Raw genomic sequence first — 120,686 nt, forward strand, 5'->3', positions numbered from 1 at the left:
CCAGACTGGTAGTAAGATGCTCAAACAATTGGGGCGGCAAGACCAGAAGGGTTTCTTCAGTGGGTCTAAGAAGTGAGGAGGGCCATCGAAACGGGGAAAAAACTGTTAGAGAGCTCCTGGCACCCAGGCAGGAGGCCGCGACAAATGTTTGAAAAATGAGAAATGAGGTGGAGGTAAAGTGAGCAGTGGCGGGGGGCGGGGAGGGGGGAGCAGAGGTGACGACCGTGCACGCAAAAACGGGTCCACGTGAGGAGGGGGTCTAGGAGCGCCGGGCACCGCAGCAGGGTGGCAAGGGAGGTAAAAAACAAAGGTCAGGTCTTGAGAACTCAGGGCAGTAAAAAGGGGAAAAGCACCCAAGGGAAAGCAGCGAGTAGGTGGCCGCAGTGGTGACGGCGGCGGGGACTGAGCGCTGTGATTCTCGGGGTCCGGGCCGGGGTCGCCTGCGAGCCAGGCCGGGAAAAGCCGGGGATCCGGCTAAGCCCGGGATCGGTTAGGCCGCACCGAAGGGCAGGGCCGGCGACTGTGGGGCCGCGGAGGGGACCGGCCGAGGACCAGCGGCGAGGGGTCGCGGCGGGGCAGGGCGCGTAGGGAGACCGGGAGAGAGGCCGGCGGGTAGGGAGCCGCGGCCGCAGCACCCAAAGAAGGGAAGGGCGGTCGGCTTCCCACCCCCGCCCCCTGCCGCGGCGTGAGTTGGGGGGAAAGGCCGGCGGGCAGCGCTGGGAGGAGGGGCAGGCTGCGGCCCCGCCCCCGCCGGAGCGAGGGAAGGAGAAAGGCTCGCGGGGAAGGCGGAGGGAGGGCAGCTCGGGGAGGGGGCGGCCGGCCGGGCCTGCGCCCGAGCGAGCGGCGAGCCGCGGGGGGAAGGGGCCCGGAAGGAGGCGAGCGCGGCCGCGACGCCGGGAGCCGGACGCCCGCCGGTGCCGGCCTGCCGCCGCCGCCTTTCCTGCCTGCGCCCGAGCGCGGAGTCTCGCGGCTGCCGAGGCCGGAGTGCGGCGGTCGGGTGTGGGGCGAGCGGGCAAGCGGGGCCGGGAGCCGGAGGCCGCCGGCGGTCCTGCGCCAGGCGCGGTGGGCTCTTGCCTGCGAGGTTAGGCGAGGGGCGGAAAGGGAGGAAAGAGGCCGAGCGAGAGAAGCCAGGCGATCGGATTGTCCAGGAGGCTGGTGTGGAGGAATATCCCACCCCGAACTCAAATCCACAATAATAATCCAAACTATTAATAATAAGGGGCAGTTTTCCTGGCCAGGCGAGAGGGAGAGCAGGGGAAACGGGAAGAAGCGAAAGCTCCGTTTCATGGAGGCTGAGGCAAGAGAAAATTTCGGAGCCTGGATGTGGAGGAGCAAAACAGAACTAACTCAGGAAATTGTCTTTGAGAAAAAGGCCGAACCTAGGCTGGGAATCAGGCTGGGGTAGGTGGAGAAACCTGCAAGTTTAAAGGAAAAAGGAGAATATTTTCAGAGATTTTTCTCTGGTTTGTGGTATTGCTACCATTTTAAAGGTAAAAAGCATTGCATTCAGGTGTTTGTTTGTTTTTTTTTTTTTTTTTTGGTGCGATTGGCTCATTTTAAAATTTCAGAACCTTTTCATCTAAAGGCTTTTTTTTTTTTTTAAGGAAATTTATAATTTCGATTTCCCAGGGTTGCACTGGACTTGTAAGGAGTGCTGTTGTGTACATACTATTGTATGGTTTTATTTATTTTTTTACTGTGCAAATCAGCTGGAAGATTTTTTTCCAGGTGTCAGTTTGGATTTTTTCATCTTTTTTTTTTTTTTTTGGTCCCTCAGTATATCTGTTGTTGTCGTTTTAAGCATTGGAGACCAGAGAATTATTTTTTTCCCCTTTGGAGCTTGAGGCTCTTGCCAACGTAAGGACAGCTGGGAAAACTGGATTAAAAGGATGTTTTTAATCTATATTTTGCAGTTAAGATTGATATTTTGAAGGCACATTCTTTCTGTGATTTTTTTTTTTTTTTTTAAAGCCCACAGCGCTAACCTTGAAGAGATTTGTGGTTGGGTTTTTGGTTTCTAAGAAGGTCATAGTTTTTCTCTTTTTCTTTCTGTTTTTTTTTTTTTTTTTTTTTAAGGGGGGAGGGGAAAGGGGGGCTAAGAAAGGAGACCATGTTAACTGGTAGAAGTAGAATGGAGCTTCAGTCACCCGGGTCCTGAGAGCTGGAGGAAAAAGGATTGTCTTCAAGTTGGGAGGCCCTCCTCTCACCTCTTTAAAAATTGTGAGCGATTCAATCCTGATCAAGACATCACAACTACAGGATTCTGAAACCGTGGAGACACCGAAAAACCATGAGTGTAAGGTTACCCCAGAGTATAGACAGGTAAGTTTGCTAATAATGTGGTTTTTCAACACTTACTTAAGGAAAGACTGAGAAAGAAGGTGTTGCATTTTGATAAAAGATTGTAAAATAAGGGTCTGAGTGGGCTGTGGGTATTGGTGGGGTCCCTGGGGACTGTCTGGACATGTGTGTTTATGTTCCCTCTGTGTGTGTCCATGTTCAAAACGTAATCTCCTTAATCAGTGTTTTTTTAAATGCAAGCAGTAGACAGTGACGCAAGGAGTGGGGAAAGAGGGGGAAAAGCTTTCTAGCCGCCTTTGACTTTTGCCAGGCCAGAGGCTGAATTTGAGTCCCTAACTTGCCAGCTTAGGGGTGGGAGGCGGGCACAAGCCTGGTCACGTGAGACCCCTAGGGTGATTGGGACTGGCTTTAGGTGTTGGAACTGCGGGGGGAAGGGCCCTGGCAGGGGCGTGGGCCTCCACCGGCTGGTTGTTGTGGAATGGTGGGGCTTGGTGATGGGGTGGATCCCATTTCTAGAATGAGGAGGATGTTCTTGGCCTGAATGATGGGACAGAAACATACTTTGCACCCATACAGGTCTGGATTTTACCAGTGGCTGATAATGGCCTGCAGAATGGCATAGGTCAACCCTAGAATTTCTTCTCCAAGCTTGGGGTTTAAATTGAAATCGGCCAACCAGCTAATGCTCTAGGTTTAATCTGCCAAGCCGTTTTTAATAAGCTTGACTCTGCAAAATGGGCCTTCCCTCTGCCTAGAGCCGGAAGGATTTGTTTTGGGCTCTTAGGCCTGATATGCAGAGGCACTGGCCCTTAGAGTCTGAGCACAGGATGTCCCATACCCCCTACCCGCCTCCCCACCCCCAGAGTTTGCCCAGCCTCCTCATCAGTACACTACATTTTACAACTTCGAAAGGTGTCTGCCTTTTCCTTTCCTCCCCTTCTCTTCAACCCTTAGAGAACCTAGAGAGAGGATAGTTTTGTGGGTGCTGCACATATCCTAACTGGATGGATGGGTGGTTGGAGGACTGAGCGAGCAGATGAAAGGACTGGGCCTGGGGGTGGGGTGGGAATTACTGGAGAGATAGGGAAGAATATTTGCAAAGGAGCAATGAGTTGTTTTCTCCGTGTCCAGTTAACCTTTGATTATCCATGCTGATAATTTCTTTTTGGCAGTGGAATGTGGCCTGAAATGCATATAATCTCTCTCTCTCCCAAACACTAATCTCTGTATTGCCTCTGAGCCCCGTTTAGATTAGTTCAGCAGTCCCTAGACGGGGACCTGACTTGGCAGTGGAGAGAAGGCAGACAGCCACAAAGGACAGATAGTGTACGTGACTGCTTAAACCTCCATCTCTTCCCCTTTTTGTGGCTTCTATTTAGTTTGACTCTTGTCAAGGCAGGGAGTTGAAATGGTTACATGACTGCCCTTCTCTTTTACCCTCTTGGAATTTGAGAATTAACACACTTGCCTTTTTGAGGTTGGGGATGAACTGTTCCTCTGAATTCAGAGTTGTGAGAAGGTAGAAACCCAGGTGTTGAGGGTGAAAGATGGAGTTAATGAAGGTTCCTGGGCTGGAGTGAGATGCTCCTCTGGGAGTTTGGACACCCTCACAGTCTTCTCAGGGTATGTATAGCATGGTTTTTCTGAGTGCTTTCATAGGAATGTATCTATTTGAACCTCCCAGTATTTCCGTGAGGCAGACAAGACAGAGGTTTTCGTTTCCATTTTACAGAAGGGGTGGTTGAGGCTCAGAGAGGATACCTGGCTAGCCCAGTGCCATCTTCCCTGACTAGTGGCAGAAGCTGGACTCAGATGCAAGCCTTCTAAACCGGAGGCTCTTACTGTTATCCCACCCTAAGTATTGGGTTGGCCAAAAAGGTCATTCCAGTTTTTCCTTATAGTCTTATAAACCCAAAAGAACTTTTTGGCCAGCCCAAGAGATTTGTCTGCTAGTCCTGTGAAATGGGAGTGGGCAGTTTTATTCTTTCTGGCAATAGAGTATGGTGCTTTTTGGTACCCCCTTGCACTTGGGATAGTGCAGCTCTGCAGGTTGAGAGCATTCTTCACTTCCACTCCCACCCCAGTTCTCTTCCTCATCAGCGGGTCAGTTCTGGGGCTTGAGTCCCCTTCAAGGTGTTTCCAGCCGCACTGGATCTTTACCCCTTTAGCAGTAGGTTCGTTCTGTTGGATCTTTTGACATCTCAGGTTCGATACCCCTGTGGATTTTAAATATTTCACAGTGTTACACAATTTTATACTGTACTGGAAAGATTGAGTGGGAGGATTTCAGACTGTTGAGGCAGGGACTCTCTTTTAGTTTTCCGATTTGCTGTGTAGGGAGCCTAGTGTAAGGTACTGCGCTCCAACAGTGTTTGAGAAAATTTAAGTGTGTGGTTCTTGCTTACAGAGAGCATGCAGTCTAACTTGAGAAACTAAGAAAGGTATGAGAGATATAAAAGCAACACTCTCCTATAAACTCTGTAAAGGCAAGAATTGGGTTTTCTTTGCTCAGGTATATCCCTGCATGCCTGGCTAAGTGCCTTCCATTGGATGAATGCTCACCAAATACTTGACATGAACGAATATTGGAATGAATGAATATGTCGGCACGTATAAGTTCATCCATTTCGGATTTTTTGAGGTTCGTGTGTTAATTTCAAATGTAGTCAAAGTAAGGTCAATTAGAGAAGGCTTCCTTGATGATGTGTATTTTCTAGGACATAAGCAACCTGATGGAGGACCACGTCTATGAAGAGAGATAGTGGCTCAAGGAATAGAAGGCTGTGGAGAGACTTTAATCCCCTCTTGGGGAGTGACTCCTGGTCCAAAGAAACATGAAATATTCGCAGCTAATCTTGATCTTGCAGTGTTAATCAGGTGTTACTGAAAGATGGGCTGAATTGTAGCTGTTCATGTCCCTTTCCGTTTTTGCCCGTGGACAATTTATTGCCCATTAGTGTGTTCTTCTCAAAAGTTGCTAAAAATGTGTTTGATATTGCAAGCAGAGATAATAATAGTGAATTATTTTTATAGGAATGATAATGAGTTTTGCTATGCCATGTATATCCATTTCCCTAGTTCTCCATGGCAAATGTTTTTGAGATGGCCAGATGGGTTAGGAGTTTGCATCCATAAAACAGCTTTTCTCTGTGCAGAGACAGTTAGCTCATGTGAGGACTAGAGCAGATGGAGAAGTACTAGATTTAAGCCGAGTTCTTGGTTTGAGCCTTGGCATTCCCCTTAACTGTATGACCTTGGGCAAATCACATGCCTCCTTTGGTTTCCTCATTTATATGAAATGCTTTCCAGTCACAAACATTTTCACATAGTTTGTCATTTGAGGATTATAGTATTTATTGCATCTTTCTCATGGTGCTGTTGAAAGGAGCAAATCAAATCAGGTAATATTTCACATTGCTTTCTAAACTGTAAAGCTCTAGAAATTTTAGATGGTAAACTCAGGGATTTGATTTAGCTTTGGGCACGACTTTCTGAACTGGCCCAAAACAAATTAGGAGTGACTGAAAGATCTTTCCATTGTTTTGAAGAATTTAACCAGAGTGAACAGGCTTTTTTGTTGCAGAAGTACATGAGGTTAGAAAGAAGGCATACTTTTCCAATGGTCAGGGTTGGGTGATGATAGTAGAATATGAGAAGGGGAAGGTTATTGAATCTCCTTCCCAGGAATTTTGATGAATGGGAGAGACTTGAGCTACCTTGGCTTCCTTAGATGGGGATAGAAAGGATTTGTTTTATGATCTCTGGCTGTTCCTTGTTTTAGAAGCATATGACTTTCCTAATTCAGAATAAACCGAGACCCAAGCAACTGTTCCTTATCAGGGATCTGAGATTAAATGTAACTTTTCCCCAGCATGTAGCCTTTTTTTTTTTTTTCCCCCCAGAGGAGGCAAAATCTGGAGTGAGGTGTATGGAGGAGGGGGAAGGAGGTGGAGGAGGGAGAAAGAAGCTTCAGGCTGAGGAATGTTTGTAGAGAAGAAAAGCTGGTGGCCTAGGCTGAGGAGGAGGTGGGGGAAAACCCTTCCCACCTCGGGCTCCCTGCTCCCACTTCAGGTTCTTGTTGAGCCCTGGAAACAAGACGTACAGCTGAGTTTCTACCTAGTTTAGGTGTTGGCCTCCCAGAACAATAGCTTCCCTGGTGGCTCAGACGGTAAAGCGTCTGCCTGCAATGCGGGAGACCTGGGTTCGATCCTTGGGTCAGGAAGATCCCCAGGAGAAGGAAATGGCAACCCACTCCAGTACTCTTGCCTGGAAAATCCCATGGACAGAGGAGCCTGGTAGGCTACAGTCCATGGGGTTGCAAAGAGTCAGACACGACCGAGTGACTTCACTCCCAGAACAATGACAGGGATCCAGAGCTCCAAATAATAAGTCCCCTGAAATGCTGAGTCTTCTCCAAAATGTACCCTGGTGCTCTCCAGGCGTGAGATTAGGGATGGCAATGGATTTGCACATGAAACATTTGGTGATTAATCACCATTATGAACAGGAGCAGTCTAAGCTTACCTTCACGTACTCAGAAACATTTCTGAAAGAGCACCCTTTGATGAACAAATTCATTTAGCTTTTTTTTTTAATAGTCAAAGTACTGTCAGAGTCCCTTTGATTGTATTTAGCAGAGTAGACCAAAAAATGTGAAAAGTTTAATGACAGTGAGTTCGTCAGAAATAAAAATGATTCTGTGAAGGTCACATGGCTAGTCCCCAAATTGGTACAAAGACAAAGGAGTTCTGGAAGCTTGTAACCTCCATGGAATAGAGTTTGGAAACTTTTGGATAGTGTCCCTTACTGCTTTAAAGATCTGGGCCTCCACTGTATGTGAAAGGGCTTTGTTAACGCTGAAGTTCCATGAAACCTAAGGACTGGTTTTAATCTATATCTGCTTCACATCTTCATAGTGGCACTACTTTTAAAAATCCATTTTACTGGTTTATTACTTTTAAAACTTAATTTCAAGATTTATCCTGTGGCTTGGAAACCCGTTTCACCATGGACTGTGCATTCTTCTTTTCTCAGTTACTGTCCTTGGGAAAAGACTCAAGTGGAGACCTGCTCCTGGCCTCCAAGGTCACTCCTTTGCCCCATGGAGGGAAGCAGGACTGCAGAAAGTTGCAGATTCTGGTTTCAAGAGAAAAAAGTATTCATTACTCTGAAAAGTTGTGTTAGATCCCTTGTGAAAGGAGACGTGGAGTTCTGAGGGAAGACCCTCCCCACCAGCATCTGAGTAAATAGATGAGTAAATTAGGGTAGCCAGCCTCTCAGATTTGATTCCTTCTAGCTGTTATGTTCTTTGAGCTTCTGAAAACATAATGCCTGTGCCCTTTCTTTCAGTGAGCCAGGACTTTTTCAGGAACCCTATCTGCCTTCCTGAAAACCAGTGAAAAATGAAAGTTTGGGAAAAAAACAAAAAACAAAAACCAGAGAACAGAGTGGTCTGATGAAATGGGAGGGGAAATGGAAGAAGTACAGTGATGTAGAAGTGTAAGGAGGGGCCAGGAAATCTGTGGCTCCCAACAAATTTGGAGTCGGATTTGGAAGACATTTTCAAGGCCTGGAAAAACACCTGGATTTGTGGCCCTAGAGCAAATGAACAGAGTTGAGGGGAAAATCACAGAAGTCTTAAGTCTTAAGGGATCCTCTTCTTTACTCTTGACTCCAAATAGGCCATCTCTTGAGGTGGTTCAGGAGGTTGAGGGGCTCCCATTTTCACTGATCTCCTGTGGTCCCATGAGTTGAATAGTTGAGCATTCTTTTGATTACCAAATTTTCCTTCGGTACATTTTTTTTTTTTTGGCTGCGCTGCATGGCTTGCAGGATATTAGTTCCCTGACCGGGTGTTGAACCCAGCCCTGACAGTAAAAGCACCAAGTCCTAACCACTGGACCACCAGGGAATTTCCTCCTTTGCTATAATTTAAGCCCATCTTCCTGCCTTGTACTTCTGATTTCAGCACAGGCCCTAAAGTCCCTTGTATCCCTCTGTCATCTTTAACGACTTCTTCAAGATTCTCCTCTTTCTAAAGGATAGCAAACTAAGACGTGGCTGTGTGAGAAGGGAGCTTCAAGAAGTGCAGAGTGAAGTGACTCCATTCAGTCTTGATTTTCAGCACTTTCTCCTCCAGTATTTAAAGCTACCATAAAATGGTGCGGTGAGATCTGTAGTCACCAGTCGTGGCCTGGCATCAAATCATGGAGGAAACAGGACCAATCTGCCAGCCTTCCAGATGCTGACCTGTGATCAGAGGCGCTTGCAGTCAGTCCATTGGATGGCAGACAGTTATCAAATAGCTCCATGCTCAGCTCAGTGCTTAGTGTTCTGGTAGATAATTTGCAAGAATGTGGAGCTTACATTCTTGTTGGGAAATGTAATTAATGAAGCAACATGAAACAATAAAAAGATAGTACATCATTGCTGAATCTTGATGTATACCAAAAAGGTACATTTAGAGACAAGGAAGAAATTGGTGCTAATGAGAATAGCCAGGGCGGGGGTAGTTAGATATTATTTAAGTCAAAGAAAGAGAGGAGGCCATTTCAGACAAAGGGAACAGCAAAAGCCAAGTTCTGGTGTAGAATCAAGCAAGAAGGTGGCCTCAGGATGGTAAGAGTATTGGTCTTCGTAGAGCAGAGAGAAATTAGGTTGTCAGGGCGAGTATGGTGGGAGGGTGGTGTGGGGATAAAGATATTCAGACTGATGTGGTAGGAAATGAGAACCCGTGAGGTTTGTGTAATATATGGTGATAAAAAGAATGTTTAAAAAAAGAATTCTGATACTATGTAAATGAGAAGACAGCAAAAGATAATGTGAGAGCAAAGAAGAAGGGCAGGATTTGAAAGACATTTTGGAAGGAAAATCAACAAGGTCTGGTTGTTAAGGCTGAATCAGATTTGGTTCCAAAGTTTTGGAGACTGGCTGACCAGAAGGGTAGTGCTATTGCTCAAGAGAGTAAGACCATCATTAAAAGTCATTCCACCTCCCATGGGTACCCAGCAATTCACTGAACACAGCATATCAAATGATACTTATCTTGCTAAGGCCTTTAGGTTAGGCTGTTTCTACCAAATAGTATTATTTATTTATTTACCAAATAGTTTTTGTGTTTTTTTTTTTTTAAACTTTACAAAATTGTATTAGTTTTGCCAAATATCAAAATGAATCCGCCACAGATATACATGTGTTCGGCATCCTGAACCTTCCTCCCTCCTCCCTCCCCATACCATCCCTCTGGGTCGTCCCAGTGCACCAGCCCCAAGCATCCAGTATCGTGCATCGAACCTGGACTGGCAACTCGTTTCATACATGATATTTTACATGTTTCAATGCCATTCTCCCAAATCGTCTCACCCTCTCCCTCTCCCACAGAGCCCACAAGACTGTTCTATACATCAGTGTCTCTTTTGCTGTCTCGTACACAGGGTTATTGTTACCATCTTTCTAAATTCCATATATATGCGTTAGTATACTGTATTGGTGTTTTTCTTTCTGGCTTACTTCACTCTGTATAATAGGCTCCAGTTTCATCCACCTCATTAGAACTGATTCAAATGTATTCTTTTTAATGGCTGAGTAATACTCCATTGTGTATATGTACCACTGCTTTCTTATCCATTCATCTGCTGATGGACATCTAGGTTGCTTCCATGTCCTGGCTATTATAAACAGTGCTGCAATGAACATTGGGGTACACGTGTCTCTTTCCCTTCTGGTTTCCTCAGTGTGTATGGCCAGCAGTGGGATTGCTGGGTCATAAGGCAGTTCTATTTCCAGTTTTTTAAGGAATCTCCACACTGTTCTCCATAGTGGCTGTACTAGTTTGCATTCCCACCAACAGTGTAAGAGGGTTCCCTTTTCTGCACACCCTCTCCAGCATTTATTGCTTGTAGACTTTTGGATCGCAGCCATTCTGACTGGTGTGAAATGGTACCTCATAGTGGTTTTGATTTGCATTTCTCTGATAATGAGTGATGTTGAGCATCTTTTCATGTGTTTGTTAGCCATCTGTATGTCTTCTTTGGAGAAATGTCTGTTTAGTTCTTTGGCCCATTTTTTGATTGGGTCATTTATTTTTCTGGAGTTGAGCTGTAGGAGTTGCTTGTATATTTTTGAGATTAGTTGTTTGTCAGTTGCTTCATTTGCTACTATTTACAAAATAGTTTTAAGAGTTCTTCTAAAGGAAGGGAGAGAAGGGAGTGAGTTCTCTGAGATTCCCTTAGGAAATGGGTCATGATTTGAGGAGATTAACATGTATTTGAAATCCTGATTAATTAATCATACCCCACTCACAGCAGACTGAACTCCAGGGCTCAGGGGCTACCTCTGCAGAAACCACCCTAGTAGCATGATTATAGAAAGGACAGGACTTGAAGCTGGGAGAGCTTTGTGTGAGCCCGAACTCAGCCGCTAACTAGCTGTGAGATCAGGACGATTTGTGTAAAAGCGTTTGGTGAATTCTATAGTGCCAAACATATGGTTAGTGTTGTTGAGGCATTTGGTTTGGCAGGGCCCCAGATTGGTCTGAACTCTCCTCTGTTGCCACCGGAAGACCTGTGCTTAGGTGCTGAGACCTCTGCTGATTCTAAACAGGACTGACAGGCATGGCTCTGGGAACATACAAAACAAACACCAGACATACCAGTTAAAAATCAGATGCGGAAGGTTCTGTCCCAAGGAGATCCTTTTTTTGTGTGTGTGCTGTAAACTTTTGTTCAGTGTCTTTCCTTTCCAGCCCAAACTCTCCAGCTTAGGATCCATGCTTTCCTCAATTCAGCCCGCATCTCACTAATTGTAGGTCTTGTTACTATCCCCTCCGATCCCGCTTCGGGTAGGCCAGCCTGTTTCCTAGACCCCATCACTCTTTCCACATCTTTATATGCATTTTTCTCTTCCCAACTCTCCTTAATCTTAGTTTCTTCAAGGAGGCCTTTTCTGGTTAATATCATCAAACTCTACAGTACATTTATATTATTCCTTTTGCACATCCATATAGCAAGTCAACTTTTCCTACCTTTTTAAAAAGTTATTTATTTATTAGTTTTGGCTGCACTTGGTGTTCATTGCTGCGCATGGGCTTTCCCTCATTGTGCTGAGCAGGGGCTACTCTCTAGCTGCAGAGCAGTCTTCTCTTTGCAGGGGCTTCTCTTGTTGCAACGCACTTGCTCTAGGCCACACAGCCAGTAGTTGCAGTGCCTGGGCTTAGTTGCCCCATGGCACGTGGAATCTTCATGGAGCAGGGACAAAACCTGCCCCCTGCCTTGGCAAGTGGATTCCACCATTAAAGTCCCTCTTACACCTTTCGTATGTTGCTATAAAATACTTTGTCAAGTTCTAGCAGAATCACTAGCATATGATCTACTATTATAAATAAATATTGGGTGCTTTTCCATTCTTTGCATGATTTATGTTGGGTATTGTGTCCTGTCCTGTTTCTTGGGATTCAGAAGCAGTGTCTCTTCATTTTTTCATTTTTCTAGATTGTCTTCTAGTGCCCAGTAGAGTTCTCTTTGTATGAGTTGTATTCCTCCCTGCAGTTACCTGACTTGAACCGTAGTTCATTCTTGACATTTCCAGTTCCCTCCATGCCTACCCAAGGGATTTCAAGAAAGCAGTACTAAACATGGCTTCCCAGGTGGCTCAGTGGTCCCAAAAAAAAAACAGTCTGCCAATGCAGGAGACACAGGAGACTCGGGTTGGATTTCTGGGTCCGGAAGATCCCCTGAAAAGGGAAATGGCAACCCATTCCAGTATGCTTGCCTGGAGAACCATGGGCAGAGGAACCTGGCGGGCTACAGTCCATGGGATCTTGAAGAGTTGGACATGACTGAGCGACCAGCACACACTCAACTCGAAACATCGCTGCTAGGCATGGAGACTGAGAATTCCATGTTCTTATTGGGCAGGAGGTCCTGGGCATTTGGTATTCCTTTTAGGGGCAGAGCAGCCTTGAGGTTGTTTGCCTCCAGCTTCTCCCAGCTCTCAGGGGATTTCCCTACTGGCTGCCTGATTTCAGAGCTGCTGTTCCCTGCAGGGGTCTGACGGCACTGGCCTGCCCTGCCATTGTCCTGCCTGCCCCAGGCTGGCCCCATTCATTTCCCAGAGCACAGCCCTCAGAAGCTTTCCTCCAAGAGACTGCTGCTGCAGAGAAAGGCCACTGTTGTTCTGGGGGGAGGTGGCTGGAGAGAGTGTAGTAAATAGCTTTGTGAATGGGACCTTGTATGAGGCTAGAACCGCAGACCCTTTTCTCCTCAGGGCCCTAGGGATGGGGGCAAAAAGCCACTAGGACTTCAGTGTGTTCACAGGAACAGGGTCTGAGGTTTAGGAATACTCGTGCTATCCCTCAAATAGCAGCATTGGTCCATTTAAGAAGTCTTCACTGGCTGGTGCCCCTCAAGGCACTAGGGTTCAGCATGCATAAGCTGCTTACCCTGCCCTCTGGGAACCTGTGGTTTTGTAGGGAAGGCATAAGGGAGCAGGAATTGTATGATACCACCCTGAACTCTTCGCTGATATCAGTTGAGGCACGTGGGAGACCATCAAGAAGCTATGCTGGAGGAAGTGGCCTTTAATTGAGGCCTGAAAATGAGAGCCACGCTTGAGTGAGGGAAAGTCCAGGCAGAGGGAACAACGTGTACTGAAGACAAAAGGCAAGGAAGGGCCTGGAGTGGCAGGAGCTGAAAACATCTGTAGTCTAAAGAGAGGCGGTGGGCGGTCTCAGTCATTCATTGGTGTCCGCCTCTTTGCAACCTCATGGACTGTAGCCCACCAGGCTCCTCTGCCCATGGGATTCTCCAAGCAAGAATACTGGAGTGGGTTGTCATTTCCTCCTCCAGGGGATCTTTCTGACCCAGAGATCGAATGCAGATCTCCTGCATTACAGGTGGATTCTTTCCTGCTGAGCCACCAGGGAAGCACTGAGACTTTAGAACAATTAATTAGATGAAACAGGAGAGTAGACAGGGAGTTAGGGCTTGGGAACCATGTAATCTTCCTTGTTAGGGGTTTGGACTTTATCCTGAGGGGAGTGCAGGATCATTGCAAGACAAGTAGAGAGTGACATGGTCAGATATGCTTTTAAAAAAATAACAAGATCACCCTGACTGCAGTGTGGACCTTCACACTGAAAGAATAGAGAGAGGGAAGACAAATTAGGAGCCCACTGCAGTAATGTGGGCAGGAGGTGAGGTAGCATCTACTAGGGAAGTGACAGTGGAGACGGAGAAAAATGAAGACTAAGTGGTTGGTTTTGTGAAGGAGAGTTGAGGCGCAGATGGCAATCATATTCTTGGCTTGGGCTGCTGGGTGATACTGTTCATTCATTTTCTGCAGTTTGAGTAGGGTCTTAGTGGCAGCATGCAGTATCTTTGGCCCAGGGACTCTTGAGTTGTAGCCGGCAGGCTTAGTTGCCTCAAGGCACATGAGATCTTAGTTCTGAGACCAAGGAAACCAGGGGTGGAGCCTGCGTCCCCTGCATTGGAAGGCGGGTTCTTAACCACTGATCCACAAGGAAAAGTCCCTGGGTGGTACTCTTCAGTGAAAAGGGGAACTCAAGAGGAAGAGTGTGATTGAGGGAAGGAGTCTCTTTTGGGCATGATGAGTTTGAAGTGCCTGGGGGTGATCACAGGGAAGGCGTTAAGCAGGCCAGCAGCTGGCTACACAGGCCTGGAGTTAAGGAACGTGTGCGGGGCTGTGGTCATCAGTATCTGGACAGAATAGTGGAAGTGGGAGGTTGTCCAGGGACAGGGTGTAGAGTGAGAGGAGAGCCTTGTCAGAACCCTGAGGGGCACTGCTTCAAAAGAGAGGCAGAGGAAGAGGATCCCACACAAGAGACTGGTAGGGAGCAGCAGGAGAACAGCAGCTAGGGCAGTGTGGAATCTCAGAAATGGGCGGGGGAGTGGCCAACGGCAGCAAGTGCTCCCAGGGGGCAAAGGGTGGAGAGGATAGAGAAGTGTCTGGATTTAGTAACTAGGAGGCTTTAATGGCCTTGGAAATGGGGGAGGAGCCAGTTTGGAATGAGCTTAAGAGGAAAGAGGAGGTGAGGAAAGGGTGATATAGTCTGGTCAGTTCTTTTATGAAATTTAGTCAGAAAGAAGAGGAACCAATGTAGCCCATTGGTCTCCATTCACAGGCCTTTGAGCCCCTTTTTTCCAGGTAGGACTAGGTTGTTTTCCAGTCAGAGTTTGGTGTACACCTAGAGTCCGCTGTGGTAGAGGCAGCAGGGGAGGTGTGTGACAGGATTAAAGGAAAGATCAGGGCCAAGAGAAGAAGTCGGTTTTTAAAGTAGGAGAGAACACAACTAATAGAGAGGGATGGAGGTTTTAGTGCCAAGATAAGAGTGCCATAATGATGGCGCTCCTTTGTATTTCTGCCCTATGATATGGAGTTTGTAAAGTGTTCTTGGTCTGTTATCTTTTTGAGATACTCTAGGCAAGTGTTTGCATTCCCATATTATAGGTGGGGAAATAAGCTCAGGGAGGCTTTAATGACCTGTCTAAGTCTGTAAACTAGTAAGTAATGGAGTTGGGATTTAAAAAAAAAAATTCTGTGCTTACAGAGCCCTAGTCTCGTGCTCTTTCCATTTTCCTGTCCCCCTGATCAAGCTCACGGTAAAAAATGTGTACATCTTTGAGGGAGCCAGACATCATTTGTGTGACACAAAGGGTGCCCTCCAGGAAGATAGACTGGTTGATCAGGAACCAAGTCTCTTGCGTGTTTAATCTCTTCCCGGTAAGCTTTCTTGTCCCTGGCTCCCTGGTAGGACCTGAGGTTTGCATTCGCTATTCAAGAGGAAGAAAACTTCCCTCCTCCTCTGCCTCCTGCTTGGTTAATGATGGGGAAAATGGCACTTAGGGGCCAGGTAAGTTCAGTGACATTGGGAAGAATAAAATCTCAGAAGTGACTCAGCATTCTTTCACTAAGCAATGTGGCACCTTTAAGCTATTCAAGGATCTTATCTGTGTGCTGTGGTACCTGGGACTGTGTAGTGAATGGATGCTCAGTAACGTTTCACTAAATGAATAGATGTGTGTGTGTGTGTGTGTGTGTGTGTGTGCGTGCGCGCGCGCGCATGCGTGTGTGTGCATGTGTACTCAGTCTGACTTTTTTTGTGATCCCATGGACTGTAGTCCACTAGGCTCCTCTGTCAGGGATTTTCAGGCAAGAAAACTGGAGCAAGTTCCTATTTCCTTCTCCATGGCATCTTCCCAACCCACGGATTGAACCCGAGTCTCTTGTGCCTCCTGCCTCTTTACTACTAGCCCACTTGTTCAGTTCAGTTCAGTCGCTCAATCGTGTCCAACTCTTTGCGATCCCATGAATCACAGCACGCCAGACCTCCCTGTCCATCACCAACTCCCGGAGTTCACTCAGACTCACGTCCATCGAGTCAGTGATGCCATCCAGCCATCTCATCCTCTGTCATCCCCTTCTCCTCCTGCCTCCAATCCCTCCCAGCATCAGAGTCTTTTCCAGTGAGTCAACTCTTCGCATGAGGTGGCCAAAGTACTGGAGTTTCAGCTTTAGCATCATTCTTTCCAAAGAAATCCCAGGGCTGATCTCCTTCAGAATGGACTGGTTGGATCTCCGTGCAGTCCAAGGGACTCTCAAGAGTCTTCTCCAACACCACAGTTCAAAAGCATCAATTCTTTGGTGCTCGGCCTTCTTCACAGTCCAGCTCTCACATCCATACATGACCACAGGAAAAACCATAGCCTTGACTAGACAGACCTTGTTGGCAAAGTAATGTCTCTGCTTTTGAATATGCTATCTAGGTTGGTCATAAGTTTCCTTCCAAGGAGTAAGCGTCTTTTAATTTCATGGCTGCAGTCACCATCTGCAGTGATTTTGGAGCCCAGAAAAATAAAATCTGACACTGTTTCCACTGTTTCCCCATTTATTTCCCATGAAGTGATGGGACCAGATGCCATGATCTTCATTTTCTGAATGTTGAGCTTTAAGCCAACTTTTTCACTTTCACTTTCATCAAGAGGCTTTTTAGTTCCTCTTCACTTTCTGCCATAAAGGTGGTGTCATCTGCATATCTGAGGTTATTGATATTTCTCCCGGCAATCTTGATTCCAGCCTATGTTTCTTCCAGTCCAGCATTTCTCATGATGTACTCTGCATATAAGTTAAATAAGCAGGGTGACAATATACAGCCCTGACGTACTCCTTTTCCTATTTGGAATCAGTCTGTTGTTCCATGTCCAGTTCTAACTGTTGCTTCCTGACCTGCATACAAATTTCTCAAGAGGCAGTCAGGTGGTTTGGTATTCCCATTTCTTTCAGAATTTTCCACAGTTTATTGTGAGCCACACAGTCCAAGGCTTTGGCATAGTCAATAAAGCAGAAATAGATGTTTTTCTGGAATTCTCTTGCTTTTTCCATGATCCAGCGGATGTTGGCAATTTGATCTCTGGTTCCTCTGCCTTTTCTAAACCCAGCTTGAACATCAGGAAGTTCACGGTTCACGTATTGCTGAAGCCTGGCTTGGAGAATTTTGAGCATTACTTTACTAGCATGTGAGATAAATGCAATTGTGTGGTAGTTTGAGCATTCTTTGGCATTGCCTTTCTTTGGGATTGGAATGAAAACTGCCCTTTTCCAGTCCTGTGGCCACTGCTGAGTTTGCCAAATTTGCTGGCATGTTGAGTGCAACACTTTCACAGCATCATCTTTCAGGATTTGAAATAGCTCAACTGGAATTCCATCACCTCCACTAGCTTTGTTCGTAGTGATTCTTTCTAAGGCCCACTGGACTTCACGTTCCAGGATGTCTGGCTCTAGGTGAGTGATCACACCATTGTGATTATCAGGGTCGTGAAGATCTTTTTTGTACAGTTCTTCTGTGTATTCTTGCCACCTCTTCTTAATATCTTCTGCTTCTGTTAGGTCCATACCATTTCTGTCCTTTATCGAGCCCATCTTTGCATGAAATGTCCCCTTGGTATCTCTAATTTTCTTGAAGAGATCTCTAGTCTTTCCCATTCTGTTGTTTTCCTCTATTTCTTTGCATTGATCACTGAGGAAGCCTTTCTTATCTCTCCTTGCTATTCTTTGGAACTCTGCATTCAGATGCTTAAATCTTTCCTTTTCTCCTTTGCTTTTTGCTTCTCTTCTTTTCACAGCTATTTGTAAGGCCTCCCCAGACAGCCGTTTTTCTTTTTTGCATTTCTTTTCCATGGGGATGGTCTTGATCCCTGTCTCCTGTACAATGTCACAAACCTCATTCCATAGTTCATCAGGCACTCTATCTATCAGATCTAGTCCTTAAATCTATTTCTCACTTCCACTGTATAATCATAAGGGATTTGATTGAAGTCATACCTGAATGGTCTAGTGCTTTCCCCTACTTTCTTCAATTTACGTCTGAATTTGGCCCCCACTTGGGAAGCCCCCTAAATGAATGGGTACGATTTTTTAATTAACACCTTTATGATATATAACTCACATACCATCACTACTTTAGGATATACAGTTTAGTGGTTTTCAGTATATTCACAGAGTTATGCACACATCTCTATTATCTCATTCCAGGAAATTTTCATCACTCCAAAAGAAACCTCATACCCCTTAGCTGTCATTCCCTCACCACCCCGCGAGCCCTAAGCAACCATGAATCTACTTTCTGTCTCTGTAAATTTGCCTATTCTAAACATTTCCCCTACTTGGAATCATATAATATGTGGCCTTTTGTGCCTGACTTCTTTCACACGTGATATTTTTCCATGTTCATTCATCTGTGTCGTAGCATATATCAGTGTTTTATTCCTTTTTAGGGTCAAGAAACATTCCATTGTATGGATATACTACCTTTTGTTTGTCCATTCATTAACTCGTGGGCATTTGGGCCACTTCCACTGCTTGGTCATGATGCATGATGCTGCTGTGAACATTTGTGTACAAGTTTTTGTATGGAGGTACCTTTCCATTTTTCTATACATAGGGTGGGAATTGCTGGATCATATGGTATGTCAGTGTTCAGCATTTTAAGGAACTGCCGAACTGTTTTCCAAAGTGGCTAAACCATTGTACATTCCCACCAACAAACTGAGAATCCAGTTTCCCACATCTTCACCAGTGGTTGTTTTACTGGCTGTCTTTTGATGATAGCCATCCTACCAGGTATCAAGTAGTATCTCATTGTGATTTTAATGTGCATTTTCTTAATGACTAGTGGAGCTTCCCAGATGCTGCTGATGGTAAAGAATGCACCTGCCAACGTTTGATCCCTGGGCCAGGAAGATCCCCTGGAGGAGGGCAGGGCAATCCACTCCAGTATTCTTGCCTGGAGAATCCCCTTGGACAGAGGAGCCTGGCAGGCTACAGTCCATAGGATCACACACAGTCAGACGTGATTGAAGCGAGCACACATGCAATGACTAGTGATTCTGAGCATCTTTTCATGTGCTTGTTGGCAGTTTGCATATCTTCTTAAGAGAAGAGAAATGTCTGTTCAGATTCTTTGTCCGTTTTTTATTTGTCTTTTTATTGTTGAGTCATGGATGATTTATGCTAAGTCACCTAACCTCGCTAGGCCTGACTGAGTTTCATCAATCGTAAAATGGGAAAGTTGGATTTGATCTCTGCGATCCCCCCAACTCTCATGTTACTTAATCTGTGGAACTTCAGTCACTCTTTTAAGGTTCTGCTCACCAGATTGCAGGGTAGACTAGTTGTTAGGAGTATGAATTTTGTGTCAAATAGACCTGGGTTTCCTATTACTCAGTCCCTCTCAGCCTCAGTTTCTCCTGTTGGAAAATGAGGAAAAAAAGTATTTTTCTCATAGGTTTCTTGCAAGAAATTAAGTAGTTTTCTTGCAAAAGAAATAATGCATGTAAAGTGCTTAGGAAAATACCTGACATAGGTAAGAGTTACCAGGTGGCGCTAGTGGTAAAGAATCTGCCCACCAGTGCAAGAGACACAAGAAACACGGGTTCGATCCTTGGGTTGGGAAGATCCCCTAGAGAAGGAAATGGCTACCCACTCCAGTATTCTTGCCTGAAAAATCCCGTGGACTGAGGAGCCTGGTAGGCTGCAGTCCTTGAGGTCACAGAGTCAGATGCAACTGAGCACACACACATCTCCTTACTGCCTCACATCTTGGTCTCCAGGTGGATGAGCCAGGTCCTCATTCCTTAGGTATGACTCACCTGTCCTGATCACAGAGGTTCTGCACAGATCAGTATTGTTAAGTTATCCATTGCTGCATAGCAAACCACACCAAACAGTGACTTAACATAACATTAATTATTTTGCACACAGTTCTGGGGGTTGACTGGGTTGAGCTGAGCAGTTGTTCCCAATTGGGATCTCTCACCGAGAAGGAGTTATATAGGGCCCGACCTGGCCTGGGGCTTCAAAGGTCTCTCCACTGTGGCCTCTGTGTTGGGAAGACTGAAACAGCTGGGAGCTGAAACAGCTGGAGCTCCTCCACTCTGTGTTTCTCTCTCTTTTTCTCTCTCTGGAATCTCCAGATTCTCTTTCCACCTGGTGGGATTGGGGTAGCCAGACTTCTTAAAGAGTGACTGAAGGCTCCCAGAGCAGGCATCCCAAGACGTTTGCAGAGGCTGCATCCCCTTTATGAGCTAGCCTCGGAAGTCACTTCATGTCACTTTTGCCTTACTCTCATGAGCTGAGGGAGTCCAGGATCAGGGACAGGTATAGGCTCTGCTTCCTGATGGGAAGTGGCAAGGCTCTGGAAGAGCATGAAGGATGGGAAATTTTGTTGTGGTTACTTTTGAAAAATTCAATTTGCTACAGTTACTTAACTTCTTTACGGTTAATTTTTGTCCCTCCTGTCCTTCAAATACCAGTTCAAAACTTCCTTACTAGTGAAGTCTTACCTGACTGATACCTTGATTCAGGTTTCTTCTTTTTCCTGTATCTCTCACCACAGAAATTTGCTGTTGATTTTTTTTATGTGACATCTGCTTATCTTTTCTGTCATCTATAAATACTCCCATAGTACTTACAACTGGACTCTGTACTCTTTAAATGGTGTCAAGTGAAAGTGGAAGTGAAGTCGCTCAGTCAAGTCTGACTCTTTGAGACCCCATGGACTGTAGCCTACCAGGCTCCTCTGCCCATGGGATTTTCCAGGCAAGAGTACTGGAGTGGGGTGCCATTTCCTTCTCCAGAAGTGGTGTCAGCTAGTGCCCTAAATTCTCCAGTTGGGATTTTTCCAATAACTTTAATCGGTTAGTGTTCAAGTGTTGACTGGTTCTCTCTTGGTTAAAGTTTCTTGCAATTTTTCAGACTAACTGCTAACTCTGATCCATCTGGCTTTTTAGGGAAATCCAAATTCTGCACCCTTTTGTTCTCTCATAGGACACGACATCCATCGTGTAAGTATATAGAAGAGTGGATAGGGAAGATCCGTAATAACAGCTGGCAGGTGTCCAGTACTTTCCTAGTTTTTTGAAAAGTGCTTTAACAGTCGTTCTGATACACACGTATTACAATTATTGTTCTCCTTTATATATGAGAACACCGAGGCCCACGGGAGCTGAGACTTGAAGTCACCACTGTAGTGAACCTAGGTCCCTGGCTCTGAATCCTGGGCTTCTTCCTCTTGATTGAGAAGGATGGTCTGGCCGTGGTGTAACACTGTTGATCACCCAGAGCTCCAGGGAGCCCCACAGAACTCATCTCAGAAATGAGGACTCTGGGACTGAGTTGTGTTTTCCTCCTGTGGTCTTGCCTCTGCTGCTTTCATTCTTTATACCAGAGATTGAGTTGCTTGGGAGCCCTGTGAGCTTGGTTACTTTGGAAAGGGCGCTCCCAGTTGGGAAGTGTGTGTGTGTATGTGTGTGTGTCTGTGTGTGTGTGTGTGTCTGTGTGTGTGTGTTCCAGGAGGAGGGTCTGAGACATGGTGCTCATAGGACAGGAAGCACAGAATGATAGGAAAGTAGCTAGGGAAGATAGAGAAAGAAAATCTTTCAATTTAACTTTAACTGGTTAAGTTTAAAGTTGCCTTGTCTTCAGTTAGGAGAGTAGTGTCAGATGCAGAACTGATGCTTTCTCTGCATCTGACCCTGCTGGTGATTTGCCTCTGCCTCCAAATTGATACTTGTGTCATCAGGGGCTCTGCACTAAGAATCTGCTTCATTTCATTTCCTGTCTTGGTGATCAAATGCTCGGGGAGTTTTATTAGGGTACTTGTGGAGGAACTGGGACACAAACCAGGCAAAGGATGCGAACCACTTAATATAATAATCCTTGCAGTACGAAGCATTTACACAGTGCTTTTACTCTTCAAAGCACTTTCCGTCTACTGTTGGGCTTTAGCCTCACTGTGTACTTGAGGGGAAGCGCCCAGGGCATGAGCGGGCATCTCTCTTCAGTTGCCTTAGTTTCCCTCTCCTTCTCTCCCTTCTTGGAGCTAGGTTCCCCCAGGACACATTGTTTTGATTGCTTTTTCTAGCTTTTGGAATTGCCTCCTTTCTGATACAGCTTGTCTCCTGTCTTTCTCATGAATGGAGTGCCTTCCCTTCCTGGTGGTAATTAACAGGGGAGCCTGCTCATCTGTGTGGCCATCCTGTCTGTCAGTATCAATCTCATGGTGAGCCTTTTATATGAAAGCTACAAGATTAGAACATAGATTGGCCGAGGCACAAGGATTACCAACTCTAGGGCTAAGAACCCGCAGCTTCAGGAGGGCATGGAGGAGGGGTGGTGAGGAGGGGAGGATGAGATGACTAGCTGGCAGCATGAGTCCTGCTGGAATCTGAGGCTCTTCTCCCCTCTCTGCCGGACTTCCCCCTCGTCTCATATCCATCAGCATTTACTCCTGCCCCATGTTATGTGCTCATGACTCTTCTAGATGCCTTGGGAAAGAGAATGGAGACAAGTGGTCCCTGACTGTAGGGAACCTAAAGGCTACTTGGGAAGACACCTGCAAAAGACCTCAGAACCCTTAAGCAGCATAATACTTTACTGGAATGGGGAGTAAAGGCATCTTAGCCCACACCCAAGGAGCTTATTGGTGAAGGAAATGGCAACCCACTTCAGTATTCTTGCCTGGAGAATCCCATGGACAGAAGAGCCTGGGAGAGGGGGCTGCAGTCCATGGGGTCGCAAAGAGTCGGACACGGCTGAAGCGACTTAGCACGCAAGGAGCTTACTATTGGTAGAGATAAGGAATCTCCTCCGCTTTCTGATCTTACCTTCAAGTCTTATTTGGCAGTTCACTGACTTCAAGAAGAAATGTTTATTGATCCCAAGTTGGTATGTCAGCATTGTGCTAGAGGTTATAGGGATTTAATATTTATCAACAGAGATATTTAACCTAAGATATGTATTCAAAAAATAGGAAATGAGTAATAAAGGAATAGTCACTTCAGATTCGAGAAGTGACATACCTGATATCCTCTTTAAAAGATTTTCTCTGTTGTTAAGAATAGGTGTTCAGGAGAAAAGCAGGAAGGACTATTAAGCTGTTGCAGAAATCTAGGCAGATGATGGGCATGAACACTGAGTCAGAAATCTCCGTTGTTTATACTGTGGCATAAATACAAACACCTTTTTTCCCCTTAGCCAACACACTGTGCTTTATTTTAATTAATTACTTTAATTGGAAGATAATTACTTTACAATGTTGTGGGTTTTGCCATACATCAACATGAATCAGCCATGGGTGCACATGTGTCCCCCCCATCCTGAACCCCTCCACCTCCCTCCCCACCTCATCCCCCTGGGTTGTCCCAGAGCACCCGCTTTGAGTGCCCTGCTTCATGCATTGAACTTACACTGGTCGTCTATTTTACGCATGGTAATATACATGTTTAATTGCTAGTCTATGATTTAGTAAATGCTAAATCATCCCACCCTCGCCTTCTCCCACAGAGTCCAAAAGTCTGTGCATTGAACTCCAAAGTCTGAACTCCAAAAGTCTGTTCCTTACATCTGTGCCTCTTTTGTTGCTATGCATATAGTATCATCATTACCCTCTTTCTAAATTCCATATATATGCGTTAATATACTGTGTTGGTGTTACTCTTTCTGATTTACTTCACTCTGTATAATAGGCTCCAGTTTCATCCACCTCATTAAGAACTGACTCAAATGCAATCCTTTTTATAGCTGAGTAATATTCCATTGTGTATATGTACCACAACTTCCTTATCCATTCATCTGCTGATGGACATCTAGGTTGCTTCCATGTCCTGGCTATTGTAAACAGTGCTGCGATGAACATTGGGGTACACGTGTCTCTTTCAATTCTGGTTTCCTTGGTGTGTATGCCCAGCAGTGGGATTGCTGGGGGTTTTATTTTTTAAATTGAGGTAAAATTAACATAATATAAAATTAACCATCTAAAATGTACAGTTCAGTGGCATTAAGTACATTTGTACAACCGTCACTTCTCTCTAGTTCCAAAATGCTTCATCTCCACAAAGGAAAACCCGTCACTTCTCTCTAGTTCCAAAATGCTTCATCTCCACAAAGGAAAACCCGTCACTTCTCTCTAGTTCCAAAATGCTTCATCTCCACAAAGGAAAACCCCTTACTCATTAGCAGTCATTCCCTATTCTCCCTTCTCCCCTACTTCTACAAATATCTTATAGTTGGAAATAAGATAGGTTTCAATAAGGTTTTGTTTGCTTCCACCATACGTCTTATCTTTAATTATCTTTATTGGTCAAAGATAAAAAGGGGATTGTTATAAATGTACCCTAAAGTCAGATAAAAAATACATTAGGTGTAAAATACATAATAAGCTGGGCATCTCCCATACCTGCAGACAAGATTTTTGAGGATTAGTGAACTAGCTGATTTAATTGCTACTTCATCTAACCTTCATGACTTCACAGTCCACAGCCATTTATTTGTATCATAATAATCCCTTGTGTTTGTACATTACTTTGCAGTTTTACAGTTTGAATATTTTTATACATAAGCCTTTTTGTTAATAACAGCTTTATTGAAATACAATTCACATGTCATAAAATTCACCCTCAAGTGTGCAACCATCACCACTGGCTAGTACCAGACATTTTCATCACCCCAAAAAAACCTCATACCCATTAGCAGTCGCTCTCCATTCCCCTCTCCCCACAGCCTCAGGCAACCACTAATCTACTTTCTATCTCTATAGATTGGCTTATTCAGGACAGGTCATATAAATGGAGTCATACAATATTTGTTCTTTTGTATCTGGTTTATTTCACCTAGCATATTTTCAGGTTTCATCTATGTTGTAGCATTTATCAAACGTTTACTCCTTTTTATGGCTGAATAATCCTGTATTCCATTGTGTATATGTGCCATCTTTTTATCTGTCACCTGCTGGTGGGCACTTGGGTTGTCTCCACATTTTGGTGATTGGTAAATAATACTGTTGTTAACATTAGCATACAGGTATGTTTGAGTCCCTCTTTGCAGTTCTCTTGAGTACATAGCTCACAGGAGAATGACTAGATCATATGATAGCCCCGTATTTAGCATTTTGAGGAACTGCTGAACTGTCTTCCAAAATGGCTGTGCCGTTTTTACATTCCCGCCAGCAATCTGTGATGGTTTCTCTTTCTCTGTACCCTCTCCAACACTTGTCGTTATGATCCCATTGTTTGGATTGGCATTTCCTTACTGACTGATGATGTCGAGCACCTTCTCGTGTGCCTGCTCATTGTGTATTTTCTTTAGAGAAATGTCCTGTGCCAGCCAACCTTGCATTCCCGGGGTAAATCCCACTTGGTTGTGGTGTGTAATCCTTTTTACATGTTGCTGAATTCTGTATACTAATATTTTGATGTTAATCTTTGTACATAGCGTCTTATTTAATCTTTAGAACAGCATTGTGAGATGAGGGTTCTCATGAAGAAACTGAAGATTAAGCAGTTTTCCTGTGACTGCGTAGTGTCAGGAGTAGGATAGGAAAGCAAGACTTTGAATTTAGCCTAATTTTCTTACCACTGCTTTACTTTGCCCATCTTTTTAGCATAGATAACCAACAGTTGTTTTTGTTTTTGGACTGATTTTTCATTTTTGAAATCCTATCATGGTTTTTCAGATTTAAAACTCCCATTACATGGCCACACAATTAAGACTTAATGTTAGATGCATTTTGAATGATAATAAAATTTATGTAGTTGGTGGTTATTAATTTGATTTTAAATGTGTCCTTCTCACTGTCTCTTTTTAAATGACAAGCATTGCCGAGCAAGGATGCAGGTGAGATTCTTCTTTCTTTTTTAGTGCCCAGCATGCACTGTGCCCAAATAAATACTCAGTAAAGGCTCCAGGACTGGAAGGATGCATCTATGTAGCGCCCTCTGAAAGCATCAAGAACGGCATCCTCTGCTGGCCTAAAGTCCCGGTGTCTTCTTGAACAGTTCTCTTCTACCTGAGCTGTGTACCCCGATCACACCTGTCTCTCTGCCTCTTTCCTAAACAGCAGCCGGCACATCAGAGATTGTAATTGCTGAGAATTCAGTGACAGAATCTCAGCTAAATTAGATCTTTGGCTTTTTTCATCTTCTGATGTGTACATAAGCAAGCTATAGCACATTCCACATTGAAGTACAAGCATTTAGAGACCCAGGAAGGCTCTTCTGGAGCGCTGGGGAGAGTGAATGGGGAGCATGTGGGCAGACATTTACTTGTAAGTGTATAACACTGGTGGATATGTATCAATGCTTTTGAGTTCTGATTGTCTGCATGTAATTCAACTGCTCTATCCATGTCATCCGGAGAAAGCAATGGCACCCCACTCCAGTACTCTTGCCTGGAAAATCCCAGGGACGGGCGAGCCTGGTGGGCTGCCATCTATGGGGTCGCAAAGAGTCGGACATGACTGAAGCGACTTAGCAGCAGCAGCAGCAGCATCCATGTCCTCATTGTAATTTATCCTTGCCACCTGTGAACCCAGCTCCTGCTCTAGTATAAAATGAGGGGAGAGGAGGAAGAATGTTTATTTTAACATTAGTCAGAGCCCAACATCCCTAAGAATATATCTTCTGTAAAACAGGGCCACATGTTAAATTACAAAGGGAAATGAAAATGCGTTTTGGATTATGTATTTTTGCTGATTATTTGTGCTGCCTCTCCAAATGTGGGTATTTGGGACTTGCCTGTGCATCAGTTGATTAAATAATCATTTGTTGTGTAAACAGATAAAATTGAAGAGTGTACATATTGTGATTTTCTCCTATTTTAAGTCCAGAAGCCATTGCCTCATTTTAAGGTCTAGCAGCACTGTGACATGAATACTAAACAGGAGGGCTTTGGACAGACTTGTGTTACCAGTTAAGAGACTGCCTGCATGTCTGTCATTGAAAAGAGCAGTGTTTAGTTTCCAGTGGACCCAGAATATTTTTCCCCTCACTTAAATGTCTTTGTTGATGCATTTTTGTTTTTTTTCCTTTTAATAGTTTTGTTCTGGTATATTTGATCCACAGACAATGCACACGTTTAAGGTGTATAATTCTGTGCATTTTGACGTTGTGTGCATCTGTGACACTGTCCCCATAGTCAAGAAAAGGAGCATACCCATCAGCCCCCAGAAGTTTCCTCGTGCCCTTTTGTAATCTCATTCATTCTTTTCTCTTCTTTCCCATCCCCAGGAAACTGCCCTTGGGGATTTCTTTCACTGTAGATTAGTTCACATCTTCTGTAACTGTATAAATGGAATTATATTTTATGTCCCTTTTTCTTGCCTGACTTCTTTTCACTCAACAGAATTATTTGAGGTTAATCCATGTTTTTGTATGTATCCGTAGTGTATTCCTTTTTATTGCTGAATTTTATTCCATTGTGCTGAGTTTTAATGCATTTTATGGATAATTTGTGTATGCATTCTCCTGTTGATGGACATTTGGGCTACCACAGGTAAAACTGCCATGTATGATCTTTGTGCTGACACCTGTCCTCATTTTTCTTGTGTAAACCCTAGGAGAGGATTGACTGGGTTGCATCGTAAGAAACTGCCAAACAAAAGAAAAGAAATTGCCAAATTGTTTTCCGAAGTGGTTTTACAGTTTTACTTTCCTACTAGCAATGTATGAAAGTTCCAGTTGTTCTGTGTCTTGGCCAGCACTTGGTATGGTCAGTCTTTTTAATTTTAACCATATTAATGTGTATGTAGTAGTATCTGATTGTGTTTTTAATTTGCATATCCCTGATGACTAATGACGCTGAACATTTCTTATGTGCCTGTTTACCATGCATATGTCCTCTTTGATAAAGTGTTTGTTTAGATCTTTTGTCCATTTCTTAATTGAGCATAATTGCTCAGTATTAGCTCAATTATTAAATTGTAAGTGTTCTTTGTATATTCTAGATACAATTTCTTTGTCAGATATACTTTTGCAACTATCTTCTCCCAGTGACATACTTTTTCATTTTTGTAACAGTGTTTTTTAAAACTTGTTTCAGATTCACATGCAGCAAAATAATGTCTTTGAAGAGCAAAATGTTCTTAATTTTGCTAAATCCAATATATCAATTTTTTTCTTTTATAATTTATACTCATTGCACTTACTAAGTAAATCTTCGCCAAATTCAAAGTAAGATTTTCTCCCAGAAGTTTTATGGTTCTGGCTCTTACATTAAATCTGTGCCTTACTTTTAATTATTTTCAGTAAGGTGTGAGATAAGTGTTGAGGTTATTTGTCTCTTTTGATGTGTGAATGTCTAGTAGTTCTAGCACTGTTTGTTGAAAAGAATATTCTTTCCTCACTGAGTTGCCTTGGTACCTTTGCTGAAAATCAGTTGATCATATATGTGATCTGGACTCTACTTTGTTCCATTAATCGGTCAGTAACACTAGTTTGGTTATCATAATTTTATAGTCTTGGTATCAGATGATACAAGTTTTGTGACATTCTTTTATTTTCAGAATTATCTTTTCATTTTCATGTAGATTTTTAAATCAGCTTGTCAGTTTTTACAGAAATGCCTTTTGGAATTACAATAGAGATTGTGTTGAATCCTGTATCAGTTTAGAGGATTGACATCTTAACAGCATTCAGTCTTTTGATCTATGAACATTGTGTGTTTCTCCATTTAGGTCTTTAATTTCTCTCAGCAGTGTTTTTTAGTTGTTAGTGTACAGGTCTTGCACATCTTTTGTCAGATTTATCCCTAAATATTTCGTATTTTGAAAGCCACTTTAAATGGTAGTTTTTAAATGTCAATTTTCAGTTAATTTTTTGTCCATATGTACAGATACAGTTGGGCTCCCCAAGTGATGCAATGGTAAAGAATCCACCTGCTAATGCAGGAGACAAAGGAGATGCAGATTTAATCCCTGAGTTGGGAAAATCTCCTGGAAAAGGAACTAGCAGCCCACTCCAGTATTCTTGCCTGGAAAATTGCTAGCACAGAGGAGCCTGGCGGTCCGCAGTCCATGGGGTCACAAAGAGTCGTACACGACTGAGCGACTGAGCACGCACACACAGACACAGTTAATTTTTGTGTATTTTCCCTGTATGCTGCTACCTTGCTAAACTCAATAATTCTCACAGCTTTTTTGTTAATTCCTTAACATTTTAGAACCAGCTTGTTTGATTCTTACTCATGTTTGTATATAATGAGCTGGCCTCTTCATTTTTAAACTTGTATGTATGGCTGTGCTGGGTCTTCATTGTCGCATGTGTGCTTGCTTTCTGTAGTTGCGGTGAGCGGGGGCTACTCCCTGGTCGCAGCACAGACTTCTCACGGCGATGGCTTCTCTTGCTGCAGAGCACGGGCTTTAGGGCTCCCGGGCTTCCATGGTTGTGACCCATGGACTCAGTTGCCCGGCGGCATGTGGCATCTTCCCAGACTAGGGATTGAACCCGTGTCCCCTGCATTGACAGGCAGATTCGTAACCACTGGTCCACCAGGGAAGTCCTGCCTCTTTATTTCTAATCTGTATATTTTTTGAGTTTTGGAGGAAATTTAGGAGTTTATAACTTTTTGCTAGACATGTGGAGCAGATGTTGGATTCTCCCTCCCTAGGAATTCTTTAAAAATAAAAAGGAGATTATTAAATCCTCCTATCCATTCCTTTATTCATTCCGTGAACATTTAGTATCCACTGTGTATCCATCAGTGTCTAGTGACTAACAGAAGAGGTGGAAGTATAAACAAGTAATTTTTTTTTAATTAGTTGTTTGGCTGCACTGGGTCTTAGTTGCAGCATACGGGATGTAGTTCCCTGACCAAGGACTGAACCTTAGCCCTCTGCATTTGGAGGCTACAGTCTTAACCACTGGACTACTGGGGAAGTCCCCCTAAACAAGTAATGTTAATTTAATAAATAAGTGTAGTAAGTGCCATAGTAGTTACGATACAGGAGCTTCAATGCGAGGTGGTTCAGAATCAGGGGAAAGAATGAATGGTCTCTGCAGGCCTGCTGCTCCGGATGAGTATAAATGACAAAGGAATACTCAGAGATCACTGATAGGAAGACATTTAAGCTACACTCTCCTGAATAATTAGATACCTCCCCATCCTGATTGTTAGTTACAGTTTGCCCTCCGTATCCTTGGTTTTTGTGTCCATGGGTTCAACCAACGTTGGATCAAAATTATTCAAAAAAATAAAATTCCAGGAAGTTCCAAAAAGTAAAACTTCGATTTGCTGTGCACCAGCAAAATTCAAATTATTTGCATAGCATTTACATTATATGAGGTATTATAAGTAATGTAGAGATGATTTAAAGGATGCGGGAGGATGTCAGGGGTTATATGCAGATACTCTGTCGTTTTATATTAGGGACTTGAGCTCTCATGGATTTTGGTATCTGCCAGTGTGGGTAGCAGGTGGAAGGGCCCTGGAATCAATCCCCCATAGATACTGAAGTACAACTGTACTTGCTTTATTTTTATTGAGAGTCTGAACGGACTGCATCTTTATCTATAGTTCTTTTTCTCTTTCTTCTTTTTTTTAATCTTAACATGAAGGCAACAGTCTTTGCCTCCAGCCTCAAATCTCACTGACTAGGAGCAATGGGAATAGAAATATTTGATAACATGTTGTTCTTTCATTTATTTATTTTTGGTGTGCTGGGTCTTTCTTGCTGCCCAGGCCCTTTCTGTAGTTGCCGCAGTTACGGGCTACTCTCTAGTTGCATGGCACTGACTTCTCCCTGCAGTGGCTTCTCTTGGAGAGCACAGGCTCTGGGCACAAGGGCTTCAGTCGTTGCGGCTCCCTGGCTCTAGAGCATGGGCTCAGTAGTTTTGGCACATGGGCTTAGCTGTGCCGTGGCATGTGGAATCTTCCCTGACCAGGGATGGAACCTGTGTCTCCTGCATTGGCACGTGGATTCTTTACCACCGAGCCACTGGGGAAACCCAATATCATGTTATTCTTAATATTAAATTATGCTGTGTATTCTTAAGAAACCTATGGTTCAGTACTATCGCCCCATTTCTGCAGTTTTGTTTTTTTAAAAACGTTTTAGCATATATCCTATTATTTTTTTAAATTCTCATAGCAACTCCTGAGGTCTTTGCATTTCTCCTGTCATATGCATTGAAGGGGAACTGTGCTGCTGACTTTGTAGCCCCAGCATATTTCCCTGGTGAGTGGGAGGTGCTAAATAGACACTGGTGTGTGTGCGTGTGTGTGTGTGTGTGTGTGTTAGCATAATTTCTCTTTAGCATAGTTGTCATGCTTTGGGCTCCTCTAAATAATATAGGATTATTCCCTTTTTACAGATAAGGAAAACTTTTCCAGGTCACCAGAGAGTAAATGATTTCAGGTACTTTTTCTTTTTGGTAGATAATTTAGTATTTTATTGGTTTGTAAAGTGATAGAATTTAAGAAATACTAATAGCATTTTTCATTTTAGAAGTGAGAAATTGTGCTTGTCATCATAGAGGAAGACTAAAAACTTAGAGATCCACACTCCTTTACTTGTTTCCAAAACCTTGGTAGTCGTGATCTCCTTCTTCCTGTCACCTTTTTGCAAAAAGAATCTCTCGCTTTCCTGAACTGAACATTCCCAGAGGGCAGGGGCCAGTATAGGAAAGTGGCTGGCACATGGTAGGAATCGAGTGAATATTGTTGACTGAGTGAGTGAGCGTGCACAGCTCACGATGGAAACACACCCGTCGGGCCAATGCGCTAATAATCTGGTGGCCGATTTTCCCTCCCTGTGCTGCTTCTCCTTCAGGGCTAAGAAGTGAGCTGCACATACATGTGCTGCGTGTGTTAAGGCCCTCTGTGAGCTTATGGTTGTTAACACTCACACCCTGTGCCTTGCGGAGGGCTGCAGTGCAAGTGTGACAAGAGACCTTGCTGCAGGAGTGAATAAGACGCTCCCTGCCTCATGCATCTCACGGACTATTAGATAGATAACTTAGCGCAGGGTGAGTGCAGTGGTGGGCGCGTGTGAGATAGGGGCGCAGAGTGAAGATAACCGACCAGTCAGGGGAGCGGAGTGAAGTTGCTTGTTTGTTTGTTTTGTTTTGTTTGTTTGTTTAAAGAAAACTGATACAGTGTTTGTTGTGTACCAGGCACCGTTCTGAGCAATTTGCACGTAATAACTCCTTTACTCCTCATAACAACCCTGCAAGTTAGGTACTGTCAGTGTCCGCTTTTCACACTGAGGATAAGGAGCTCTAAAGTTAAGGTCACACAGTTGGTAAGTGCTGGAACTGGGATTCAGATCCAGGCTCTGTGGCTCTGGAGTCTGTGCGCCTAAGCGCAGTGCCATTTGGCCTCTTGTAAGTCCTAAAGTAAAGGCGGGGGAAGGAATGAGAAGTATAACATTGGTATCAAATGGGCAGGATTTCTTGTTGAACTGCATGTGTGGTTAGAGAGAAGAAGAGTCGGGATTGATTGCTGGCTATGTTGGTGAAAGAGAGAAGACAGGAGGAGAGAGATGGGATGTACAAAGATGAGGGTTTCCATGCATTGAGTTTGAGTGTCTGTACGTCAGGGTGTCTCCCAGAAAGTTACATATGAAAGTCAGAAGCTTGAGCGAGTCCGAGGGCTGGAAACAAGCCTCGGGAGTCATCAGTGTCACAGGGGCGGCTAAAAGCATTGGGACAGACGCTGTCCCCTGTGGACAGAGCGGCAGGCCCGAATGAGAGAGGTTGGCAGTGTCAGGGACAGAGAGGAGTCCAGTGAGGTGACATCTGGAAAGGACATCCTTCAAACTTGCAGTTACGGGACTGTTAACAGTTCAGGGTCAGCAGTCTCACTGAAAACAATCTCATCAGCGTCTGGAGGCAGAAGTCAGATTACAGTGGGTTGAGCAGTAAGTGGGAGGTGAAAACGGGAAGAGAGTATGTATAGACTACTCTATACTTTCCAGCAGTCTGGATGAGGAAGGAAATTACTTGGTAAAAGCTGAAGGAGCTTCAGGGTAGAGGAAATACTTTTTTTCAGGTTAAGGGAGCTTTGCATAAATTTGTATATAGGTTGAGATCATACAGACAGTAGAATTAGAGGAATGCTGAAGATTTAGGAGCGGAGGAGGGCCTGAGGAAGCAGAGAGGATGGCGGGAGGGGCCTCGCGAGAGGGTCTTGACAAGTGGAAAGTGCTAAGATGTGTGTACATGCCGATTGAGGAGCTCACAAGTAGAAGTAGGATACTGAAGCAGCTGCCTAAGGACTCTGGTTATTTCAGTGAGGTAAGAGGAAAAACAATCTAACGTCAGACTGAGGGCAGACTTCAGATGTGGAACTTGGGGAGAGCCGTAAATGGTTGGAGTGTTGGTGGAAAGGATGTGGAAAAGAGAATTGGCCAAGGCTAGTGAAGCCCTGGCTGGAGGCTCTAAAGGCCTGGCAAAGGCTGGAAACCTGGGGTCTACACTCAGGACCACGTGGCAGTGTAGCTTTTCCCCAGCTGAGTCCTCCTGACCGGCAGTAGGAGCAGAGGCCACAGATGGGAGCTTTGCTGTGGTGCTGGTTTGCTGGACAGATTTGAAGGATTCAGGATTGTGACTTTAGGTGATCAACTACAGAAGAGAAGCCAAGAGGTGACTGACACCTGGAAGGAAAATAGAAGGGTCTGGTGAGGTCACTTACAGTTGAAAGAGCAGGCCTAGCAGGGCTGAATGCGAGCGAGAGTGAGGGAAACTGGCATTTGTGTCCTCGAAGATGGAATATTCTGAACATTGTTAGGATCCAAAGTGTGTAGTTCTGGGACTGAGTCGAGGAGGTGGAGCGGAGATGAAAATCATAGGAATTAAGGGATAAAAAGAAAATAATGTTTAAGGAATCCAGTGTGTTGTAAGAGACCCATAGACAGAGATTTGCTGTATAGAATAAGAGGTGCTACAACAGAGGGAGGGAGAGTGTGAGCGACTGCTGGAGAAGAGACAGGGAAACGCTTCACCGGAGTATTAATGTGTGTTTGATCTGAAGCTTGACGAAGCAGCAGGAGTTTGCTAGACATACAAGGAGTGAGCATGGCGAACATGGCTGTGCTACTTAGAACAGGAGAGGGAAAACCAAAATGACTATGCCTTGGAAATAAACCCACCCCTTGGACAAGACTCCTGATCTGTGTGGGTTGGGATGGGATGTGCAAGGAGTTGGAAACAGACCCAAGTACAGGTGATGGGAGGGAAATGGAATTCAGTCCTGAAAACAAACACGATTTCTCTAGTGTAGAGCAACCATGGTCAGTGGTCCAGGCCTGTAGTCACTTATAGGTGTTCAGCACTAGATAGAGCATAGGATGAGGAGTCCACATGAATATTAACCTGTGACGTCCACGTTCCCCCTCCCACGTCACTGTCCCATCAACCCCCCACAATGGCACCCTTATCTGAATGAAGGCCCTCAATGACTGCATCAGACAAGAAAGGAGAATCTGACTTGTGTCTTATTTTGCTTTTCTCCATGAAAGCTAGCAGTGCTTCTTCATACACATTAGGCACTCAATACATTTTGTTGAATAAATGGCTCAAAAATGATGGTGATGGTGATGATAGTAACTAAAACTTAAATGGCATGTACTGTATACCAGGCACTGTTCTAAATAGTGTTCAGTAGTTAACAATACTGTGAAGTAGGGCCTCTTTTTCACCCAGGTTCAACATAGATAACTGGGCAAAATTATCAAACTGATAACTAGACAGAGAAACTGTTTACTTTGGATATGTGAAGGATAGGTGTCCATCTGGAGTAGAATACGAGAGGAAAGTAGGCAACTCATCGTGTGAGTGTTCTAGGAAAGATCTTTGCTTCTAATGAGGGAAACCAGGAAAAGATAGGGGTGGGTGGCTCTTTGGTTTTTTTGTTTACTTTATTGAGATATATTTTACATCCCGTAAATTTGCCCTTTTAAAATATACAAGTAATTGGTTCTTAGTATATTGACAGAATTGTAAGGCCATCACCACAGTCTTATTTTAGAATCTTTCAGTACCCCAAAAAGCACCTCTCCCATTCATTAACAATCATTCCCCTCGCCTGCTCCCCACCCTTCACCCTAGCTCCAAGAAGCCATCAGTCTACTTTCTGTCTTTATGGATTTGTTTTTCCTGCACATTTCACATAAATGGAATCATACAACATACGGTCTTCCATGTGACCGGCTTCTTTCACTTAGCATGTTCATCCATGTTATAGCATGTATCAGTGCTTCATTCCCTTTGTTACTGCTAGTTAATATGTCATTGTATGGATACACCAGCTTTGTTTATCTGCTGCTGCTGCTGCTGCGTCACTTCAGTTGTGTCCAACTCTGTGTGACCCCATAGACGGCAGCCAACCAGGCTTCCCGTCCCTGGGATTCTCCAGGCAAGAACACTGGAGTGGGTTGCCATTTCCTTCTCCAGTGCATGAAAGTGAAAAGTGAAGTCGCTCAGTCGCTCAGTCGTGTCCGACTCTAGCGACCCCATGGACTGCAGCCTACCAGGCTCCTCCACCCATGGGATTTTCCAGGCAAAAGTACTTGAGTGGGTACTTACCAGTTGATGGACATTTGGCTTGTTTCCTCTTTTCGACTTTTATAAATACTGCGGCTATGAACATTTGTGTACAGCTTTGTGTGTAAATATATGTTTTCAGTTCTCTTGGGTGTATACACCTGGGAGTGGAATTGCTGGTTCATAAGGTATTTCCGTGCTTAATATTGTGAAGACCTGCTAAGCAGTGTTTCAACGTGGCTGCACTGTTTCACATTCTCACCAGCAATATCTGAGTGTTTCAGTTTCTCCACATCCTCACCAACACTTATTATTTGCCATTATTTTGGCTCTAGCCACCAGAGTGGGTGTGAATTATTGTGGTTTTGATTTGCATTTCTTAAATGACTAATGATATTGAACAGCTTTTTTTGTGCTTATTGACCATTTGTATATTTTCTTTAGAGAGCTGTCTATTCAGATTTTTTGCCCATTTTTTTAATTGAGTTGTCTTATCTTTGGTGGGATTCCCTCATAGCTCAGTCAGTAAAGAATCTGCCTGCTTTGCAGGAGACCCAGCTTTGATTCCTGGGTGGGAAAGATCTCCTGGAGGAGGAAATGGCAATCCACTCCAGTATGCTTGCCTAGAAAATGCCATGGACAGAGGAGCCTCAGGGGCTACAATCTATGCGATCACAAGAGTTGGGCACAACTTAGTCAGACATGAATTTTTTCAGACATTAATTGTTGATTTATATGACTTTAAAAAAAATATATTCTGGTTACAAGTCCCTAATCAGATACATGATTTGCAAATATTTTTTTCCCATTCTGTAGATTGCATTTTTACTTTCTTGTTGTTGTCCCTTGAAACACAGGTTTTTAATTTTGATGAAAACCAATTTATTTTTTCTGTTGTTTCTATTGTTGCTTATGCTTTCAATTTTATATCTAAGAAATCATTGCCTAACTCAGGATCACAAAGATATACTCCTGTTTTCTTCTGACAGCTTTATAGTTTTAGCTCTTACATTTAAGTCAGTGATTCATTTTGTGTTAATTTTTATATTCAATGTGAAGTAGGGAGCCAGCTTCATTCTTTTGCATGTGGATTTCCAATTCTAGCACTGTTTATTGAAAAGACTGTTCTTTCTCCATTGAATTGTCCTGGCACCCTTGTCAAAAGTCAGTTGACTGTAAATATGAAGATTTAGTTCTGGATTCTCTGTTTTGTTCACCTAAATGTCTATCTTTATGCTGGTCCCATTCTGACTTGTTTACTATAGATTTTGAAATTGGGAAATATGAATCCTCCAACTTTTTCAAGGCTTCCCTGATAGCTCAGTTGGTAAAGAATCCACTTGCAGTGCAAGAGACCCAGGTTCGATTCCTGGGTCGGGAAGATCTGTTGGAGAAGGGATGGGCTACCCTAGTATTCTTGGGCCTCCCTTGTGGCTCAGCTGCTAAGGAAATGGCCTACAATGCGGGAGACCTGGGTTCAATCCATGGGTTGGGAAGATCCTCTGGAGAAGGGAAAGGCTACCCACTCCAGTATTCTGGCCTGGAGAATTCCATGGACTGTGTAGTTCATGGGGTCGCAAAGAGTCGGACACAAGTGAACAACTATCACTTTCACTTTTCACTTTCAACTTTTTCAAGATTGTTTTAGCTGTTTATTTTCATGTGAATTTTAGGATCAGCTTGTGATGTTCTGCAAAAAAAAAAAAAAAAAGACTTGGAACTTGGATAGGGATTATACCAAATCTATACATCAATTTGTGGAGTATTGCCATTTTAACAATCTTAAATCTTTTAACCCACAAACATGGATATCTTTTCACTTAATTTCTTTCAGTGATGCTTTGTAGTTTTCACTATACAAGTCTTCCACTTCTTTTGTTAAATTTCAGTTCAGTTCAGTTCAGTTCAGTCGCTCAGTCGTGTCTGACTCTTTGCGACCCCATGAATCGCAGCACGCCAGGCTTCCCTGTCCATCACCAACTCCCAGAGTTCACCCAAACTCATGTGCATCGAGTCCGTGATGATGCCATCCAGCCATCTCATCCTCTGTCGTCCCCTTCTCCTCCTGCCCCCAATCCCTCCCAGCATCAGAGTCTTTTCCAATGAGTCAACTCATCGCATGAGGTGGCCAAAGTACTGGAGTTTGAGCCTCAGCATCAGTCCTTCCAATGAACACCCAGGACTGATCTCCTTTAGGATGGACTGGTTGGATCTCCTTGCAGTCCAAGGGACTCTCAAGAGTCTTCTCCAACACCACAGTTCAAAAGCATCAATTCTTCGGCACTCAGCTTTCTTCACAGTCCAACTCTCACATCCATACATGACCACTGGAAAAACCATAGCCTTGACTAGACGGACTTTTGTTGGCAAAGTAATGTCTCTGCTTTTGAATATGCTGTCTAGGTTGGTCATAAGTTTCCTTCCAAGGAGTAAGTGTCTTTTAATTTCATGGCTGCAATCCCCATCTGCAGTGATTTTGGAGCCCAGAAAAATAAAATCTGACACTGTTTCCACTGTGTCCCCATCTATTTCCCATGAAGTGATGGGACCAGATGCCGTGATCTTAGTTTTCTGAATGTTGAGCTTTAAGCCAACTTTTTCACTCTCCTCTTTCACTTTCATCAAGAGGCTTTTAAGTTCCTCTTCACTTTCTGCCATAAGGGTGGTGTCATCTGCATATCTGAGGTTATTGATATTTCTCCCAGGAATCTTGATTCCAGCTTGTGCTTCCTCCAGCCCAGCATTTCTCATGATGTACTCTGCATATAAGTTAGATAAGCAGGGTGACGATATACAGCCTTGACAAGGTACTCCTTTTCCTATTTGGAACCAGTCTGTTGTTCCGTGTCCAGTTCCAACTGTTGCTTCCTGACCTGCATACAGATTTCTCAAGAGGCAGGTCAGGTGGTCTGGTATTCCCATCTCTTTCAGAATTTTCCACAGTTTATTGTGATCCACACAGTCAAAGGCTTTGGCATAGTCAGTAAAGCAGAAATAGATGTTTTTCTGGAACTCTCTTGCTTTTTGCATGATCCAGCGGATGTTGGCAATTTGATCTCTGGTTCCTCTGCCTTTTCTAAAACCACCTTGAACATCTGGAAGTTCACGGTTCATGTATTGCCGAAGCCTGGCTTGGAGAATTTTGAGCATTACTTTACTAGCGTGTGAGATGAGTGCAGTTGTGCAGTAGTTTGAGCATTCTTTGGCATTGCCTTTGGGATTAATAGGTGGCTCCTTGGCTTAGATGGTAAAGCATCTGCCTGCAATGCTAGAGACCTGGGTTCGATCCCTGGGTCAGGAAGATCCCCTGGAGAAGGAAATGGCAACCCACCCACTTCAGTACTCCTGCCTGGAAAATTCCATGGACTGAGGAGCCTGGTGGGCTACAGTCCATGGGGTCGCAAAGAGTCGGACACAACTGAGCAACTTCACTTTCACTTTCTTTGGGATTGGAATGAAAACTGCCCTTTTCCAGTCCTGTGGCCACTACTGAATTTTCCAAATTTGCTGGCATATTGAGTGCAGCACTTTCACAGCATTATCTTTCAGGATTTGAAATAGCTCAACTGGAATTCCATCACCTCCACTAGCTTTGATCGTAGTGATGCTTTCTAAGGCCCACTTGACTGCACATTTCAAGATGTCTGGCTCTAGGTGAGTGATCACACCATTGTGATTATCTGGGTTGTGAAGATCTTTTTTGTACAGTTCTTCTGTGTATTCTTGCCACCTCTTCTTAATATCTTCTGCTTCTGTTAGGTCCCTACCATTTCTGTCCTTTATCAAGCCCATCTTTGCATGAAATGTTCCTTTGGTATGTCTAATTTTCTTGAAGAGATCTTTAGTCTTTCCCATTCTGTTGTTTTCCTCTATTTCTTTGCATTGATCATTGAGGAAGGCTTTCTTATCTGTCCTTGCTATTCTTTGGAACTCTGCATTCAAATGGGAATATCTTTCCTTTTCTCCTTCGCTTTTCGCTTCTCTTCTTTTCACAGCTATTTGTAAGGCCTCCTCAGACAGCCATTTTGCTTTTTGCATTTCTTTTACATGGGGATGGTCTTGATCCCTGTTGCGAACAATGTCACGAACCTCCATCCATAGTTCATCAGGTACTCTGTCTATCAGATCTAGTCCCTTAAATCTATTTCTCACTTCCACTCTATAATCATAAGGGATTTGATTTAGGTCATACCTGAATGGTCTAGTGGTTTTCCCTACTTTCTTCAATTTATATCTGAATTTGGCAATAAGGAATTCATGATCTGAGCCACAGTCAGCTCCTGGTCTTTTTGCTGACTGTATAGAGCTTCTCCATCTTTGGCTGCAAAGAATATAATCAGTCTGATTTTGGTGTTGACCATCTGGTGATGTCCATATGTAGAGTCTTCTCTTGTTAAATTTATTCCCAGATATTTTATTTTTCTGCTATTATTAGAAAAGAAATGTTTTCTTAATTTCATTTTTGTATTGTTCATTGCTAGTGTATAGATATATAAATGTTTTATATCAACTTTGTATCCTGTGACCATTTATTCTGTTAGTTTTTTGTGAATTCTATAGCATTTTCTATATACAGGATCACATAATCTGTGAAGAGAAATAGTTTTACTTCTTTCTTATCAATCTGAATGCCTTTTATTTCCTTTTCTTGCCTGATCGCCCTGGCTAGAACTCCCCATTCAGTGTTGAAAAAGAGAGGTGAGAGCAGGTATCTTTGTCTTGCTCCTGATCTCGGGGCAAAGGCAGTTGGTCTTTCACCTTTGAGCACGATATTAGCAGTGGTTTTTTTGTTTGCTTTTGAGGGAAGGGTGAGATAGAATTTAATAGGTGCTCCAGGCAGCAAGTTCATGTTGGGAGAAGATAAGAGAGGTTCAGAGTGAGAGTCAGCCACTGAATACTGAACTGGGGAGATGGCATGCCTTTATAATGGAATGAAATGGCTCAGAGCTAGACTGCTTAGTGTCTTGCAGACTTTGCAGCCAGGTAGACTAGCTTCCGGAGAAGGCAATGGCACCCCACTCCAGTACTCTTGCCTGGATAATCCCATGGATGGAGGAGCCTGGTAGGCTGCAGTCCATGGGGTCACTAAGAGTCGGACAGGACTGAGCGACTTCACTTTCACTTTTCACTTATATGCATTGGAGAAGGAAATGGCAACCCACTCCAGTATTCTTGCCTGGAGAATCCCAGGGATGGGGGAGCCTGGTGGGCTGCCGTCTATGGGGTCGCACAGAGTCGGACACGACTGAAGCGACTTAGCAGCAGCAGCAGCAGCAGACTAGCTTCATCCTTGTACAAGTTTTCCACCAGCTAGTTTAGATTAGCTAATGAATTTGCATTGATCAGGAGTCCCCTTGTGTTTAGGTCAGATCCTGGTTCACTTGGGTTTAGAAGCTAGGAGAAACAGTAGAGGGCGTTTATCCTTCCTGGCCGCCCTGTAAGAGCTTAGTGCAACACCAGTGACCTCAGGATCACTCTTCCTGAAGAGCCCTGTCCTCCAATCACTGTATTTGTTACTCAGTGCTATTTGTATACAGTTGGCTCTTTGTGGATTTGCTCTCAACTTTTCTCTTGCCTTAAGTCTCTTTTGCCTTTGTCTTCCTAACTCCTCAAGATTGTAAATTTCCCAAGGATAGAAATCATGCCTCTACCTTAATAATAATGCCTCAGATGTGTAACTCACTTCTATGTACCAATAAGTAGTTATTAACTATTGATAAAGATAAATATGATCATAAATACAAAGATTTCTGAACTGTTGGGAAGTTGGTGATAGACAGGGAAGCGTGGCGTGTGTAGTCCATGGAGTCACAAAGAGTCGGACACGACTGAGTGACTGAACTGAACTGGGGAAGCATATTAAGTATAACTCCCATTTTATACTTGATAAGCAAACTTTTGGAAGAAATGAAGAGGTTACCTGAAAGTCATGATTTTAAAGTTAATATACACCCACTTGAGTTCTTATATATGTGCAAGAGTGTTAGTTCTAAACTGCCCCAAGAATTTATTTCAGTTCATTCCTACTTACCCATAGGTGACATACCAGGCAGTCTGACTTTTCACTTCCTGTGGACTTCGTCTTTACTCCCAGTCCTGAGTGCATCTTTGTGACTCAGTAGCAGCTGGGAGGAAAAGCCATTGAAAGCTAAGCTGTGCCTTGCCTGTTGTTTTTTTCCCCACTTTGCAAAGGAATGAAGCTGGAGAGTAGCTCTCATTGTATCTCTCCCAGAGGCAAAGCTGTCAGCTCCAAGTGTAGAGTGAGAAGCTCTGAAGAGTTGAATAAATGATGAGGTAGAGACACTGAACCCATTTTTCCAGCTTCTCCCAGTGTTATTATCTCCAAAATGGCCAATACTCCTACACTGATGTGCAAACACATTCCAAGGCCTTGGGGTAATAGAAACGTCTCCGACCTGGGATAGGAGCCCTGTCACTAGAGGGCCCTGAAAATTCACTTAAAGGCTTCTTACTTAGCATAGGCTGCCATAGCAAATACCATAGACTGGATGACTTAATGGAAATTTATCTTCTATCAGTTGTGAAAGCTCAAAGTCCAAGACCAGGTTGCCACCATGTTGGGCTCTGGTGAGGGCCCTCTTCCTGGCTTGTAGACAGCCAGCTTCTTGCTGTGTGGTCACATGGCCTTTCCTTTGTGTGTGCGCACACAGAGAGCAACTCTGGTGTCTTATCTCATAAGGGCACAAATACCATTACGAGGGCCCCATCCTCATGACCTCATTGAACCCTTTTTACCTCCCAAAGGTGCATCTCCCAATACCATTACACCAAGTGTTAGGGCTTCAATATAATGGTTTTGAGGGAAATATAGACATTCAGTTCATAACAAAGGTTCTGATCCTCAGTTTTCTTGTCTGTGAAATAAGGATATTGAGATTCTTTCCAGCCCTTTAATATTTATGATTCTGTGAGAAGTGCATTTGCATTATCTATTTTTTAATTATATTTAATGCCCCCTGCTACATTTTCTCAGGCAACTGAGAGAATTGAATGGGTTTAGATTCAAATGGAGTTAGCTTTGTTCTTTAATAAATATTTTTTGAGCATCTGAGCATCTCCTTGGTACCAGGAACTGTTGTAAGCACTGAGACTATCAGATCAGATCAGTCACTCAGTCGTGTCCGACTCTTTGCGACCCCATGAATCACAGCATGCCAGGCCTCCCTGTCCATCACCAACTCCCGGAGTTCACTCAGACTCATGTCCATCGAGTCAGTGATGCCATCCAGCCATCTCATCCTCTGTCGTCCCCTTCTCCTCCTGCCCCCAATCCCTCCCAGCATCAGAGTCTTTTCCAATGAGTCAACTCTTCGCATCAGGTGGCCAAAGTACTGGAGTTTCAGCTTTAGCATCATTCCTTCCAAAGAAATCCCAGGGCTGATCTCCTTCAGAATGGACTGGTTGGATCTCCGTGCAGTCCAAGGGACTCTCAAGAGTCTTCTCCAACACCACAGTTCAAAAGCATCAATTCTTCGGCGCTCAGCCTTCTTCACAGTCCAACTCTCACATCCATACATGACCACAGGAAAAACCATAGCCTTGACTAGACGAACCTTTGTTGGCAAAGTAATGTCTCTGCTTTTGAATATGCTATCTAGGTTGGTCATAAGTTTCCTTCCAAAGAGTAAGCGTCTTTTAATTTCATGGCTGCAGTCACCATCTGCAGTGATTTTGGAGCCCAGAAAAACAAAGCCTGACACTGTTTTCACTGTTTCCCCATCTGTTTCCCATGAAGTGATGGGACCAGATGCCATCAAAAGAGACAAAAACCCTTGCCTTCCTGGAGCTTGCATTCTAGGTGAATTAAAAAATAAAACAATAGTGTATTAGGTAATAATTGCTAAAGATAGAAAATTATCAGAAACCTGGGGTTACAGTTTTAGATATGGTGGTTGGAGAAGACCACCTTAGGTGGTATATGAATCAAGAGGGAAGAGAGTGTGTTTAATTCTGCATGGCCAGGACTTCCCTGGCAGTCCAGTGGTTAAGACTCCACCGCTTCCAGTGCGCGGGGCACAGGTTTGATCCCTAATCAGGGGACTAAGATTCCACATGCTACATGGTGAGGCCAAAAAAAAAAAAAAAAAAAAAGAGCAATTAATTCTGCACAGCCACATTGGAAACTGAGACCTTCCTCAGGAAAGCTCCATAATCCAGAAATCCTGCAGCAAACCTGGTTCTTGATTGCCAGCTGCCCAGTTCTCTCTCCACTAACCCTTCTCCCCACCACCCCGTCATCCTGTTTTGTGCCAGACACTGCACTAATTAATGATTTCACAGCGCTTTTCTAAATCTTAACCCAAAGACTGTAATAAGAAGTTCCATTTAACACCCCTGCTGTCAGAGACAGGGAGAATCTGGCAGGCTTAGAATCTGTACCATCTCCTGAGCTAATTTGAAGTTTAAATAGGTCTACAACTCCTTTCTCTCCCTTTCTGAATGCTTTGTCTCTTTTGCTTTCATTTTCCCTCTCCTTTTTCCACATCTTTCCAGTAGCCCTTGATCCCAAGTCTTTTTATTCTGTCAGCTCTTGCTTTACTCTTCCCTTTCTTTTGTGACTTCCCTACTTCCTCCCCTTCTTCACTTTGTTCATCTCATGTCTGTGCTTATTCCAGCTCTGACTCTTCCTTTCTACCCTGTATTCCTTTCTATCCTCTCATTCTCCCCGTGTCCTGTGATATGTGCAGAGAACAGGCTAACACAAGGTGAGGAGCTCTCTCCTTTCTCCACGGAATAAGTCACATCTTAGCCTGTCCCCTTATCTTCCCTTAACTGCTGCTGAGCGCATAAAACCCCTTAGGTGAGAAATTCTAAAACAGGTTGGTTAGGATTTAGAGGGCTGCTAGTCTTGGCCAGGCTGGCCCTGCAGGAACCCCATCCTCACTAAGCCTGTGGCACAGGCCTCACGCTACAGGTCTTGGGTTGCCACTTCATCCTCTGGCTCTGGCCCTTGGCACATTTACCATTAGTGGATTATGGGGATGGTTTCACATATCAGTCAAATCACTAAAGGTCCAGCGTGATCCAGGCAAGAAGGTACCTGTCGGTGGTGAAGCCATTCATTGGTCGCTGCTATCTTTTCATGGCCTTTCTGACCTGACACCTATCCAAGTGCCTCTTGACTTCTCCTGTGTTACCAGGGACTGGAGCATTGAATCCCATTCCAAAGCAGCCTTCTGAGCCAGAAGGCAGGCAGGATCAGAGAGCTGTCCCCTTCTTGCCCTCAAAAGCTTTTTCTCTAAGCCCTGGAAGGAGTGATAGAGAAACGAAATCCTATCCTTTCTACCCTGTGGTTATAGTGCTTTTGATGGGATGGATCCTTGCTCCCTCCCTCCCTCCCTCCCTCCCTCAGTCCAACTTTGTCTTCAAATCAGAATCTCCCCCAGGATTGGCAGGGATCTTGGCAGGCGTCTGATTAATCCGGCCCTCTGATTCTCAGCCCATGCGGTTGTGCGGCTCCATCTTGAGTGTCTCGAGTTTCTCTCTGGCTTATCTGGTCCCTTAGATTTGTAACTGTGTCAGTGGCCAATTTGTCAGCTGGTTCACTGAACAAATGGATCGAACAGTGCTTTGCAGAATCCTGTTATTTCACAGTGGATGCAGTGTGTGTGCACGTGTTTCTATGTGTGTACGTATGTGCCTGTGCAAAAAAAAAAAAATCTATTTTATCCAGGTGGCCAACAAGGGGGGAAAGAATGCAAAGATATTTCAGAAGTGGAAAACACGCTCTTTCCTCACAAGGAATTTACAGCTTAGTTGGGGAAACCAGAGATGTGGAAGTATATTGATTTAAGAATACTTAGAAAAAGAGTGTCAAAACAAGTGCCATTTAGTGCACAAATCAGGTCTTTGTAGAATGAATTTCAGAGACATGTTCATCTTTGGCCATGCTGGGTATGTCAAATATAACCTAAATGGTTTGAATGGCTATTTGTTTTTCACTGAGGTGGTTGTAAGTAACTAACCAGTAATATAGAGTGAATTTATGAGGGCTGAGGTTGTGCCTGCCTAGGGGGAGAAGCTGGTTAGGAGACGCTAAATCAAGGAAAGCTTCTTGGGGTTAATATGTTTTAATTAAGATTTTGATGGGTGGAATTGGGTCGGTACCGGTCTGCTTTGTGGATTTTCTCAGTTTGCTCTGTCAACCACAATTCTGGGGGCTCTGGACTGGCCTCAGGAAACTGCCATGACAGCCTTCAGGCCTGGGCCCTGAGCCATAACTGTTCAAAAGCCTTCTAGGATGTTGAAGTCCACTGCCTGTCTGGGGTGCCACCCCATCCCTATCCTCTGCCCGATCCAACATTCACTTTACCTGCTGAGAGTTCCTGCAGGTGATTCTGGGGTACTCAGACTCACTGGAAACCTTCAGCATGGTGGGGACAGGAGGTGCAGACAGCCCTAAGACCACTGGGAGCTATAGGGGACAGCATTCTCTTCTGTACTGCTGAATCCAGAGCGCTCGTCAGAGCTTAGCTGAGCAGATCTGCCACCCAGGCAACAGACAGTGGGTCCTGGGATGGAGAAGAAAGGTACTACATAGGTGCCCTTTCGCTGGAGTTTGAAATAATCAGGAACTCAGTCCCATGTTTCAGGGTTCAAGAGCAGCATATTTAGGAAAGAAGGCAAGATCTGGCGTTCTTTCCTATTTGCCATGATTAGGAGGTATTCTGGGAGGGGTAGTTGTCCTACAAGACTCTTCTAGGATCTTAGAGATAAGAGAGTTCTAGATCCCTTTGGCCTTCTAATGTCATCTTTTCTCCATCCCATGTCCAGCCAAGATTGTCCCATCTGGAGAGACTGAGGTTATTGTTTGCTGTTCCACAAGATCCCCTTCATTTTCACATTTGGGAGGGTCTCATCTTCCCAGCATCATCCTTCCCAATGTCATCTTTGTGGGAAATAAGGGATGGGATGAGGGGAGGGGCTTCAAGAGTGCGTCTCCTTCTGTGAAAATTACTTCAACTCTTGCTGCCATTCAGCATTAGTTACATCCATGAGATGGCTTCTTTCCCCCCTAACCCCACCCTTCTTTGGTTTCCTGGAAATGGAGCAGGGCTGGAAGAAAGAAAGGATGGAAATTCCCATTGCATCTCTCTCTGCTGAGCAGTGGTTGAGATGGGATTTGGATGAGGGGGATGGGAGAGGCAGAGAGATGGAGTCAGCCCTGGAGGGAGAGGCCAAGAGACTGCTGAGCCGATGGTATGGGCCTAATTACTCCTCTGCCTTGAGCTTGCCTGTAATTGTGGTTTCTGGGAGCCAGCGCGTCCTGGAAATCTGCTGGAACAGCAGAGATTTGGGGTTTCCGCCTGGGATGGAGTTGAATTTTCCACTTGGAACAACTTGCCCAGCACTCGTTTTTGGTTGGGGGGCAGGGTGAGTCCCTAAAGCTCTAAAGGGGCAATTGGGATAGTCTTAAGGACCCCAAGGCCTTCCTTTGGAATTGAGAGAGGTGTATTCTGAAATTCTGGACATTTTGGAAAAGTGTAGAGAGGCAGCAGACAGCCAGATCTGGTGAAGAGCTCTATGCTTAAAGTTAGGAGATGGACTCTATTCCTGACCTTGGGTAAGGGACTTAATGTCTCTAGACCTTAGTTTTCCCATCTGTTATTTGATTTGAACATCTGTCTTTTTTTTACAGGAATTTTCCTAAATAATAGATGAGGAAATGCTAGACTAACATAAGGGAGCAACTTAAGTCCCTTTCCCTTTAGTGGTGGTAATAGCTAATGCACATGTTGGGGATTTATTGTGTGCCCTGTGCTGAATGCTTTAATGAATAGCACTGTATAATCTCACAACAATCCAGCAAAGTAGTTCCTAACTTCTGCTGCAGATGGGAAAACTTGAGGTTGAGATTAAATATCTTGCCTGAGGTCATAGAGCCAGTGTCAGCGTCAAGATTATCAACCCAGGGATCTGATTGCCAAACCTGTGCGTTTGGCCGGCAGGAATATAAATGGTAATCCACACTGTGTTCTATGCTTGTGCCAGGAAAAACCCAGAGCCAGCCGGGCTTAGTGAGGACTAAGCTATTGGACTTGGAGGCTGGGAATCTGAGTTCCAGGACTGGCATGGGCCATCATCATTAACCCTGGGACCTCAGGCAAGTCCTTTATCTTCTCTGAACTGCAGCTTCCTCATCTGGAAAATGCATATGTTCAGAGTTCTAAGAATCAGATGAAATAAAACCACTTAGCACTACACCTGCCACCCAGCATATGCTTAATGTTGGCAGAATCTAAGTTCATATATATGAAAAATGAGCAGCCGATCTCTGTTATCTCGAATCTGTGATCTGAGATTTCAGGGGAATACTGATGCAAGTTAAGGATAGGTCTATGGCAAAAACAAAGTTATGGTTACCAAAAGCAGGGGAGGGATAAATTAGGAGTTTAGGATTAGCAGATACAAACTATATAAAATAGATAAACAACAAGGTCCTAGGGTAAGCACAGGGAACTATAGTCAGTATATTGTAATAAACTATAATGGAAAGGAACGTGAGACAGAATATCTATATCTGAATCACTTTGCTGTATGTTGTTGTGTCTTGACCCTTTGTGACCCCGGGGATTGCAGCAGGTCAGGATCCTGTGTCCTCCACTATCTCCTGGAATTTGCTCAAATTCATGTCCACTGAGTCGGTGATGATATCTAACCATCTCATTCATCCTGTGCTGCCCTCTTCTCATTTTGCCCTCAATCTTTCTCAACATCAGGATCTTTTCCAGTGAGGTGACTCTCCACATCAGGTGGCCAAATATTGGAGCTTCAGCATCAGTCCTTCCAATGAATGTTCAGGGTTGATTTCCTTTAGGATTGACTGATTGGATCTTGCAGTCCAAAGGATTCTCAAGGGTCTTCACCAGCACCACAGTTTGAAAGCATCAATTCTTCAGTGCTCAGCCTTCTTTATGGACTAACTCTTACATCCATACATGACTACTGGAAAAGTTATAGCTTTGACTATACAGACCTTGGTCTGCAAAGTGATGTCTCTGCTTTTAACCTATGTCTAGGTTTGTCATAGCTTTCCTTCCAAGGAACAAGCATCTTTTAATGTCATGGCTGCAGTCAAGGTCCACAGTGATTTTGGAGCCCAAGAAAAGAAAATCTGTCACTGCTTCCACTTTTTCCCCTTTCTGTTTGCCACGAAGTGATGGGACCAGATGCCATGATCTTAGTTTTTTTTTTAATATTGAGTTTTAAGCCAGCTTTCTCATTCTCCTCTTTCACTCTCATCAGAGGAGCACCTCTTCACTTTCTGCCATTAGAGTGATATCATCTTCATATCTGAGGTTGTTATTTCTCCTGGCAATCTTGATTCCAGCTTGTGCTTCATCCATCCCCGCATTTCGCCATGATGTACTCCACATAGAAGTTAAATAAGCAGGGTGACAGTATACAGCTTTGTTGTACTCCTTTCCCACTTTTGAACCAGTCAGTTGTTCTATGTCTGGTTCTAACTGTTGCTTCTTGACCCTCCTATAGGTTTCTCAGGAGACAGATAAAGTGATCTGGTATTCCCGTCTCTTTAAGAATTTTCCAGTTTATTATGATCCACACAGTCAAAGGCTTTAGCATAGTCAATGAAGCAGAAGTAGATGTTTTTCTGGAACTCCCTTGTTTTGTCCATGATCCAACAAATGTTGGCAATTTGCTCTCTGGTTCCTCTGCCTCTTTGAAACCTAGCTTGTACTTTGCTGTATGGCAGAAAGTGAAAGTGTTAGTTGCTCAGTTATATCTGACTCTTTGCAGACTCATGGACTGGAACCTGTTGGGCTACTCTGTCCATGGGATTCTGCAGGCAAGAATCCTGGAGTGGGTTGCCAGTTCTCTTCTCTGGGGGATCTTTCCAGCCCAGGGATCAAGCCTGCCTCTCTCGTGTCTTCTGTATTGGCAGTCAGGTTCTTTACCACTAGCGCTAGTGGTCACATTGTAAATCAACTATGCTTCAGTTGGTTTTTTTTTTTCAATTAATTTTATTTATTTTTTTTAATTTTATTTTATTTTTAAACTTTTCATAACTGTATTAGTTTTGCCAAATATCAAAATGAATCCACCACAGGTATACATGTGTTCCCCATCCTGAACCCTCCTCCCTCCTCCCTCCCCATTCCATCCCTCTGGGTCGTCCCAGTGCACCAGCCCCAAGCATCCAGTATCGTGCATCGAACCTGGACTGGCAACTCATTTCATACATGATATTTTACATGTTTCAATGCCATTCTCCCAAATCTTCCCACCCTCTCCCTCTCCCACAGAGCCCAGTTGTTTTTTTTTTAAAGGATGGGTCTATGGCAAAGTAAAATGGGTGGTTAGAACTCTTCCTAACCTAAGAGAGCAGAGCATTAACAGAGAACAGTTTCTGAAGTTAAACCATTTGGGTTCAAATACCAGCTCCATCTCACTCACTGGATACATGAAATTAAGCAAGTTACTTAACCCCTCTGTACCTCAGCTTCTTACTGTAAAACTGCCACATTAATAGTACCAATTCATGAGGTGATGGTGAGAATTAAATAAAATAAATAAGAATGGCTAATATTTATTGATCGTTCTTACTGAGACCAGGCCCTGGCCTAAGCATTTTAATTTTACACGTTTTAAATAATTCAAGCCTAACAACAGTTCCAAGAGCTGGGTGCCATTACTATCCCCATTTTAAGGATGAGGAACCTGAGGCACAGGTTAAGTAACTTGTCGGGTCACGTAGCTAACAAGTGGCAGGACCAGCATGTACATCTGAGCAAGGGGCTCAGAGCGTGCAGTCCTAATCATACTGCCTTGTCTCAGTAAGTGCTTGAGAAACATGCTGCTGCTAAGTCACTTCAGCCATGTCTGACTCTGTGCGTCTAACCTATAGACGGCAGCCCACCAGGCTCCCCCGTCCCTGGGATTCTCCAGGCAAGAACACTGAAGTGGGCTGCCATCTCCTTCTCCAATGCATGAAAGTGAAAGGTGAAAGTGAAGTCGCTCAGTCGTGTCCGACTCTGTGTGACCCCATAGACGGCAGCCCACCAGGCTCCCCCGTCCCTGGGATTCTCCAGGCAAGAACACTGGAGTGGGTTGCCATTTCCTTCTCCAATGCATGAAAGTGAAAGGTGAAAGTGAAGTCGCTCAGTCGTGTCCGACTCTGTGAGACCCCATAGACGGCAGCCCACCAGGCCCCCCCGTCCCTGGGGTTCTCCAGGCAAGAGCACTGGAGTGGGCGCCATTGAGAAACATGCTGCTGTCATCATTGCAGCCGTCACTGAAGATCAGTCAGTTACTTCACAGTATTTGCTAAGTACATGTTTAGTACATGCTAGATATTGTGGGCTCTGTCAACAAAGAATGTAACAGGATTTCTGCTCTTAAGTTTATTATCTATTTGGAGGGAGACATGACGAATATGGATGAAAGAATCTGAAAACAGTCAAGCACTAAGTCATTGAGTATGGACTCAAAATGCAGCAGAAATGAATTTAGTAACGAAAAAGATCATTGGAGAAATAGCATTATTAATAAGAAAGCTTCCTAGAGAAGGTAGTACTTGACTTCAGCCATGGAAAACTGGACCAGAGGCAAGAGTACTGGGGCACTGGAGTTTGTTAACAGTTAGAACTGCAAGGTCAATCATTCACCATTCAACACAGTTTTGTTGAGTATATACTATGTGTCTGGATAAGGTCAATGCAAGCGCTTAGTTGCCTTGTTTCTCTCTTAATCAATCCAGGTTGGATTCCTAAAGATTATGTTTTGGACACTGGCAGTTTCCAAGTTGAAATACTGTTACTGCTGCTGCTCGAGGTGGTCCCTTGTTGATATAATAAACCCTCATTATAATATGATTTGTGCTTGGATAGAATAAGAGTGTGCTTTCTAGTCCCCGGAAAGGAGCTGCAGGAACCATCTGGTTCATTCATTCCTTTCTCCATCCCTCCCCTCTACACGTGCACACACATACTGCCACATTCTTTGCTTAAAAGGAAACTAAGGCTTAGAACTAGGATTATAATCCAAAGGTTCAAACCCTCAGGACATTTTATTTAAAATACCTTACACTGCCTGATAGTAAACTGAGTCAAATTACATGCTCTAAAATGTAGCTGCACAGAGCAGATGCTCAGCGTTTCTGCTTACCTGCAGAGGGGGTTACAGTTCCAGCTCCCAGCACCAGCTATTTTTGCTTCTGGTGTGGTGGTGTTTTGGCCGAGCTGCGTGGCTTACAGGATGTTAGTTCCCTGACCAGGGATCAAACCCAGGCCCCCGGCAGTGGACGCACACAGTACTGCCACTGGACTGCCAGGGAATTCCCAGTAGTTCTTGTTTTCTTAGTATATCTTTCACAGTTGTGCAGCCCCCACCCCCACCCCAGTAGGAAAGATTTCATTCTGTAGGAAGGGGTATAAGAGACAGCACTTACTAGAAGTGGTAGCAGCCCTTGCTCTAAAAACCCTTGTCTTGGGGACTTTGTTGGTGGTCCAATGGCTAAGACTTCGTGCTCCCAGTCCAGAGGGTCCAGGGTCTGATCCCTGGTTGGAGAACTGGATCCCATATGCTGCAGCTAAGAAGTTTGCATGGCACAACTCAAGATTCGGCATGCCTCAGCTAAGACCCAGTGCAGCTAAATAAATAAATAAAAGAGAAAAGGCCGTGTCTTCCCACAAAATGGTCTGGCATCTCCCCCCAACAGAAAAGACAGCGGCTGGTTTCCTCTCTTGACATGTACGAGCTAGACCTGCAGACTTGAGAAGTGCCCATCCAGCTGGGCAGAGCCAGGAGAGGGTTCCTTTGGTTTGTGGCCTGCCCACCCTGCCTATTAGGCAGGCATATGCCTGAGTTGGTTGCTTGGAGTTGTCTTAGGCCAAGTTTATGTTTTAATACCAGTGGCTTGTCCAGCCATCCCAGTCTCATCAGTCATATGATGGGAGGGAGTAAGGGTCAGAGAGGTCCAAAGTGGATCACTTGGCAGTGAAACTGTGTGGAGAGCGACACGGGGTCTGGCTGCTGGGGAGGTTGACTCAACGTTTCTCTGGCTGGCTTTCTGTCAGCTTCCTAACCAGCTATGTCTGTAAAGCATCCTTTGTAGAGCTCAGGTTATTGATTGAGGGGTCCAGGACAGGTGACTGGAGATGAAGTGCTAAAAAAGACAATGAGTCTTCTGACAATGAGTCAAAAAAAAGACAATGAGTCCTTCTTTGATAACAAGTATTTTATTAGAGAAAAACACAGAATACTTGAGTTCCCTTTTAAAGTCGTGTGGAGGCAAGGATCTCTATGTTTATGTTGTTGTCGTTCAGTTGCCAAGTTGTGTCCAATTCTTCACCATCTCTTGGAGTTTGCCAGGGTTCATATCCATTGAATCGGTGATGCCATCCAGCCATCTTACCTATGTCGCCCTCTTCTCTTGCCCTGAGTCTTCCCCAGCATCAGGGTCTTTTGTAATGAGCTAACTCTTTGCATCAAATGGCCAGGTATTGGAATTTCAGCTTCAGCATCAGTCCTTTCAATGAATATTCAGGGTTGATTTCCTTTAGGATTGACTGGTTTGATCTCCTTGCTGTTCAAGGGACTCTTGTGTGTTTATAGCGCAAGTCAAATGCTTAAGGGCTAGCAGGATGCAAAGAATAGGAATGGTCATCATTCAAGAGTTAGTTGAGGAAAAGATTCTGGAAGGAGGGGAGTTTCCGGGCAGTTTTTAGAAGGAGGAACAGGAATTTGTAGGGAGCCTGTTGCAGGCTGGAGAGGAACCTCCCCCACCCACCCTCTGTCTTCCTGACGTCACTAGCTAAGAATGTGGAGGTGATGTTCTGTGATGTTCTGGGTCCTCTCCCCCCATTACAGTTGGTAGCTTAGATGCAGTGACCAGGCCTGCATCTTCCTGCAGTACCTCAGTGGAAGAAAAGGACACCCACCTCCTTGAGGAAGGAGGGGATTGCAAAGAAGAGCACATGCTCTACTGTCAATTCAGGTGGCCTTTCTAGTTACTCATTTTTTGACCTCAGCAGTTTGAAAATCAAAGACTAACTTTCTTCTGCCACCAAGTACTTTCCTATCAATTGTGTTTTGAACTCAGGAACGTGAAACCACTAGTTTAAAGCCCACCTTAACAAAGTAAATCACAAAGGTGAATCTTCTGAGACAAACGGCCCAAAAAAAATTAAGCAAAATGGAGACTTCTTGGATTGGCTGTTATTCTGGGTTATTTGTTTTATGGTTTGTCCTTTTTATGCCAACAATAAAAAAATTGACTCAAATAACAATTCTGTTTTTATGATGTATAAAGCAAGGTATCCCTTGCTTTAAGAAAACCCAGTCTTTTGAAAGTTTGTTTTGAAAGTATTATCATCACCTTCATTCAGAACACATTTGCTTATCTTTCTAGGAAAATTTTAGGTAAAGCGAGATATACCTGTACAGTGATTTTTGGTTTACAAATAATTTAGTTATCACAGTTCCCTGTGAGAAGTGCAGAGCGTGGTCTTCCCATTTTATCTGTGTGAGAGCTGAACCTCAGAGATGTCATGTGGCTTGTCCACTGTCACACAGTGGGCGTGATGTAGGTGAGGAAGAAACTTCATCCCTCTTTTCCACTCCACCCTCCTAAGCCTTGAGCCTCATGACAGATGCTTACTCTTTATCTTGTGAATTCTAGGCTTTGCTTTTTATTCCTTTGCTTTTGTTAAAATTGGGAAACCAATAAAAAATATTCTTAGCCATCTTGTGGGCCTTACCAGTACAGTTCCTGGAGTGCTTCAGGATGATTGCCGGTGAGGGTGTCTACTATTTTTTCCCAGTCAGATGAATTTAGTTCTCCCTGAGCCGCCTCTGCTACAAAGACCTGATATGCCAGAAAAGCACCGTGAGAGATAAAGAATTAGATAATGTTAGTGCAAGAAAGGACGAGAGGTGCTGTGGTCCAGCCCCTTCGTTGCAAGACACTGATCAGGCCAGCTTAGGTTTGCATCCTCCCTCTACCATTTAATACCTGTGTGTCTTTCAAACGGTTTAACTTCTCTGAATCTCATTTTCTCATCTGTTAAGAAAAATAACAATGTCTACCTCACCGGGTTATTGTGAGGATTAAATGAATACCTGTAACGTATTAGGTGCTTATTCTATATAATTTTCTTCTCATTTTTCAAGGGTAAACAAAAAAAAAAAATAGGGCAGATCTGATCTAGAACTCACATGTCTAGACGGTCAGGCCTGCCTTCTCAGTACCTTGCCTGCTCCCTCCCGGCTACTGTGGCAGTATCACTGCGTCTTTGCTTGGGCCCCGGCCCCAAGCGCGTGCACACGCTGGGCCTTCCAGAGGCTTGTTTTGGTTCTTATCTGGAGTTTCACAGCTAGTGAATGGCAGCATTGGCGCTGGGATCCGGGTCTCCTGGGGTTTCTCTTTCTGTCCTGAAGCACATTATTTTCATCAGAAGTAACGTTTGAAGGATACGTAGACAAGAGCAAATGAATGTGAACTAAGTAAAATAGTGGTAGGTCCTTTGCTTCAGAGAAGATCTGTGAGATGGTTGCCCCTAAATTAGATAACTCAAAATCTCTTTTGTGTTAAGTCTCAGGATATGATGATAGTAACTTACTAATTATGTTTGACTTAGGGTCTTACAAATGACAAGAATAGCGATCACTTTCTGCACATTGCTGTGTGCCAGGCATTGTGCTCGAGACTTCACATACACGACACCGGTTCTTACAGCAGCCCTGCAGGATGAGTAGCTAGTATTCCCATTTTGTAGATGAGAAAACTGAGTTTCACAGGAAGTAATTTTCCCTCGGCCACACAAGTGATCAGCAACAGCCAGGTCACATACACACTCTTGTTTAACTCCGCACTCCCCCCACACTGCTCCTCAGTGTCAGTTTGAATTCCTGGGCATAACCCAGCACTGCGCTTTCTCTGAAGGATATGTGACAAATTAGAGACATGAGCTGTGTGCATATACCTGTGCTGGGAGGGCCTGGAAGGCTAGTGGGGTGTTGGGTTCTGAGTGAAGAGAAGGGTGCCCAGCCAGGGTCGTGTGGCACTGTTCTCTGCTCAGCACTGCCCATGGCCACCCCCCGAGTGGGGCCCTCTGCTTCCTCCCGGGGGCTCCAGAGACGCTGTGACGTGCCCTCAGGGGCTCACAGCCCAGCACACACGGGGAAAGGACAGCACAGTGTACACAGTGCTTAGGCAGAAAGCTGGGCCGTGCGCTGTGAGGGACAGAGAAGTTTGGGCAGGCTGCTGGTTCCCTTTGAGCGGTCTGAGGGATGGGAGGCCCTCCGCGGGGGAGACGGCAGTGTGGCGAGGCTGGGCCAGCGCCGTCCAGTAGGAATAGCGTGCAAGCGCTTGTGTCATTGAAGATTTTCTAGGAGCTGCCTAAAAAGCAGTAGAGAGAAACTGGTGAGTTCATTTTAATGTGGATTTCATTTAACTCAATATATTCAAAAGATGTTATTTCGACATGCAGTCAATATAAGAAGGTACTCCTGAGGTCCACTGCCGGCAGCCCGTTCTCAGTGGTCTGTCTCCTGCCTTTGCTATTGAATTGGAGCAGCTGGGCTCCCATTCAGGTGCACACTGTGTCTGGCCCATCCAGGCTCTGGGCCTCCAGCCTTCCCGCTTCTCATCCTCTCTAGTCCCTGCAGTCAGACCTGACTTTTTAGAGGCTAGATCTTACCCTGTTAGTCCTTGTAGAAAGCCCTCAGCAGCTCCCCTCTGTAAAGAATAAAATCCATAACTGGCCCTAACCTTTTCCTGTGCCCTTATGCTTCCTAACATGAGTGTGTTGTTTTAGTTTCCAAAGCCTTTGATACTCCTTGGGTGCCGCATGCAAAGTTGCTTCAGTTGTGTCCGACTCTGCGACCCTTTGCACTGTAGCCCGCTGGGCTCCTCTGTCCATGGGGATTCCCCAGGCAAGAATACTGGAGTGGGTTGCCATGCCCTTCTCCAGGGGATCTTCTTGACCCAGGGATTGAACTTGCATCTCTTATGTCTCCTGCCTTGGCAGGCAGGTTTTTTACCACTCGAGCCACCTTATCTCATTGAATTCTCACAGCAGCTCTGTGAGATAGGAAAGCAAGGCACATGAGTTGTCCACATTTTTCAGGTGGAGAAGCTAAGACTAGGAGAGCTTGATAGGGTTTCCTAAGGTCCACCAGCTCTTCAGTGGTAGAACCAGGATGAGAACCCGTGTCTTTTCCATTTTCTCTCTTGCTCATGCCTCTTGTCTGGCCCTTCCCGCTTTTCTCCTCCTGTGGTGCATTGACAGGCTCACCAGATATGCTGTGTTCTCAGCCTCCTTGTGTGCCTCAGCTTTTCGCCGTTTCCTCCCCTAGCATCATGACCTTGCACAGCACAGCTTCCCACCGGAGTTCTGCCTCTCCTCCCGCCTCCCCCTCCAGATTCTGGTTAAAGCCTGTCTCCTTTCTGAGTCCTCCTTTGGCCATCCCCTCAACCACGTCTGCTTTGTAGTCACCAATACCAATGTTAACATGCATTTTCTTTTTCTTTTTTTTTTTAATTGATATATTTTTCACTGAAGGATAATTGCTTTACAGAATTTTGCTGTTTTCTGTTAAACCTCAACATGAATCAGCCACAGGTTATACATATGTCCCCTCCCTTTTGAACCTCCCTCCCATCTCCCTCCCCTCTAGGTTGATAACCGAGCCCCTATTTGAGTTTCCTGAGACATACAGCAAATTCCCTTTGGCTATCTATTTTACATATGGTAGTGTAAGTTTCCATGTTACTCTCTCCATACATCTCGCCCTCTCCTCCCCTCTCCCCATGTCCATAAGTCTATTCTCTATGTCTGTTTCTCCATTGTTTCCCTGTAAATAAAATTTGCAGTACCATTTTTCTAGATTCTGTATATATGTGTTAGAATACAGTATTTATCGTTCTCTTTCTGACTCACTTCAATCTGTATAATAGGTTCTAGGTTCATCCACCTCATTAGAACTGACTCAAACGCATTCCTTTTTATGGCTGAGTAATATTCCACTGTGTATATGTACCACAGTTTCTTTATCCATTCATCTGTCAATGGACATCTAGGTGGCTTCCATGTTCTAGCTGTTGTAAATAATGCTGCAATGAACAGAGGGATACATAACATGCATTTTCTTGTTTGCTGGATGCTTCACTGCCTGTGTCCAAAGTTGAATTCTGGAAATCTGGGGGAATGGAAGCCTTTGGGAGCATAACCAGTGCTTACAGCCAGGTTGATATCACTCCCTGCTGTAAGTCCGTAGAGTGGCTGACCCCTTCCTACTTCATTTAGCTTTGTTTTGAAACTATGAAACTAACATGTGTTATGAGGTTACTCCGAGCCCTTCCTTTTGATGAGGTGTGTATGTTTACAATATTTTGATATCTAGAAGATTCCTTTGCATGTATTGTCTGGCTTCATCCTTCAACAAGTATTATTAAATGTCTACTATGTACTGTGTTCTGAAGCTGCTGTGTGCTCTAGAGAATAAGAGACAGTGAAGCTTATCATTAAATGAGGAAAGTAGGTATTAAACAATCAGGAAAACACCCAAATAACTAGTTACTATTGAGTTAGGCATTGCAACAGGAAATTTTGGGAGAGATTCAGCTTATTGAATATCAGAGAAGACTTCACTGAAAGGAAACATTTGTTTACAGAGAACCATGAAGAAAGTGTGAGCTAGCCCGGCCGAGGTGGGTGAGGAGGCCCCTGGGTTTGGAATATAGTAAGGAAGGCGGGTGTGGGTCGGGGTGCTGAGTGACCGGAGAGGAGGACCTGCCAGGCCCATGCTGCGGGCTTGGAGCGTCATACAAGGACAGTGGGAGACCACTGAAGGGAGACAGGCATTCTAAAGTATCCTTTGAAGAAACCCCTCCCAGCATGTATAAAGAATGGTTGGCTTCGAGAGGAGTGGAGGCTGGAGGAGATGTGAGGAGACCAGTGTCAGGAAGGGGCAGAAATAGGTGGATTCCAAAAATAATGGTGAAGAAGGGAAGTGTTAGTCACTCAGTTGTGTGTGCCTCTTTGTGACCCCATAGACTGTAGCCCCCCAAGATCCTCTGTCCATGGAATTCTCCAGACAAGAATACTGAAGTGGGTTGCCACTTCCTTCTCCAGGGGATCTTCCTGGCCCAGAGATTGAACCCAAGTCTCCCACATTGCAGGCAGATTCTTTTCTGTCTGAGCCACCAGGGAAGCCTGGCATCTGTCAGGAAGGAGCAAAAGTAGGTGGATTCCAAAAATAATGTTAGGTAATATCAGTAGGACTTTATGGTTGATTAGATTTGAGGGAATGTCAGAGATAACTCCGGAGAAGGCAATGGCAACCCACTCCAGTACTCTTGCCTGGAAAATCCCATGGACAGAGGAGCCTGGTAGGCTGCAGTCCATGGGGTCGCTAAGAGTCGACACGACTGAGCGACTTCACTTTCACTTTTCACTTTCATGCGTTGGAGGAGGAAATGGCAACCCACTCCAGTGTTCTTGCCTGGAGAATCCCAGGGACAGAGGGGCCTGGTGGGCTGCCATCTGTGGGGTCGCACAGAGTCAGACACGACTGAAGCGACTTAGCAGCAGCAGCAGCAGAGATAGCTCAGGTTTCTGGCTGGAGCAACTGTGTGGCCCTGTCTCCTGAGGAGAAACCATTTGCCCAGGAGCCAGGGTTCGGCTTAGGCTGGGGAGATTGATTTCAGTGTGAACATTTTAGCTTAGCTTCAAGGGATTGGTAACAGGGATTTGGTCCTCCCAGTCACCGTTTGAGGAAAGTGTCATTATCCACATTTGTTATTGAAAAACTGAGGCGTGGAAGGTCGGGTGACTTGCCTGAAGCTACACAGCCAGGAAAAGGCTAAATTGAAGCTGGAGCCTGTAGTTTTACCCCTCAGGCTATGCTTTGCAGACCTTACCACACGGGCCGCATGCTAAGTCTGAAATGGGGAACCAAGCTAGCCAGCCCTATCACACCCCAGTTCTCTGTCTCCCTCCTCCACACACACTGTCTACCAAGTGATCTGCTCTGATTACTGAACATGTCCCCAGATCTCTTGTTCTCCAAGAATCCTTCTAAAAGTGGAAAGGAGAGCTTTCCTGGCCCTGCCTAGAATCAGAACACATCAGGAGTCATTCCCGCTTCTCCACGTGTTGTTCACTCACTCACTCTTGTCCTGTTCCCCTGACCTCTGACACATTGAGTGTAGGTCACCCAAGCTGGATCTGGGCAGAAAACGCAATAGGACTGTTTGCAGAGGACTTTGCATTTCCAAAAACTTAACCAACATTACATCTTTGATCCTCACCTCAGCCCTGGGAGAAAGAAAGGACGTGTACATTCCTTAAGCACACATTTTGGATCATGTGTCCTCCAGGACACTGTGCTGGACCTTGGCTGGTGATACAAGGTTGAATAAAAAGCCGTCCTTCTTCTCAAGGGGTTTAAGACCTAATAGAGAAAACAGAGAGCCTGGTACAATGAGTGTGTGTGTGCACTCAGTCACTCAGTTGTATCCGACTCTTTGTGATCCCATGGACTGTAGCCCACCAGGCTCCTCTGTCCATGGGGAAGTCAACCCTGAATATTCGTTGGAAGGACTGATACTGAAGCTCCAATACTTTGGCCACCTGATTCGAAGAGCCTCCTCATGGGAAAAGACACTGATGGTGGGAAAGATTGAAGGCCAAAGGAGAAGGGACTGACAGAGAATGAGAAGGTTGGATGGCATCACTGACTCAGTGGACATGAGTTTGAGCAAACTCTGAGAATGGTGAAGGACAGGGAACAACGAATAGGGAACGAAGGACAGGGAACAAGGAATAGACTCAGAAGTTAAGGGACTTGTTTTGAGAGTTCCTTGAAGTTATGGTCCTCTGAATAAGGAATCACTTGAAATAGAAATAGTATTCACACCACAGACCTGCTGAGTTGAATTCCTAGGGTTGAAGCCTCACGTAATTCATATGCTGCTCATCAGCTAGTTAATGATCCACTTGAGATGTGAGCCTTCTCTGGCTACATTGCCAGACTCTCCCACTCCATTTTTCTGCCCTCCACTTTTACAGAAGAATTGACATGTGAGGAAGTCAAGCGGGTGGTGGCCCACAGTGACTTAGAGACCGGATTGGAATTAGCACCTGAACTTCCCTGATTTCCAAGCCCAGCCTTTTTTGCAATATCATTTAAAGTCTTAACTTTGCACTCTGGTTCTGATTGAAACCGCTGCTTTTATTTGATCTGTACCCTTTTCTACCTCTAAATGTCTTCAGTTATATAAGCTGTTAGTGAGCATTTGTGTCGTGTTCTGTCAGCAAGGGTTGTCTGCAAACTGGCCTTTTTTCTGTCCTATAGGCATGTGCTGTGTTTCCAGTCTCAGACCATAGGGAAAATTCTACCCAGAGGCAGAATCCTTAGAAAGTTAGGGTGCCAGGAAGCTGCCTAAAGCTCCACCCTGGCAGATAAGGGAAGCCAGACCAGTAAGACCAGGTCAGGGTTCAGAGAGTGTGGACTTTATTTAGAACTAAGGTCCTGGCAGGGTAACTCTTTCCTGGTTTACTGTTCCTCACTCTGGGCAGGGATTCAAGAAGATTACTTTGCCCCAAACTGAAAACACCTAGGTCAGCCTGTGTATAGTGTGCCCTTTATATCTGTCATGTGTTATACCTTTATATACATATATTTATGTATGTGTTATGTATCTATATCTCATGTATATATCTTGTCACACATATTCATCTGCACATGTGAGGTGTATATATGTATGTTTATACATGGTATGCACGTGTGCATGTAAAAAGGAAAATAAAGCCCAGTAAAGACCAATTGGATCTGCATATGGGCATAGCTTTTTGTTTAGGAACACAGACCTTGCAGTCAGATCAACTTCATGCACATTTCATCTTTGCTTACTTAAGCTCCCTGCTCATTCATCTGAGAATGGAGACATGCTACCTGCCTCACCAGGCTTTTTATGGTTATTAAATAAGGTAATGTTTGTCAGATGTTTAGCACAGTACCTGGTAGGTAATAAGAACTTAATTATTATCACAGAACAGGGATATTCTCAGCCCTGTGCTCGTTCTCACATTTGCGGTGGGATGGGGATGAGGATGAAGAGACCAGCAGTCTTCCATTGGAAGGGGGTGGTGCCACGCAGCCAGTTGTCACTGCGTGAGACTCAAGACCCAGTAGTGCCAGAACTTCGGCCTTTTCAAGAAAAAACAGAAACCTGTATTTTTAAAGATGAAATTGCCTGATTTTTAAAGTTTTTAGCAATTAATTTTAAACATATATATATAGTTCAGTCATTAAGTCACATTTGATTCTTTTTGACCGAGTGGACTGTAGCATGCCAGTCTCCCCTGTCTTCCACAATTTTACGGAATTTGCTCAGATTTATGTCCATTGAGTCGGTGATGCTCTCTAACCATCTCATTCATCCTCTGTCGACGGCTTCTCCTTTTGCCTTCACTATTTCCCAGTCATCAGGGTCTTTTCTAGTGAGTCGGCTCTTCGCATCAAGTGGCCAGAGTATTGAAGCTTCAGCATCAGTCCTTCCAATGAATATTCAGGGTTGATTTCCTTTAGTATTGATTGATTTGACTTCTTGCAGTCCAAAGAACTCTCAAGAGTCTTAATTGGAAAGCATCCATTTTTCGGTGCTCAGCCTTCTTTATGTACTAGCTCTCCCATCCATATATGACTGCTGGGAAAACCATAGCTTTGACTATATGGACCTTGGTCTGCAAAGTGACATCTCTGCTTTCTAATATGCTATTTAGGTTTATCATAGTTTTCCTTCCAAGGAGCAAGTGTCTTTTAATTTCCTGGCTGTGTCACAGTCCACAGTGATTTTCGAGCCCAAGAAAAGAAAATCTGTCACTGCTTCCACTTTTTCCCCTTCTATTTGCCATGAAGTGATGGAACTGGATGCCATGATCTTAAGTTTTTTTCAGTGTTGAATTTCAAGCCAGCTTTTTCACTCTCCTCTTTCATCCTCATCAAGAGGTTTTTTAGTTCCTCGTCATTTTCTGCCATTGTAGTGGTATCATCTGCATATCTGAGGTTGTTGATACTTCTCCCGGCAACCTGGATTCCACCTTGTGAGTCATCCAGCCCGGATGTTGTTCATCCAGCCCGTCACATGATGTTCTCTGAATGGAAGTTAAATAACCAAGCTGACAATATTCAGCCTTGTCGTACCCCTTTCCCAATTTTGAACCAGTCAGTTGATCCATGTCTGGTTCTACCTGTTGCTTCTTGATCCTTGTACAGGTTTCTCAAGAGTTACGAAAGGTGGTCTAGTACTCCCATCTCTTTAAGAATTTTCCAGTTTATCGGGATCCACAGAGTCAAAGGCTTTAGCAGTCAATGAAGCAGAAGTAGATGCTTTTCTGGAACTCCTTTGCTTTCTCCATGATCCAGCAAGTGTTGGCAGTTTGTTCTCTGGTTCCTCCGCCCCCTCAAAGCCCAAAGTGCACATCTGTAAGTTCTTAGTCCACATATTGGTGAAGCCTAGCTTGAAGGATTTTAAGCATAACCTTGCTAACCTTGCTAATATGTGAAATGAGCACAATTGTATGATAGTTTAAACATTCTTTGCCATTGCCCTTCTTTGGGATTGAAATGAAAACACATTTTGCAGTCCTGTGGCCACTGCTGTGGTGGTGGTAGTTTGACTCTTGCAACCCATTGGACTGGAGCCCACCAGGCCCCTCAGTCCGTGATATTTCCCAGGCAAGAATACTGGAATGGGTTGCCATTTCCTTCTCCAGGGGATCTTTACAACCCAGGGAGCGAGCTCGTGTCTCCTGCATTGCAGGAGAATTCTTTACAGCTAAGTCACCAAAGAAGCCTAGTGGCTACTGCTGAATTTTCTAAATTTGTTGGCATATTGAGTGCAGCACTTTAACAGCATTATCATTTAGGATTTGAAATAGCTCAGCTGTAATTCTGTCACCTCCACCAGCTTTGTTCGTAGTGATGCTTCCTAAGGCCCACTTGACTTTGCACTCCAGGATGTTTGGTGCTAGGTGAGTGATCATACCATCATGGTTATCCAGGTCATTAAGATCTTTTTTTACACTTCTCCTCTTTCCTCAGCTATTTGTAAAAGTCTTCTCAGACAACCACTTTGCCTTCTTGCATTTCTTTTTCTTTGGGATGGTTTTGGTCACTGCCTACTGTACAGTGTTACGAACCTCCATCCATAGTTCTTCAGGCACTCTGTCTACCACATCTAATCAGTCCCTCGAATACACACACACACACACACACACACACACACACACACACACACATCCATAGTTCTTCAGGCATTCTGTCTACCACATCTAATCAGTCCCTCGAATACACACACACACACACACACACATCCATAGTTCTTCAGGCATTCTGTCTAGCACATCTAATCCCTTGAACACACACACACACACATCCACACACAAATACCATAGGCCAGCAGAATGATATGTGGGCTGGTCACCGCCCTTCAGCTTTGCTGTCTGGAAGATCACCAGCCCTTTTCTTGCTTCATCACACACCCTCTAAGCTCGGATGAGGAGGCTGTTTCTCCTTATTTTTACAGAGCACCTGTCCTGTGTCTGGTGCTGGGGAGCATACTGGGAAGAACACCCTGTAACCTTTGCCCTCTGGCAGGGCTGACACACCAGATGCTCGGGAGCAGGGAGGAACATTTGTGTCACAATGTGGGTTGCGTTGTAAAGAAAAGGATGAGGAAATGGAAGATTTCTGGGATAGGGAGTTTCTTTGAAGGTCTGTTAAATGAAAAAAACAAAGTGTAAAAAGTGTAGGATACTACCTGTTGTGGAAACAAGACAGGAAAATAAGAATATTTATATGTGTTCGTTTAGTTTTTACAAGAAGAAACACAGAAAACCAAAAACAAATGGAAGTGGTTACCTGGGGAGGAGTGAGATGGAGGGACAAGGACACTGCTGAATGTACCTTTTAAATTGCATTTGAGTTTTCAACCATGTAAATGTTTGACAGATTTAAAAAATAAATAACCCTGAAAGAGCAAACCCTAAAGTTAAGTACAGGTATAAACAGAAACCTAAGGACTTCCCCGGCAGTACAGTGGTTAGGACTCCATGCTTACCCTGCAGGGGATGCAGTTTGGAGCCCTGTTCAGGGAACTAACATCCTGCATGCTACACAGCACAGCAAAAAAAGAAAAAAGAACGAAACCTAAATGTATCTCAAATTGATAGCATAAAAAATTCATCCAAAGTGACTTTCACAAATAGTTCAGTCAGTTCAGTTCAGTTCAGTTCAGTTCAGTCGCTCAGTCATGTCCGACTCTTCGCAACCCCATGAATCGCAGCACGCCAGGCCTCCCTGTCCATCACCAACTCCCAGAGTTCACTCAGACTCACGTCCATCAAGTCAGTGATGCCATCCAGCCATCTCATCCTCTGTCATCCCCTTCTCCTCCTGCCCCCAATCCCTCCCAGCATCAGAGTCTTTTCCAATGAGTCAACTCTTCGCATCAGGTGGCCAAAGTACTGGAGTTTCAGCTTCAGCATCATTCCCTCCAAAGAAATCCCAGGGCTGATCTCCTTCAGAATGGACTGGTTGAATCTCCTTGCAGTCCAAGGGACTCTCAAGAGTCTTCTCCAACACCACAGTTCAAAAGCATCAATTCTTTGGCGCTCAGCCTTCTTCACAGTCCAACTCTCACATCCACACATGACCACAGGAAAAACCATAGTCTTGACTAGACGAACCTTTGTTGGCAAAGTAATGTCTCTGCTTTTGAATATGCTATCTAGGTTGGACATAACTTTCCTTCCAAGGAGTAAGTGTCTTAATTTCATGGCTGCAGTCACCATCGGCAGTGATTTTGGAGCCCAAAAAAGTAAAGTTGGACACTGTTTCCACTGTTTCCCCATCTATTTCCCATGAAGTGATGAGACCAGATGCCATGATCTTCGTTTTCTGAATGTTGAGCTTTAAGCCAACTTTTTCACTCTCCACTTTCACTTTCATCAAGAGGCTTTTGAGTTCCTTTTCACTTTCTGCCATAAGGGTGGTGTCATCTGTATATCTGAGGTTATTGATATTTTTCCCAGCAATCTTGATTCCAGCTTGAGTTTCTTCTAGTCCAGCGTTTCTCATGATGTACTCTGCATATGTTAAACAAGCAGGGTGATAATATACAGCCTTGACATACTCCTTTTCCTATTTGGAACCAGTCTGTTGTTCCATGTCCAGTTCTAACTGTTGCTTCCTGACCTGCATACAGGTTTCTCAAGAGGCAGGTCAGGTGGTCTGGTATTCCCATCTCTTTCAGAATTTTCCACAGTTTATTGTGATCCACACAAAGGCTTTGGCATAGTCAATAAAGCAGAAATAGATGTTTTTGTGGAACTCTCTTGCTTTTTGCATGATCCAGCGGATGTTGGCAATTTGATCTCTGGTTCCTCTGCCTTTTCTAAAACCAGCTTGAACATCAGGAAGTTCATGGTTCACATATTGCTGAAGCCTTTGGAGAATTTTGAGCATTACTTTACTAGCGTGTGAGATGAGTGCAATTGTGCGGTAGTTTGAGCATTCTTTGGCATTGCCTTTCTTTGGGATTAGAATGAAAACTGCCCTTTTCCAGTCCTGTGGCCACTGCTGAGTTTGCCAAATTTGCTGGCATATTGAGTGCAGCACTTTCACAGCATCATCTTTCAGGATTTGAAATAGCTCAACTGGAATTCCATCACCTCCACTAGCTTTGTTCATAGTGATGCTTTCTAAGGCCCACTTGACTTCACGTTCCAGGATGTCTGGCTGTAGATGAGTGATCATATCATCGTGATTATGTGGGTTGTGAAGATCTTTTTTGTACAGTTCTTCTGCGTATTCTTGCCACCTCTTCTTAATATCTTCTGCTTCTGTTAGGTCCATACCATTTCTGTCCTTTATCGAGCCCATCTTTGCATGAAATGTCCCCTTGGTATCTCTAATTTTCTTGAAGAGATCTCTAGTCTTTCCCATTCTGTTGTTTTCCTCTATTTCTTTGCATTGATCGCTGAGGAAGCCTTTCTTATCTCTCCTTGCTATTCTTTGGAACTCTGCATTCAGATGCTTAAATCGTTCCTTTTCTCCTTTGCTTTTTGATTCTCTTCTTTTCACAGCTATTTGTAAGGCCTCCCCAGACAGCCGTTTTTCTTTTTTGCATTTCTTTTCCATGGGGATGGTCTTGATCCCTGTCTCCTGTACAATGTCACAAACCTCATTCCATAGTTCATCAGGCACTCTATCTATCAGATCTAGTCCCTTAAATCTATTTCTCACTTCCAGTCTATAATCATAAGGGATTTGATTTAGGTCATACCTGAATGGTCTAGTGCTTTTCCCTACTTTCTTCAATTTAACTCTGAATTTGGTAATAAGGAGTTTATGGTCTGAGCCACAGTCAGCTCCTGGTCTTGTTTTTGCCGACTGTATAGAGCTTCTCCATCTTTGGCTGCAAAGAATATAATCAGTCTGATTTCAGTGTTGACCATCTGGAAATGTCTATGTGTAGAGTCTTCTCTTGTGTTGTTGGTTTGCTATGACCAGTGCATTTTCTTGGCAAAACTCTATTAGTCTTTGCCCTGCTTCATTCCATATTCCAAGGCCAAATTTGCCTGTTACTCCAGGTGTTTTTTGACTTCCTACTTTTGCATTCCAGTCCCCTATAATGAAAAGGACATCTTTTTTGGGTATTAGTTCTAGAAGGTCTTGTAGGTCCTAAGGAGAAAAAGAGTTGCAAGGAAAGTCTAACCTCTACCTAGTTTGCTGTTACTGGTGTTACTGGGATAGTAACTCTGGAAACAATCTTTGATGTGTAAATGGAGTAGAGCAGATGATTATATTATAATAAATATATTACTGTTGTTTGTGAACCAGGTTCTCACTGTGGGAAAAGAAAGATAAAATATGGAATTGGGGAAGAGGAGAAAGAACCCTGTAATGTTGGAGTCAAACAAGATTTCCTTGTAAACCCATAATTTCTTAATGTGTCCTGGCTCTGTCCATTGAACGGGCTGGGAAGCAGTGGCAGTTTCACAACAATGAGCACCTCACACCCAGGCTTGTTTCTACACACATTTCCTACTAAGAGGAACCAGGGCTCCGTAAAAAAATGTTTGAGTCCGAGTCTGACATAGAGAACATACAAGGTGAGCCTGAAGTGTTTTTGTTGTTGTTGTTTTTTGTGCCAGAAAATAAGGCAGATGGTGACACTTTAAGGGACACAGGAGCTTGTAGAAGCTCCCACCAGCCAAATTGAGACAGCTTTAACATTTTTAAAAAAGCAGTAATGGATTATAATGTATTTGCATTGGAGGGAAAAAATTCGTGAGTTCATAGCACTGTTTCAGAAAAGGGATAAAACGACCTTCTTTACAAGATTGCGGGCTAATAGCTGTGGACGGACGACAGGCTTCGCAGAGTGCCGTTCTGCAGCCACCAGTGCATTAAGTGGCTCAGGCGGGGACCTTTTGGACTGTCGCCCGCCAGGCTCCTCTGTCCATGGTATTCTTCAGGCAAGATACACTGGAGTGAGTTGCCATGCCCTCCTCCAGGGAACCTTCCCAACCCGAGAATCAAACCCGAGTCTCCTGTGTCCCCTGCGTTGGCAGGCAGGTTCTTTGCCCACTGAGGCATCAGGCAGTCCCCAGGGAGCATCAGTGGGTAATAAAGCTGTTTTGTGGGAAGCTGTTGGACAACAGGATGGTCGTACAGTCTCAGAATAGCACTCCACCCATTTCCCACCAATTTAAGTGGGAAAATGTAGATTTACCAGTGAGAAATCTTAGGAGCACCAGCTTACCTAAGTCATCAAACCTATCCTCACCAGAAATGGGTGAGCTGTGTCACATCAGTTATCTAACACTCTTTTAAAATGTTTAATTTGAACCTAATCCTAAAGAGACAGACAAATCTATTGCAGGTCATTCAATAAGGCAACCAGCTGGAACTCTTCTGTATGTTGGTGTTAGGAGAGACCAAGAAAAGTAGGTTGGGGTGGGGGGAAGGGTGTGATATTCTAGATTAAATGAATCTAAAAGCTATGAATAAATGCAGTTCTAAGATCTATGACTGGATCCTGTATTGAGGCAGTTGGGAACAACTGTACTGCATAGGTGATTAATGAAAGAATTAGGGAAATTTGAATACAGGCTATATACGAGATAATATTATATCAAAGTTAAACTCACTGGGTGTGCTGTTGGCAGTGTGGTTATATAGAATTTTAGGGGTCCAAGGGGATATATGCTGACATAGTTAGGGGTAAAATGTCATAACATCTGCAACTCTCAAATGGGAAAAAGTGTATAATCATAAAAAGATAAAGCAAGTGTGACAAATGTTGATTGGTGAACCTAGATGAAGGGTACGTAAGTATTCATCATGCTGCTCATTTAACTTTAATATATAAGTTTGAGATTCTTCCCAGAAAATATTGGGGTAAAACAAATGCGAGCTTCAGTGGCCAGGGAAGGCTTCACAGAATCAGGGCCATTTGACCAGAGCCTTGAAAAGGTAGAAGTGAAGAGAAGGGATGGAGGCCATGATACAGCAGAGGCAAGAATGAGTGCAGCATCTTCTAAGATCCAATGGAGGCAGGACAAAGTGAACAATAAGAGTGAATTTGAAAGGGTGCTTGGATCCACTTGATGAAAAGCCTTTAATAGTAGGTGACACACATATCTGATCATATAGAGAGTAATAAGGGAAATCCTAGGTTCTTGATCTGAGGGGACCCAAAAAAATAGTGTTTGGGAAAGTTAGTCCATTGTGGTAGAATACTGGAGGAACTGGAGAATGAAAACAAGAGCTGTTTTTTCCTTCTTATTCTTCTTCTTTTTTTTTTTTTTTTTTAGTAATTTGAGGCAATGGACATATGTCTTAAAGTGACGGATAGCAATGATAATGAAAAGGAAGGAGCAATTCTGGGAAAATGTAAAAGGTCTTAACAGTCGCTGTAACTGACTGGACAAATATGGGGCTTAATGAGAAGTTGGATCAGAAGATCTGTCTCAGTGATGCCATTTAAAGGGCCACAGATTTGGGGGAACTTCTCTGCTTTCCTGGGCTTCCTATGTTCCCATCGGATTTAGGCTGATTGGAGTCTGATCTCTGCTGCTAAAGTTTAATGGGAATGTCATCAGAAAGGGGGGAACCTGCATGATAGTCTTGATCTGCTGATATAAACATTTCTTCCTCCTCTAATTCTAATTCTTCCTTTAAGCTCTAAAAGAGGAGGAAAAAACCCTGCACCTGTTACAATTATGTTGTAATCCCCCTCGTCCTCCGCTGTCTCCGCCCTATGCAGTGACTCTTTTTTTTTGAGAGGAACTTTCCATGGCTGCTGAAATGATCCTTGTCTTTGCCCCAACAGTCCTTTACAGCCAGGTGCATAAACCTTGGCCTAGAGTGCCCTTAGTTATGTTGAACAGTTCACAACCCAGCCCAAATGCAAAACCAAACCAGGTTAAATTACCAGACCGTTCCTTCTAAGCTTTAATGTGGGCATAGGAAACCAGTCTCTCACAGAGCCGAGCAGAACCAGGCAAGGAGGAAGCCCAAGCTGTCCTAGGATGGGATGGGTTTTCTCCTGAGGTAGTGAGCAGGGAGGAGTTCAGGCCCGTTCTGGGTAACCCAGTGGTGGGATGTGATGGATCTGGCCGAAGACAGCAGACGAGCAGCTGGAAGAAAAGACCTTTAAAAGTTTATTCTGCGAATCCCTCACTGCTGCGGGAAGTAGCTCTGCCCCTCAGCGTTTGCACTGAAGTTCCGTATGTCTGCCTCATCCATTACCTGCAAGCGACTGCGTCTCACTCACTTTTGTACCCCTAGCGCCAGCGCAGTATCTAAAGCAGCACTGTCCAACAGAACTTTCTTCAGCGAAGGAACTGTTTTATTCTGCACTATTCTATAAGGTAGCCACCAGCTGAAGTACAACTGAGAAACTGAACTGTAAATTTTGTTTTAAATTTACATATCTGTGTGGCTAGTGGCTATTGTATTAAATAACAGAGGTTTGGATTCTAAGACTTTCTCTCCCCCATTTTATTGAGATCTAATTGATATATAGCACTACCTAATTTTAAGATGGACAGCATAAGGACTTGACACCCACGTATTGCAAAATAATTACCACAGGGATCTTCCCTGGTGGTCTAGTGGCTAAGACTCCATGCTCCAAATTCAGGGGGCCTGGGTTCAACCCTGGTCAGGAACTAGATCCCCCATGCAGCAACTAAGACCACCCCTCCACGCAGCCACAATTAAATAAAACGATTACCACAGTAAGTTTAGCCATCATTCATAGATTCTAGGACATTTACTTAATGATAAGCTAAGTTGAATCTTTACCTTGGATGAGGAGGTGGAGGTCAGGGCGGGGCATGATAGAGTAGAATAATTTGAAGACAGCCAGAAGTTGTAGCTTCTGGAAGTTTGCCTTCTTGTCTGGTTGACAGGTATAGTAATGGGGAGTAGAGCAGAAGGAACATCGAGGAGGAAGGAGCAGTGTGTGCCACACATGACATGAGGCGCAGGAGCCAGAAACCACGGCAAGTGAGAGAACGGGAGAGTGGGGACCAAACAGGACGGCGCGCTTGCCGTGCCAGGCGTGGGGAGTGCTGACCGACAAGACCGCCGTGACCTGATGGACCTTACTGCCCAGAGACAGACGAACAAGCGGTCGCACTGGGTGTTCCCACTGCAGTTAGGATAGGCACTGGGAGCTGCGGAGACGGTGGAGGGGCTGCCTAACTAGCACTCCCTGTTCACTGCTGCATCTGTGACCTTTCTCCCAGGTGCAGTGGTGAAACTCTGAAAGGTTTCAATCAGCAACAGGGTGCAGGCAAATCTGCAGTTCAGTAAGCTGGATCTACTGTACTGTGGCCAGCTTCCACCCCTGGGTTCTTCTTAGCTTGCTAGTGGTTTTTCTTTTGAACCAACTGTCTCCAGTGTCTTGTCTGGTTTATGTCTTGTTTTGTTTTCCTTTCTTCCTCTTTTCCTGCGTCACTCTCTCCTGGGCCCCACGCTTTTCTTCTTCCTTGATGTCCTTCTGTCTCTGATCCAAAGATCAGCCAGTAAAAAGCAGTCTCACCTGTCCAGGTAAGTGGGGTGCCAGGGTGAGGGGGGAGGAACCACCCCCTTTTATATGTAAAAGTTACGTACTTGTATTGTATGTATTAGTTGAATAGTTAATACTTTCACATGACTTAGAGTTTAAACGGTAACAAATGAGAAGATAATCGAAAGAGTCCAACTCCATCCCTTTCCCTGGCAGTTTTCTCCCTCAGCGGCAGCCAGGGATATACGTTTCTTTTGTACCCTTCCAGAGAGATTTTGCATGTATTATATATAGATGTAAACAAACATATAAGCAAATCATTTTCTTCTCTCCTACCATCTACATAATTCTGCATCATGTTTTTTCAATCAACAATGTTTCTTGAAGACCATTCCTTGTCATATATAAAGAGAACCCTCATTCTTTGATAGACTGAAGGCTGTGTCATTATATTGATATCCTGCAGTTTATTTAACCAGTCACCTGCCGCGAACACTTAGATTCTTTGCACTGTTTTGCCTCCGCACAAGGGCCTCCGTGAAGACCCTTTTACATAGTCATTTGCTGGATATGGCTAGGAGACGCCCTCTGGAGGGGCAGCAACTATTGATTAGGAACTGGCAGCTCAGACACTTTTCTAAAAAGGAGAGGCATAGTAAAGATCTGAGCTTCTCCTTTTCCTGCAAGGCCCTGTTATTAGATCTGGTTTGGTGACCCCTGGTACTTTGAGATTTTAGGGCTGTAATAGTTTCTAAGCAGGATGCCCTAAGCTGGCTGTAGAAATGGGATTGGAATATACCATCAAACAGACCCGATTTCTGTTCTCTGTGGTACACACAAAATAAATGGAATCTCAGAAGCTTGGGTGATGACCATTCTACTCCGCCTTTCTAGAAAAGGGTTCAAATTGCCAGTTATCCAACAGGTGAAGTTGCCAGTTACCCAGCTAAAGGCCTGGTCATCCTCCTAGAGACACTTGTTTTGGAGAGGGATGAGGAGCCAAAGCTAGAGTGAGGGCGAGTGTCTCTGCTCCCGCCCCTTCCGTCCTCAGCTGTGCCCTGCAGGCCTGTGTGTGTTTTTGACCCTCCCATCCTTGGCTTGCAGTCTCCTCTTCCTCGCAAATCATTGCCTAAAACTAACTAGCTGTTTGTTTTTTCCTGTCTTTTTCTCGCATTCATTTTCTCCGCCGCGTCCGTTCTGTTCCATCAGCCCCATTGCAGCCTGGTAAGACCCACCACGCGTGTGTCTGTGCACGCCCTGTTCTTGCTGTTGTCTCTTTGTCTCCTGACTCCAGGCAGGGCTATTTCCCTTGACGCCTTGCTGGGTATTAAAGAGATCATATCTGCTCTGCCCACCTAGCATTCCAGATAGGTGGTATTGCCTGTGGTGCAGACGTGGCCAGTCTCCCACCAGATGGAGCGGGGTACAGAGTGAGAGGGTCAGTCTCTTGTTACCCAAGACTCAGGGCCCCTGTCGACAGAGCTTCCTTCTGCTACGAGGGTGGTCCCTCCCTGCCCAGTTCATTGATGTGCTTTTCTTACTCTTTCTCCAGGTTAAGTAGCCTGTCTTTGGGAGATTCAGCACCTGAACGCAAGTCCCCTTCTCACCACCGCCAGCCCTCTGACACATCTGAGACAACAGGTAACCTTCTCAGGGCATCAACACATAGGCACAGAGGTGTTCACCCAGACAGACAGATCTGCATACCCTAGATACAAGACGACTTAGCCTTTATATTGAGCTCATGATGTGCACGAGGCATTGTGTTATGTGTTTTTACCGATTGTCTTATTCAGTCCTTTTATCAGTGGTAGAAAGTAGATTTTATTATCCCTCTTTTACAGATGAGGGAGCTGAGACACAGAGTGGTTAAAAAATTTTCCAAGTGTGCAAACTTGTAAGAGACAAAACCAGGACCTGAAACCAGTGGGGTTGTAGCAACTGGAGCTCGTGCTTTCTCCATTACAGAAAACAGTATCTAATACACGCCCACAGTGCACAGGATCTCATACGTGCCCACAGGGATGGAGTCTGCGGGCAGTTACAGCCTGGCTTTCTTTTTCCCTACGTCCTGTGTGTGATTGTGGCAGAAAGGGTTTTCTCTAGTCGTTTATCCTTCCCTGCATTTTGGCACAGGCCAGCCCTCAGTTGCCCCCATGAGTTATCCATCTCTGCAGAGGCAACGCACACTGGTGACCCACCTTCTGTATTCACTGAACGTGATTTAATGGAAAACTTCCAGGGTCACTTAGGCTTCGGTCCCGGGGTTGCTTCTCTGAGACACTAGTCTTCAGCCTGGCGTTGGCCAGGCCCCTTTTTTGTCCAGTCCCACTCAAACAAGCCTAAAAAGAGAAACGTACACAAGAGAGACAAACACCTCCACACCTCAAGAAGGGAATTTCTTGTGTAGAATACAGAGTAGGCGACAGGGTTTTGTCGATTGCTGAGAAAGGCTTGCATTGCAAGAGTGTGTTTGGACAGGCTGTCTAGGGAATCCGGAAAGGCTTTCTGGAGGGAGAACCGCACTAGGGCTCTGCTTGTTTGGCCCTGGCTCGTGTGCCCTGACTTCCCAGTGACAGGCCAGCTGAAGCCCCTTGTCCTTCGCCCCTCCTGCCAGGTCTTGTTCAGCGCTGCGTCATCATCCAAAAGGACCAGCATGGCTTCGGCTTCACAGTCAGCGGGGACCGCGTCGTTCTGGTGCAGTCTGTGCGGCCTGGTGAGTGTTGTGTCCCCCTCGCCAGCAGTGGACAGTTCTTAGAAAGTCACCGTGGATGTGACAGTGCCTTAGGACTTGGAGAACTTGCATGTGCTTTACTAGAGGCCTGGGTGTCCTGTGGCATGCATGGTTCATTCTAGAATTGCTTCCCTGGACGCATCTGGGGAAGCCTCTACAATACTAAGCATTTCTAGGGCTCACACTCTGGGCTTGATTTCCCTGTTGGAATTGTGAAAAAGGCAAAATAGCCCTCAGGTCATCAGGCAGGTGCCTGACTGCCCTCCAGGGGAGCTCCTTGTCCCAGGTTGGAAGATGCCATGGAGAAATCAAAGACCTACTTTCTTCTTCCCGCCTTCACATGACCTCGCTCCAAGCACAGATGGTTACTGTGCTGCAGCCTTCTCAGTTGAGGCAGGCACTCTGTTCCAGATGTCACACTAAGTAATAAATGACTGAAAGATGTATGTTGGACAGTACACAAGAAGAAGGGGTACTTGGAAGGTTGTGTTGAGCTAGTTTGTTCGAAGCATAGTATCTCCCTTCTCATTAGTTTGGGGAGCCTTCTTAGAAGAAAATCGGATTTCAGGAGTAGTTTGAAAGATGGCCATAGAGAACACGTTTACGAGATGGGAGTTTGGTGGGAAGAGAGTAGAGAGTGGGAGGACATTGTAAGCAAATCAGTTGTGTATGGAAAAGCTTCAGGTATTTCAGAGCTCTGTAATGTCCGGTGGTAGAATCACTGTTGTTAAGTGACCCAGATTGAAAACTATGAGCAGGAAGGAGATGGGAGTGGCGAAGAATATGAGGCAAATATCTCTAAAAAGAGTGAACCTCATTGTAGCAAATGGGATTGGGCCTGGCAGCATGGTACATCCCAGGCAGGAAGAAGAGTACAAGGAAAGGGGTAGGTAACTGGCCAGCACTTTCCTACTAAGTAGAGTGCAAAATGGAAAGGATATGTGCTTTACTTAACTTTGGAAAAAATATTTGGAATTTATTTATGTGAAAGGTGAAAAGAGAATTTCAAATTCATGACCAAAATGAGGTATGTGGGCCATACGAGGATATAAATAATTAGCACTCCTTATGTTTGGGAGTTAACTTTTATCAGGGGGAGGTTTGCTTTTCATATCCTAGGGTAGAACTCTGAAAAGAAACTTCTTCTTTGCTTCCGTATTCTCTCGAGGTTCCTGGACTCGGGTGAGAGAGCGAGTGGGACTGCCAGTAACTTGTACTTTGCCTCTGTGATCTCTTTGATACAGAATGTATGAGGATCCCCTCCAGTGAATTATGAGTTCAGGGCTCCTCCAATTTTTACCCCCCTCTTAGGCCTGAGCAGAGTCAGACTCAGAGAGGAAAGAACAAAAGGATGGCTTGCAGTGAAATATGAGTTTTGGAAAATATGTGTATGAATGTGTATTTTGGGCAGGAGAGAGGAAGAGACCTCATTTGGATTGGCATCGAAATCACAAGAGTAACAACGCAGTTGTTATTATCTTTTCCAGATTGTAGGCTTCTCAGGTCACTGTTTCTCCAAGTGCAGTCTGTGCTCTGCTCCATCAGAATCACCTAGGCCCTTAGGATGATTGAAATCCTCATTCCAGGGCCCAAGTCCCGAAGCACTGGATCACCCTCTGACAAGGGGGCCAAGGAATATGCTTTCTGACAAATTCTTCTGGTGATTCTCATGCTTACTGAAGTCTATAACTTCTTCTCTAATTCCTTTACTCTGGAAAGTTTAAATTTTTTTTAATCACTAAGTTATTAGTGTTTCATGCATTCAGGCAAAATCACTCTTCCCCTCCACCTTTAATTTCTAGATGACAGTGTGAAAGAGAGTTTTCAAGCTAGTACTTCCCCACAAATAGCACACTTTGGATCAGGCAGTCTGGGTCCCAGTGCTGAAAAGCAAATTGGAATGCAGTCGTCACTGTAATTTCTCTTTCTGGACTGGAAGCATGTAGATGCGCTTTGCGGGGGTTTTGTTTTGATCAGACGAATGCCACTTACGGATTTAATGATCATCGGGGTAAATTTACAAAAATCATAGTTTTTATGCTTCTCATGAAGCATAAGTGTTTCCTGTGCTTTCTGAGTACTACTTAACTCATTTAAAACTACATTTTGCCCTCCATATCCGTGAGTTTCGAATCTGAGAATTCTACATCCCTAGATTCAACCAACTGTGGCTCAAAATTTCCATCTGCAGTTAGTTCAATCAAATGTGAACCCGGAAGGTATTGTACTATGCCGTTTTAAGTAAGGCACTGAGCATGTGCAGGAGGTCCTAGAATTAATCCCCAGTGGCTACCCAGGGACGACTATACATGGTGGTCAGAACCGCTGTGGCTGCAGAACCATTTTTTAACAGAAAATAAAGCAGTGATCATTATCTTCCTTAATGCTAGGAATACCCACAATGTCTTTTATGAACCTCTCAGGGCTTAGGGACCAGGATTTGAAAACTCTTGTTACAATTCTTTTCTCATATTCCTCTTAATAATTACTTCAACAGTTATTTAATACAGTAAACTTGTTCTTCCCACTGGATAATAGAAATAAACTCTTATTTGACCTTGGAACATATCCAGACACATTCAAATAAAGCACACATTGCTCTCCCCGGAGTCCAGCCGTGCTTTTCCGCCAGTGTGGCCTGGCGCTCAGAGAAGTCTGCTTCTGAGCCAGGTGGCGAAAAGAACAGGAGATGGGACCTCGGACAGTCCAGTCCAGCTCAAAGGTAGTTGTGGCACTGGAGCAGAATAGGATACGTACCAGCACGTGAAATACTTAACAGAGGTGAAAAGAGATTTGAGGGGGAAGGTGATCTGGCAGGTTCATGGGTGGAGACTCAGTGACCTCTGGAAAGGTAGTGGGTCTCCACTGACCAGGCCTTCTGCTTCCTCACAGGAGGTGCAGCCATGAAAGCCGGTGTGAAAGAAGGTGACCGGATCATCAAAGTGAGTGAAGTTCCCTCCCTGGGCGATGCCCCCCCCACTGCCGGCGGGGAAGGGGAGTGCAGGGTCACTTCCTTGGCCTGTCCTGTACACTTGCATTTTCATAGCACCTGTCATCAGCCACTGACCAGGAGGCTGGTACCGTGAGAATGAGTAGTATACCATGACAGAGAGTGGGGACTAAGACAGCTGGGTTCCGTATTGTAGGCCCTTCTTGACTGTGACTAAGATCTATAACAAGTTTTACTATACTAAAGAGCCCTGATAAACGGCTCCCTAAAGAAGTGGCTTTGACCTAGGAAAACGATCCCCTAGTCTTCCACTGCCATTACTCATTCACGTCATTTGTCCCCCAACAGGTGAATGGCACCATGGTGACCAATAGCTCACACCTGGAGGTGGTGAAGCTCATCAAATGTGAGTTGGAAAGAGGTGACAATGAAAGAAAGTCGGGGAGCAGATGCACGGGGGGCACAGGGGGAAGCAGGCCTGTTGACCCAGCAGGGTTCCTCTGTAGACGCGGGAGGTGGCTAAAGTCTTTAATCTTGGCCTGATCGTCATAGACTGCCACGGTTCCCTCCTGTCATTTCAGGTGGAGACGCTATTAATATCTCATCCGACACGTTTATTTTTCTACCCATCTTTGCACTACCTTTTAGATCATGTTCTACTAAGACCAGGTCTCACTCAAATACCACTCACTCCCCTCTCCCAGTCCTGGGAAACAAGGGACTGAGCAGGCAGCTCCCAAGTAGTTGTGGGTGGGGTTTTGGTTGAGGCCTCTGCCTGAGGAAAGGGAAGGAAAGGAGCCTTGTGCTGGTGCAGGATGGAAGGACAGGAATTAGAGAACAGGTGGGGCATTAACCGTGAGGAGAACTTTACCTGCAGAATTACAAACTTAATGGAAGGCGAGGGGAGAACTGCCTCCTTTGTGCCTGAGTGTCTGCTGTTGCAAACAGCACCACTTGAGCAGCCCTCTGTTTGTCTTCCTCCAGCTGGGGCCTATGTTGCTCTCACCCTCCTGGGCTCTTCGCCTTCATCCGTTGGTGTCTCTGGGCCCCAGCAGGACCCAGCCCCAGCAGGAGCTCCCCGAGTCACCCCGGTGGTCCCCCCACCGCCACCTCCTCCACCTCTGCCACCTCCACAGCGCATCACAGGACCCAGACCTCTGCAGGTAATAGTCCCCCTGCTTCTCTCCTCATTCTGGTGTCCCTTTGAAGAGCTGCCCATTGGAATGGAACCAGGTTAAATTGAATGGCATGCCAGTAGCAAGAGACAAGAAAAAGAACTATATAAAGGCCATCAAAAAAGTGGAACAAAATGAGAACTACATTAAAAGGGCGTTTCAAGCCGTAGTGTCCTATTTCCATGTAAGTGCATATGCTGTTTATCAGGCAGCAGCATGCAGTGTGTTTCCTGTGTGTGTGCAGGACTCTAAGGAGGCCCTTCGAGAGTGTTCCTCTCCATCAGAGCAAGGGTGCACACCTCCAGGCATGGTCAGAGGAGTCTATAAAGACTGTTAACAGTCACTGTTGCAAAGGTGTGGAATAAGTCAAGGAGTAAAGGAGAGGCTTCCTGGGGAAAAAGAAGGCCTGGAGGAATGAAATATGGAGCCCAGTCTATAGGGGAGAGAGTCAGGAAAGAGCAAGACTAGTAGGGGGAGAACCCAAGGACCAGGATAACCTGTGTGAGGAGTTAAAAAAGGACTAGAGGCAGAGAGTAATAGGGAACAGGATTTTCCGATTGGAAAGAAGACTAACCTGCAAGTCCTGGAAGACTTTAGAGAGCAATTTGATACCAGATGTGATTATAGTCAGGGTTTCTAGGAAGTTAGGAGTGAAATCAAAATAAGATCTTATGTTTATTGAGCTCCAGTGAGTTAGTAAGTGTTATACAAAACATTCTTACCACCCAGGCTGTCGCGTCATAGCTTTCCTTGCCTGGGACTCACCTGGAGGAGGAGAATAAAGCTACTGATTGGGCCCCAACTCTCACCACTGTCATGTTTTCCACTCTTAGGATCCCGAATTTCAAAAACATGCCACCCAGATCCTTAGGAATATGCTGAGACAGGAGGAAAAGGAATTACAGGTAAGGTGACTGTTGAGGGTAGACTGGCCATTGCCTTCATGAGATAATACTTTATCAAAGCAATCTACCAAAGCGTACAACTTAATCTGCAGGCCATATGCTATCACAGGAAAACCTTACTGTCAAACCTCAGGACCTCTAAAGAATTGTCACAGGCCAGTGGAATTTGTTAAAGCAGAATTTGACTGATGCAGAGAGATTTCCAGGCCTGGGCAATGATGTGCAGGGAGAACAAGAAGTTTAATTTGGCTGGAAGGAAACGACCAGATTCCAGTAATAGCTGTGGCTTACAGCGAGCTCCTGGCCCCTCATTTCAGTTCTGTTGTGCCCACTGTGTATAAACCATTGCTTTAATTCCTAAAAGATGAGAAAGTTCTTGCCCTCAACAGGTTTACAATCTCATGGGGAAAATTCATATTACAGCAGGAAAGAGAGTGGGAGGGACAGGAAAGAGAGCAGATTATTATTATTAATTAATAATGGGAGATGTAAGGGAAACTTCACTGAGAAGATTGTATTTCAGCTGGGCCTTGAAGAGTAGGGCTTCAGTAAGCAAAAGAGATGGGGAAGAGAATGCTGAGAATGGACAGCATAGCTCCAAGGCACCAAGACATGAAAATATACTCATTTACTTAACAAACATTAAGTTCCTGCTGTGTGCTAGATACTGTGTGTGCCGCAGTGGAGCTGGGGACAGGTGCTAGGGACGAAGGTTGCAGTGGTTATAAAGATAAGTGAGAGATGAACCTTTCCTTTAAGGAGTTTATAATCTAGTAGAATATCAATGGATGGGTGAAGGAAGAGTTGCACTGCAGTATAATAAGTGCTGATACTAATGTCATAGAGTAATCAAGACGGTGTGGTACTGATATAAAGATAGGCCTGTAAATCAGTGAAATAGAATTCAGAGTCCAGAGGTTAACCCAGACATCTGTGGTCAGTTGGTTTTTTTAAAAGTGTCAAGATAGTTCAGTGAAGAAAGAACAGTCTTTTCAACAAATGGTTCTGGGACAGCAGGATATCTGTGCAAAGAATGAGTTTGGAATCTTTCTTCACACAGTAAATAAATTTAAACACAGTAATAAAATTTAAGTCAAAATGGATCAAAGACTTAAATATAAGAGTTAAAACTATTTTTAAGAACTATAAAACTCTTAGTAGAAAACATGGGTATGTATTCCTTGATAAACCGCTTGGACTAGATAGTGGTTTCCTCCCTGTGGCACCAAAAGCATAAATAACCAAAAAAAAAAAAAGAAAAGATAAATCAGACTTCATCAAAATTAAAAGCTTTTGTGCATCAAAGGACACCATCAAGAAAGTAAAAAGACAACCACAGAATAGGAGGAAATATTTGCAGCTCATATAGGTCTCAGTTCATTTCAGTTCAGTTGCTCAGTCGTGTCCAACTCTTTGCGACCCCATGGACTGCAGCACGCCAGGCCTCCCTGTCCATCACCAAATCCTGGAGTTTACCCAGATTCACGTCCACTGAGTCACTGATGCCATCCAACCATCTCATCCTCTGTCGTCCCCTTTTCCTCCCACCTTCAATCTTTCCCAGCATCAGGGTCTTTTCAGACGAGTCAGTTCTTTGTATCAGGTGGCCAAAGTGTTGGCGTTTCAGCTTTAACATCAGTCCTTCCAATGAACACTCAGGACTGATCTCCTTTAGGATGGACTGGTTGGATCTCCTTACAGTCCAAGGGACTCTCAAGAGTCTTCTCCAACACCACAGTTCAAAAGCATCAACTCTTCAGCGCTCAGCTTTCTTTATAGTCCAACTCTCACATCCATACGTGACCACTGGAAAAACCATAGCCTTGACTAGATGAACCTTTGCTGGCAAAGTAATGTCTCTGCTTTTTAATATGCTGTCTAGGTTGGTCGTAACTTCCCTTCCAAGGAGTAAGCGTCTTTTAATTTCATGGCTGCAGTGATTTTAGAGCTCAAAAAAATAAAGTCTGCCACTGTTTCCACTGTTTCCCCATCTATTTGCCATGAACATATAGGTCTAGTACCTGAATATATAATAGATACTTAAAAATCAACCCAGTTTAAAAGTTAGCTAAGAATTTGAATAGACAGTCCAATAAAGAAGACATACAAATGGCCAGTAAACACATGAAAAGATGCTCAGTATTGTTAGTCATTAGAAAGAGGCCAACCAATGCTTTGAGATACCACTGCACACCCACTTGGATGTCCAGAGCCAAAATAACAGCTGTTGGTGAAAATGCGGAGAAATTGGAGAAATGTTTGTTTATATTTTGTCTACGTATTCACTATCCTTCTCTACTCCCACTGTTAATGTGAAAATGCAAAAATGGTGCAGCCAATTCTTCAAAATGTTAAACAGAAATATGATCTGTCAACTCCATGAACCTAAGTGTATACGCAAGAGAGTTCAAGGCATAGAACCTCTTATGTGAACATTCATAATAACATTTATTAATTGCATAATAGCCAAAAGGTGGAAACCACCCAGATTCTCATTAACTGATGTGTAGATGAACAAAATACGTTCTCTCCATAAAATGGGATATTATTCAGCCATATAAAAGAGTGAGGGACTGATGCATGCTTTGATACGGAAGAATCCTGAAAACGTACCAAGTGAGAGAAGCCAGACACCAAAGGCCACATATTGTATGATTCCATTTTATGTGCAAGTCCAGAAGAGGTAAATCCATAAAAACAGAAAATAAATTAGTGGTTGCCAGGAGATGGAGGAAGGGAGAAACTGGGAGTGACTGCTTTCTTGTAGGGTTGAAGGAAGTGTTCTGGAATTAGATAGTGGAGATGTTTGTACAGCTCTGTGCATATACTAAAAATCACTGAATTATATACTTTAAAATGGTGAATTTATGAGATTTATATGTCGATAATAATTTTTATGTTATTTAAATTATAGAAAGAAGGAATAATTAATTATACAATGATCAGAGAAGGTTCATGAGACGACATTTCAGTTGGGCTCAGTCTGTTTCACTCTGGAAAGTGCTTTGGGCCTTCAGTAACATGATGAACTTGAAGTTTATTCTGAAAGCAGTGGGAATTGATCCAAGGGTTTGAGTAGTGGAGTGATTATATCTTCAAAGCAGTGTTCTTTAGAAAAGTGTAGTAAGTGGATTGACGCATAAGGAGACCTTCTCGGAGGCTGTTACAGTACATAAGAAATTTATCAACTAGAAGGAAAAGTAAAGGAGAAGAAAGAAAAGACAGCCCCAAGTTTGGGTGCCTGGATAGATGGTGACGCCATTGATGGAGTGAGACAGAGGCGAGGAGAAGGATTTAGGGGAAAGAAATGGCGGTCAGCTTTGGATGGACTGAGTTTAAAGCAGCCATGGGAGGTTCAGGTGAAAAGACCATCCTCCAGGCACAGGGAGATAACAAGGATGAACCTCAGAAGAAAAGATTGGATTTTGAAATATTGATAGAGATCTGGGTAGCCTCAGCATACAGGTGGCAGTTGAAATTGGGAACTAGATGATATCACCAAGGACAGAGAAGATGAGAGAGCTGAGGGTGGAATTTCAGAGCTTCTGTGCTTCTGTGACACACTGCATCAACCTCTAAACAGTTGCTGCTGTATTTGTATTTTAATTATTTGTTTGTCCTCCTCTATTGGACTGAGTTCCTGAAGGCCAGGACCATGCCTACGTTGGCATATTCCTCCTCCACAGCTGGCACAGGGCCTGGCATGTGTCAGCTCTCTGTAGAGGTTTGCAGAGCTGAAGGCTCACCTAGATTTAAGAGAGGAGGCAGGGGTAAAGCTACAGCTGCGGGGAGGGGTGCGACCCAAGTCAGTGTCAAGATGAGAAGTCAGAAGGGGGCAGCAGGTTGAGGAGGTGGGTATTTAAAGAGCTCTGGAGAGATGAGGACTAAGAAGAAGCCATGGATTTCAGAAGAGCATGGTAATGGGAGGAGCTAAACTGTGTATGCTGGTGGGCGACTAGAAGACTAAGAAGCCTGGGCTCTACATAGAGACTCCTGCTTGGAAGCTTGTTGGCTGTGAAAGGAAGGAGAAGAGAAGGAGGCGGTGGCTTGAAGACTAATCAGAGTTGATGGAAGGTTTTGGTGTAGTAGTCTGTTTCATTTTAGGACAGGAAGCTTGAGCTTTTTTCTAGGGTGAAGGGAAGGAGCCATTAGAATGAGGAAACTTTGAGGATATGTAAATGATGCCCAAGAGGAGCCCGAGGCTGTTGGAGGCCCTAACCCTGTACAGGGATTAGCCGGAGTTTCTCTTCTAGGGCAAAGGGTAAGGGTAGCTGCGGATGCTTTGAAATGGAGTGAAGTTGGGAACATTCTTACCAGATGATATTATCTGCAGAGACTAAGAGGAGGGCTGAGGGCTTGAGAGGCATGGAGAAGATGAAACAGTAAGTATGAGGGGTCGCGGGGAGCTTCCAGATGAGTATGGAGAAAATGTGCACCCAATGTCTGTGTAACTATTTAACCCACCAGCTTCACTGAGCATTTCCTATTGTAGTAAAATAATAATAGCTGCCGTGCATTCAGTCAAGTAGTTAGGCGCCGGGCCTTCTGCTCAGCACTGTACATACATAATCTCATTCATAGCCTCCATCCATCCCCAGAGGCAGGTACCACGTCTCCATTTGATCTATGAGGACGTAGTCAAGCTTGCCCAGGTCTACACAGCTAGTGAGCAGAGGTGCCAGCGTTCAGAGGCAGGCCTCCCTGACTGCAAAGCCCAAGCTGTGTGCTAAAAGGATGCTAGAGAAGTGTCAGTGGTTCCCAGCTTCAGGGCTGGGGGACAGGGGTGCTGGCTTCCTTGGTCCATGCTTCTTCGTCTCAACTCCTGTGGTTCTCGCTGTGTGTATGTCTCCTCCTTAGCGTTTTCTGTGTGTGCTGGTCTGGCCAGTCACTTAAATACCTGCCTCTTGAGTTGCAGTCAAGGAAGACCTCATTTAGCATGTGGGCCTTAAGAGCAGGTCAGGTCAGGAGCGGCCTTTGTGTCCTGTCTTCTCTGCCATTGCCTCCTGTGGTCTCTTCTCACCACATGTACCTCTTCTTGCTCCTGCATGATGGTGAAATGACACACACCTCCTCAGAGGCAGCAATCTCCTTTCTCTCCCCTTTGTTTCGGGATAACTGCCTACTCTCCCCACTGGTGAGTCGTCCATTCTCTACTAACCGCTCCTCTGCCTTTTCCCCTCCTCCTTGTCCTCCTCGCCCCCCGCCCACCCCACCCCCAGCGTATCTGTGAGGTGTATAGCCGGAACCCCGCCAGCCTGCTGGAAGAGCAGATCGAAGGCGCCCGGCGGCGAGTCACTCAGTTACAGCTGAAGATCCAGCAGGAGACTGGTGGCTTAGTGGTGAGTGACCGCAGGCTTAGCTCCAGGAAGGGCTCCTGCAGGCGGATGGAGGGGAGTGTGAGGGAGCTGCCTAGGATGGAGGCTTCCCGAGTCACACAGGACCCCGGGGCTGAATCAGTGTGTGCTTAGTGTCAGAGGCCAGCAGGTCTTCACTTAGCACCGCAGAGACTGAGCACTGTCCTGACACTTGGGACCCCATGAAAAGGGATAGCCTGTTTCTTGCCCTCCAGCAGCTTATAGTTGCAATGGAAATGGAAAGAAATATGCAGTAAATCAGACTGTCAGCTTTAATTTGCTGATTATCCACCCCCTGCTGGGTAGTTGCCTCATAGCTGATATATATTCCAACACTAATCTTACTCATTATTCATCTGGTAGCTTTTCCTGTCACCTCGCCCTCCAGTAATAGGTCTTCTCAAAGTAACTCGAGCACTTTTAAAAGTCAGCCTAAGTAAAGGGACCCCAGGCAGTTGAGAGGGATCTGTAGCGGCAGCTAACCACACTGTGCAGGAAATCCTAGGGAGGAGACGCTTCTTTATCTGTCCTAGTCAGGGACTTGACGCTTCATTAGTACCTTACTTCTGTCCATCAGGCCTTCATTCTTTGGGTAAATAAGAAGTAACTCTCCGAACACTTTAAGATCTCCAAGAACAATATTTGCCAAAGTCAATAGAAATTATTTGAGGATTATCCATTTTCTTTTTCAGACCATTCAGATCAAACAAGTCTGGGAAACGCAAGCTAAACAAATTTAAACTTTTACTTTCTGGAGAATTTCTCAGTATCACATGGTTGATAGAAGCTCAGGTTTAGGATTTAGACCATCTGGATTCACCTCCCAGCTATAGTGCTCACCAGCTTTAAAACTCTTGGGCAAGTGACTCAGTGATTCCCTGAGAGGGGACTTCCCTGACAGTCCAGTGGTTAAGAGTTCACCTCCCAATGCAGCGAGCGTACAGGTTCAACCCCAGGTCAGGAAGTTAAAATCCCTCATGCCCCGTGGCCAAAAAACCAAAACATGAAACAGAAGCACTACTGTAACAAATTCAATAAAAGTTTTAAAAAATAAAAATAATAATCCCTGGGAGCCTTGGTGTCCTCATGTATGAAATGGAGATACAGCAGGATCTGCCTGATGGCGTTACTGTCAGAATTAAAGGGTGCCCTCAGGACGGGGCCCATGTGTGTCTGCTGCTGCCGCTGCCTCTGTGCTCGTGTGCTGTGTAAGCGATGGGTCTGAAACACTCAGCTTGGAATCTGGGGGTCTGAGCGTCAACCCTTGCTTTATAGTTTACCTGCTGTGTAGCTTGGGCAAGTTACTTAAGATTTCTGGGCTTCTGTTTCCTCATTTATAACATGGGAGTACTATACCTGCCTCCAAGTTGTTTTAAAAAAAATAAATGAGATATAGACAAGAGTGCTTCATAAACAGTAAAGCATTAGCAACATTATTCCCTCCACAGTGGCTGGTCAGCCTCAGGCCAATGCCTGTCAGTCTTCAAAGATGTTTAGAGGCAGAGCTTTGCATCTGCAGGAGCTTTTCATACTCCTTGATGGTTCGGAAGTTCTTTCAGTGACGAGCCCAACTGAGGCAGTAGATGCTTTGAGGTCCAGGGTGAGAAATCAAGTAAGTTTTTAGAATTTTACCACCAGTAAAGCTCCCTTTTCACCATTAGGGGTCACCATTCACCTTAAATTGTACAAATGAAGCAATAGCTCTTCTAACTGGGCATTTGTAAGGCAATGAAGCAGAAGAGGCCACTAATTGTAAGCAGATGTTATCTGCTGAGACTGAGGGAAGGGTTGATTGGAGGAAAACAGTAGGGGGAGAGGTTCACAGCATCTGCCCTCCCTCCGGACCTCTCTTCTTTTTAGGACATACTCCCAGTATATGGTGACACCAGCCAGAGATCGTCGGAAGGTGAGTCCCCTCAGCACCCCTTTTTTCTCTGGCACATCTCTAGTTCACACTTCTTATCTATCATCCCCTCCCTTTGGGGCAAATTCAGGGGGCGGAATACAGTCCCTGCCTCCAAGAAATTAAGTAATAAGAGAAAGCAGTCCAAGTGACAGGGAAACCAATGTATAACCCATAGCCCTGGATAGATAAGTGCCGAGGAGATGCTAGAATGATGGTGGTCTAGACAACAGCGTGCCTGCCAGCACCTGGCAGCTCGGAGCCCAAGAGATGCTGTCATAAGAAGAAATGGATGGGAACCAGAAGAGGGTAGGGATGAGCTGAGGGCTAGGACTTGTTGGGAGGTAGAGCTATGGAGGATTATTCTGGAAGGTGACATGGCCTGGGCACAGGTGTGCGGATAGGTGAATGCTAGGTGTCGAAAGTCTCAGGAGAGCTAAAGGGAAACTGGGAAAGACAGGCCAGTGGCAGCTTCGCCCTCCTGCCCTGGTGGGCACAGGTTCCCAGAATAAAGGCCCTTCTCTCCCCCAGGCCACAGCTCCTTCCTTACCATGTAAACTCTTTCCTTGCCAGGCCGACTCTCTCTGGATTCCCAGGAAGGGGACAGTGGCTTGGACTCCGGCACAGAACGCTTTCCTTCCCTCAGTGAGGTGAGTGCTAAGGCAGGGGTGGGGGAGCCCCGTTTAAAACCACGTGTTCAGTGTTCCTTCTCTGGGCATCGATAGGTTCTCTGCTCACCACATGCACCGAGGCCTCTAGCGTGTCATCTGGGCCCTCTGCTGTAGTTCTAGTTCCAAGGGTTTTAGTTCGGGTCAGATGCATCCTATCTGCAAGATCATCAATCCTGGCTTCTGTTTTATCATAGTCAACTCTGTTATATAGAGTCAGGTGGAGAGAGAGGCTGTAGCATTAATCGTAGCAAGCCTTGTGTCAGTGTGAGAGAGCAGAGACAGAAATTCTGTACAACAGTAACTGGACCAAAAACACATCTCCACCTGGCTGCAGACAGCATCATCTTAGGTGATACAGCAAATCCGGCCTAATCGGAAGTGGCAGCTTCTCTTTCTTAGTCATAGATCTTTTACTTGAACAGCTTGTCTTCTCTGGAGTAGTCAGAAGAGCTTACGGCTTTGGCCTCAAAGGTGGTCTTCTAGGTGTTCTCAGCCTGCATATATTAATTGCAGATATGAACTGGGAATATAAAAATTAGAGTGAAGGAAAGAAGTCATAACAGTGTTATCAAAATATTTACTTAGCCAGCTTAATGAAATAAGTAAGTAATTGAAAACATGTTTAAAACCTGATTTTAAATAATGGTTGGAATTTTATTTCTTTACTGCTCTGCCCGTTTGTGGGAATATGATGAATGTACATGGAAGGCTCAGTATGTCGGAAAGACACCAAGGGCAAGGAGGGTCCTCAGTAATCCGCAGCAGACACCCCCCTGCGGGCTCCACGCCTGGAAGCAGGGGTGCCTAGCGGGCAGTGGGGCGAGGCTGCCTGGGGAAGGCCACATTGCTAACTATCCGATCTTCGGCAAGTCCTGGAGCCCCTCCAAGTCTTAGTTTCTTTGTGCGGGAAGTGGGAGGAATAAGAGCTTCTACCTCTGAGGGCTGTTGTAGGCATCCAGTGAGGTAATACACACCCCAGGGCTAGTGTAATGGCCAGGCACAGAGCAAGTACTACATTTTTATTAGCCGATGAGCAGAGCCCTGGGGATCTTCTGGGCGAGTTTCTGTCTCACAGAGCCCTCTGTTCCTCTAGTCCTTGGTGAATCGGAACTCGGTCCTGTCAGACGCTGGGCTGGACAGTCCTCGCACCTCCCCTGTGACCATGGCCCGCCTGGCGCAGCGCCACCGGCGGCAGGGCTCCGACGCACCAGTGCCCCCCAGCAGCGACCAGGTGGGTGACCAGAGCCACGCTGGGCTTTCTCCTTTCCCTCTTTTCAGAACTGGGCTCCCCGCACATGGCCTTGGATGATCAGACTGAAGCCTGTTTAGAGGGAGACACTGACTGGAGGACAGACAGTGAAGGAAGAACCTGGTATAAATACATACACGGGAGAACGGCTGTCTTGAGTTTTTGTATTCTCTGAAGAGTCAGTGAATACATCTGTAGGGAAATGATGTCCAAGGAGCAGATTGCTGCTCTTTATTTTATTGTCTGTATAGAACAGGAAATAGATTTGTTCAGTGATTCTCCAGAATAGTAATTTTCAACCTTCTGTTTCTTTAGCAAAGTTCCTTTCTTGAGCAAAATCTTATTATTTGGCGCCCTGATATAGAAAACACAGTAAAGCTCACTACCTGGACCTTTTCCTAATCAACCACCCCACTTTGGCCCCCGACCTCAGGAGTACTTCTCTGGAGCCCTAAGGTTCTCCAAAACCTGATTTGAAAGCTATTTCAAGGGTAACTAGGTCCAGGGGGAGATTTCAGGGATACAAGTTTTGGCTCCATGCAAAAAGCTTGCAAAGAATCTGAGCTGTAAGACGATGGAATGGTCTGACTTGAGAGCCAGGGAATTGCCTGTCATTGTTCAGGCAGAAGCTCAGTCATTCCCTGTTAGAGACACTGGCAAGAAAGCTCTGAGTTTTGTAAAGCCTCTTAAAATTCTTTCAAGGTTCTTAAAATTCATCTGCTACCACCGTAATTTTTTTCCATATCCTCATAGTAACTGTGTAATGTTACTTAATATTTTTCTCTATGCTAACTTTTTAAAACTTAAGTTTATTTTTAAAGGAAATCTGCCGTACCTTATATTAAACATCAGACACCATTTGATGCTCTAGTTCTTCCTGTCGAATAGAGTGTAGTTACTTTCAGGTCTTTGAGGGGAAAGCAGGGAAGTGGATTGCGCCTGTATTGAAATGCTTAGTGCACCAGCTGCTGTGCTATTTCCTTTAGGAAAAAAAATTCTAATTTAATTGTCACCACCAGAAAAGGAGACAGGCATGAGAATTTTTATTCAGTGAGAGACTGAGACAGAGAAAGGCAAAGGGACCATCCAAAGACTCAGCTTGCTAATGGCAGCATCAGACTAGAATTTGGTTTTCCTGAGCCCCAGTGCAGAACTGCCTCCTGTCCTGGACGCTCTTTGAAGACCTCTCCCACTTCTGCACACCCTACCCCACCCCACCTTAGTACTGCTACAGGGCCAAGGCAAGGAGGTCAGGCGCACATCCTGTTCTTAAAGGAAGTTTTACTTTAGGCAGCTAATAGGAGCAGGTGTGGAATAATTGGTCTCGGAGTCCTTTTCCTCCTCCTCTGAACTTGTTTCAACTTGGAAAACTATTTAAATTGTTATTTTTGAGTGATAAGAGCACATATAGTATAATTCCAGTTGCTTAATAACAATTTATGTTAGTAAGAACACAGGTGCAAACGTATACCATCCATGAAACTGTCAGCATCTAGCGGGTAGAATCATAGGGAATTCAAATTTTGTTATATAATTCTGCAATATTTAATTTTCTTAGGAAATGGCAACTCACTCCAGTATTCTTGCCTGGAGAATCTCATGGACAGAGGAGCCTGGCAGGTTATAATCCATGGGGTCACAGAGTCAGACGTGAATGAGCGACAGAGCACACACACAGCTACCCCCTATAATGGGTTCAGGATGAGCTACTCAGCCACTGCTTCCCTTGGAAGAGGCTGACACGCTCTTAGATCGAATCCCCAGCAGTTTTCACACGACCTGACTACCACTGCCGTAAAAACCCCAGGTGGCACTAGTGGTAAAGAACCCACCTGCCAAGGCAGGAGACATAGGAGACACAGGTTCCCTCGCTGGTTCAGGAAGATCCCCTGAAGGAGGGCATGGCGACCCACTCCAGTATTCTTGCCTGGAGAATCCCATGGACAGAGGAGCCTGGCGCGCCACAGTCCATAGGGTCGCAAAGAGTCGGACACAACTGAAGTGACTTAGCATGCACACACACATGATAAATAAATTCTGCTTTTACAGTCAGAAAAACTGTAAGGTTTGTAAAAACTTTAAAAAAAATAAATCCTTCTCCCAAACACACCAAAAACTAGTGCTTTCAGATTTCACTAGAGAGCCAAGTAGAGCCAGAAGCAGTCATCCAACACCCCCTGGAAATCCTGGACCTCAGGGGAGTGAGTGTCAGAGGAGAGGAGGATACTCAGGGTGTGTCTGAGGAATACAGGTCCAGCGCATGAGGCCTGACTCGGCAACTTCAAACATGCCTTTATAATTGGGTGCTAGACTCTGATCTCTAGATGTATCCTGAGTCTCTCGTGTTCTATACTCAGTCATTCTGAGCACAGAGTCTAAATATCCAGGAGAACAAAAATGAGTGAGGAGCACTGGGGAGAAACTGTCAGGAGAAGTCTCTCAAGAAGGTGGAATAGGAAGGTATCTTAGACCTGAGAAAAAGGAGGCATGAGAAGTGCCTACTCTAGACGGGTTCCAGAACACAGCCCTCGTTGGGGAATCACTGAATATGAGGGAGAGTAAACTGAGTGAAAAGCATAGTTGGGAGGAGAGCCTTGAGAGCTCAAGTCACCTTTAGGAGAAAGCCTAAAGTGAAGCATCTGAGAAGTGTGCACAGTGTGAAATCTCTCATAGACCTAATTGGTGGCGTAAGAGGGGAGGCTAGAAACCCCGTGCTGAGAAGCTTGCATTTTAGACAGGATGTGGGGGTTTACCACAGATGGTTGAACTGGCTGGGGAAATGATGGCGATGGTGTTGGAAAAGGATCGGCTCCATCCCCTTTCTCTCAGGGAGGCGGAGAGGGACCACAGGGCTCTCCTCCAGCAGAGGCAGAGGGCACCCAGTAACTGGAGGAGCACGTGGAGGCACTGGGTTTGGAGGCTGTGTGTTTGGGGTCGGGGGTGCTGTTGAGGAGAACAACAAAGCCCCCAGCCCACCGGTCGAGCAGGAGCTCTAGGTTCTTACTTTGCAGGCTGGCACTCCCTCCTCGGATCTTTCACAAACAGGAAGTGAGCACTTTCTCTCACTTCCCATCTTCATATGTCATGTGACCAGGCTGCTCTGAGTCTGCTCTGCCCCACCCAGGAGCAGTTGCCTTCCTGCAAGTGAAAATCATTGATTCTGTCCTCTGAGATTTGGGGGAGGTGGTGAGGTGCCAATGTGGAGCAGCCCCGTGTGGCTTTCCTTATCAGCGCTATGCTGTCCCTGAGCAGACTCCACCGCGGAGGCCAGATTCCTGTCCTCTACCCTCTCATGTCTGCAACTTGACTCTCTCCCCCAGGGTGTAGATCAGAGCCCAAAGCCTTTAATTATTGGCCCAGAGGAAGATTATGACCCGGGTTATTTCAACAATGAGGTAACAGTTTCCTGATTTTTCTCCTTTCATCATTCTCTGTCATACCCGTCGCTCTGGACTGGCACCAACGGGGAGGGAGCCACGCTTATCAGGCGGGGACCATGGGAGCTGAGCTGGGGCAGGTAGCGCCCTCCCTCTGCGCCCCCCAGCCCTGCCCATCCTTCTGCCTTCCAGAGCGACATCATATTCCAGGACTTTGAGAAACTTAAGTCGCGGCCAGCTCACCTGGGGGTTTTTCTGCGGTACATCTTCTCTCAGGCGGACCCCAGTCCCCTGGTAAGTTGGAGGTGTCTGTCTCAATTGAATGCCTGCTTGTGCTTGGCCTCTGTCCCTGCGCTCTAGATATGGTCAGTCAGATCCGTAGGCACGACCCGGCATCACGAAGACGAGACAGAATAGAAAAGAAGGGGCAACCTAGGTGAGACGGATTTTGCTGCCAGCTGTATCAATAGCACAGGGAGGAGGAGGGAGGGCTAGACTAAGAAAGCTGTCATTCTGAGTCTGCTTGGAAGAGATGGTCTTTCTGGGTTTTTCGAATGAAGGTGGATACAGATGAATCGTGGGGGGTTTAAAGAGCAGACCTTGTAAATATACAGTGTTGCCACAAGAAAGCTTGGCAGACAGGCAAGGTGATAAAATGTCTTCAGTCTGAAGGTGACGACAAAGGATCGATCGTGAAGGGTGGCGATCAGGGTTCCCGGCGACAGTGCTTTGAGCCAGCAGCCTTACCAGGTTCTGTCATTCTGCTCAGCTGCTCATAAAGGAAGGGAGAGGAAGGAGAGAGACTGGTGTCGTGTTCTCCAGAATAAGCTTCTTGCCCTTGGCACACACTGCTGTCTTTGCTTTCCGGGGCTGTCTCTGTTAGAAGCCGGAGTCAGCATCCGTCTGCTCAGCAGGTGTTCCATGAACACCCACGTGTACGTCCGGAGCGCTCGTATCTCAGGAGCATTCCTGAGGGAAGATGGGGTACAACACAGAGAAACACAGGCCCTTAACAACAACAGATGAGCACGTACGAGACAGAATGTCACGTGTGGACAGGAGTCAGAGTTGGGGAGTGATCGTGTTGGGGGAGGCGTGTGCACACCAAGGGCTGGGAATGATCAACCACAGGTTTCTGAAACACTCTCAGCCAGGGCTTTTCAGCCTCATCACCACTGACCTTTTGGGGTGCTGGCGTGTGCATTGCAGGATCTTAGCTGCATCACTGTACTCCACCCACGAGATGCCAGTAGCAGATGTAACAGTCCAAAATGCCACCAGACATTACTGGGTGTCTCCTGGAGGGCAAAAAGACTCCGGGTTGAGAATCACCACTCGAACCCATTTTCTCTCTCCTAGCTTTTTTACCTGTGTGCAGAAGTTTATCAGCAAACAAACCCCAAGGATTCCCGAAGCTTGGGAAAAGACATCTGGAATATTTTCCTAGAGAAAAATGCGGTAAGGCAGTCATAAATTGGACTACAGTTTTGCTACATTGTTTCGACCACTCAGAAGCAGAGGGAAAACTAAGCAAAGCATTCAGGCCAAATTTTAACAGGTTCTTAAAGAGGATTCCTGGGTTCTGCTCCTAGCTCTAGTCTCTAACGTTTGATCTCCTCTTGTACCTCTTTTGTTCCACACGTGGCAAGGTAGAATGCACATTGCCTCTCTCTGAAATGTTTAGAGAAGAAAAGAACTTGCATCATGTCCTAATTGGTCTCCTCTGGATCAGTGCCCTGGTTTCCTTCAACTCTCCTTGCCTTGCTCATCCCTGCGATGAAGACATCAGATGATAGAAATCAGTGAGCCAAGAGGCAAGCCCAGATTGCCGAAGCTCAGCCTGACTTGCTCTTACTACCCAAAGGCAGGGTTCAGAGGGAGGGGACCCCAGAGTGTCTGGGGCGGATGAGCACTCTGCCTCTGGACGTAGCTCCCAGGGATGTGTCAGGGTTACCTGGTGGCAGTGCCCTGGCCTGCAGAGGGTAGTTCCCATCTTGGACTTTCTAATCTGATCAACTAAAGTAATTCCAAGATGACTTTGTTCATCTGGCAGTAAGCTACTAAGACTAATGAGATTGGGAAATAAACTGTTTTTCCTCAAGATTTTTATTCTTGTTCCCTTCATCGGGTCTTGAGTAAGGAGGTTAGAGCTGCCAGTTGTTCCCTGTTGGTTGTTAGGGAACCGCCTGAGGATCGAGTTGTCAGGCACTTATAGAGCAGAGCCAGGCAGCGCACTCATGGGAAGACTTGGTAACAGAGGCCAGCTCTCCTTTGGGAGTGAAAGAAACGGGAGGCTGTCAAATGGCCTCATAAATATTTCTCCCTCACTTTTTCGGACCTTTCCACTCCATGCACCCTGATGTCCCTGAAATAAGAGTGGGAAGAGTACAGGTGCTACCCTAGAGTGTGGCCTAGCTTGCCTTGCTACCTCAGAGTCCACTTCTCAAATCGCTAGCCTAGAATTCAGTTGGCGGGAGGTGAGTGGAGGGCGTGGGGGTGCAGGGAGAGGGGAGCGCAGGTGATGCTCCGGCCCTCAGACCCTGCGTGGCGCCTCGCACCTCCGCTTGGGTGAGTGTGTGGACCTCTCCACTTCTGCCCCCACCTTCTGTCTTTCAGCCTCTGAGAGTGAAGGTCCCAGAAATGTTACAGGCAGAAATTGGTAAGTTGGCTCCTTGGTCAGTCCGTGTCCTTGCGGGTCCGTCTTGTGTGGGCCCTCAGGGTGGGGTACGGGGAAAGCGGGAGAAGCACATAGTCCCTGCCTTGGGCAGCTGTTCTCAGATTGGGGGAAACAGGGACAGTTCCTCCTCGAAGTAGTCCGTGGACACGCACAGAGGACACACCCCGCCTGGGAACTTGTCATGCGGAGTCACGACTTGATCAGGAGACCAAGGTCTTTTCTCCCAGCCTTCCACGTGACCTGTGTGGGCCTCAGTTGGCTCAACTGTTCTAAGAGGAAATTAGATTACTAGACTGGTCACTCATCAGGATCCCTTGGGGAATTCTTCCTTAAAAACACGGAAACCAGGGCCTCACTCCACCCCACCTGCAGAGTCAGAGTCCTGGAGTGGTTTTGTTCTTTTGTTTTGCTTTGTTTGAGTTCCTTAAGTAACACAGTGAGGAGCCAGTGCACAAGCTGGTTGCTCTGCTCCCTCCTCACTCAAGTCTGAGTAGAAGAGCTGAGGGAGGCAGTGTGGAGAGGATGTCAATCTGAGAGGTGAATCCCAGGAGCTTTCTAGAGGGTAGGAGTTTGAAGCCGCCCTCGAAAAGAGGCACTTTCCAGGCCTGGATGACAGGAAGCTTGTGGGCACAGGCAGAGGGCAAATGTAGGGACGGGAAAGGCACCGTCCAGTTTCTGGTGGAGAGCTGGGGCATCTTTGCCTTTTTCAGCTTGGCAAGCTGGGCCTGGGGCCGTGGGGGAAGACTGGACCTCTTCGAGGTTTGCACTAGATGTCAGAGCACAGCATCTGGATACATCCAGAGACGAGCTTTAATGTTTGCCCACTTAATGAGTAACACCCCGAAAATGCTTTTGTCCTTGAGGCTTGGACATCAGGATTCCAGTCCTGAGTTGAGGAGAGACCTGGTAAGTCCAGGCCTCCCTTGCCTTAGTTAAGAGGAGGACAGAATACCAGCTTGCCCTCTGGGACCACAGGGAGCTAAGAGACTTGGAGGTCCTGAGCTGATGTAACCTCCTGCTCCCCACCACCCCTCCCCTTGCTGTCTTCCCTCTGCCCCATCACAGACCTGCGCCTGCGAAGCAGTGAGGATGTGCGTGCGGCTCTCTGTGAGGCTCAGGAGGCGGCCATGCCTGAGATCCAGGAGCAGATCCACGACTACAGGTGTCCAGCGCCCACCCTCCTGCTCCCTCCCTGCCTCCTCGCCCCTTTTCTTTCCCCTGGTGTGTGTGTGTGTGTGTGTGCACCTCACTCCCTGTCCAGTGTTGAACCTTGGTATACATTTGTTTCTCTCTCTGTGTGTCTGGCTCAGAACAAAGCGCACCCTGGGGCTGGGCAGCCTATACGGTGAAAACGACCTGCTGGAGCTGGATGGGGACCCTCTCCACGAGCGCCAGGTGGCCGAGAAGCAGCTCGCTGCCCTAGGAGACATCCTGTGAGTCTCCAGTACACTCCCACCCCCAACATGCTGCACAGATTGATATGGTTCATGGGTCTCTTCCCCAGCCTCTCCCCCTCTTCCATTTCTTGCCTGACCTGTCTTCCCCTGGAAGATGGGGAGAGTCGCACCCTCCTGCTTCATGTCCCAGGCTGGGGCTCCTGACAGTAATCCAGTAGTTGTGACAAATCACAGGCTCCAGGAACGCAGGGAGCTTTCTGCTCCCTTCGGAGCCTCTCCCTGATGGTTCTCCCTTCTTGCTCGAAGGTCATATCTGGCGCTGAGTGTGAGAGCTACGCTGTGATTCTCCAGGGGATGAAGTTCCTTCAGGAGGCAGATGGCTCATGGGAAATTGAACCATTCTTAACTAAGTACACCAGAGTACTGAGCTAACTGAACGTAGGCACTTCTGGAGCACCTGCTGTGGCTGTCTCTTTCCAGTCGTGTTTTCTGAACATGTCCCAGGCTCCTGGAATGACTTTGTGGGGATGCTCCCAGGCGTAGACATGGATTTCACCCCACTACTGCTTCTCCACTCAGTAGCTCTGTGGCTTGTTTTGTTTTGGTCACACCATGGGCATGCAGGGTTTTCATACCTAGATCAGAGATCTGACCTGTGGCCCCTGCAGTGGAAGTGCTGAGTCTTAACAACTGGACCGTCAGGGAATTCTGAGTAGTTGTATGACCTTGATCAAGCCATTTCATCCACCTTGAAAGTGAAAGTTTTAGTCATGCAGTTGAGTCCTACTCTTTGAGACTCCATGGACTGTAGCCCACCAGGATCTTCTGTCCATGGGTATTCTCCAGGCCAGAATACTAGAGTGGGTAGCCATGCCCTTCTCCAGGGGATCTTCCCAACCCAGGGATCAAACCTCGGTCTCCTGCATTACAGACAGATTACTTACCATCTGAGCCACCAGGTCTCATCTAAAATGACAAAAGTTGGGCTAGATGATCTCTGCTGCTATTTCAGCAAATATTCAGCAAATATTCCTGGAGTCCCCACTGGTGCTGAGCACTGTTCTAGGCTCCTGGGGTGCATTAGTAAACAAACAGCAGTGCTTCTGGAGCTTATGCGATTATGGGGAGAGAATGTAGCGTGTATACATCAGTAAACTGCACCCAGTGCAGGCTGAGGGAGGTCAGGATTGCCTAAGCCAGTGGGTTACGATGTCAAATAAAGCCTTATCGAGGAGGTTACACTTAGGTGACTCAAGAAAATGGGGACATCATCCTTGGAAACGTCTTGGGGGACGAGCATCCCAGGCAGAGCGAACAGCCAGGGCATATTTGAGGAACAGTAGGAGGTGAGTGTGACCAGAGCAGATTGAGAAACTCGGTGCTGACGTCAGAGGTGACGAGGTGCAGCCTCGCAGAGCCTGTTGTAACTCCTTTGGTTTTTCTCTGTCAGTGAACAAGGAGCCACTGGAGTTGTGAGACTTGAGTGTGGGTGGAGGGTGGTGGGAGAGCATGGAGGGGTTCCAAACAGGGAAGTCAGTTCCTATAGCTCACACAGTAGGGCTCAGGCCAGAGCCTTGGTGATGGAGGCTGTGGAAAGAGGTCAGCTCCAAGTGTGTTTGGACTGTAGAACCAACAGGAGAAATTTTCCTAAAAAATGATGTATAGGATGTGAGAGAAAGAAAAACCAGGGAAGACTCCATGTTCTTACCTAAACGCCTAAAAGGACAGAGGTGTCCTCAGTCGAGTTCGGGACAACTGTGTGGGGGACAGTTTGGTGGTAGAAAGCTGGGGGCTCAGTTTTGCAAGTGTCAGAAATCTCGGGTCTTTTTAGACATCAGACTGCAGATTTGAATAGGCAGCTGAGTGTATGGACCTGGCACTTGACAAGAGGTCCCAGTTGGAGATGAGACTAGATGAGGCCCCACGGGGCAGGCACAGTCTGGAAACAACCCTCGGGCCTCAGCCTGCGTCTTTCTGGGCCTTCGTCTCCTGAACCACAGCCAGGCGATGGCCGCCACCCCAGTGACACAGGGGCGGAGGCAGAACACAGCCCAGCCTGTTCTGAGATCGTCGGCACCACAGAATTGTATGAAATTATTCCTGACAGCACAGGTACCCTACTTACAGTGGCTTCTATTTAAAAGAATGAAGCCTTTGCCTCATTAAATGGATATATAATACTGACTCATGGGTTATTTTGAGTGTAAATAGTACACATGTAAATAGCTTAGAAAAGAGACTGGCCCATCCTGAGCACACAGATACTAGTTGCTGTTGTCATTTCTCTCTTGTAAATGGGTCCTGTGAATCAAGTTTCAAGGTATTATCTCTGCTCCCTTACCTTCTCTCCTCTTGCCTCAGTGCCAGCCCAACCCTTCTAATTTAGTCCTAGGTGGACACAAAGAGGAGCCTCTTCCTCCATAATAGCTGCAGAGGCTGGACAGACACCAAGCAAGAGGCTGTGTTTGCCACAGTCCCCCTTCCTTTTAGCCAGAAGGGTACCCTCATCATTGTCACTCTGCTAACTGAGTCCCTCAGAGGAGTGAGAACCCCCACCTCCTGAGCCCCAGGCTGGCTCCAGAGCTGAGAACGGGTCTGAGTCTGACCTTTCCTCATCCTGCTCCCCTCCCAGGCACCCTCCCTTCCTCTAGGAAAGGACTTAACCCTCCTCGAAGTCTTGCACAGGCAGACGAGCCTCTGCCTTTGCAGTCTGAGTCATTGGTTCTCTCTTTTGTTCCAGGTCCAAATACGAGGAAGACAGGAGGTGAGTGAGTCTGTATGGTTTCAAGGTGGAAGGAGTGGGGCTGAGCTACTGGGCGGTGCGTCTCTGCCAAGGACAGGGGACTCCCTAGCGTCAGAGCTTAGTTCCCACGTGTCTGTGTCACAACACGGGGGTCACAGGTCCAGGCCTGACTGCCGGGAACGTGGGCCGGCTCCTCAGTGTGAGGACACCAAGCTGCCAGCACCCCATTCCTGGCCTCCTCTTTTCCACCCACATCAGCCCTGCCTCTGCCTCCCCACGTCTTTCTTGTAAACCGCCAAAAGAGGGAGCGGTGATAGGATCAGCCTGTGTTGGCAGTACCTATGGAGGGGAGCTGGGGTACTCCGTTGGCACTTTTTTTTCCCCTTGCAGCCTTTGTTTCTCAGCAGCCAATGTTAGAATGAGTATGCATTCCTTGAGCATACACACATTTCATAAGGGAGAGAAGATGGGGATAGAAGTCTTGTTTCAGAGAGGAGGAAAGCCAGGGCTGAAGCATTTGTTTCACTGAATCCACAAAATGGATAATCTGTCTACTGCATTGAGAGACAAATACATTTTTAAACACAGAACTCTGGATAGTTTCATTTCTGGCAGTTGGAAGCAACTTGACAGATCTTTCTATCCTTTACTCCGTGTACTTGGGGTGGGTGGTGGCAGTTTACCTGGACTTGCCGGGGCCGGTGGCTTTTCTTCCCATCCCTCTGCCATCCCAGCCCCGAGTATATGCCTGAGGACCTTAGCTGTGGGCTTCCACCGTCCTCCAGGCACGCCTGTGGCTTATTTGCTTTTGTTTTGATGAACTTATACATCCTTCTACTGCCCACTCTTCCTTGGTTGGGAAGAGTTCTGCATAGGAAAAGAATTCTGACTTCTTCTGGGAGTCATGCAAGTCAAAACACCACCACCACTCCACCCTCACACACACCCTACCCGCAGAGTCCCAGCCCTTCCACCGGCTTCCAATTCACCACCTGCTCCTCTCTTACAGCGGCCCCATGGGCTTCGCCCTCAATACCTACATGAGCCATGCGGGCATCCGTCTTCGAGAAACACGACCTCCCAACACGGCTGAAAAGGCCCAGTCCGCTCCTGACAAAGACAAGTGGCTACCCTTCTTCCCGAAAACCAAGAAGGTGACAGAGCTCCCCCAGACAGGAGCATCTCTTGGCGAGATCCCTGCACTGAGGCAGCCAGGAGAGCCCTCTCCGGTTGCCTGGCTCGTCCTGCTGCCTTTGGACACGGAGTCATTGAGAATTGCCAGACTAGATCTCTCTCCCCCTCCCTCCAGTCCCTGGCCAGAAGCAGATGTGCTAGTTAGGGTACAAGCATGAGTCTTCCACCAGCTGCTTGTTTAGGGCCAGTCTTAAGGGAAGTGGCCAGGTGATCAGTACCCAATCTGGCTCCCGAGGCCTTCTACAAACCCTAGTGTTTCTTGTCTCAGCAGAGCAGCAATTCCAAGAAAGACAAGGATGCCTTGGAGGACAAGAAGCGAAACCCCATTCTCAAGTACATCGGGAAGCCCAAAACCTCTTCCCAGAGCAGTGAGTATTCGGGGAGCAAAGCCTTGGGTAGGGGCCTCTGGCCCTTCAAGGCCAGTACGTTAGCAGGGGGCCTGCCTGTGCTTCTGGGAGCCAGAGACCTGAACTCCAAGGTCAGCTTCCTGTCAGTGCTCCTGCATCCTTGCCACACCCAGCACGGGCTCCTGAGATACAGGGTACTGCTCCAGAGCCACGGAGGTTGTGCCAGTGCCTAGGTCTAGGAGCTCAGAGATACCGAATAGCCATGCAGAGGGGTATCCCTCTCCTTGGAAAGACTGCCCTATTGACAGTCAGGGCCTCCTTCATCTTCACCCATGGACTTGTCTGTCCTCCTGAGGGCCTGTGTGTTGGGAGCAATTATAGGCCCTTGATGGAGCGTTTCAATGACTGTTAAGCTGAACTGAGTGGAAAGAGGGCAGGTTAAGGACCCAGAGGCTCCCTCATGCCATGAGAAACCCAGACCTCCATGGATCCTGTCACCGATCTCTTCCCAGCTGTGTGTCGTTTGTCTGGACGTTGCTGCTGGAGCTGCCAGTTATCCTAAGATCCCCATGTTAGTCTTGGAAATCTGGGAAGGACCATGGTGCAGGCCTCCTGCCTTTCCTGAAATCACTGCCTGAGGAAGGTGGGGAGGAGGGGACTCCACTGGATCAATCCCGGTTTTTGCCACTACCTTTCATTTTCCCAGCTTGATGTAATTTTTATTTTGACTCGAAACATTAATTTGATTTTTCATGGTTTGCTTTTGTTTTTGTTTGTTTTCTTTTAGCATTTTATATTCCCTTGTCCCCTGTGGAAGGTAAAAGGACCATTTTATTTGGGTTTTTCTTTTCATTAGCATTGAGTTTCCATTTTCCAAGTCCTATCCTTCCCCTCTCCTTCATCTTCTCCCATTCTGCCCATCCTTCCTCCCTTTCCGCACTCCATTGCTCTTGTGTGTGGCTCCATGCTGCTAAAGCTCCCCAGGACAAGCCCCTGCCAGGGGCTCCTGCCCGCATGCTGGGCACATACTGCCTGATGCAGGGTGGGAGGGGCCGGGCCGCCACCCCCCAGGTACTGCTCCTCCTGGCGGTGCTGGCAGAGGCCAGCTCCTGGGCCCTCCAGGATGTTCCGCGACCTGGGGCCTTTCTCGTTCTGTCACCTCTCTGTGGGCGGCTCCAAGAGTCCAGGCTCTGTGTAAGTGAGGGGAACTCTCACACTGAAATGTCCTGCACAAGCTCCCCAGGTTTTTATTTTCAGTTGCTGTAATAAAATCCTCATTTTTTGAATGTTAGGTGGGGTTTTTTTGTTTGTTTGTTTTTTAGCTAATAATGGGTCTTCAGCAGTTTTGCCTTGAGGTGTTTTAATTTCTGTCATCTCCTTTGCTTAAGCCCTTCTGTGCAGCACTTGCATCTCTTCTGACTCTTAAAGCTTTGCCAGTGTCACTGACCTTAATTTGTGTATATTAGAGGACCTAATATCTTCTAAAAATCTGTGTATTTTTAAAAATAAATACATATATAATTGGCATTAACCCAAAGAAGCTTAGAACCTGGAGCTGGACAGGTTCCTTTCCCATCCGTGAAGTCCATATGCTTAGAATTAATTAAGTGATTAATATTCTCTAGGTTCGATAGTAAATCAAAGGGAGAGAGAGCAGCAAGATGCAGTCAGAAGTTTAATCAATTGCTAGAATTCACTTTATATAAAACGATGATTTAGAATAATGATTTTCGAAGTTATTTTTAAAGTTAAATCCCTAGCCTTGTTATGCTATTTTAAACAATAAAAGAATTATTGGGATGGGGGAGGGGGGGGTGTCTGTAAAACAATGGAAAAAATGAAAAAATGGCCTTGAAACCCAGACTTTTATTTCTTAGCACATACTTCCTCCCATCCACCCTCCTTGAGGTGGGCACGAGGTAAGCAGCATGCCTAAGACCTGCCCCGGGTGCTTGCTTTGAGTCAGCCTGAGAGGGGCCAGGAATACCCAGGGTGGAGTTGCTGATCCTAGGAGCAGAATAAGGATGCTGGGTATTCACCATCTCTTTGAGTCAGATCTTTCTATTGTCATATCATGATTTGATTTGGTGTTCTCAAGTTCCCAGGACATCAGACAAATCAGTATGACATCTAAAACCAAACAACCACCAAAGCTAGAAAACCTCATTTACTGAGAAACTTGCCATTTATGATCATCAGCTATTAGCCTGATTTATTAGTTAATGTATCTGATTGTTAGTGACATATAATTCACTTTTACTTTGTTTCATTGTTATTCAGAGAATGGAGGAAGAAGAGCAAAGGCTGCTGGTAAAAACTTTGCTCTTTTCAAAAATGCGTTCCTTTCTACGTGTTTTTTCCTCTGTTACTCTGGGTTATTCAGTTATACCAAATCTCAGGACCACACCTGTTCCTTGTCTGGGGTGTAAGCTAGGGTGTAACTATATCCCAAGAACTGGGCCTTTTCCAAGTGGCCCAGGGGAGGGGGAACAATGGGCTCTGCCCGGAGTTGCTGTGTTCTAGGACGTTCCCAGGCTCCCGCATCATCCCCCAGCCAGGGATGCTCGGGCTGTGGCTGCACAGCTGCCCCAGGCTCCTGCAGTTGCCCCAGGGCCCAGGTGCACATTCAGTCTGGGACAGGCAGCTCTGACTCTAACCTCCAAAATGAGAGCGATGGCAGCAGCCTCGACTCCTACCACACACACACAGCCACCTGTTCTGCAGTTTCAGAAAAGCGTTACCTGTCTAAAGGATGTGGGATGGTGAGCTTTGAAGAGCCCAGTTAAATGTTTTCCTGTTTCTTCTGGCTTGGAAATTTTCTTATGAATCTCAGGTTTAGATCCACAGGGAGATTTAGATTGTGTATATCGATGGCAGAGTCTCTGGTTAGTACAGACAGGATCAGGGCCTGGCGCCCAGGGATATTCGTCTGCCTTCTGCATCCCACTTATCCTTCCTGTTGGCCCAGGCAGAGTGGCATCTTTAGCCCATCTCTTGTTCTGACAGCCTGGACCAGGAGCTTAGCAAATCCTCTTTGAAGATGGGAGCCACTGAGCCCTCAGCCTGAGCTCTCTTCTCCAGGGTCTCCATGTGGTAATATCACCTACGCCTTTTTACTCTTACCTGCTCTCTCTACTTGGAACACAGACAGCTCTCTTTTGTCTTAGCTTTGAATGCCAGAGAGTGACATCTGTCCTTCTAAGACCCACTCCCCACCCACCACTGGTAATGAAGTGTCTGATTCTTTAATGATGGAGATGAAGAGGCAGGAGTAGAGGCAGAAAGAACAGGAAGGCAAGTCGAGGAACAACACAATAGCGAACTCTGAAAGTGGTATAAATTTGAGAAGTGCTTGGTATAATTTGGCAACCTGGCCAAATTACAGGTAGATGTGTTTTCGGTCTTCTGGCTATTTTTTAAGCCTGTATATGGCTCTTGGGAAAAACCTAGAAACCTAGTAACGATTCTTAAGTGTGAGAGTCATTGTAATAAAGAATGTGCGAACCAAAAGAAGTATGCAGCGCAAATATATTTCCAAAGCCTCTCATTTTGCACCTGAAGAAAGAGTAGCCCCAGAAAGGAGGGGGACTGCACATGCCACACCCCACAGTGGAAGAGCCAGAACTCAAACCGTGTCTCCTGACCTCAGCCCCGTACTGTTCTCATCCATGCTTACTCATCACTGTCTTCTGGGCTCGAGGGGAGCAAGGGCCCTGAGGAGTTGTCCCTGAACTGAAAGCAGAGTATCTTTCATTATCTTTCTGCTTCCAGTCAAACCCGGCAACGTGAGGAACATCATTCAGCACTTTGAGAACAACCAGCAGTACGACGCCCCGGAACCTGGGACGCAGCGCCTCTCAACAGGAAGCTTTCCCGAGGACCTGCTGGAGAGCAACAGGTAACAGTGGCTGGACGGGGCCTGCTGGCTGCCCAGAGAGGGGAGCGCTGGCAGGGCGGAGCAGGGCTCAGTGCCAGCTACCTTACCCCCCACTATACTGTAAGGCTTCCGCTGTAGTGCTCTCTCCCTCTCCCCCAACTTTCCTGCCTGGGTGTCTTCAAAAGAAGACATACTGTGTGCTGGTGGTCAGGCCAGCAGGTGAGAGAGCAGGGCCCCTGACCTTCCGGCAGGAATCATGTGCCTTTAAAATTCCTTTGGATTCACTCCCTGGCCACTCAGCAGCCTCCACACTAAGAATGAGCTAGACTGTGTTATAAAGCAACTAGTCAGGAAACCCTAAATGACACAGCTAGAGAAGAGTCCAGGTTGGGGATGGGAGGGTGGAGGGAGCTGGCGAAGGGAAATCTTGGAAAATAAGGAAGTTGGGTTAAGACAGTCTTTGGTGCCCATGAAGAAGAGAGCTAAAGATGAGGTTCTGTTGGGTGCTATAAAGGCAGATAGCATAATGGGCATCAGATATCCACCTCACCAAAGAGATACAAAGGCCATTGATTCAAAATGAAGTGTTCTTCTGGAAGAACAAGGGGAGCAGAGGCTGTGGTATTGCTCACGTTCTCCATCTCTGGCCGGGTTCTAAGAAGAACCCTCCCTGGCATTGACACGTGCTCTTGGACTTGCTCTTGACTGTGACGTGACAACCATCAAGTTAGGTCTAACATTCTACAGCCAGCACTCAAAGTAAAAGCTGCCCGTAGTCAGAAACATCCTTGCACCTTCCTTAAGTCACACTTGAGATATAATAAATGTGGTCTGTGTGTGCAAAACTAGTTCCTGTGTACACTGCTGAGCTGCACTATATGCAGGCCCAAAGGCATGAATCGGCCTGCACAATCAAACCATTCATTTACCCCTGAAGTAACTAGTTATCAGAATTCCCACTTGTGTGCGGGGCTACTCCGTTCTGTTTATACTAAGCCTTTGTAAGCTTAATATATGTTAAAAAGTTTTGCCATAGTGAGAATTAACAAAGATTTAGGCAAGATAAAGGTTAGATTTGTGCCAGGGTCAGGGGCTGAGATCCCCTGGAGAAAGAAGCAGCAACCCCCTCCAGTATTCTTGCCTGGGGAAGTCCCCTGGACAGAGGGGCCTGGCAGGCTACAGTCCATGGGGTTTCAAAGAGTCAGACAAAACTTAGCAACTAAACAACAAAACAACAACAGAGGTTGAGTTCTAATGTTACTGAGTAAATTAAGTATACAAATTATATGACTGCTGAGGTAGGTGTGATCTTATAGATGTATCAAATATACAATTATAAGATATATTGTCAGCACTTTGAGGAAATATTTGAGACCATTTGTAAACGTATTCTTAAAGTTGTTAGATAAATTTGCCCTGAGACATTGGTGAGGATAGGATTCTGGCAGAAGTGTTTGAATTTGGCGATTATAAATTCACAGACAGTCTTGGAAGAAATGACATCGGCAGCGTAGTGTGTCAAAGGTTTTTGTAGAAACTAAACAGGTATAAGAAGCCCCCAGTTCTAGACAGCAGTAACCTAGGAACTTGTGGCTAGAGAAGGGTTGTATGCCTTCCTTCTTCTTGGGATCATTGCTCCCTTCTGGGTACTTGAAAGAAGCCCCAGGAACCTCATTGCACAAGGTTTGATGAGAGATGCTCAAGTGACCCATTGTGGGGCACTGGTGCACGTGTTTTGAGGTAGTCTGTATTGGCATTGTTCTGACAGGCTTCAAGGAGTGAGTTCAGTAGGGGATCAGCTGACAGTGTGGGTTCTAACCCTGCAGACAAACTGTTGGGACCCAGAGGGGAGCGGCATTTGGATCCCTTGGCAGTTCAGACTTGATGAATGGAGACCAGGCCATTTGGCTCCTTTTCTGCAGCAGTCTGCTGTGCTATTAAGAACTCTCCAGACTCCCCAGGCCTTCTGTGGTCCTAGATGCAGAGCAGGAAATAGATTAGCAATAATGTCAGCAAAGAACCAGCCCAGCAGGGCCATGGGGGGAGGCACCATCCTGGGGCAGCTAGGGGTCAGAGATGCCAGCTGTCACAGGGCTGATGCGCTGCAGGACTTGAAAAAGAGCAGCACCCAGTCGTCAGCATCTCAAGCCCCACAGACACTCAGTGACCAAGAATGGCAGGCCAGGAAGCAGGTTTCTGCCCATCAGTAAGCATGCCCCTGAAGGACCCTTCCAAGCTGCCCTGCTCCGAGGGGGCTGGAAGCCTAGAAAGGATGCTCTCAGGATAAGAACAGAAGAAATCCACTATCCACATCGCAACTGGAGGGGTGGGAATTCAGATAGACTTTTCTGACAGGCAGTATGGAGAATGCTAAAGAGTATGTGAGGGGGTACTTGTACAAGGAGAGCTCTGCCTCGAGCAGAGTCCATGGTGGGCACCAACCCGTTCCAGAGCAGAGGGCCAGGTGGGCCGGCCAGGAGATGGCGGGGGCAGGGAGGGTAGGACCTCATGGTTCATGGTGATAGACTTTGGTGTCCACAGCAGCCTGATGGGGACTCAGAGTCTTTGGCATCCAGATACCCCACAAGTCTGATTCTGTTAAGTCCCAGATTTTAGCTTCCTTTTGGGATCCCTTTCTGATAAGTCAGGAGGAAGATGAAGGCTTCCTGGTGGCTCAGTGGTAAAGTATCTGCCTGCCAGTGCGGGAGACACGGGTTCGATCCCTAGTCTGGGAAGATCCTACATGCCGCGGAGCAGCTAAGCCCGCGGGGCCACCACTGTTGAGCCTGGGAACCACAGGTGCTGAGCCCAAGTCTGAAGCTCCTGAAGCTTGCATGCCCTAGAGCCCGTGCTCTTCAACAAGAGAGGCCACCGCAATAAGAAGCCCACGCACACCGCAACTAGAGAAAAGCCCACATAGCAACGAAGACCCAGCATACCCAAAAGATAAATAAAATTTTTTTAAAAAGAAAGAGGAAGATGAGAGGCTCTGTCCATCAAGCCTAGCTGGGGAGAGGAAGGAGTCTGTAGTAAAAGCGGTTTGTCACTGAGCAGCGTCTGCCACCGGGAGTTTGGGCACGTTGGGGCTGGTGTTTGGAGTGGAGGCCTGCAGTGCCGAGGCAGGCCCTGAGATGGAGTAGCAGGTCAGAGCTGGTCAGATGTGAGACCCCAAGGTCTCTTGCTGTTTCCACCCAGTTCACGCTCAGAAATTCGCCTGGGCCGGTCTGAGAGCCTGAAGGGCCGGGAGGAGATGAAGCGGTCCCGGAAGGCGGAGAACGTGCCCCGCTCTCGCAGCGACGTGGACATGGACGCCGCCGCGGAAGCCGCCCGCCTGCACCAGTCAGCCTCCTCGTCTGCCTCCAGCCTCTCCACCAGGTGGGCGGGGCTCGGGGAGGGCTCCGCCCACTGGTATCTTGGGGACCAGGCAGCAGAGGGTGGCTGAGAGTTGACATTCTCTCCACAGGTCTCTTGAGAACCCAACCCCTCCCTTCACCCCCAAAATGGGCCGCAGGTGAGTGATGGGCGCAGCAGCGTCTCTGTTAGGTGTCCCCAACCCAGGCATGCCTTCTGCTGGCCTGTTGGCGGTGCAACTCCTCTTCCTGGCTTCCTGGTTTCCCAGGGCCCAGGACAAGCAGGTTGGGCAGGGGAGTGGGGGACACACCCCACGTTTGACCTCTTCCTCCGTGTGGCACTAAGCCGGCACCTCTTTTCCCCCAGGAGTATCGAGTCCCCCAACTTGGGGTTCTGCACAGACCCCCTCCTCCCCAACCTGCTAGAAGATGATCTGGGCCAGCTGTCTGACCTGGAGCCAGAGCCAGACGCCCAGAACTGGCAGCACACAGTGGGCAAGGACGTGGTGGCCAGGCTGAGCCAGAGGGAGATTGACCGGCAGGAGGTCATCAATGGTGAGACCAGCTGCCTCTCCCTACTTCCACGCTGACTCGTGTGGTAACAGGTGCAGAGCACCTCGGACACAAAGGGTGGTAGAGAGAGAGGGTGGGGCCTTAGGGCACGGCCGGCCCATGCTGTGATTCCTATGAGGACCACCTCCATCCTGGCCTTCAGGAGAGGTCCCAGTATATCCTTGCTGATGGCTGTCCTGCTGTCTCTCTGGCCCTCCTTACCCCTGCACCTGCTCAGAGCTGTTCGTGACCGAGGCATCCCATCTGCGCACACTCCGGGTCCTGGACCTGATCTTCTACCAGCGGATGAAGAAGGAGGGCCTGCTGCCCCGAGAGGAGCTGGCCCGGCTCTTCCCCAACCTTCCCGAGCTCATCGAGATCCACAGTGAGGAGCTCCCCACCCGCCCCCGCCCCTGGCCAGCCTTCAGATTTCTGCCCACATGCCAGGACCCCCAAGCACATAGCCCCTGCCTCTTCTTTTTGGTGGGAGAACCTGATGCCCAGCCTGAAGCCAGCATTCCAACTCCCCCACGCGTGAAGTGGCTCCCAGACCCTGCCCCCATGGCACAACCCTCAGAGACCTCTTCCCCCATCACCAAGGGCCTGGCCACACAGCTCAACCCCAGGCGCTTCTGTCTTCTCTCCTTGCCCCCAGATTCCTGGTGTGAAGCTATGAGGAAGCTCCGGGAGGAGGGCCCCATTATCAAAGAAGTCAGTGACCTCATGCTGGCTCGGGTATGGCTGCCCAGGCCCCGGGGAGGCCTTGGAGGAAGAGGGGGAGAGGTTCCAGGCCGGGGTGTGAGGTGGGCTGTATGGTGTCCATTCTCCTTGTCAGTTCGACGGCCCTGCCCGGGAGGAGCTCCAGGAGGTGGCTGCACAGTTCTGCTCCTATCAGTCCATCGCTCTGGAGCTGATCAAGACCAGGCAGCGCAAGGAGAGCCGGTTCCAGCTCTTCATGCAGGTACGCTTGGCCTCTGCTTGTCACCGCTGAAACCAGCCAGTCCAGTCTTAGCTCAGTGAGGCCGAGGGGGAGAGTTTACCAGGTCAACCCACGATCTCCCAGACTGCCCCCCTGGCCCCCAGCTCCAGGCACCTTGGCCTCTTCTCTCTACCAGGGTTGGTGACCAGCAATTCTGCTCCATCCACACCCTCCCCAGGCCCCCTCTTCAGAAACACTGACATATACCCGCTTTCAAGACAGAGACACCAGACTTGCCATCAGATGGCTCTGCTTACCTACTAGTGCCTGTATTTACTCAGATGGATCTCAGTTTTTTTGTCTATAAAGTGGGAATAATCCTTGCTTTATGTGGCTTGACCGTATCCCTTTCTTGGGCTGTTGTCTTCCTGCCCCCACCAGCTTTTTCCTAAATATCAAAGCAAGAAGCTGCCACCACCATTTCTGAGCGACTGTTCTGGAATTAGGACCTATTTAGCATCTGTCCCGTCCTGTGGGTCCTGCGCCCACAAGCCAGCTCCTAACCGGGCTGCCATCTTCCTCTGTGCGTCCTTCCCTGTAGGAGGCCGAGAGCCACCCTCAGTGCCGGCGACTGCAGCTTCGAGACCTCATCATCTCCGAGATGCAGCGGCTCACCAAATACCCGCTGCTGCTGGAGAACATCATCAAGCACACGGAGGGTAGGGCCCACGGACACCTGGCCTTGGGAGGCAGCAGCCCGTAGCCCACAGCCTGGTTCTGGCACAGACCTGCTTTGTGACCTTAACAAGTCACTTGACCTCTCTGGTCTTGAGGGTCTTCATCCTTGTGTTCTTACGGTCAGTCTCAGAGAAGATAACCATTGTAGTAATGTGCTTTGGCAATAAATAAGGTTCTCAGCACAGGAGGAGGTACAGGCTGCCACTGGCCTGTGTGGGGCCTCTGTGCAGATGGGAGCAAAGGCTCTGATGATGTGGGGTTGGCACACAGGGCACCTTGGCTCCTCTGAGGGGCGTGGTCCCGCACCAGAGGTTGTGACTGGATTTTAGTCCCATTCATACCCCCTGCTGGACATCTCTGGGGGCGTTGTGATGCGCAAAAGATACAGCTATGCATGGTGAGTTACTCCAGAGGAGTAGGGGACCAAGCTGAATAGGGGGTCTAGCCCCAGGTCGTCACTGTCCCTGGGATCCCGAGCACCTTTCACCACCCTCAAGTTGGAGACGTTGGCCTCAGCGTGGAGAAGTGGGAAGGACCCGCAATTCCCTGTTCTTAGAGGGAGGCGCCATCGCTCCCTCGGTCCCCATCCATGTCCCCACACCTGTAGAGCCAGTTGTAATCTAGGCAGGAATTCCCAAGAGCCATCACTGTCTGCAGAGCAGAGGTCTGACGCCTATGCATCCTCAAAATATGTCGTCCTTAAGTTTGAGGTCCAAGTTAGGCAGGGTGGTATATCTCCACCCATCCCCGTGACGTGTGACTAGCTGGCCCCGGTAGCCCACTAATGTGTGTCGGTAGCCAGCTCCTGGCAGGCTCATCTGGCAGGAGCCCTAAAAACCCTCGTTACCCCATGGGCAGGCGGCACCTCCGAGCACGAGAAACTCTGCCGGGCCCGGGACCAGTGCCGGGAAATTCTCAAGTATGTGAACGAAGCAGTAAAGCAGACAGAGAACCGGCACCGTCTGGAAGGCTACCAGAAGCGCCTGGACACCACCTCTCTGGAGAGGGCCAGCAACCCCCTGGCAGCAGAGTTCAAGGTCAGAGCCCCACAGGCACACATACTTCTTGGGCCTCCTTAGGAGCAGCAGTCCACTCAGGACCTGGAGAGTACTGGGGGCAGGAGACCTGTGCCGGTTTGTAAAAGGACGTGTGATGAGATCCCTGGAGTTACACAGCACCGGTTACTGTTGTCACCTTGTCCCTAGACAGACAAGGGCAAACAGCCCGACTACAGAGGCTAGATGTGAGAACTCAGCCAGGGAGAGCAGGAGGTGGGAACAGACTCAAGGTAACAGTGAAGGCCATGTGGGAGGAAATAAAGCTGAAGGCATGGGCAGGACCCCCTTTGGAGGATCAACAGCGTGTGGTAGGGGGTAGAGAGACCCCCGCTGGGGCCACCAGTGTATCCCCCAGCACAGCACGTGGCCGGACTTTGCAGTTGCCTTTTTACTTGTTTGCATCCCCCACAAGAATGTGAGGGCAAGGGACTAGCTCTTGTTCACACCACTGATGCCCAGCACCTTGGCATAGAGTCCAGGTTTTCAGATGCTTGTTGAATGAATGGTGTCTCTTTAACAGAGTTTGGATCTTACAACCAGAAAGATGATCCATGAGGGGCCTCTGACCTGGAGGATCAGCAAGGATAAAACCTTGGGTAAGCGCCAGGGGCCTGGGGCCAAGAGGGAATCTAGGGCGTCACCCGGGCTCTTCCTCTCTGGATCATCAGCCCTGTACCTGGCGCTCTTAAGGGCGGTAAGGTAGCTGGGAGGCAGCTCCAAACACCACCAGGGCTGAGAGCTCAGGGCACCTGGAGCACAGCATGGGGAGTGAGGACCAAAAACCAAGCAGGTCACCAGACTCCAGGGCTTCCCAGACTGAGGACGACCATCCAGGAGCCTCTGGTATCCCAGGTGCTGGTGAGGGCTGAGCAGGCAGCGGGTAACCCTCACCAGCACCACCGTCCTCCAGACCTCCACGTGCTGCTGCTGGAGGACCTCCTGGTGCTGCTGCAGAAACAGGACGAGAAGCTGCTGCTCAAGTGCCACAGCAAGACAGCCGTGGGCTCCTCGGACAGCAAGCAAACCTTCAGCCCCGTGCTCAAGCTCAACGCCGTGCTCGTCCGCTCGGTGGCCACAGGTACCCACGAGGAGACAGCCCCAGCTGGCCCAGGTCCCAGGCCATGCACCCTGGTACTCACGTCCAGTGAGCGCTGGGTGATGAACTTACTGGCCTGCCTGTGTGACTTTCCTTCTACCCTGACTCATCTAAGCAGGAAGATGTGGTTCAGTATGAGGTAGGATGGGGATAAAGGTGGACAGCCTGGTGCAGGCAGGATGGGATGTGAGCACCGAGGGTGGCCTGAGGATGAGGAAGCAGAACTGGGCAGAGACGAGTAGGACACGCCTTCCTGCTGCAGGAGGGACAGGCAGAGTTCACATCCACAGTCCAGAGCCCAGCCCTGTGCTCGGGGCACGTTAGTGAGAAGCGGGGCATGTACAGGAAGGGCTCTGGGCTCGCTCTCCTCAGCTGTAGCGTGGGGAGTGATGCGATGCCTGTCTCTTGGAGGAGGTGGAAAGGGAGGATGGGTGTGATGTGGTTTTATAACCCTCAGCCCTCACTGTGAGGAAAGTGGGCGGCAAGGACTATGAAGGTGGCATTAGAGGAGCCAGAATGGCCTCTGTCCTTCTGTAAGTGGAACCCAATGACCTAGGTCCAACTAGCGCTGCATTCTCCACCTGGTTGAGGGTCAGGGTGTCAAGACCACACTTTGTCACCTGACCCAGGCTGCAGTCATGCCTCTGCCACCCCCAGTACAGACCCTTCTGCTTCTCTCTTCCTCACAGATAAACGGGCCTTCTTCATCATCTGTACCTCTGAGTTGGGCCCACCCCAGATCTACGAGCTGGTGGCTTTGACATCATCAGACAAGAACACGTGAGGATTGCTGGGAAGCGGGGCAGTCCCGCGTAACTGCCATCCCCGTGGGACCAGGGCGGTGTGTGAGGACTTGGACAGTGAGACCAGGACTGGGCCCGGAGTGGTTAGAGGATGGGGCCTTGACGCAGAAGAGGGAGATAAGACAGACACAGAGAGGCTTTCGGGATCGCCATCCCTAAACCCGTGAGCGGCCTGTCCAAGGAAAGAGGCGCTACCAGCGGTCTTCCAGCCATCCGCTGCTCCTCTCCTTTCTCTGGCTCCGCTCCCTTCCCCTGGGTTCTTCTTCTCTTTCTCCATCAAGTGTTTTAAATGCCTGCGTTCTTCAAAGGTGTTTGCCTCCATAACTGTCATCTCCACCCCCCGGCATCCACCTGCCCATATTCCCGACAGTAGCCAGCCTCAGTAGTAGCCTGTCTGACACAGAGGCCAGAGACAGCTTAGCTTGGGTCAGACAGTTTCTCGGGGCTTCCATCTGTGACTGCGGATAGCGCTGCCTCTTGGGAGTTACGTTGAGAGAGAACAGATACTGAATGCAGAGCGCAGAGCCTAACAGAGGGTTGGTGTTCAGCAGTTGGTAGCTGCGAGGTATATAAACCTGCCCCAGGTGGGGCAGCCAATCAGAGCTGCACGGGTGCTGGGACGCCCACTGGGCAGAGGGTCCTCAGTGCAGGCTCTGGCAGAGGGCCTCGCAGCTCTGACTCGGGGTTGGTGGGGGAGGCACTGTGCTCCTCTGCCCTCTTGTCACCACCAGACCTCTCTTTTCCTGCTGAGCAACAGGTGGATGGAGCTCTTAGAAGAGGCTGTTAGGAACGCCACCAGGCTCCCCGGAGCTGCCCCAACACCCATCCACCCCCCGCCCCCAGGCCCCCAGGAGCCAGCCGACCAGAGCCCCCCACGCAGCAGGTGAGCAGCCCTCCAGGCCCGCTCACCATCCCCCCTCCAAGCCACTTGTGTGCTGCTTCTAAGCCCTTCGTCCCCTGGGCTGGGCAACCTCAGCTGCCGGGTGTTAGCAGGCAGGTGGAGTAAGGCACGCCTGCACCTCCACCTTCTGTCCCTGCTTGGCCTTACCCCCACTGCCCAGCTCAGACTGTGCCTGAGTTGTGGGGGTGAGGGGGCAGAATCAGGACCAAGAGAAGCTTGGCCAGCACCCACCCTCCTCTCCAGGTTGCTAACCAGACAGCAGGTCTGAAATCTAAGCCACTGCCTTCTTGGCCCTGCTCCTGCATTGCCCATGTGAACTCAGGAGGCCAGAGTGGAATTTCATGACGTGGCCATCTCCCAGCTGGCAGAGAGCCAGAATTCCAGGCAGGCAGGCCTCTCTCACCTTGACTGTTTCTCCTCACAGGGCAGGACCGGATGACTCCGAGGTGTTCCGTGGTGAAGCGGAGCCTGGGGCAGCCCCTGGAGGTAAGTCCCTGAGCTGTCTCTGTGGGGGCCCGACCCAGTTCACTCTCTGTAGGCACAAATAAGGAGGTGGCTGGGGGTGATAGGAGAGAGCCATAAAGGGCCATAAGAACAGAGAAAAGCAGAATGAGGAAGGAGGTCTGAAGAGGAAAGAACAGGCTCAAGTGAACAGAGCTTCCCCCCTGAGGAGGAAGAGGGGGCAGTCGGGTAGAGTCTGGGGGCTCCTAGTGGAGAACGAGATGCTCTTAGAGGTGTGCTGGTATGGGAATCCTGAGGGTGGGGATGGGGAGTGGAGCTCAGAGGGCTGAAGATACAGTCACTAGGTCGACAGGGGCACGAGGGCCCCAGACAGAACTCTGGTTGAGTTTTTAGTGTGAAGTAACTTACCGCCTCAAGTTGAGAGAGAAATCTCCTGAGTAGGCTCCCTGGCTGGGTCTGTTTTCTGATTCCTTCCGCGTGAATGCTCCTCCTAACTCCCTCCCCACTTCAAGTCTTTGTGCAGATAGATTGTCAGCTTTGCAGCAATTTACCTTCTTTGACCACTCGGTTTAATACCAGCATTCGTGATCTTCCATACCCCCACGTATGGTTTTTTCTTTCCTATCGCACTTCTTAGCTAATTCATGTAGTTAATTTACTTATTTTCTTTTTCTCTATGTTCGTCAATTAGAATTTAAGTTCCGCGGGGCAGGGATCTCTGTTTTTTTCTACTGATGTGTGCCAGGAGCCTGGGATGGTGCCTGGCCATGATTGAGGCTCAGTAAACATTGTGAAATGAATCAGCCAGTGTTCCCAGCCCCTTGAACCCGAAGCTGGACCTGGGATCAGCCCGTACATGCCCTCCCTCTTTCCCTGCTTTATACTGTCCTCCCATCTGAAACAGGCATGGGGTGCCAGCAGAGGGTCCAAGGGAAGCCCTCGGCCCTGCTGGCAGATGCTGAGCAGGAGGGCAGCGTGGAGGAAGAGGAACTGGGAGCGCTGCCTCACTCTTCTGCCTCGCTGGACAGTGAGCACAGGGGAAGCAGGACGAGGGACCCCCTCCTCCTGCCCCTCCCAGGCCCTCTCTTCATAGAAGGACTCGCCGACGCAGCCCTGGAGGACGGTGAGTGCCTCCTGGCCCTGGCTGTCAGCCCCCAGTGCCCCAGCGGCTTGGCCAGTGTCAACAGGCAGATACTCAACTCGGCCTGCTCAGAGGCTCTCCCTGAGTTGCGCTCAAGGAGAGAAGGATGCAGAGAGACCGCTGTTGTTCCTGTCCCCCTGCCCCGCCCTTCAGCCCACCCCCCAGCTGGTTGGCCAGAGTCTCCCAGCTCCACCCTGTGACTGCGGAGGCAGTGCCACCAGGGCGGGGAGAAGGGAGCAGCAGCCCCCCACCTCCTCTGCACCCGCTCCCGCCATGGCCAGGTGTGCGGTCCTGTGTCCAGGAAGCCATCCCCCTGTTTCCCCTCCAGTGGAGAACCTGCGGCACCTGATCCTGTGGAGCCTGCTGCCCGGTCACCCCACGGACCCCCGAGCTGCCGGGGAGCCCGAGGACGACCTGACCCCTACACCCTCCTTCATCAGCATCACTTCGCACCCCTGGGACCCAGGCTCCCCAGGGCGAGCTCCTGCGGGGACTGAAGGGGACACTGCCCCACTCTTGGGGCCAGAGTGGAGCCAGCCTGGACAGGAGGACATGGCTTTGCGTTCTCTGGAACAACTGCCCCCAAGGACCAGGAATTCTGGGATCTGGGAATCTCCCGAGCTAGACAAGAGTCCGGAGGAAGAAGCTTCAAGCACAGAGGGCACAGGAAGTTACAAAGTTGTAAGAAAAGGTAAAGTAAGTTGGGGTGTCCCCTGGGGGGCACATGGCCAGCTTTGCTAGGGGAGCACTGAGTCTTCCAGCTGGCTGCTTCCCCCCTCCCCACCGCCCCTGTCTGGAAGCCGTGTGTGCAGAGGTTTGTCCCGATCCTAGGGAAGGAGACCTGTTGACATCATGTAAAGGCTTAGGGGTCAGACAGCCGAGGTACAGGGTCCGAGCTCTGTTACTTAATATCCCTGTGACCCTGGGAGAAATTCTAAAGCCCCTCTGGACTTCATTCTGCGTTATGAGGATATCACTGTGGCACAAGTCAGCTGCCAGTAAGTTTCTGCTAGCATTGTTCACTGCTCGCAGTCCTAAGGAGAAGTGGGGCTCTTCTCAGGGTCTTCATCTCCAGAAAGACATGGGCAGAGGGCTACAGCTGGTGGCTCCAAAGAGCAGCAAGGAAGCATTGATGTCTGGGGCGGACGCGGGGTGGGTCTGCAGGCAGAGCCGACAGGAGGGCTGCAGGATGGGCTGGGGAGCCGTGTGAGACTGGGGGGCTCTGGTGAATGAGCAGGGAGCTGGGCAGCCTGCAGGACGGGCTGGGGAGCCGTGTGAGACTGGGGGCTCTGGTGAGTGAGCAGGGAGCTGGGTGGCCTGCAGGACGGGCTGGGGAGCTGTGTGAGACTGGGGGGCTCTGGTGAATTAGCAGGGAGCTGGGCGGCCTGCAGGACAGGCTGGGGAGCCGTGTGAGACTGGGGGGCTCTGGTGAGTGAGCAGGGAGCTGGGCGGCCTGCAGGACAGGCTAGGGAGCCGTGTGCGACTGGGGGCTCTGGTGAGTGAGCAGGGAGCTGGGCAGCCTGCAGGACAGGCTGGGGAGCCGTGTGAGACTGGGGGGCTCTGGTGAATTAGCAGGGAGCTGGGCGGCCTGCAGGACAGGCTGGGGAGCCGTGTGAGACTGGGGGGCTCTGGTGAGTGAGCAGGGAGCTGGGCGGCCCGCAGGACGGGCTGGGGAGCCGTGTGAGACTGGGAGGCTCTGGTGAATGAGCAGGGAGCTGGGCGGCCCCGGTTTTAATACAGGAAAAACCAGGACGGGCTGGGACAGGGGTCAGGGCAGGTTTGGCCAGAGCCCAGACGACGGAGGGAAGAGTCAGCTGAGGAGAGGGCAGCCTGGTCTGAGGAGTGCAGCAGTGAGGGGAAGAGGGGCGGGGGGTGTCCACACCAGTGCCAGGGGTCTCCTTTCCTCCCCCAGTGCCCAGCTCTGCCTCCTTTTCCAGGAGCATTTTTCTCTCCACCTGCCCGAGGTCTGCGCTCTCTCCTGGGTTTCTGGGACCTGACCTTCCTTCTCTCTCCTCTGGTGAATTGGTGAATTGGTGGAGCAGTTCTCTGTAGCTCTGCGGGGTGTAATCATGTGTGATCTTGTGTTTACTTTGTTCTTCCCTTTTTCTTTTTCTTCACCCCCCCCCGCCCCGCCCCACACCTGCCTCTTCTCTCTCCCTCTCCTTCCTGCTCCGTCTCCCTTCCCTTTCCTTCTCTCGGTCTCTGCTCTCCCTGGTGGTGGTGTTGGTGCAGCGGAGGTGGCAGGCAGCAAGGTGGTCCCTGCACTACCAGAGAGTGGCCAGGCAGGGCCTGAGCCACCCGAAGCGGAAGGCGGAGCAAAGGCTGCGGGTAACGAACCTCTCCTTGGAGCCAGAGGCAGGCAGGGCTGGAATGGGAGCCCTTGAGGGCAGAGCTGGGCTTCCGGGGTTAGACCCCTGCCTGCAGTCACGTGGGTCCATGCACCACCATACACATTCTTCAACTGTCTGGAATCGGGGAGAGTAGGCCGTGGGCCTAAAGGTGGCGGGCCACACCTGTGCCAGCCCCTCTCCAAGAGCTGCACAGGCCCCTTTCAGAGCCGCAGATGAAGCAGCTGTGCTGAGTCACAGGCGGTGGGGGAGGTGAGCGCAGTGTCCTTAGCCTGACCCTCTGAGCCACCTCACCCCCCACACCAACCACCACACCAGTCAGGGTCACTGTGGGAAAGGGCGTGCGGGGCCTCCCAGGCTCCTGGACGTTTACCTATGCTGACTGTCCTGTCAGGGACCCTCGGCATCCTTCTCTAGCTGTCCCTAACCCTCTCTGATGAGGTATCTGAAAGATCACGAAGTAATTGGCCATTGGGGAGGGGGCTGTGTTGAAGCTCAGCAGAGCCTGAGATGGGGTAGAAGAAGGAGGCGCCCACCCACCTCTTTCAGAAGCATCTAAAGCCAGCTCACCCCCCTCTTCACCCTTCCTTCAGGGAATGGGGGCCACTGCGGTTTCCCAGAAGAAACACAACCACCCTGCCTCTTCTCCCTTAACCTCCACTACTAGCTCCTTAGTCTCCCCCTGGTGTGGGCCCCACTGGGCAACATCACCATCTCGAAGGTTCTCAAGGCAAAGGGTTTGGGGAGACTGGTAGGCAGCTTGGGGCCAGCCTGCTCTGAGCTCATCTGCAGTGGCTTCCCTGGGCCTATGGGTCAGCCTGGGAGAGAGACACTGGGGGCAGAAGGCAGCTTAGACTTCCTCTGTTTGCCTCCTAATTTCTTTGTCTTGCTGGGGACAGGGAACTGCTTTTACGTCAGCATGCCGGCAGGACCCCCTGACTCAAGTACTGAGCCGTCAGGAGCACACACGAGCCCTTCCCAGCCCGACGGCCTCCCTGCCTGGCAGACAGAGCCTCAGCCCCCACTTCAGGGAGGCCATGGAGATCAAAAGCGCCCCAGCCGCTCTCCCCCAAGTCTGGCCCTCAGGGATGTGGGCATGATCTTCCGCACCATCGAGCAGCTTACCCTCAAGCTCAACCGGCTCAAGGTAAGGGCTCAGGTCCCCAGAGGCGCAGTCCACCCCTCCGAGACCCTTCACCCACAAGAGCTGTCTTTGCAGGGGCCCTAGATCCTGGCCCTGGGCTCTGGCCTCAGCCCGCCCCGCCACCCTCTAGCACAGCCTCTTCCCCAGAGGGGCTGGAGAGCAGATATCCCTGTGCTACTCTTCCAGGACATGGAGCTGGCCCACAGAGAGCTGCTCAGGTCCCTCGGGGGCCAGTCATCTGGCGGCACCACACCTGTGGGCAGTTTCCACACGGAGGCAGCTAGATGGATAGAAAGCTCCCTCTCCCCTCCAGCCAAGGAGCCCCCGGCCTCTGACTCCACGGACAGCCGCGAACTGGGGCCCTGTCCTGAGGATGGTGAGTGAGGTCCTCTGGGGTTGGGGGTGGGTGGGTGTGTGGAGAAGGCCTTCGGCTCCTGAGGAAACATCACCACACGGCTATGAGAAGATGGGGGAGTTTTGAGAAGGGGTCTCATTTTTTTTTTACTCCTCAAGTACAATTCATTCACTCATTTCCTCAGCTTCAGGAGGAGGAAGCTCCCCTAAAAGTGGGAACCTTAGAACTGAACCCTCTTTTCTCCTTGGGTTCTGGAGATAACCCAAGAGGAACCTAGTCTCACATCCGAAACCCATCCTTAATAAGTGCTTCAGAAGCAGATTGTGTGGGCTGGGGCCACGGCTGTGCTCCCACTCAGGCAGGCAGACCCATACCTACCCATGGGTTTGGAGGCCAACAAAACAGAAGTGGGGTTCAGCAGACAGCTCTTTCCAGGCCCCACAGGGAACTCTGAGGTTTCTGGTGGAGGAGAACGCCTGTCACTGGAGGATGGCACTAAAGAGCTGCTCTCACAGGCCTGAGGACTGCCCAGGAGAAACATGGGGGAGGGCCATCTCGCAGGCCGGCTCCTCACCGCCATCCCCACTCCCCACAGGCCCCACTCCGCTGGAAGATGGCATGGCAGACACAGCCGCATCCCCAGGACCGTAGCTGTCGGAACCACTGAGTCCTCACATCCCCACTCCTCCGCTAGGGACTGGCCTGAGGCAGGCGCAGGGTGGGGAGACCCTAGACCTCCTCCCTGCGGAAGAGGCGGCTGAGGAGAAGGCTCCAGCCGAGACCCCGGGGGAGATCCGCATGTTGCTTGGTCTGCTCAGATTGGAGTCAAGTGTCAGTGTCTTTTCCCCTCCCTTCAGGCCACCCCTTCAAGGCCTCCTGTCTCTAAGCATGCAGACTGCATCTGAAAGGCCCCCCTTATCCCCACGTACTTGTGCGCGCCTGTATGTGTGGGTGCCCTCAGACAAGCCAGTGTGAGTGTAAGGAGGCAGCTCCGGTGTAAATGCACTTTCTTCCTCCCCTCCCTTCTCCACAGGACCCCCAGGCTGGGTGGGTGTCTCCACCTCTCCTCTCTTTGTCACTTTGGTTTCCTATAAATATGTATGTATTGTATGTGTATCTCTGCGATTGTAAATAACTTCACCCTTTTTTGTTTCTGATCCTGGAGCGCTGGAGGCAGTTACAGAGGGGCTGCTAAGGGAACAGGAGGTTCACTTGGGCCTCCTAGTTAGCGGCCCAGCTCCAGGATCAGGACCCAGAGGTGGGGCCATCCCTGAGGCCCCCAGCTTCCAGCCTCCTGGCCCGGTGCTGAGCCCCTCCCTCCCTCCCAAGACTTCTCATCTTCAGGGGAACTTCTTACCCTACCTGTGTCCACCCTTCCCCACCCTCTCCCCGTAGAAAACCAGTGTATCAGGTACAGAGCTGAAAACTGGGCCCCAGGACGGGGGGTAGGGGGTTGAATGCTGGAGTCCCTCAACTAACCTAGGACCATCCCCAGGGGCTACCACAGCCTTGGCCCCCATTACCACACCCACTCCACCCCCCACTGACTAATAGAATATACACACTGTGCTAGGTGTATATATACATATATATATATAAATATATATATATAATATATAAAATATAGATATGGAAATGACTGTTTTGCTGTTAAAATAATGTATACTCTTATTTTCTTCCTTTCATGGTTAAGTTTTTTTTTTTTTTTTTTTTTTTTTTTAAGAAAAGTTAAATATTCTTCAACTGTGGTGGTATGTGTGTGATTCTTGGAACCACTGTGATCAAAGATACTGTAGTTGTTCCTTCTGAGACTGGTTAGCATTGGACAGAAGGAACGGAACGCAGCCCCCAGACCCAGGCCTTGCCATATTCTCTCCTGAAGCTCCAGGGTGCACTTGCTGAACTTCAGTTGGGCAAACCAAGTGATACAGCCCCCACGGCTGAGACATGCAAAGACACTTATCTCAGTTTAAACACACACACACACACACGAGCAGTGGTCCCAGAGTCAAGAGCCCTCATGGGCTGCCCTCAGTGAGCTTTAGGACTTTAAAGGCAACACAC

The 120,686-nt window shown here is 47.1% G+C and overlaps 1 protein-coding gene across 8 annotated transcripts; it reads left to right on the plus strand.

Moving 5' to 3' along the window:
- Positions 1-2,134: 2,134 nt before the first annotated feature.
- ARHGEF11 (Rho guanine nucleotide exchange factor 11) lies at positions 2,135-120,198 on the plus strand. 8 transcript variants are annotated; one of them, XM_055583914.1, is made up of 42 exons: positions 2,135-2,322; positions 71,211-71,243; positions 72,755-72,843; positions 73,820-73,918; positions 76,829-76,878; positions 77,235-77,292; positions 77,871-78,049; positions 78,895-78,966; positions 84,186-84,305; positions 86,181-86,226; positions 86,797-86,873; positions 87,988-88,125; positions 91,464-91,538; positions 91,713-91,814; positions 92,880-92,978; positions 94,137-94,179; positions 95,263-95,359; positions 95,508-95,630; positions 98,335-98,358; positions 99,347-99,491; positions 99,800-99,899; positions 100,666-100,695; positions 103,650-103,776; positions 106,951-107,130; positions 107,219-107,266; positions 107,473-107,660; positions 107,896-108,042; positions 108,313-108,392; positions 108,493-108,618; positions 109,178-109,295; positions 110,173-110,351; positions 110,893-110,968; positions 111,283-111,450; positions 112,158-112,248; positions 113,029-113,154; positions 113,597-113,658; positions 114,539-114,757; positions 115,104-115,466; positions 117,008-117,103; positions 118,023-118,270; positions 118,454-118,643; positions 119,218-120,198. In XM_055583914.1, exons 1-42 carry the CDS (start codon positions 2,291-2,293, stop codon positions 119,271-119,273), a joined length of 4,719 nt encoding a protein of 1,572 aa, XP_055439889.1. In that variant the 5' UTR covers positions 2,135-2,290; the 3' UTR covers positions 119,274-120,198. The 8 variants fall into 8 exon arrangements, with proteins under 8 accessions (XP_055439889.1, XP_055439891.1, XP_055439895.1 ...); XM_055583916.1 differs by having other exon boundaries at positions 99,803-99,899; XM_055583920.1 differs by lacking the exon at positions 117,008-117,103.
- The last annotated feature ends 488 nt before the right edge of the window (positions 120,199-120,686 follow it).

This window comes from Bubalus kerabau, chromosome 6 (assembly GCF_029407905.1).
Source record: "Bubalus kerabau isolate K-KA32 ecotype Philippines breed swamp buffalo chromosome 6, PCC_UOA_SB_1v2, whole genome shotgun sequence".
NCBI lineage: Eukaryota > Metazoa > Chordata > Mammalia > Artiodactyla > Bovidae > Bubalus > Bubalus kerabau.

What these genes read in the sequence shown, in the direction of transcription:
- ARHGEF11 (XM_055583914.1), top strand. Translation starts at nt 2,291, where the DNA reads ATGAGTGTAAGGTTACCCCAGAGTATAGACAG. An exon ending in CGAGCTCATCGAGATCCACA is followed by an intron (nt 108,043 to 108,312) that starts GTGAGGAGCTCC and finishes CCTTGCCCCCAG; the next exon opens with ATTCCTGGTGTGAAGCTATG. An exon ending in GCCTGGGGCAGCCCCTGGAG is followed by an intron (nt 113,659 to 114,538) that starts GTAAGTCCCTGA and finishes CATCTGAAACAG; the next exon opens with GCATGGGGTGCCAGCAGAGG.